Source organism: Aotus nancymaae, unplaced genomic scaffold, assembly GCF_030222135.1.
Source record: "Aotus nancymaae isolate 86718 unplaced genomic scaffold, 86718_ANA_hifiasm-v0.15.2.pri h1tg000004l, whole genome shotgun sequence".
Classification (NCBI taxonomy): domain Eukaryota; kingdom Metazoa; phylum Chordata; class Mammalia; order Primates; family Aotidae; genus Aotus; species Aotus nancymaae.
In genome coordinates this window covers 41442501-41555674 of record NW_026988415.1, presented here as the reverse complement: position 1 = coordinate 41555674, position 113174 = coordinate 41442501, and the positions used below count along the sequence as shown (strand labels likewise).

General features: G+C 37.9%; 1 protein-coding gene and 1 pseudogene across 1 annotated transcript; one reads left to right on the top strand and one right to left on the bottom strand.

The window, feature by feature from the left end:
• Window positions 1-264: 264 nt before the first annotated feature.
• SERPINA7 (serpin family A member 7) lies at window positions 265-80013 on the bottom strand. The gene is given in 5 exon segments (XM_064383911.1): window positions 265-869; window positions 1399-1533; window positions 2117-2564; window positions 2566-2732; window positions 79675-80013. Coding segments are annotated over 5 exon segments (1293 nt in total). The 3' UTR covers window positions 265-665.
• A 14090-nt stretch (window positions 80014-94103) lies between these two features.
• On the top strand, window positions 94104-96293 carry LOC105716925 (protein DBF4 homolog A-like; annotated as a pseudogene).
• Window positions 96294-113174: the final 16881 nt, after the last annotated feature.

Sequence of the window (113174 nt, the reverse complement as noted above, 5' to 3'; positions counted from 1 at the left end):
TTACTTTCTTTCTCCACTCCCAGTTTATAAATTTTCATGGTGGAAGTATAATTTGGTGGAGAAAGGTCGGGTTGGACAGGGGAGTTTACCTCTGTCTTGCTGTATTGTCCCATGCTTGTCCGGTCACAAAAGCTACATCCCTCTCAGTCTGTAACTATTCCCCATAGTGGGAGTACCTTTATTCAATCTATCAATGACAGATCTGGCAAGAACACAGAGAATCCTTCTAATGGGACAGTTGAAGGGGGTTGAGTTCACAAATAAGACAATGCATTTGCATTGCTTTATGGCCATTGAGCTTATTGGAATACTGGGACATGAAGACCTGACCTGCTTTTTAGCTATTCCCCATAAGACAGAGAAGGGAGAATTTTTCAACCCAGTCAAATTCATTAGAGCAAACTAATTGAAGGGGATTCAGACAAAGAGAAATACACTAAAATAGAGCCTTCCTATGCTTTTGATAATGAATTACTCATTGAATTCAGAATGTTCTGCCATAGCATTGGCCTCTTCCACAGCCAACAAAGTTCAGACAGGGTCCAATCTTCATCCCATCACAAGGGAATGCAAGTCCAAGCTCACATCAATCATATCAGGCTATATTAGTTATTTATTTCCCATTGCAATACATATGTGCAATTAGCCAATGGCTTCTTTCCCAACTACACTTCCGTTGGGTTCACAACTTTCCCTAGAAAGAGAATACTCCTGGTGCTTCTCTCCAAAATCAACAACATGAAAGATCTATCAAGTTGGATAATAGGGTGTAGGAGAGTGTTTTCAGGCTGATCCTAAAGTTCAACTTCAGGGGCAGCTGCAACTTCAGTTCCCTTTTCACCAATGTGCAGCACAGCCTTATGAGCAGCCTGTGTGGAGGGAACAAACCCTGTTGGTCTCTGAAGAAACAGGAACAGTCTTTGGAAAGGTCTATAAGTAAGAAAAAGAAAGGAAAGATGGGGCCACTCCTTTGTTATACTATGTTGATGGTGCTCGAATATGAAGTCTCCTTGGCTAAATGTAGTCAATCAATCTCCAGTGATTTTAGGGCTAGCCGTTGGGGAAGCATCCATTCCATGGCATTCTGCCTCCAGGAGTCATCTCTTAAGCATTCCCTCCCCACACCTCCTCCAGAACTGCATCTTACCAGAGTCACTTCTAATCATTAAGCTGTTCTATCAGAGTAATTTTAGGACATAAACGTCAAGGACGGAAGAAATTGATACAATTACTTATTTGGAGTAATGGGAATGACTCTGGAGTGATTCTAGCTTAGGAGGAGTCACACTGCCTCTGTAGGCATCAGATTGCTAATTGGTAAAGTAAGAAACTTGAATTAATTAACTTCTAATCACCTTTCCAGTTTATACATTTAAGAAGTCTAGTTTATTAACTTACATTGGAAAGTTTCAGACCATTGTCCTCTGTAAGTCCAGAAAAGTCAGCATTTTCAACATAGGCATGCTGAATGCCCATCTTCAAAATTGTGGCTCCAAGATCATATGTGGCAGAAATGGAAAACTTTGGAACAAACTAGTCAGCCCACCTGTGGGGAAAGAGGAAGTGAACACATGGCAATCACCACATCAAGCTCATGATTATCTCCTTCTCTCTCTCATGCTAGTATTATATTGGACTCTTCTTCTCCCCTGAGTATTGACAACCATTACTATATAAATCAATATATGGCACCAAACCTAAAGAAGTTATTCTGAAAGGAATATGCTCAGATTCAGCCAACGTTGAGCTGAAACACTAGGAGTAGAGAGACATAACTCCTTTATAATCAAGAGAAAATATCTCTGGAGCGATAACCAAGTTTGGGGAGCCAGTGGCATGAAGGTTAAGGGGTAGCACCCAGGAGCTTCATGGTTTTCTATCTTGTACTTCCAATCCAGAGTGGCTGCCCAGTCACCTTTCAAAATCAAAATCCAACCTGTTCCTTGAGCTATAGTTTGTCTCCAGGAAGGCACCAATTTACTAGCAGGCTGACTTTGAGAAGCTCATTTTATCTTTCAAGACCTGACTTCCTAATTTGAAAAATGCCAATTATACTGCCTCCTTTGTAGGTTTGTTGATGTGTTTTGATGATATAAAGCGTGTAGAATGCCTTAACTTTAAAATGAATATAGTTCACTAACATCATGATAGTGTTTGGTTTGAGGTCTTGAATTAGACCCACAACACTCCCTTTGGTTTACATCTCCACATGAATGTTAATCTCCTGTTTGGCTGCAGAAACATTGGAGAAGTTGGTAGAAAAGACTTCAGTCTCATAAAGGGTCTTGACATCATCCAAGAACTTTGCCACTGGTTTCAGATGCTTCCCAGTGAAGAGGACATTTCCTATCTGCAATTCCAATTCTTTCTTTGGAAAATTCAGTGAACAGATCAGGTTCTGGAAGCCCTGCTGGATCTCTAACATTGGAGTGTCTGTGAGGTTGAACCCTAAGGTTTCCATAATCTCAGTTTGAGTGCTGGAGCAAGACCCAAAGAAAAGCATAGCCAAAGCTGCAGAAATGCTCACAAGGGAAAAGAAGATGTTCTTATCTGGGGTCAAAAGGGAACCTCCAGTACAGGTTGAATGCAAAGTCAGCATTAATGGATGACATTGTATAGAGAGTGGCATTTTGTTGGGGTGAATGGCAGGTAGTTACTTTGCCTTCAGGTGGTGTACAGTGGACTGCAGCATGAAGCCCAAGTACCAAGAGACATTTTGGAAGGAAGTTAATCTATAAGAGATGAAGTGAGAGAACCATTGTGGGAGCTTAGTTGGATGAAACACTCCCTGAGCCAGAGACACATAATTATCACCCATATTGATTAATAAAAGAATAGTAAATATTTGATGATGTGCTCATCAGGGGCTGAGTGAGGGTTTCTCATCCCTGAAAAACTGGAGATGCATCTAATATGGACAGGGAGTAGAAGAAGTGGCTTGCTGGGACCACAAAAATAATGTTGTGTACTGTCATTCAAATGTTATAGCAGCATAATGAAAATGCTGTGAGTAAATCAAATTTACGAAAATGGAATCACTTATTTGAACTAGAGGCAGCTTTTTGGAGAGAGAGGGTATTCTTAGGTAAAATTGGTACTCCCTCTGCATACATTATTTATTGTAGATTAGAATTTTGGATGTTTTTAATTTGGCATTTTCTTAAGATAAAATCTTTGAGATGAGATGAGAAAACAATTGCATCTTCTTTGGCTAAAAGACAAAGTGAAAATAATTTGTACAATATGTGATTAGTTGGAATGGATGGGTGGTGGTTTATGGAGCCACATACAAGATCATAAGCTGAAATTCATGCATTTTGCAATGCATGGAAGCCACAGAGGTATTGTTAAACAACAGGAAAATGAAAGAATAACTTTCTAAATTTTAGATTTATTTCACCATTTATCTTAGTAGCATCTAAACAGTCATTTCTAAGTTGTAAGACATCTTAACACTATTATTCTTACACTTATGCATGTTACTTTTAATTATTAGAAAGCAAGCCAGAAAGATATGGCATAAGGTTCTCTGATCCTAGAAGAGTACAAAGAAATGGAGTAAAGGAGTCAGGTGTGGAAATCCCATGAAAGTGGGCATGTGTGCTTAGAAGGAAGAGATCTAGGAAGTCAGAAAAAGGATCCTTTCTCCACCCTCCATCTTCTTCCTGAGTGATCTTACCCTAGGCATTTGATGGCTAGAAACTGTACCTCCCTAGGTTATATTGCTCTCCTGAGCTCCTAGCCATTTAATCAGCTGCCGTTTGGATATATCCACCAGGATGGTTCACACAGACCTCAGTCTCAATAAGAAAACCTCAAAGTTGCCAGATGTAAACATATCATCTCCCTACCCCTTAAGCTTGTTCCCTCATCTTCATGCCACATCTCAGTCTATCACATCACTGTCTATGGAGACACCTAAGCCAGAAACCTGGGAATCATCTTAGAGCTCCCTTTATTCTCATTCCCCACATCTAGTGAAGCATGAAGTCTTATGAATACTAACTCATAAATAGCTCTCAAAACTTCTCCCTTCTCTTCATTCCTGCTACCTCTGCCTCTCAGTTTATGGCCTGAACTATTATATCAGCTCCTAACAGGTCAGACTGTCTCCTATATCCTCCATACCAACCCCCTTTCTTCACCACTCTATCAAATCTCCACATTGTTATCATAGTCCTGTTTCTTTAAAAGTCACTGGGGCTGGTAAGAAGGTCAATTATTAGATGACTACACTTAGAACTTCGCCCCTAGAGCCAGAAATTTGGTTTGGGACTCTGACTTACTGACTTGGTTATTTGAGACTCTGACTTGTTGATATAGATGTTCAAAGTTTCCAAAGAGAAAAAAGGTACTTAAAACAAATGCCCAACAATCCACCTGCATCTCTCAGGAAGCAACATCTTTCCATTTTTATAGCATGTCCTGTATTGCAAAACTAGAGCACTCTTAGTTACAAATTAACCCAGCATTAACTCTGGGATGATATTTTCAAAGCTGATGTACAAAGTCAAGGCCACAAGGAACAAAGCAAAAAAAAGTGATAAGGTTTGAACTTTGAGTGATTGCTTTGGCTGCCAGACCCTTCATGTAAAACAAAAGAGAAAGAGGATTGTCAGAGCTTGAGGGGTTTAGGTCCATGCTAGCAAGAGTGTCTTCAGCAGGCAGAATGAGGGTCACAGGCAAAAGCACCAAGGGGCAGCAGGAAAAAATTCTCACTATTGGGCCAAACAGTATAGGGATTGGCAGTTCTTTGAGGGAAAGTTGTACAAAGGCAGAGGCTGGGTGATCCTCTATAATAGGTTCTGTAGAAATTATACACGCATTCACAGAAGAAATGACGTTAAAGGTAGCTTTCAGCCCTAGACTTCAGATGCTGCACACATATATGTCTGCTAAGGTGGAAACCAGCCCTGTCTTCTGGTCACTAAAACTCCCTGTACCCTGCCCTGGTCACAGGACTCCAAAAGAGGATGCAGAAGAAGTCAAGGAGAATGAAATTAAAGATTCCACTGTCTAGTATTAACTGTGTCCTGATTATATATAAAGAAGCAATGGCCACAAAGAGAACTGGGCTCAGCCAGGAGACTTGATTTCAACCTGACTCTCAAAGTTTCTAGCTCCAGAAGTAGTAGTAGTAGTAGTAGCAGCAGCAGAAATGGCAACTCCTGCTTTTGAGTATTTACTATGGGCATGGCATTTTGTGAAGCATCTGATTCCACATACTTCCAGCTTCAGTACTACATTAAGAATGTATGTGTTAATTTGTAGTGGGAGGGGAGGCAGGGAATGAGGGGCTAGTTTTAGCTAAAACTAAATGCAGTCTACGGTAAGACTAGAAGTAGAAGCCAGGATAAATAGTGCCGATTTTACCTTGGGGGCACTGGGAAGCCATTGGAGGGTAGATAGAGGGTGATTCTGTGTGCCATTATTTCTTCTTAACAAAACATAGACTAACCTCCCACTATGTGAAAAGCACCACAGTCAGCACTGAGGTTTCAGAGCTGGATAGTAAATATCAGTCCTAAACCCAAGAGATCTTTCTAACTACCTGACACCCACTGCCCATATTGAAGAGGGCACACCTCACAAATATGGTCACAAGTACATGTGTCCCAAAGAAAGGGAGTGACAATCTCAGGTCTTTAGGCTGTGAGGTTAGTCCATGTAATATAACACATTGTCTGCTCTCTCAGCTACAGCAAGTCCCTACAGAAAAAACAGAAATAGATTATGTAAAAAGAAAATTTCCAAACCTGTGCCCTCTGGTGGCATAGTGAGACAATGCTACAGGTTGTTTTCTCCTGCTTCTGATTCAGCTGAGCTTTGCTAGCAGGACTTATCTCCTATATAAGAGACAGGTACCCCTCCCTTTGCAGACTCCCCTGCCCTGTGCTCTGGCATCACAGGCATTAGACCTGTACTCCTATCATGTCTCTATGTTGTAACTGTGTAATTTGGGACAAGTTACTTAACATTCTTGAACCTCAGTTTTCTCACCTCTAAAGTGGAAATAATAATACTTCCCATGTCATGTGGTTATTGAGAGTATAAAATGAAATTTAGAGGTGATGTCCAGAAGCTCCTGTAGTAGTGCCCTGAATAAAGTGGGGATCCAGAACCAGATAATTCTCTTCCCTTTCTTCTGTTATCTTATACTCCCTCACCTCAACTCTGAGGTTCCATATTCCCTGAGCTTTATCTCTACCCACTACTGTTCATTTTTACTTTCTGCTAATACATTCTCCTTTAGATGCAATTGTTTGAGAAGGTATAAGATCTTCTTGCAAACTTATATTTATCACAGTAATTTCAGTCTTGTGTAAAGCTTCTAGAGTAGCACATTGAATAGACTCTCTAGGAAGTTTTACCATATCAATAAATTCAATCAGATCTAAAATTATATATCTCCTTCTTTAAATGAACACCCTCATAATCATTCCCACACAAGTTTTATTTTGGAAATGTTCAATGTTCCACAGTTCTTTCCGTTTGTAAACACTGTTCTCATTGTTTTGACCTGATATTCGATCCTCCACCCCAGTCTGGAGAGAAACGATGGGATCTTACTCTACTAACAGGTCTGGAGACAATAGGTATGAGATAGTGGCATTAAGAAAATTGGCTTCTTCTTGCAATTTAAGTATCACAGGCCAGAAAATTACTGGGTGTTTAAGCAAAGGAGAAACAGCTGCACTGGACAAAGAGTAGGACTGCTTCTGCTGGCAAGGGAGGCTTAGTTGGCATTTGGAGTTGAGGTTCTTTTAACTCTCTCAACTTTACTACTCTTGAATTTTTACTCTTTGCATTTCAGTGACTGATTTTGACAAAAGTGACATCAAAGCTGACAAATCAACAAATTCTATAATTTGGTAATACACAGGGTCAAATGGTGAGTATAGGATTTAGCTAATAGCCCTCCAAAAATTCTATTTACATATTCCCTGTCTTCCATATATTCCTTGAGCAGTTAAGCAAAGAAATTAGGCTTCTGAGCAATAATTTAGGCTTCTTTTTAAAAGCTTTCTAGTGCCATCATAAGCATCCACTTCACCTCACAATCTATTAACTATTTACATTTTTCAGACTTCTCTGTGGCAGCAATGAGGTCTTCCGAAGCCAGGCCTTCCAAAGGCTTTACATTTCAGAGAACCACTTAATTAAATGATATGCTCTTTCATTTCATGGGCTGCCATATCCCGCTTCTAGAACACAAATGGAGTTTTTAACTGCCTTTAGTCCTACTGGGGCAGATAACTTCAAAATTCTCCAATTTCCTTAAATTTTGTTGCATGAAACCTAATTTCTGTTATCAATGTCTGTATCAGTTATAGTACTTGGCTCCAAACAACAGTAACTGCTGTTGCTAACCTTAACATAAAAGCCACTTATTGAAGGACATATATTTACCCAAAATGAAAAGGAATGCCAGAGAACCTTGCTCATTTTGCATAGAGAAAACCGTGGGGACAGATGTGTGAATTTCCCCACTACATAAACATTGGTTAACAGTTTGGCTGGAAGTCCACTGGAAAGGACATGATTATAAAATAAGTAAGAAACAAATGTGGGGAAGAGGTATATGTGGCTATCTCTGCAAATGAGCATACAATATAAAGATATTTGGGTTTCATGTGAATATTCACCAAAGAACAACCTCAGCAGAGTTTAGTAATCAAGAGGATAAGATGATGCATTCTGTGGATGTCAGTCAGCCTCATTCTCAGACACTTGTCTTTGCTTGAGGGTTCATGAAGAAAGTGGTCATGGCAGCCAGGGTGAAGTTTATGCATGAGCTCAGAATCATGGACTTCCATCCACCAAAGTCAATTTGGCTACAGCTTCAGCAGATACCAAAACTAAGATTCCAATATGACATTATTCCTCAGAAGGACTGGCAAGCTACATGTTTTGAACTTGATTACACTGGACCACTTCCATCATGGAAGGGGCATTGTTTTGTTCTCACAAAAATACACGGTGATTTTAAATGTGACTTTACTATTTCGCCTGCAAAGCTTGTACCAAAACTACCATCTGAGGATTTACTGACTGCCTTATCTACTATCACAGTATTTTATGCAGAATCCCTTCTAATCCAACAACTGATTTCATACCAGAGTGTGGCAATGTGCCAACTCATAAAATTCACTGGCCTTACCATGTTACCTATCACCTGAAGCACCTGGTCAATAGAGAGTGGAATGAATTTGATGACTCAGTTACACGGCCAGCTAGATGACATTTTGCAGGGTTGGCTCCTGTCCTCTGTAATTTGGTATATGCTCTAAGTTCGTGTCCAAAATGTGGTGCTGTTTCCCCAATAGCCAGGAATCCTAGGTTACAGAATCAAGGAATGACAATGGTTTTAAATCTATTCATTATTTCCCTACTGATCCATTAGTAAAATTACTTTTCTCATCCCTGTAACTTAAGTCGTGCTGATTTAGAGGCCTTAATTTGAATGGTTGAATGATTCCACCACAGGTTGCAGCAATGCTTCTATTGAATTTATTGCTGAGATTGACATTTGGTGAACTCGTGCCACTGAATAAATAGCAAAATAAGGGGCTACAGTACTTACTGGTATGGTAGATCTTAAATATCAAGAAGAAATTGCATTGCTACACATAATGAGGATCTGTAATGCAGGTGTTCCCCAGGGATGTCTCTTAGTACTTCCACTTTCTGTTACTAAAGTCAATGGAAAATTACAACAACCCATACAAACAGGACTCATAATGGCTCAGACACTTGAGAAATGAAGACTGGGTCACATCTCCAGTCATGAAAGCTCAACAAGTTGAAGGCAAAGGTAATATAGAATGGATTAATGGAAGAAGGTAGTGAAGGAAGAAAGTTGTTTAAAACATCAATTGTGACCTTCTGGCTGTTGCAAAATCCAGTACTACAATAGTTAGGAGTACTTCCTTATGATGATATCAAGATATCTGTGTGTATATTAATAATTTTGCTTCTACTTTCCCATTCTGCTATTCCTTCCTATTTACATAAGATGTGTTAATTGTAATTAATTTTATATGACAGTATCCAAGTTACTGGATGTCAAAGAAGACTCAAAGGACTAAGAAATGTCAACCAAAGATGGATAAAGGGACTGTATTAGACCATTCAGGCTGCCACAACAAAATACCATAACCTGGTACCTTAAAAAACAACAGAAATTTATTTTTTACAGTTCTAAAGGCTGAGGAGGCCAAGGTCAAGGTGCCAGCAAATTCAGTGTTTGGTGAGAAAATGCTTTCTGGTTCTTAGAAGGTGCTTGTTTTGCTGTGTCCTCACATGGTGGAAAGGATGAGAGATTAATCTTGGACTTCTTTTATAAGAGCACTAATCCCAGTTTTGAAGGCTACGCCCTCATGATCTAATAACCTTTCAAAGTCCCCACCTCCTAATATCTTGCATTTTCTTTATTATAAGACCCTTATTTCAGAGAGAGAGAGCACAAAGGAAGCTCTAAGACAACAAGAGTGTTTTGAGGAGAGCAAAGTGAAAACTGTGCTCCCAATTCAGGGGTCTTCTGTGTTTCTTTTGAAATCCACCTTAAGTTCTCCTTCCTTCTTTCCTGAGAAAAGCCCACCCACTTTGATCCTTCCTGATTGCTTCAGCTATACAATTTTTGTAGTCAATATATTACATGTAAAGATGCTTAAATCATGGACCCATTTCATAGTCAGCATTTCCCACAAGCTTTGATCCTCTTATTTCTAAAGACTGTGGCACCCACTTCTCAGTCTGACCGTGTTTATGATCAAGAGCTGGGTAGGGGGATAGAGACAAGCTGAAATGGTCCTTTCAGAATCTCTCTACTTGGCGGTATTGTCTTCTTCTGTGGCTGGTTAATTAACCTTAAGTTGTCAAGCTGCCCCAGAAGCTGAATAAGAAAAAAGGAATATAGCCTCAAATCCAAATTGGACGTCAGAAAAATCTTAGTTTGAGACTTGACTCCACCACTAACTAGCATGACATTTGGCAAGCCAGTTACCTGTTCTGGGCCTCGGTTTCTCCATTTGGTAAAGAATGGGCGTAGATGCAATCTCTAAGACACATTCCTGCTCTGGTATTCTGGGAAAATCTAAAATTTTTCTCCCATGTGCTGTCCCATTATAGAAAATGCAAAGGATTGCATAGCCACACGTCAGGGATGAGGGAAAGAATTATTCAACAAATAGTGTTGTGCATTAGTTTTTTAAAAAATCATCTGAGATTTCAATCTTATACCACGTGTCAATTTTAATTCCAGATGGATTAAGGTGTTGAATGGAAAAATTCAGAAAACTTCCAAATAAGAAGTAAATATAAAATAAGATATATTTTACCCTAAGAAGTAAATATAAAATAAGATATATTTTACCCTTTGATGAGAGAATTTGGAAGTTTATAAATAAAGGAAATGAACACATTAAAAAACTGTTTATAGATTTTGAAACATAAAAATGAAAAACTGTGTACTTAGATACATTAATCTTTTTAGCATGTAAAAAACAAACTAGGAAAAATGTTTGTTAGGCAAGTGGTGCATAGTCTAAATACAATCCTCTGTCATCCTATCTCAAACCTTGACTAAAGAAAAGGCATAAATTCTTAACACAGTCAGCCAGGGAATAATTGCTTAAACCCCATGTACGTGGGAAAAACTGATTGCTCCAAAGTCAAATTAGAAGATTCATTCTGAAGGCCCAAGAAACTAATCAGTAACTTCTCTCCAATAATTAAAGAATGGGATTGTGAAAGAAAATGAAGTAAGACTAAACCTTTCTAAAAAGGAGTCAAGAAATCCTTTTGAGAGGAATGCACACTCACACCTGCTAAAGGTCAACCACAGAATGTTCCAATAGACTTGGATAAACAACAGAAGTCAGTATCAGGTTTTTGACATCTCTCAGCTGGGAGTACTCTAATTAATTAACTAGTCAAAATGGGTTTATTTAGGACATAGAATTTCTGAGTAGCCAATGAACTAAACCAAAACAAAGTTTTTGTGGAAATCCCTTGTAAAAAAAATCCTCTCCTGTGCTTGCCTTACGCAACACTATTCAGGGCTTCCCTGATTCCATTTATCTGAGTTGCATTTCTTTGTTTCCAAACTAAGTGCTATTTCCTTTGACCTCCATGTCAGTGTGTGTGTGTTTTTTCTTTCTTAAGTTCCTATAGCTGATGTCAGAAGTGAAACTCAAAATGATCTTATGTTACAGTAGATTGGCGTTTTTTGAAAAAGAGCCCCTTGTACTCTCCACTTCCTTGGATTGTAGGCAACCTCTCTCACAGTTCTTCTCAGGCTCCTACTTCCCTCCCTTTGGTTGAGGTCAACACACTTATTTGGGAACTTAGGGATGGTTGTTCCATTTGTGCAAGCAAAATGTGAGTTTTCCTATTGGTTAGTATTATTATCTTAAGGGTGATATTCTTTAATTCTAAATCTCATAATGATTTTCCTTCTTCTGGGACTTCAGCTAGTAATATGTCTAAAACTTATGGGTCTTCCTCTTGTATTTATTTGGAACAGTGGAAATTATATACAAAAGATACCTTAGAACTGCAGTGGCCAAATTGAGGTTCCCTTGATAGATCAAAACTAGGTTTCTGGACATAGGAATGGGCAAGGACTTCATGACTAAAACACCAAAAGCAATGGCAACAAAAGCCAATATAGACAAATGGTATCTAATCAGACTTAAGAACTTCTGTACAGCAAAAGAAACTATCAATACAGTGAACCAGCAACCAACAGAATGGGAAAAAGTATTTGCAATATACCCATCTGACAAAGGGTTAATATCCAGAATTTACAGAAAACATAAACAAATTTACAAGAAAACAAACAACCCCATCAAAAAGTGGGCAAAAAATATGAACAGATACTTTTCAAAAGAAGACATTTATGCAGCCAACAAACATGAAAAAAAGCTCGTCATCATTGGTGATTAGAGAAATGCAAATCAAAACCACAATGAGATACCATCTCATACCAGTTAGAATGGTGATCATTAAAAAATCAGGAGACAACAGATGCTGGAGATGATGTGGCAAAATAGGAATGCTTTTACATTGATGGTGGGAGTGTAAATTAATTCAACCATTGTGGAAAACAATGTGGCAATTCCTCAAGTATCTAGAAATAGAAATTCCATTTGACCCAGCAATCCCATTACTGGGTATATATCCAAAGGATTATAAATCGTTCTACTATAAGAACACATGCACACGAATGTTCATGGCAGCACTGTTCACAAAGCAAAGACTTGAAACCAACCCAAATGCCCATCAATGATAGCCTGGATAAAGAAAATGTGGCACATAGACACCATGGAATACTATGTAGCCATAAAAAAGGATGAGTTCATGTACTCTTCAGGGACATGGATGAATCTAGAAACCATCATTCTCAGCAAACTGACACAACAGAAAACCAAACACTGCATGTTCTCACTCATAAGTGGGTGTTGAACAATGAGAACACACTGACACAGGGAAGGGAAGATGACACACCAGGGTCTGGGGGGTGGGGGGCTAAGGGAGGAATAGCAGGGAGTAGGGGGATTGGGGAGGGATAGCATTAGGAGAAATACCTAATATAGGTGACGGGGTGATGGATGCAGTGAACCACCACCACGGCACGTAGGTACCTATGTAATAAACCTGCATGATCTGCACATGTACCCCAGAACTTAAAGTATAATAAATTTATAAATAAATAAATAAATAAACTAGGTTTTCTCCAAACTAAATTAGAAGATCATGGTTCTAAAACAAAACAACCTGAATGTGGTACATATTTTAATGGGCATTTAGAGGCATCCAATACATTCAGGACTCTAAAATTGCCTGTCTCCTAAACAGTCTCTAAACTCACTAATAAAAAATGGAAAGAGAAAGTCCTTGAGGCTCAAGTTTCTTCCACCAGATCTCATTCCCCCACTCTTTCTGTTCCCCTGTCTTTTTGTCCTCTTATGATCTCAAAGTTTCTCTCAATTTCCCTTTTTCTGCTAAACATGTTCAAAGTTATTCTTTCAAACTCTGCCCAAATAATGAGGGCAGTCTCTTAAACATTTCATATATACTCTGAACAAAAGCCGAATTTAGGGCTATAGTTAAAATTTTCCTCAAGGTTACTGAGGAGTCATAAATTTGCTGAAGATTTTTGAATTCTTATCTAAACTGATGTACCTGATTTCTCTACTATTTGTCAATTAACTCTCACTGGAGAAGGTCAATCACACATTGGATGGCTAAAGCAGGCTGAAACAATCATCTTATGGGCATCCAATTCAATATATTCTCCAATAGGGGGAAAAAGTCCAAGAAAGAGCCAATACTTTATAGTGAGCCATTCCTTTAGCATTCCCCAAACCAGTAGATTGTAACAAGATTCAGGCCTGCACCTAAAAGGAAGGTGAGTCTGTACATGATTATTACAATAGACTTCAAATAATTTTCAAAGAAAACTCTGGACTTGACTCAGATACCAAATCTACCAAAGTGGCTTAATTCTGTATTCATAAATAGCTTAGATGAATATCTTGTAATTCTAGTTAAAGGGGCTAAATTTATTTAGGAAATAATGTTCACCTCTGATTTAGTTAACCTGGGCAACCAATTAACCCAAACAATTTCTAAGACAAAGTAAGAACAAATAAAATAACAAATCTACAATAATTTTCAACACACATAATAAAACATGGCAGTCTAACATTAGGAATCCAAATCTTAAAGGGGTCTTCCACCACTGCAAAAATACCTGGGCAATGATGAAAACATTGTGTACAATTAAAACATGCCAAATTATACCTTAATAAACTGCCTCTATGTCCCTTATGGATTGAGGGTGTTCTGAGAAAACACAGGGGATCTTTCAGATCTTGCCATTTAATCATTTGAGTGAAACTTCCCTAATGATTGTAGAGGAGGGTTTCACTGTCCTTATTGACACTGAAGCAACTCTTTCTGTGGTTAGCCCCACCAGCCTCAAGCAGCCCTTCCTTGGAACAGTGAAACAATGCAAATTGTGGGGGTTTCAAATACATCTTTAACAATTCACAATTATTTACCCTTGATTTTTCAACAGGTCCTCTCCAGGATAGTCATTCTTTTTAAAATAATTTCCCTGGTCCCAGTTCACTTACTTAGAAAAGATTTCTCAGAAAAACATCTGTTCACAATAGCAAAGACTTGGAACCAATCCAAATGCCCATCAATGATAGACTGGATAAAGAAAATGTGGCACATATACACCATGGAATACTATGCAGCCATAAAAAGGATGAGTTCATGTCCTTTGCAGTGACATGGATGAAGCTGGAAACCATCACTCTCAGCAAACTGACACAAGAACAGAAAACCAAACACATCATTTTCTCACTCATAAGTGGGTGTTCAACAATGAGAACGCGTGGACACAGGAAGGGGAATATCACACACAACTCCCTGTTGGGGAGTTGGGGGCTGAGGAGGGATAGCAGGGGTGGGGGGATTGGAGAGGGATAGCAGTAGGAGAAATGCCTAATGTAAATGATGGGGTGATGGGTGCAGCAAACCACCATGGCACATGTATACCTATGTAACAAACCTGCATGTTCTGCACATGTACCCCAGAAGTTAAAGTATAACAAATAAATAAATAATAAAAAAGAAAAATATCATGGTGTCATTTTCTTTCCCAAAAGGGTCAGATAATTCTTGAAATTGACTCAACCCCTGCTTGGAAAGGGATGGTAACTTCTAGGTGTTGCCATAGTAATGATAAACTGACATGGCACACTAGTGGGTGTGTCTCATGGAAATCTGCTTCTGCTCTGTCCCTGTTTCAGCTAGTCCTCAATTTGGTCCGGTGTGTGAGCCCTGTCTCCAGAGTTGAGTCCCACCTCTGGAGTTGGGTTCTATGTCCTACCTCTCTGGGAGCTAAATATTGACTGCATATAGTCACAAAGAAAAGAACAGCAGACCCTAAGGCCTACTTGAGGGTAGAGGGAGGGAAGAGCGTGAGGATCAAAAAACTACCTATTGGATACTACAATGATTACCTGGGTGGTGACATAATTTGTATTCCAATCCCTGGTGACATGCAACTTACCTATATAACAAACCTGCATATGTACCCCTGCACCTAACATAAACATTTTAAAAGGTAGTATATAAACACAATATATTACTGTTCAGCTGTAAAAAATAATAAAATTCTGTCATTTGCAGCAATAGGGATGAACCCGAGGTCAGAATGTTTACTAAAATCAGGCAGAGAAAGACAAATATCACATGATTTGCCTCATATTTGGAATCTAAAAAAGGGTGATCTCATAGAAGCAGAGACAAACGGTAGTTACCAGAGGTTTCAGAGGAAAGGGGGATAGAGAGTGGATGGTCAATGGGAACAAAGTTATGGTTAGATAGGAAGAATAAATTATTGTGTTCTATTACATAATAGAGTGACTAGAGCTAACAACAGTGTATTATTTATTTCAAAATCACTAGAAAAGAGGACATTGAAAATTATCACCATGAAGAAATGTTAAAGGTATGAGGTGAGGGACTTGTCAACTACCCTGATTTGATTACTATACAATGTATACATATATTAAAACATCACAATGTATCCTATAAACATGTACAATTATATCTTAATTATAAACAAACAAGAAAAACTGAAGCCTAGAAATGATAAGTAATATGCCAAGGTCACATCAAGGAGCAAGTGATAAAACCAACTCTAGACTCCAGATTGGAATTCTGACTCAGTTTTGTTGTTTTTATGAAGATATTGACTTACAAATTTTCTACACTTCCTTCATATTTAAAGCAATAATTTATGAGTACGCCATGCTCCCTTCTTTAGGTGGGACCAGTGGCAAAACTAAAAACAATGCAATTTAGTTGGAGTGATGAAAGGGATTTATTGGTATTACTTTTCTGAGATGTAATATTAACTCATTTGTTAAGCTATGCTTTTGCAAAGTGCATTTTCAGAGTTAGAAAACACTTTCCTTTTATGAATAAGCATGAACTAGTATTTGATGCCTCCTGTGAAAGGAAAATAAATCTTGGGGCCCCCAAATCACTAAGCTAAAGGGAAAAGTCAAACTGGGAACTGGTTAGGGCCAAGCTGCCTTCCATTCTTTTCAAAGTCACCCTGCTGTTCACTGAGATAAATGCATATCTGTTTGCCTCCTTTGCAGAGACTCAGAAACTGAGAACAAAACCATTTGTCTCTTATCTACCTATGACCTGGAAGCTTTCTCCCCACTTTGAGTTTTCCCACCTTCAGCTTGAGCTGTCCCACCTTTCCAGACTGAACCAACGTACATATCATACATATCAATTGATATCTCATGTCTCCCTAAAATGTATAAAACCAAGTTGTGCGCCTACCACCTTGGGCACATGTTGTCAAGACCTCCTGAGGACATGTCATGGTTGTGTGTCCTCAACCTTGGAAAATTAAAATTTCTAAATTAACTGAGACCTGTCTCAAATATTTGGGGTTTATATTTTGGTAACCATGAAGGGATTCTGAGTGGAGATGTACCTGACCTTTGGCAAATCTCCTATGGGTGCTTGGTATCAGTATGAGCTAACTTCATGGCTCAAACCAACAGGACAATTTGCTGAGGTCTGGGAGTGCCCCATCCAGAGAATCTCTGATCTCCCAAAATTTGATGAGATCTAAGTTTATTTTGCCTCCCTTCTTTTTGGAGTTTTACATGCTTTCAACAAGGAAGGCAAGATTTCCTGCTTTCATAATGATGGAAGGCAAATAACTCCTTTATGGAGTTTAAGCTTGCTCCCACCAGGGAAGACAAGTACAAATTGTTTTTCCTGCTTCTAGGATGGTAGACAGTAGTCTTCAGCCTGAAACCCATCCATAGGTAAATAGCTGAATTGGGGTTTTATTTGGCTAAAGTTGAACAACCAGCTGGTCTTAATTTCTCCTTCCCATTAGAGCGCTCAGTGATCATATTGTTGGGGTTTCTTTGTTGTTGTTTGTTGCAGTCTTTCTCCCATCAGATTTGAACAACTCTACCTGACTTGATCAAACCAGAGTGAGAATTCCAAATTATGGGTAACAAAACTTCTCTAATTTGGCTAAATTTCCTCACAGCTGCAGAAAAGGAAAAACAAAAACAAAAAACAAAACAAAACAAAATCCTGTCTTTTCCATGTTTGCTTCCTGTCTTAAAAAACAAATGTTCTTTCACTTACTTTTCTTTCACCTGATACCTCCTTTCCCCTTTGCCATCTGCAGTACCAAAAAAATCTAGAGAAGGCTTCTAATGACTTGATTTCCTTTAACGAATTCAAAACAAAGGTGCCACTCACCCTTTCTGAAGTGTTCTGTTTTCTTTGTGGAGTTTCAAGAATCATGGGAAGATTCTTTGGAGGTCTAAAGCTCTGTTTTCCTGTATTGCATGACCTGACCTCTTTGGCTTTGGAGGTACCAGAGGTGACCTTAGACCATGAGAGGATTTGACTTTGGCATGTGTAATGGTGGACAAGAGCTACAAACTAAAGATGGCTGAGTACAGTTTACAGGAAGTGGTTTGGGCTGTTAATTATTATTATTTTTTTCCTAGGAAGCTGTTGTTTAAGGATCCTAATTCTAGTTCAGAGATGCCTTCTAAAGGGTCTTTTATATTGCTTTTTCTCCCAAAATTAATCTCTATTCAACCTGTCTGTGCAGATTTGTGTGAGGAACTGAACTGTTGTTTTTATAGGTAAATGAGAAACTGAGTTTTCTCAGCTCTGAAAAGAAAGGGCATTTTTCTCCTCCCAGCCAAAAGATGCCCCTGGGTGACTGGGAGTCTCCTGGGAGTGTCTGGGGGGCTAACTCCCACAAACTGTAGCAGCCCTACAGGGAAATCTCCAACAAAGATTAATTTTAAAGAAGGCTCATCCAACAAACCCATATAAGGGCTAATTATCCAGTGTTTTGAGCCCTCTCAGAGGTCATAGACCTCTGGAGAAAGTAACTTAGACACGTAATAGGGTGGAAATGATTCAGTGATGAAACACTGTGAAGTCCTGCCCACAAGCAGCACACATCGATCCACCATACAAAAACCCTAGGCCACAGCTCAGTTCCTTCTTTTAGGAAAATAAAAAGTGGAAACCAAATAATCTAAGAATGGGGAGAAAACAAGGACAATGTCTCTTTTGTGAGCACTCAGTAGGTTTTATGGCACCTCTACTTGCCAGAGTTTATATAAAATGGAAGTAATATGGTCTTTGTGCAAATTTACATTAAAGAGAAAGAGTCCTAATGTTGATTTGCAAACTATAGAATTCTTAAGTCATCTTTTTCTCTGTTTTCTTTTCTGACTGCTTTAAATCTGCTGTTATTTTTCCATTAAGATAAAAACTATTGTTTGGATCCAACAGGTTCTTTGTGCAAGCCAGTGAATTTGTATTTATCTCATGGCTAAAGTTCTGAAGTAAAAGCTATAGAATCTTTGTGTTTGTGTATATATATTTAAAAGGCCTTTATAATTTATAAATTTTGTGTTCAATTGGCAATTTAATCCATTTCAATTTCCCTCTAGCACACCAGACATTTTCTCTCCATACCTTATAGTGTAAATATTTCTATCTTATTTTCACTTGAATTGTTTTCTTTTTTTGGAAAGAGAAAAAAGAAAGAGAGAAAAAGAAAGAAAACAAGAAAGAAATAAAGAGAGAAAGAAAGAAAAAAGAATGAAAGAGAAAAAAAGAAGAGAAAGAGAGAGAGAGAACGAGAATCTTGCTCTATTGCCCAGGCTAGAATGCAGTCTAAAAATAGGTATTAAAAATCTCTTTTATGCTAATGATTGTGCCTAACAATGGAGACAGGAGGGAATAAGGGAGGAAAATAACAAACAAGCAGCCAATCAATATTTCATTTAAACCTGTGAAATGCTATGCAATTGCTGAGGAAGGATTTACTTCCAATTACGTGGTCACTTTTAGAGTAGATGTGATGTGATACTGAGAAGAATGTATCTTTTGTGCATTTGGGGTGGAGAGTTCTGTAAATGTTTATTAAGTTTACTTGTTCCAGGTCTGAGTTCAAGTCCTGGATATCCTTGTTAATTTTCTATCTCGTTGATCTGTCTATTATTGACAATGTGGTGTTAAAGTCTCCCACTATTATTGTGTGGGAGTCTAAGTCTCCTTGTAAGTCATTAGGAACTTGCCTTATGTATCTGCGTGCTCCTGTATTGGGATCATATATATTTAGGATCGTTAGCTCTTCTTGTTGCATTGATCCTTTTACCATTATTTAATGTCCTTCTTTGTCTCTTTGGGTCTTTGTTGCTTTAAAGTCTATTTTATCAGAGACGAGAATTGCAACTCCTGCTTTTTTTTTTTTTCTCTCCATTTGGTTGGTAAATCTTCCTTCATCCCTTTGTTTTGAGTCTTTGTGTATCCTTGCATGTGAGATGGGTCTGGATGCAGCATACCGATGGGTTTTGGCTTTTTATCCATTTTGCCTGTCTGTGTCTTTTGATTGGGGCATTTAGTCTGTTTAAATTTAGGATTAATATTGATATATGTGAGTTTAATACTGCCATTTAACGCTAGTTGGCTGTTTTGCCCATTAATTGATGCAGATTCTTCATTATGGTGATGCTCTTTACCTTTTGGTATGTTTTTGGAACGGCTGATACTGGTTGTTCCTTTCTATGTGTAGTGCTTCTTTCAGAAGCTCTTGTAAAGCAGGCCTGATGGTGATGAAATCTCTGAGAACTTGCTTGTTCACAAAAAATTTTATTTTTCCTCCACTTAGGAAACTTAGTTTGGCTGGATATGAAATTCTGGGTTGAAATTTCTTTTCTTTAAGGATGTTGAATATTGGCCCCCACTCTCTTCTGGCTTGTAGGGTTTCTGCTGAGAAATCTGCTGTGAGTCTGATAGGCTTCCCTTTGTGGGTAACCCAACCTCTCTCTCTGACTGTCCTTAGTATTTTCTCCTTCATTTCAACCCTGGTGAATCTAACGATTATGTGCCTTGGGGTTGGTCTTCTTGAGGAATATCTTTGTGGTGTTCTCTGTATTACCTGGAGTTGAGTATTGTCCTGTCTTGCTAGGTTGGGAAAATTTTCCTGGATAATATCCTGAAGAATATTTTCCAGGTTGGATTCATTCTCTTCGTCACATTCAGGTACACCTATCAAACGTAGATTAGGTCTTTTCACATAGTCCCATATTTCTTGGAGACTTTGCTCATTCCTTTTTATCCTTTTTTCTCTAATCTTGACTTCTCGTTTTATTTCATTAAATTGGTCTTCGACCTCTGATATCCTTAGAATTGTTTTCTTTAATATGCAAGTTTAAGGCTATTTAGCTGAAACTGCTTAGAGTAGTAAAACAGGTTATCAGGAATTGGAATGTCTAAGATTAAAAAAAAGGTTTTTATAAATATGTATAATGTATTTGCATTGATATGCCTAATATATCTATGTATTTATGTGTGTATACAATGTTTCACTACTGAAAATATATAAAAGAGCTCTAATTAATTGGCTTAAGAAGATAAAAGCTCTTGAATCAAATATTTTAACAGGACAAAATAAAAGACAAGTTAAATGCTTTTTCAAGTTTACATAACTTAAGTAAAAGTAAAATCTTTAATAAATAAGCTAGCTTTAAAATTATTGATAAAATAATATTAGAAATGTTCTAAGAATTGCCAGCATACACTTCTGTTTGCATTTATTAATCAAGCAATTTCATACTTATCCTTGCCAAATACTATAAGGTGTCAAATTTTGGCATGGGGGTTAAAAAACAACAACTATAAACTCAACCCAAGACATAATAATCTTTGCTTATGTATTTTTTAATAAATAAGACATTGATATTGGTTTAATGAAAATAACTACATCTTGAATTTAGTACTACTATCATAACTTCTTTTTTTTTTTTATTGCATTTTAGGTTTTGGGGTACATGTGAAAAACATGCAAAGTGGTTGCATAGGTGCATTCATGGCAGTGTGATTTGCTGCCTCCCTCCCCCTCACCCATATCTGGCATTTCTCCCCTTGCTATCCCTCCCCAACTCCCCCCCCACTGTCCCCCCCACTCCCCCACAACAGACCCCCGTGTATAGTGCTCCCCTCCCTGTGTCCATGTGTTCTCCTTGTTCAACACCCTCCTATGAGTGAGAACATGTGGTGTTTGGTTTTGTGTTCTTGTGTCAGTTTGCTGAGAATGATGGTTTCCAGGTTCATCCATGTCCCTACAAAGGACGCGAACTCCTCATTTTTAATGGCTGCATAATATTCCATGGTGTATATGTGCCACATTTTTCCTGTCCAGTCTATCATCAATGGGCATTTGGGTTGGTTCCAGGTCTTTGCTATTGTAAACTGTGCTGCAATGAACATTCGTGTGCATGTGTCCTTATAGTAGAGCGATTTATAATCCTTTGGATATATGCCCAGTAATGGGATTGCTGGGTCAAATGGAATTTCTATTTCTAGGTCCTTGAGGAATCGCCACACTGTTTTCCACAGTGGTTGAACTAATTTACACTCCCACCAACAGTGTAAAAGTGTTCCTATTTCTCCACATCCTCTCCAGCATCTATTTTCTCCAGATTTTTTAATGATCGCCATTCTGACTGGCGTGAGATGGTATCTCAATGTAGTTTTGATTTGCATTTCTCTAATGACCAGTGATGATGAGCATTTTTTCATATGTTTGTTGGCCTCGTGTATGTCTTCTTTTGTAAAGTATCTGTTCATATCCTTCGCCCATTTTTGAATGGGCTTGCTTGTTTTTTTCTTGTAAATCTTTTTTAGCTCGATGTAAATTCTGGATATCAGCCCTTTGTCAGATGGGTAGGCTGCAAAAATTTTTTCCCATTCTGTTGGTTGCCGATTCACTCTATTGACTGTTTCTTTTGCCGTGCAGAAGCTGTGGAGTTTGATTAGGTCCCATTTGTCTATTTTGGCTTTTGTTGCCAATGCTTTTGGTGTTTTGGTCATAAAGTCCTTGCCTACGCCTATGTCCTGAATGGTTTTGCCTAGGTTTCCTTCTAGTGTTTTTATGGTGTTAGGCCTTATGTTTAAGTCTTTAATCCATCTGGAGTCAATTTTAGTGTAAGGTGTCAGGAAGGGGTCGAGTTTCTGCTTTCTGCATATGGTTAGCCAGTTTTCCCAACACCACTTATTGAACAGGGAATCCTTTCCCCATTGCTTGTTTTTATCAGGTTTGTCAAAGATCGGGTGGTTGTAGATATGTTGTGTCGCCTCCGACGCCTCTGTTCTGTTCCATTGGTCTATATCTCTGTTTTGGTACCAGTACCATGCTGTTTTGATTACCGTAGCCTTGTAGTAGAGTTTGAAGTCCGGTAGTGTGATGCCTCCTGCTTTGTTCTTTTTGCTTAGAATTGACTTGGCTATGCGGGCTCTCTTTTGGTTCCATATGAAGTTTAAGGTGGTTTTTTCCAGTTCTGTGAAGAAGGTCATTGGTAGCTTGATGGGGATAGCGTTGAATCTGTAAATTACTTTGGGCAGTATGGCCATTTTCACGATATTAATTCTTCCTAACCATGAACATGGAATGTTTCTCCATCTGTTTGTGTCCTCTCTTATTTCGTTGAGCAGTGGTTTGTAGTTCTCCTTGAAGAGGTCCTTTACGTTCCTTGTTAGTTGTATTCCTAGGTATTTTATTCTCTTTGTAGCAATTGTGAATGGCAGTTCGTTCTTGATTTGGCTCTCTTTAAGTCTGTTATTGGTGTATAGGAATGCTTGTGATTTTTGCACATTGATTTTGTATCCTGAGACTTTGCTGAAGTTGCTTATCAGTTTCAGGAGATTTTGGGCTGAGATGATAGGGTCTTCTAGATATACAATCATGTCGTCTGCAAATAGAGACAATTTGACTTCCTCCTTTCCTAATTGAATACCCTTTATTTCTTTTTCTTGTCTGATTGCTCTGGCTAGAACTTCCAGTACTATATTGAACAGGAGTGGTGAGAGAGGGCATCCTTGTCTAGTGCCCGATTTCAAAGGGAATGCTTCCAGTTTTTGCCCATTCAGTATGATATTGGCTGTTGGTTTGTCATAAATAGCTTTTATTATTTTGAGGTACGTTCCATCGATACCTAGTTTATTGAGAGTTTTTAGCATAAAGGGCTGTTGAATTTTGTCGAAGGCCTTCTCTGCATCAATTGAGATAATCATGTGGTTTTTGTCTTTGGTTCTGTTTATGTGGTGAATTACATTTATAGACTTGCGTATATTGAACCAGCCTTGCATCCCCGGGATGAATCCTACTTGATCATGGTGGATAAGCTTTTTGATGTGCTGTTGCAATCGGCTTGCCAGTATTTTATTGAAGATTTTTGCATCTATGTTCATCATGGATATTGGCCTGTAATTTTCTTTTCTTGTTGAGTCTCATAACTTCTAACCTTGTAGCTTTAGGTGGTCTAGTCCACAGGAAGTAAGGTTTGTTTAAGGAAAGGACTGGTATCATCCTTGTTTAAAAGCTAAATTATAAACTAAGTTCCTCCCAAAGTTAGTTTGGCCTATGCCTAGGAATGAACAAGGACAGCTTGGAGGTTAGAAGCAAGATGAAGTCAGTTAGATAAGATCATTTTCAGTCTCAGTTATAATTTTACAATGGCAGTTCCACAACTTTAAATGATGACTATCACAGTTTTCATAAATAATCTAGGTAAACGACTAAAATAAAAAATAATTAGGCAAATGTAATGAGATAAATACTTGTAGATAAACTCATCATATTTTAGAATCTAAAGTTATATTGCATTAAATAATAAATATTTCATTATTTGGATAATTTCCAATAAAAGTGTATTGTAGAAAAACTTAAGTGTGTCCTTTTTAAAAAGGTGAACAATTTTTGTCTAATTCAAAACTTATTTAAAGTTTATGTATAGAACATGTTAAAAGAAACCAGAAAAAAAGAGAGATATAAAGAAAGGCATAAAAATAAAGAGTTTTTTTTGTTGTTAGAAAGCTTGTATGGTAAATTAAGTCCTAGAATAAAGTGGTAAGCTCCTTGCCTCTCACTAGTGGTGAATCAGGAGTGTTCAAATGCATTTATTTTGCATAACTCTATTAACAGTTCATGCCAAGGACTATCAGTGTTCTACATACTACTATAAGCAGAGTTCTTAGCATTTTGGGGTCTAATCATATTAAGCAGCCAACTCCAGAAACTCCAAAACCAACAAAAGAACTCCATCCTTAATATTTTGTTCCTCTAGTACAACTCCTGGTACCAGGGTTCTCTAGAGGGACAGAACTAATGATATATATATATATATATATATATATATGAGTTTATTAAGTATTAACTCACATGATCACAAGTTCCTATAACAGGACATCTGCAAGGCTGAGAAGCAAGGAGAGCCAATCTGAGTCTCAAAACTGAAGAACTTGGAGTCTGATGTTCAAGGGCAGGAAGCATCCAGCATGGAAGAAAGATGTAGGCTTGGAGACTAGACCAGTCTAGTCTTTTCACACTTTTTTTTCTGTCTGCTTTATATTCTAGCTACAATGGCAGCGGATTAGATGGTAACCACCCAGATTAGGGATGGGTCTGCCTTTCCCAGCCCACTGACTCAAATGTTAATCTCTTTTGGCAACACCCTTATAGACACACCCAGGATCAACAGTTTGCATCCTTCAGCCCAATCACGTTGACAGTCATTATTAACCATCACACATGTGATACGGTTTGGCTCTGTTTCCCCACCCAAATCTCACCTTGAATTGTAATAATCCCCATGTGTCAAGGGAGGGACCAGTAGGGACAATTGAACCATGGGGGCAGTTTCCTCCATGCTGTTCTCATGATAGTGAGTGAGTTCTCAGGAGATCTGATGGTTGTATAAGGGGCTTTTCCCTTTGGTTGGCACTCATTATCCCTCTTGCCACCTTGTGAAGAGATGCCTTCCACCATGTTTGTAAGTTTTCTGAGGCCTCCCCAGCTATGCGGAATTGTGAGTGAATTAAATCTATTTTCTTTATAAATTACTCAGTCTTGAGTATTTCTTCATGGCAGTGTGAGAACAGACTAACACACCATATATCCAAAGTTCAAAAACATGCAAAACAATTATGTATTGATTATTAATTCATATATGTAGTAAAAGCTATGCGTAGGAGGGATGTATTCAGATGTAGCATGAGAAAGGCATTTATGAAAATGACAAACATCTTATTGAAGACAGTAGCTGTGTATTCTGGAAGGAAGTCATATAATTAAATTGGAGAAGATTCTCAGCTTTCTATATCTGTCATAACAAAGTTCCACAAACTGGATGATGTAAAGCAACAGAAAAGTTTTCTCTCATAGTTCTGGAGGCCACAAGTCTGAAATCAAGTTGCCAGCACAGCCATGCTCCCTCCATAGATCTAGGAGAAAATCCTTGCTTATTCCATATTCTGGTAGCTCCTGGAAGCCCTTGGTTTGTGGCAACAAAATTCTAATCTCTGTGTTTGTTTTCATATAACCTACTTCCCTGTATCTTTCCCTCTCCTTTCTCTTCTGAGGATACCTGTTATTAGATTTAGAGCTCACCTTAAATCCAGGATAACTTTTTCTTGAGTTTGTTACTTAAATTACATCTGCAAAGACCATACCATCAAATAACATCACATTTATTGTGTGATGGCAACACCCTTATAGACACACCCAGGATCAATATTTTGCATCCTTCAGTACTTTGTAAAAGTACTGATGATCAGAACTTTTGACATTTTATTTTTTGGAAAATGAAATTCAACCCACTATAAGGACACAGGGGACTTCAATTGTACTTATAATATTACATTGCTTAGGTAGTGCGGAGGTACTTGACACATCCTTTATACCTTTGGGTAGGTCTAAAATATTTACTAAGAAAAAATGACAAAAATCAAAAGAGAAGGGAGAAAATGGGCTTAATATCTAGAATCCATTTAAGGAAAATGAAGTCCCAGTTGACCATAATAGACAATCAAAGAAAGAAAAAGGCCAGGGATTTGGTGGTAGAAGACCTTGTTTTTACATTTTTGTAAGGCTGCCTAGGTGCTCTCATATTCTAATTAATATTCAAACTAACAATTTCATTTTAAAATTTGTATATTTACTCCTCCATCCCTTTCAACATCCTATGGGTTGTGAAATTCTGAATAATTGTAACTATAAAATGTTTTATTTATCCTTCCCCAAAGTATAATTCACTGTTTTCTCCTTTTCAGAGGTTCAACCTATTAAATTGAAATAAATGTAATGCCAATAAAACACACTTTTTGTTACCAGTGTTAACATTTTAAAATGTATTATCATCTAGTATGTATTCCTTATGGATAGTACCAAATGGTGAGACAGAAGACACAGGTCCCTTTATTACCATTGTTTAAATGGAAAAGTCAGGCCAAATAGACAACTACCCATGCAGTATGATTAGAAGACTCTCACTTTGCTTCTGATAGGTTAGAGTTAAATACAGTATTTATCTTATATCCTGTCAAGAAAAGCCTTTATTCTGAACTCCATGCTTTAGAGACCCCTTTTGGCCTTCTTCTTTCTATGCCCTTTCTAAAGTGCCAGGAGCCCAGTTTGTGGGTCCAGAAGAATGTATACACACTCAGAGTTCTTGCCCACTGTGGTGCATCCTCAAGATACCTATGGCCCCTGAATTCTTTACCCCAGTGGCCCCAAGTCTGCTTCCACCACCTACATGCTCCTCTACATTGGGTCTGTCATTTTGAGGACTAACAACACTGTTGGTATACATACTCCCAGCTAGCTATGAAGTGGCTAGACATGGGTAACAGTTAAAAGAATGGGTTGGGGTGTACACATGCATGTATAGACAAGTCCTCTCATGGCGAAGGATGAAACGCAGGGTGGAAAGCGGAAAGTACAGGATTATCTGGGCCATGGCCTATAGAGGTGGTAGTAGTTCTTCTCATACTAATGGTGCATGCAGAAGGTAGAGCATTCCAGGGATTCTAAAATAAAACCTGACCTTTCCAGTCATTTTAAAGGTATATTTGTTATGGAAGGAGATGTATAATATTTCATTTAACAGTTATTAGTTGATTAAACTATTCTAAATGGTTAAGAATATGGCATGTAGGCCTACAACTGAAGTCTTGCTTTGAACCCTGCAAACTTTACAAATGTTACAGGCGGGTCATGTTAAATATTTGTTTACTTCTTCCTCCACGACCCTTTGGGCCCTCTCTTGGTGTCTTGTGCTGCTTCATGCTAACCACATGACTAGGTTAGAGAAACCAGATGTGCTCCTTGTTGTGCATATGTCTACTAATCATTGTCCCAATCATATTATTCTCCATCTTGGACTTCCCTCATAAAAAAAATTTCAAATACTTAAGACATATACTTCAAATAATTGGCAGGACCCATTTCTGACACCTGGACTACATGGAGTCTCTGTCTTAATTTTGTGGTTACCACCGGTATCTAACAGGCATTGAAACTTGCTCCAGCTACGAAGTTGCCATTCCTATGTCAATGGCAGAATCTGGCCATGTAATACTGGTTCTTGAATTCAAGCTCTCCCATATTTTTGGGTAATTAGGACATTTACACTCAGACAATGGTATTCTATTTATGATCAAAAACTAACACTATACTACTACACATGGTTTTCGATGACCATTTCATGTTTATTTTCATATTTGTGCTGCTGGCATTTTCAAGAGGTGAAATGACCTTTTAAAAAATTGATAATGAAGATTGTTAGAAGTTTCACTTCTGACATAATAGCATGAGAAGCTCTGTAGATCCTCTCCTCAGTGAAACTGGTAAAAATATATTTTTAAAAAAACTCAACCACTTAAATTTTCTAGAAATGATCCTAAGGGGACACAGCAAGAAAAAAAAAATATTCAGGAAAATCCACAGAAACTTGATAAGAACAGCGAGTCTGTGGTATTTGAACCAAGACCTGCACGTTCTCTGCCCCCTTCTGTTATTAAAATGGGAAACACAGACTGCTACAGCCAAAAAAGCAGGCCCTCCCCCTCACTTCCACTCCAGAGTAATCTTTCCAGAAAAAGTATGTCAATAGCATTTTTTCATCCTGTTTACAGCTACATTTCACTGAGCCTGAGTTCCAGGTGAGTACAGTGGAGAGGTGGGGCCTTTTATTTTCCATGCAGCCTCCATTCATAGGATAGAGCACCTACCTTGGACACAATGCTGTTGAAAACATTGGGCCTTCAATTGGGTAAGCAGTTCAACACAAGGAGAGGCAAGCAAAGAAATCCTGAGACTACTGCCACCCTTCACTGAATGCCCAGCTTCTAAAGCAAGTGTCCAGCCCTCCACTGAATGCCCAGCTCCTAAAGCATTCATTGAGAAGCACACAATTGTTTCCAGATACAAATCCGTAGCTCAGATATTTTGTTCAGGGGAAAAAGCAGACCACAAAACAGAGAGTTCTGCATCTCTTCCCAATGGAAATGAGTCCATTTGCAACAGTGTGAAGAAGCTGAAGCCTATGGCTCTCTCAAAAATAATGGAATTGTAGTTAGAACCAATTAAGAGGAACTTGGTAAAATCATTGGAATAAAAGCTATCTATAGGCAAGCTAGTTTACCAAAAAGAACCAGGGAAAGAAACAAGAGCCCTCCTATAGTCAGAACAAACCTTGGACACAGACTAAAAATCTATCCTTTAAAGGAGCCTGAACTTACTTATTTTTTAACTTTCATTTTAAGTTCATCAGTACATGTGCAGGCTTGGTATATAGGTAAACTTGTGTCAAGGGGGTTTGTTGTACAGATTATTTCATCACCCAGATATTAAACCTAGTACCCATTAGGTATTTTTCCCAATTCTCTCCCGCTTTCAGCTTTCCCACTCTGGTAGGCCCAGTATCTCTCAGTCCCCTCTATATGTCCATGTGTTCTCATTATTTAGCTCACACTTATAAGTGAGAACATGTGTTATTTGTTCTTCTGTTCCTGTGTTAGTTTTCTAAGGATAATCGCCTCCGGCTCCACCCATCTTCCTGCAGGAAATATGATATCGTTATTTTTCATGACTAACATAGTATTCCATGATGAGTATGTCCCATATTTTTTATCCAGTCTATTATTGATGGGCATTTAGGTTCATTCTATTTTTCAGCTATTGTGAATAGTGCTGTGATGAACATAGTGGTGCATGTGTCTTTATGACAGAATTATTTAAATTTCTTTCAGTATATAGCCAGGAATGGAATTGCTGAATTGAATGGCAGTTCTGTTTTACTGTCTATGGGTATTCACCACATTGCTTTACACAATGGTTAAACTAATTTACACTCCTACCAACAGTGTATATAAGTGTTCCCTTTTCTCCACAACTTTTCTAGCATCTGTTATTTTTGACTTTTTACTAATAGCCATTCTGACTGGTGTGAGATGGAATATCATTGTGTTTTTTATTTGCATTTCTCTAATGCTCAGTGATGTTGGGCTTTCTTCATATGCTTGTTGGTGCATTTATGTCTTCTTTTGAGAAGTGTCTGTTCATGTTCTTTGCCCACTTTTTAATGGGCTTCTTTGACTCTTGTAAATTTGTTTAAATTCCTTATAGATGCTGAATATTAGACCTTTGTGAGATACATAGTTTGCAAAAATTTTCTCCAATTTTGTAGTTGTCTGTTTACTCTGTTGATAGTTTCCTTTCCTGTCCAGAAGCTCTTTAGTTTAATTAGGCCTCATTTGTCCATTTTTGCTTCTATACCAATTACTTATGGTGACTTCCTCATGAAATCTTTGCCCATTCCTATATGCAGAATGGTATTGTCTAAGTTGTCTTCCAGATATTTTTTTCATTTTGTGTTTTATACTTGTCTTTAATCCATCTTGAGTTAATTTTTGTATACAGTGTAAGGAAGGAGTCCAGTTTCAATCTTCTGCATATGACTATCCTGTTATGCCAGCACCATTTATTGAATAGGGAGTCCTCTCTACATTGCTTGTTTTTCTCAGTTTTGTTGAAGATCAGATGGTTGTAGGTGAGTAGCTTTTTTTCTGGTGTCTCTATTCTGTTCCACTGGTCAATATGTCTGTTTTTGTATCAGTACCATGATGTTTTGGTTACTGTAGTCCTGGAGCATAGTTGGAAATTGGGAAGCATGATGCCTCCTGCTTTGTTCTTTTTGCTTAGTAGTGCCTTGTCTATTCATTCAGGTCCTTTTCTGTTTCAAATGAATTTTTAAATAGTATTTTCTAGTTTTGTGATGAATATTATTGGTAGTTTTATGGCAATAACATTGAATCTATAAATTGGGCAGCATGTCCATTTTAACAATATTGATTATGCTTATGCATGAGCATGGAATGTTTATCCATTTATTTGTGCCATGTCTGATGTCTTTGAGCAGTGTTTTGTAATTCTCATTGTAGAAATCTTTCATATCCCTGGTTATCTGTATTCCTAGGTGTTTTATTCTTTTTGTGGCAATTGCAAATTAGGTTGCATTCCTGATTTGGCTCTTGGTTTGGCTTCTGTTGGTTTTTAGAAATGCTAGTAATTTTTATATATTGATTTTGTATTATGAGACTTCACCAAAGGTGTTTCTTAGCTTAAAGAGCTAATAGGTAGAGATTATAGAGTTCTATAGATATAGAACCTTGTCATCTGCAAACAGGAAGAGTTTAACTCCTTTTCTTCCTATTTGGATGCCCTATATTCCTTTCCTGATTGCTCTGGCCAGGACTTCCAATACTAGGTTGAATAGAAGTTGTGAGAGAGGGTATCATTTGCTTGCGACAGTTTTCAAGGGGAATGCTTCCAGCTTTTGTCCATTCAGTGTTATATTGGATGTGGGTTTGTCATAAATGGCTCTTACTATTTTGATGTATATTCCTTTAATACGTAGCTGGTTGAGAGTTATCAACATGAAGAAATATTGAATTTTTCTTCAACTTTTAAGTTCTAGGGTACATGTGCAGGATGTACAAGTTTGTTACATAGGTAAACATGTGCCATGGTGGTTTGCTGCACAGATCATCCCATTACCTAGCTATTAAGCCCAGTCTCCATTAGCTATTTTTCTTGATGCTCTACCTCCCCCTGTACCCCACAACCCACCTGGCCTCAGTGTGTGGTGTCCCCCCGCCATGTGTCCCTGTGTTCTCATCATTCAGCTCCCACTTATAAGTGAGAACATACAGTGTTTGCTTGTCTGTTCCTATGTTAGTTTGCTGAGGATAATGGCTTCTGTCTTCACCTATGTCCCTGCAAGGGACATGGTCTCATTCCTTTTAATGGCTGCATAGTATTTCATGGTGTCTATGTACCACATTTTCTTTATCTAGTCTATCATTGATAGGCATTTGGGTTGATTCCACCCTTTGCTATTGTGAGTAGTGCTGCAATGAACATACATATGCATATATCTTTATAATATAATGATTTATAATCCTTTGGGTATATACCCAGTAACGGGATTGCTGGGTCAAATGGCATTTTGGCTTCTAGATCTTTGAGAAATCGCCACATTGTCTTCCACAATGGTTGAACTAATTTACATTCCCATCAACAGTATAAAAAGTGTTCTTTTTTTCTCCATATCCTCACCAGCATCTGTTGTTTCTTGACTTTTTAATAATCACCATTATGATTAACATGAGATGGTATCTCATTGTGGTTTTGATTTGCAATAAATGTTGAATTGTATTGAAAACCTTTCCTGTATCTATTGAGATGATCATGTAGTTTTTGTCTTTAGTTATAGCTATATGATTAATCTTATTTGTGTAGGTTGAAAAAATCTTGCATCCCAGAGATAAAGCCTACTTGATTTTTGTGGGTAAGGTTCTTGATCTGCTGCTGGATTTGTTTTCCCAGTATTTTGTTGAGGATTTTCACATCGATGTTCATCAAGGATATTGGCAAGAAGTTTCATTTCTTTGTATTGTCTCTGCAATGTTTTGGTATTAGAATAATGCTGCACAGAAAAAGTTGCAGAGTCCCTTCTCCTCAAATTTTTGGAATAATTTCAGTAGGAATGGTACCAGTTCTTCTTTGTATATCTAGTAGAATTCAGCTGTGAATCCAACTAGTTCTAGGCTTTTTTCTTTTTTTTTGTTTGGTAGGCTACTTATGAATTCAATTCCAAAACATGTTATTGATATCTTTAGAGATTTAAGTTGTTCGTAGTTCTGTTTTGGGAGGGTGTATTTGTCCAGGAATTTATCCATTTCTTCTAGGTTTTCTAGTTTGCGAGCATAGAGGTGTTCACAATATTCTCTGATGGTTATTTCTATTTATGTGAAGTAAGTGGTGATATCCCTTTTGTCATTTCTAATTGTGTTTATTTGGATCCTTTCTCTTTATCAGTCTAGCTAGTGTTCTATTTTATTTTATTTTATTTTTTTCAGAAAGACAACTCCTGGATTCATTAAACTTTTGAATGGTTGAATATTTGTCTGCTTCATTTCAGCTCTGATTTTGGTTACTTGTCTTCTGCTAGCTTTAGACTTGGTTTGATCTTGGTTCTCTTGTTCTTTTAGTTGTGATGTTAGGTTGTTAAATTGAGATCTTTCTATTTTTTTTTTTTAATGAATTTCACTTGTAGCTCTGATGTAGCTGTGCTCTAAAGATTCTGGTATATGTTCTTTTATTTCAAAGAACATCTTGATTTCTGCCTTAATTTCATTATTTACTTAAAACTCATGCAGAATGAGATGATTTAATTTCCATGTAATCGTATCGTTTTGAGCAATTTTCTTAGTCTTGATTTCTAATTATTTTGTGCTGTGGTTCAAAAGAGTGGCTGTTATTATTTCTTTCAGTTATGCTTTTTTCTTTTTTTTATTAAAAAAATTTTTTTTCTAAGTGTTCATGTCAACTTTATTACAACTAGCTTATTACAAGTAGTACATGTTTTCTTTTTTTTATTGCATTTTAGGTTTTGGGGTACATGTGAAGAACATGCAAGATTGTTGCATAGGTACACACATGGCAGGGTGATTTGCTGCCTTCCTCCCCTTCACCTATATCTGGCATTTCTCCCCATGCTATCTCTCCCCAACTCCCCACCCCCCACTGTCCCTCCCCTATTTCCCCCCAACAGACCCCAGTGTGTGATGCTCCCCTCCCTGTGTCCATATGTTCTCATTGTTCAACACCTGCCTATGAGTGAGAACATGCAGTGTTTGATTTTGTGTTCTTGTGTCAGTTTGCTGAGAATGATGGTTTCCAGGTTCATCCATGTCCCTACAAAGGACACGAACTCATCGTTTTTGATGGCTGCATAAAATTCCATGGTGTATATGTGCCACATTTTCCCTGTCCAGTCTATCATCGATGGGCATTTGGGTTGGTTCCAGGTCTTTTCTATTGTAAACTGTGCTGCAATGAACATTCGTGTGCATGTGTCCTTATAATAGAACGATTTATAATCCTTTGGATATATACCCAGTAATGGGATTGCTGGGCCAAATGGAATTTCTATTTCTAGGTCCTTGAGGAATCGCCACACTGTCTTCCGCAATGGTTGAACTAATTTACACTCCCACCAACAATGTAAAAGTGTTCCTATTTCTCCATATCCTCTCCAGCATCTGTTGCCTCCAGATTTTTTAATGATCGCCATTCTAACTGGCATGAGATGGTTTCAACATACTCCTACATCTCCATAATCTGTTTTCCTGTCCATATTCTGAGTTCTATTTCTGTCATTTTGGCCACCTTAGCCCAGTTCAGAATCCTTGCTGGAGAACTACTGTAGTCCTTCGGAGGAGAGAAGGCATTCTGGCTTTTTGAATTGTCAGAGTTCTGACGCTTGTTCTTTCTCCTCTTTGTGGGCTGGTGTTCCTTCAGTCTGTAACGTGCTGTCTTTTGAATGTTTTTTTTTCCTTTATTCTATTTGATGATTTTGAGGGTTTGATTTTGGTATGAGATGGGTTCAGTCAACTGACTATGTTTCTGGAAGATTTAGGGGGTCAAGGCTCAACTCCCAACTCCTGGACCACATGCCCTAACACTGGAGGACTTGTATCTGGTCACTATTTTGTTCTCTGGATCCTTGATGTTAGGAACCTACAGTACTGGGGTGGGTGAGTGGGGACTAACATGCTCCCAGACTGCTGGTCACTACACTCTTATGGGCAGTAGCAGCCAAAGTGTTTTATAGGGTACTGGCGGGTGGATCCATTCTTGTTCTCATGTGCCAGTGGTAGCAGCAGTGTGGTGGGGTGCATGTTAGTTGGCTTCAGCAGGGTGCCAATGAATGTCAGGTGCCTGCTTTTGCACAGGTGTTTATAGCAGCAGTGGAGGCAGCACAACTCAGGTGTGCTGGGGTCTCTCACTGGTGACTGTGCTTACAATTGCGCTGGTGGTAGTATTAGCACAGGGGCAGGCCGCTGACAGGCAAAGGTCTGTGTGCATTAATATTGGCAGGGTTGACTACTCAGGGTTAGGGGTGGGGATTGTCCACTGTGTCTAGTTTCACTCCGGTGACAGTGTTAATACAAGAATGGGGCAGGGGCAAGGTGCTAGCAGGGTGGGGTTTACCATCTCTGTGCCCACCAAGGTTCCAGCTGCAATGGCTCTACAGCTGGGGAGTGGGTGAAGTGCATTCCTACCAGCAATAGTGGCAGGGCAGGGTGCATGTGTACATGGATGCTGCAGGGTAGGGATGACAAGATCCACCCATGCACACAAGCACTGGCAAAGCAATGTGTGGGGTTTCTGTGGTCCCAGGGGAAGCTGCAGTGTGGGGAGGGTGTGGGCGGGCTGGTATGTGGTCCTGTAGGCCACCCTGCTGGAGCTTGTCACCAGTCAGGTGAAGTCTACCAACATAGGTGCTATGATGGGGGCCCCCAAATCACCTGAGGCTGCACTGCAAGCAGGTGTGGCCAGGCTGGGGCTTCGGGAGAGGCCAGCAGACCAAGGACTGCTCAGGTTACACTGTCTCTGTCTGTTGGGCAAAACCACTCTGCAGAGTTCAGGTTAAACAGTTTCCTTAGGGCTAAAGTATCCTATGGGATCAAGTCAAGCCTATGGGAATGGGCATCCCTGTCTGTGTTCAGCTACAGATGCTCCTGCACCAAACCATCTGGACTCCACACCAGCTGGCATGCTGCACCTACCACTTCTGTAAGAAGCTCTCCTTCCCAACTCAAGCATCTGTGGTGGTTGGGGGGTCACCTCCTGCCCAGATACCAGAGGCCCATGGCAAAAATGGGTTACTTTTTTCCAGTTCAATTCACTCATTTCCTCAGAAACATAGGGGGCCAGGGATGAGTCCCATTGTGCAACAACCCCATGCAAGCTTCCCAGCTTTCTCTTCATTTAGCCCAGCTTCTGTGTCTTCTTTTGTCCACTTTCAGTGCCTTCTCTCTGAAGAACTCTTAGGAGTGCACCAGTCATCTTGGTCCCTGAGCAGCAGCTGTTCCACCTGGCTGCTTCTAGTTGGCCATCTTGCTCTAACTCCAAGGAGCCTAAATTTAATTGGATCAATCTGTTAATCAATTTATGACCTATACAGCAATTAGTGAAGTTTAACAGGTGACTGTGGTCAGGGAACCAGACAAAGGAACTGCAGGGCAAGATGTCAGAGCCTCAGCATCAGGAAGTGGTCAACTTGTTAGTTGCTAAGAAGAATTTACCAACAACAGTATAGGCTTGAAAAAGGAAAGTTTTATTAGAAAGAAAGAACTCTGCAGAAGAGCCTAACAGGGTGCCTCAGCAGGAGAGGACTGAATGTACGGCGGTGGATTTTACTCAGGGGTATTTATGGATCTTAAAGTGGGAGCTGAAGGGTAATGTGCATGATAAAGGATTACTTTTGTATACATTTTGGCGCCTTATTGTCGGCGAGGGTTGCATAATGAGTTTCAGCATGCATACATTCCGGTACGCATGCATTCCAGAGATGTATAGAAATTATAGTTACTTATAAATTTTAAGTTGAAGCCTCGGAACCAGGTGCTTTAGATAATAGGGAAGTCTAATTACTTATAATTACTTCGAAATTCCTCAGATAAAGAGTTTTTGTCTTAGAGGACTGCCTGATCACCAGGTGATCTTTGCTCCCCTCAGGAACCCTAATAATACCACTGTCATCCCAGGGTGACTTTGGGCATACCCAAGCCTTTACTCTCTGAGGAGTAACATCAGGGGTTTCACACTTTGGAGGAGGGGAAGTAGACTTAAGCTAAATAATCCAACCAGTCACTAACACACATCAAAAAGCAAATAACAATAATAGGCCCCAAAGTTGGGGGGAGGAAGAACCAATACCCAGAGTTGCTGCAATATATTGTATAAAATGTACAGTTTCACACACACACAATTATGACACTGCAAAGAAATGGGAAAATCTGATCCTAGTTTTGGTCTATTCCCATTCCCTCTTTTGGTGAAAGAGGGATCCTACACCCTAAATAGTAAGAGATGGCCAAACACACAACCCATGACACTGGACAGATGGAATCAAAGTGAAGTTTATCAATCAAACATATACTTCCGAAGGAGGACATAGTATGCCATTCAGGTCCACATGGGGGTTGCCCTCAGGAATAGAGTAAATAAGCACGGCCTTTGAAAGCAGAGGCTTTATGGTAAAAACAGGCTGAGGTACCTAACTCCAAGTTTTATAGGTAGATGCTATTGCTTTGTATGAATAATCTGCAGCCTGGCAAGGAATGAAGCTCTTTAGGCTGAGGACTGGGTGGAGTATAGCTGTACTGGCTGATAGGGAAACTAGCTTGGTGAAGAGGCTTTCCTTCTGAGGTGGTGGAACATAAGGGCAATAGTAAAAGAAATCCTGGATAGGCTTTTGAGGTCCTATGGGGCTCAAAGATGTCAAGACAAGACATGGAATTTTAGGCCTTGCAATACAAACCCATACACTGGATAAAAAGTGGCCAAAATAAATTGGCCGGCTTTGCATTCAGGTCCCTGTACACACAGTGCAGCAGGGCAGTAGGTAAGACATAAAAGCTGGCAGAGGGAGCTGGTTCTGTTGCTGCTACAGGCTAAGCAGAAATGATACCACACATTGAGCAGTTGGGATCCATCATCAGGGCCTGAGGACACTTCTTTGTTGCCACAGTTGGTTTTATATGAAGCACCCATCAATGATGAGGCTAATAACATACAAAGGTTCTCAGCAATCAAAATCCTATCTAAATGCAATGTAATGACAGAGAAAATATGAAATATTTACAGGTTTACAATACCCTGTCTGCAGGAGGAGAAAAAACACCAAAGAATGAAACTGCCTTGTTGACTTCCCTTTTCTCTCTTCACCTAAAAGAGAGAAAGTAAATCTTTCAAAATAGAGTAGAATTGGACATGATGTAGATAATATTTTGATTACATCAATATCTAGAGCAGGAGAAAAGCCCAACAAATATCCTGAAAGCTGGTAATTATGAAATGATAAATTAACACATGAAACAAAATGTAGAAGTAGAAGATACTCCTTCCTCTGGCAGTTCCACAAGAACTACATTGCTGGGGACTATATTTTCTCCTCTCTTCAACATTTTTTCACTGGGAAATAAAAATGTAAAAGAAAGGAGTTCGTAGTAACACACCCCACACCATGACACTACCATATTAACTTTAGCAATAGTACCTCTGGAGAGGATACAATTAAGTTTCTATGGTCTCTTCAGGGATGCTGGGCAAAACGATCTAGGAGGGTACTGAGAAGAGGGGTTTTTCTTATAACAAAGATATGAAAATGTAGAAGTGGCTTTGGAACTGGGTAATGGGCAGAGGCTGGAAGAGTTTGAAGGAGCAAGCCAGAAAAATCCAGTATTGCCATGAAAGAAGTGTTAAGGGTGATTTTGGTGAGGACTCAGAAGACAAGCTTTGTAGAGAAAGCTGGAACCTGTTAGAGAATATTTAAGTACTTGTGATCAGAATTTTGGTAGCAATATAAGCAGTAAAAGTCATTCTGATGAAGTCTCAGATGGAAGTGAGGAACAAGGCATTGAAATCTGGAGTAAAGGCCATCCTTGTTATATATTTGCCAAGAACTCCAGAAAATTGGATCTGTGTACTGGGACTTTGTGGAATGCAGAATTTAAGAACATACGCTAGATTATCTAGCAGACAAAATATCTAAGGAACAGCATGTTCAAGGTGCTTTATGGCTTATTTTGGTCAGTTACAGTAAAATGAGAACAAAAAGAGAAATGACTTAAAGATGGAATTTATGATTAAAAGAGAAGCAGAATGGAAATATTCTGAAAACTCTCAACCTGCCCATGTAAAGAAAAAAAACATGTTTGGGGGAGAACACTAAGGATATGGCCAAGCAACCCTTTTCTAAAGATATTAATAAGGACAAAAGGAAGCCAGATTCTATTCAACAAGACAATAAGAGAGTGACCCTCAAAGACGTTTCATAGTTCTTTAAGTCAATCTAGAACCTTGAGGTCAAGGTTGCCAGAGAGGTGATTGTGGGATCTTGGCATTCATTACCCTGCATCATGTTGGGACTCTGCTCCCTTAATTCCTATGCAGCACCCCTTGACCTCCTCAGCCATGGCATAAGTGGGTCCAGGTGTGAATTCGTTTTCTGCTCCAAAAGGTACAAGCTGCAAACTCTGGTATTGTTAATGTGGTGCTAATTCTGTAGGTACACATAATGAAAGAGCTGTGTGGCCATAGCAGCCTCCCTAGATTTCAAAGTATGCTGCAGACAGCCTGGTGTCCCAGGCAGATGCTTGTCACAAGTGTGGAGCCACTACAGAGAGCCCCCAGTAGGGCATTGCCCAGGGGAGCTGTAGGTATGAGGCCAATGCAAAGACTCTCCACTAGGGCAATGACTAGTAGACCTATGGGAGTGGGGCAGCCTCTGAGGCCCCAGAACTATAGTGCCACCAATTTGCAACCCTGCAGACATGACTCCAACTAGTGAGAGTTGCTGTGTGGGCTAAGCACAGCAAAATTGTAGGGGCAAAATTGCCTGAGGTCTTGGTGGCTCAACTCTCACCCCAGTATGCTGAGGAAGCAGGACGTAGAGTCAAAGGATGTTGAGGATGCAGGACATAGAATCAAAGGAGATTATTCTGGTGACTTCAGATTTAACATTATTTTATCTCTTTGATTTTGAACTTAGTTGGTGCCAGTTACCTCTTCCCTCACCTACTTCTTTTCTTTTGGAATGGGAATGTTTATCTTATGCCTGACCGACCATTGTATTTTGGAGTAGATAACTTGTTTAATTTCACAGGCTCACAGCTGGAGGGGATTTTGCCTCAGGAATAATTGTGCCTTGAGTCTCACCCATCTCTGATTTAGATAAGACTCTGGACTTGGAACTTTTGAGTTGGTGCTAGAATGAGTCAAGACTTTGGTTCTATTGGAATAGGATGAATGTATTTTGCATGTGAGAAGGACATACATTTGGAGGCCAAGGACAGAATGCTATCATTTGAATGTGTCCCCCAAAATCATGGGTTGAGAACTTAATCCCCAGTACAACAGTGGTGGAAGGTGGTGTCAAATGGAATGTGTTTAGGTCATGAGGGTGGAACCTTCATGAATGGATTAATGCCAATTATAAAGGGGCTTGACACTGCAAGTTTCATCTGTTGCTCTCTTTTGCCATATGATGCCTTGCACTATGCTATGATGCAGCAAGAAGTTTCTCACCAGATGTGGTCCCTTGATGTTAGACTTCCCAGACTTGAGAACTATAAGAAATAAATCTGGCCAGGCATGGTGGCTCACACCTGTAATCCTAGCACTTTGGGAGGCCAAAGAGAGTGGATCGCTTGAGTCACTTGAGGTCAGGAGTTTGAGACCAACCTGGTCAATATGGTGGAACCCCATCTGTACTAAAAATACAAAAATCAGCCAGCTGTGGTGGCAGGGGTCTGTAATCCCATCTACTCAGGGGTGAGGCAGGAGAATTGCTTGAATCCGGGAGGCAGAAGCTGCAGTGAGCAGAGATTGCATCACTGCACTCTAGCCTGCATGACAGACCAAGACTCCATTTCCAAAAAAAAGAAAAAAGGAAAAGAAAGCAATCTCTGTTTTTAATAAATTACCTAGTCTATGGTATTCTGTTATAACAGCAGAAAACAAACTAAGGCAAAGACCATGTGGGATCTTCAGTCTTTTTGCTTTTCCAGAATGGCATTGTGCTTAATTTACTACCTAGTTTACTCTACTACTTGGTTCAGAGCTCAGCTGAGCTGGAGAGAGAGATGAGCTGTCTGCAAACAGAGTAGTTGCTTAAGACAAGCCAAAATGAAAGGGACAGTCAAGGCTTTAATCACCTACTACAATAAGGTAAGCAAAAATCTAACCTGAATGAAGAACTGACTCCATTCTGTTCTATATTTTGTCCATTGAAAAGCACCAGTTGAGGGGAAGATGAATGAGTACAGATATGGAGGTTGTCATACTAACTAAAGTCCCTGAACAAAATTCTCCTGCAGTTTTATGGACTCAAGGTCTGCGGACTGGGAAAGAGAGAAGGGCTAGCAGTGGAAAGGTGCTACATACTTACTGAAATGTAGAAAAATTATCTTCAAGATTCACTCCCTCTCCCTTCAAAAAAGGAGATTTCAGCAAAGGTGCCGGAGGAAGGCCTCTACCAAAGGGACCTGATAAATAAGTCTCTAAATAGAGGCAAAAAATGCATCTATGTTTAAGAGCATTGCTGGCCAGGAGTCCTGGTTCCTTGACAGCAACTCTCCTCAGAGACTGCAATGTATTGATTATATGAGTTTGGTGTGAGAAAAGCAGCTTTCTCTCATGAGGTCTGCCAAGTAAAGCTTTTATAATTGCTTATACTCAGGCCAGAAAAATCACAAATGTTTTTAACCACGAGCCAGACTCCATATATTTTTTGAGAATTTTTGTTTTGTTTTTGTTATTATATATTTTTACTGTTTGCTCTAGGGCTTATCACATACATACTAACTTTTCAGAATCAGTTTCAGATTTATATTTACCACTCCAGTTAGATTTATAAACCTTATTTCTGTGTAGCTTTATTTCCTTTGCCCTATTTTGTGGTATTATTTTTATTCATTTCACGTATATATATATATGTGTGTTTATGAATCAAAAAATACATTGCTATAACTATTATGTTATACAGTTTTAAGTCAAAGAATCTGAGAGAAGAAAAGAAACTACACATTTATAACTTTTGTTATTTTAACCTTCTTATTTGTCATAGCTGCTTTTCTTCATTTATTCCTGTGAATTCAGGTTACCATCTGGAGTCATTTCCTTAGCTCAATACACCTTTGTTCCCACCTATCACCTTTATGCTATTATTAGAAAATATGTTATAGATCAAACAATATATTATATTCATATTGTATTATACAATTGCTTTTTAAATCAGTTAAGAAAATAAATATGCATTTATACAGTCTCTTTTACTGTAATTACATAATTATTGTTACTGGTACGCCTTTTGTTTGTGTGAATTTAAATTGTCATCTGAGGTCACATACTGTCAACCTGAAAAACTTACTTCAGTATTTTTTGTATGGCAAATGAGCTAGCAACACATTCTGCAACTTTTCTAGAATATGTTTATTTCACCTTCACTTTTGAAAGATAGCTTTGCTGGATGTAAAATTCTTGGTTTGATGGGTTTTCTTTGAGAACTTTAAATGTTGTTTAACTGTTTTCTGGCCTTTATTGTTTCTGATGGAAAGTTAGCTTTAATCTTATTTGAATTCCCTGGTAAGTGATAAGTTGTTTTTTATTTGCTGATTTTGAGATTTTCTCCTGAATTTTCAATTTCATCATTTTTACTATGATGTCTGTTTGGCACTTATTTGCACATATACTACTTTGAATAAGTTGAGCTTCATAGATATGTAGATTAAAGATTTTCATCAAATTTAGGAAATTTTCTACTATTATTTCTTCAAATATGTTTTCTTCTCATTTCTACTCCCTCTCTCTTCCTTTTAGCACTCCCGTTACATGCATGTTGTTGCACTTGATATTGTTTCACATTTCTCTGAGACTCTATTTACATTTATTATTTTTATTTCCATTATGAGGATCAATTGCTCTGTAAGTTTGATAATTCTTTCTTCTTACAGTTCTAAACTATTGTTGAGCCCTTCCAATGAATTTTTCATTTCAGTTACTGTATTATCAACTCCAGAGTTTCCTTTTTGTTCTTTTTAAATAATTTCTATCTCTAATAGAAATTTGATTAGGCATTGTTATTATACCTTTCTGTACATCTTAACTGTGGTTTCTTTAGTCCTTAGAGCATACTTATAATGACTCACTTGAAGTCATTGTCTGTTAAATCTGACATCTGGTTGCACTCACAGGCAGTTTCTTTTTAAAAAACATTATGTACACTTTATTTCAAGAAAGACAGAAGATAAAAGTTATCAAAGATGCCCAGATACCATAAAGATAAATGCATTTCAAAGATTATTATCAAAATCAATTTATAGTATTATTTCCTGCAAGCAAAATATATTTTCTGGTGTAAAAAAAAATCAATATTCTGAATTATAGATGCTTTAGTTTTCTTTTTGCAGGAAATCTGTGATTTTTTTAATGAATAAGAATTTTTCATAAAACAAGTTTGGTTTATGTGCTAAAGTTTTAAACATTTCAGTGACACAGTATGTTAACTATATACACTCTATATAATAAAGCAGAAAACACTCAACTTGATGGAATGTTAAATCTTTATTAATACACTGAGAATTAGCATAATTCAAGTCTTTAAAACAAACAATACAAAAGCAAAATATTTTCCTAATATAACTTATTTGAAACATTCATTTGAAAATGAAGCTGCATTTATATGTACAAATAAGCTGTAAAAATGAAACATTAATATACAGAAAAATTAGCTGACATACACCTCAATTATCAATTGTCTCTCTTTAATTTCCAATATTATACTTTGTTCACAAGCATACAAAATATCAAAATACTCTTTAGTATTTTGCATGTATACTACTTTTTAGGGAAAATATGCCTTTCTTTGACATCTTTATACAAAAATAGTTTTATTGTGTTGCAAGTTAATGCAGTTGAGAAGCAAATCATAGTTTTACAAATCATTAAAAAGCCTCCCTAAAGTAGGTTATGTGCAACTATAAAAATTTCAGCTGCTTATGGTAGCTTCAATAGAGCACGAAGTCTTAAAGACTATTTTCATACAACATGAAAAACCACTATGAGTGCACACTAACTGTAATGGTGGCTTGAGAGAGAGTTGTGCCACAGGGTTGTGTATAGGTACTATTAGTTGTGAAGACTATTACACAGAGTTTTAGATTGGCTGTAACCAAAAGAGTGTAGTAAAGGTACTACCAGTTCATGCAAAATAACTAAAAACACAAAGTTATTATGCTAAATACTTCATTCGTAGAGCACAGTAAAGTCTGAAGTGGATATTAATATTTGGAATACATAACATTACAACAGTTTAAATATTGTACGTGAAGTACCAGTATTCTTTCTTTCTTTATTTTTTATTATTGTAAAAAATGTTTGGCCAGGAACAGTGGCTCATGCTTGTAATCTCAGCACTTTGGGAGGCTGAGGCAGGCAGGTCAGTTGAGATCAGGAATTCCAGACCAGCCTAGCCAACATGGTAAAACCTCGTCTCTACTACAAATACAAAAATTAGCCAGGTGTGGTGGCAGGCTCATGTAATCCCAGCTACTCAGGAGGCTGAGGCATGAGAATCGCTTGAACCTAGGAGGCAGAGGTTGCAGTGAGCCAAGATCTGCCACTGAACTCCAGCCTTGGCAATAGAGAGAGACCCAGTCTCAAAAAAGAAAAATGTTTGTAGATATGTATTAGGTGTATATATTAATGGGGTGCATGAGATGTTTTGATACAGGCATGCAATGTGAAATAAGCACATAACAAAGAATAGGGTACTATTCTTCTCAAGCATTTATCCTTTGAGTTACAAACAATCCAATGACACTATTTAAGTTATTTTAAAATGTGCAATTAAGTTATTATTGACTATTGTCACCCTATTGTGCTATGAAGTAGTAGGTCTTATTCATTCTTTCTAATTTTTTGTACCCATTAGCCATCCCCACCTCCCTGTAAATCCTCCACTATCTTTCCCAGTCTCTGGTAATCATTTTTCTACTTTCTATGTCCATGAGTTCAATTGTTTTTATTTTTAGCTCCTACAATTAAGGGAGAACATGCAATTTTTGTATTTCTGTGTCTGGCTTATTTCACTTAACTTATTGTCTTCCAGTTCCATCTATGTTTTTGCAAGTAATTGGATCTCATTCTTTTTATAGGTGAATAGTACTCCATTGTGTATATATACCACATATTCTTTATCCATTCATCTGTTGATGGGCACTTAGGTTGCTTCCAAATCTTAGTTGTAAACAGTGCTGCAACAAAAATGGGATTGCAGATATATCTTTGATACACTGATTTCCTTTCTTTTGGGTATATTCACAGCAATGGGATTGCTGGATCATATGGTAACTCTATTTTTAGTTTTGTGAGGGACCTCTAAACTGTTCTCCATGGTGGTTGTACTAGTTTACACTCCCGCCAACCATGTACCAGGGATTCCTTTTCTCCATGTCTTCACCAGCATTTGTTATAGCCTGTCTTTTGGATAAAGCCATTTCAACTGGGGCGAGATGCTATCTCATTTTAGTTTTGATTTGCTTTTCTTGGATGATCAGTGATGTTGAGCAGCTTTTCATATGCCTATTTGCCATTCGTATGTCTTCTTTTGAGGAATGTCTATTCTGTTCTTCTGCCCATCTTTTGATCAGATTATTAGATTTTTTCCCTATAGAGTTGTACGAGCGCCTTATAAATTCTGGTTGTCAATCCCTTGTCAAATGAATACTTTGCAAATATATTCTCCCATTCTGTGAGTTGTCTTTTCAATTTGTTGCTTGTTTCCTTTGCTGTGCAGATGTTTTTAACTTGATGTGATCCCATTTGTCCACTTTTGCTTTGGTTGCCTGTGCTTGTGGAATAGTACTCAAAAAATTTGCTAACACCGGTGTTCTGTACAGATTCCCCCCAATTTTTTTTTAGTAGTTTCATACTTTGAGGTCTTAGATTTAAGTATTTTATCTATTTTGACTTAAAGAGTCTAGTTTTATTCTTCTGCATATGGATATCCAGTTTACCCAGCACCATTTTGAACAAACTGTCCTTCCCCAATATATGTTTTTGGCACCTTTGTCAAAAATGAGTTCACTAAAGATGTATGGATTTGTTTCTGGGTTCTCTGTTCTGTTCCAATGGTCTTTCTGTCTGTTTATATGGCTGTACTATGCTGTTTTGGTTTCTATTGTTCTGTATAATTTGAAGCCAAGAAACGTGATTTCTTCAGTTTTGTTCTTTTTCCTCAGGATAGCTTGGCTATTCTGGGGCTTTTGTGGTTCCATATAAATTTTATAATTGTTTTTTCTATTTCTATGAATATGTCATTGGTATTTTGATAGGGATTGTATTGAATCTGTAGATTGTTTTGGGTAGTGTGAACATTTTAACAATATTTCCTCTTCCAATTCATGAATATGGGACATATTTCCATTGTGGGGTGTCATCTCTAATTTTTTTATCAGTGTTTAATAGTTTTGCCATAGAAATCTTTCACTTCTTTGGTTAAGTTTATTCCTAGGTATTTAATTTTACTCATGGCTATTGTAAATGGGATTACTTTTTGATTTCTTTTTCAGATTCTTTTGTTGTTGGAATATAGAAATGCTATTAATTTTTGTGTGTTGATTTTGTATCCTGCAGCCAAACTGAATTTGTTTATCAGTTCTAAGGGGTTTTTTTGGCAGTCGGTAGGTTTTTCCAAAAATAAGATTATATGATCTGCAAACAAGGATAATTTTACTTTCCTTTCCAGTTTGGATGCCCTTTACTTTTCTCTGTTGCCTGATGGCTGTAGCCAGGGCTTCCAGCTTCATCCATGTCCCTGCATAAAGAATCAAGCAAAAATAAAACTAATAAAAACTCTAAATGTTAATTTCATCCCCCTGCTTTTTAACTTTCTGTTGCTTCTATTTATATCTTATTGTACTGCCTATGTCTTGAAAAGTTGTTGTAGTTATTATTTTTCATTGGTTCACCTTTTAATCTTTGTACTTAAGATAAAAGTAGTTTACATACCACAATTACAAAGTTATAATATTCTGTGTTTTTATCTGGTACTTACTATTACCTGCATGTTTTGTACCTTCAGACAATTTCTTATTGCTCATTAACATCCTCTTTTTTCTGGTTGAAGAACTCTCTTTAGCATTTCTTGTAGGACAGGTATGACATTGATGCAATCCCTCACCCTTTGTCTGGGAGAGTCTTTATTTCTCCTTCATATTTGAGGGATATTTTCACCAGATACACTATAATAAGGTAAAAGTTTTCTTTTCTTCCTTCAGCATTTTAAATATGTCATGCCACTTTCTCCTGACCTGTAAGGTTTCCACTTAGGGTCTGCTGCCAGACATATTGGAGCTCCATCGTATGTTACTTGTTTCTTTTATCTTGCTTTTAAAGGATCCTTTCTTTATCCTTGACCTTTGAAAGTTTGATTTATTGATTTATTTATTTTTTATTTATTTATTTTTTTTGAGACAGAGTCTTGCTCCGTTGCCAGGCACCAGGCTGGAGTGCAGTGGCATGATCTTAGCTCACTGCAGCCTCTGCCTCCTTGGCTCGAGTGATCCTTCTGGCTCAGCCTCCTGAGTAGCTGGTGCATGCCACCATGCCTGGCTAATTTTTTATTTTTTATTTTTAGTAGAGATAGGATTTCTCCATGTTGGTCAGGCTGGTCTCAAACTCCTGACCTCAGGTGATCCCGCTGGAATACAGACATCAGCCACTGTGCCTGGCCACTTTATTGTTTTTTATTCTTTTTTCTTTTGTCTCATCTGACTGTGTATTTTCAAATAGCTTGTCTTTAAGCTCACTAATTCTTTCTTCTGCTTGATTAGTTCTGCTATTAATAGATTCTGATGCATTCTTCAGCATGCCAGTTGCATTTTTCAATTCCAGAATTTTCATCTAATTCTCTTTTTCAATCTCTTTGTGAAATTTTATCTGATAAAATTCTGAATTCCTTCTACATATAATCTTGAATTTCTTTGACTTTCCTAAGAACAGTTATTTTTTTTTACCTCTATCAGAAAGGTCACATATCTCTGTCTCTCCAGATTTGCTCTTGGTGCCTTATTTAGTTCATTTGGTAAGGTAAAGTTTTCTTGGATGGCCTTGATGCATATGGATATTTGTCAGTATCTACAAATTGAAGAGTTAGGTTTTATTTTAGTTTTTGCATTCTGGGATTGTTTGTACTCATCCTTCCTGAAGGCTTTCCAGGTATTCAAAGGGACTTGGGTGTTGTGATCTAAGCCATATCTTCATTAGGGAAGACCTGTAGCCCAGTAATGCTGTGGTTCTTGCAGACTTATAGAGGTACTACCTTGGTGGTCTTGGATAAGCTCCAAAATAATTATCTGCATTCCCAGGTGGAGTCTCTTGTTCTCTTTTCTCACTTTCTCCCAAACAAATGGAGTCTCTCTCTGTGCTGAATTGCCTGGAGCTGAGGATGGGAGGACATAAGTTCCCCTGTGGCTACCTCAGCTGAGACTGTGCTGGCTCAGACTTGAAGCCAGCACAGCACTAGGTCTTTTTTTTTTTATTGCATTTTAGGTTTTGGGGTGCATGTGAAGAATATGCAAGATTGTTGCATAGGTGCATACGTGGCAGTATGATTTGCTGCCTTCCTCCCCTTCACCTATATCTGGCATTTCTCCCCATGCTATCTCTCCCCAACTCCCCACCCCCTGCTGTCCCTCGCCTATTTCCCCCCAACAGACCCCAGTGTGTAGTACTCCCCTACCTGTGTCCATGTGTTCTCGTTGTTCAACATCCACCTATGAGTGAGAACATGCAGTGTTTGATTTTGTGTTCTTGTGTCAGTTTGCTGAGAATGATGGGTTCCGGGTTCATCCATGTCCCAACAAAGGGCACGAACTCATCGTTTTTGATGGCTGCATAATATTCCATGGTGTATATGTGCCACATTTTCCCTGTCCAGTCTATCATCGATGGGCATTTGGGTTGGTTCCAGGTCTTTGCTATTGTAAACTGTGCTGCAATGAACATTCGTAGCACTAGGTCTTATACACAACCCACTATAATCGCTATCTATCTACTGCTTATATTTGCTCGAGTACCTAGGTCTCTACAGTCACAAGTGGTGAAGCCAGCTAGGCTTCTGTCCTTCCCTTCAAGGAAGTGAGTTCCCCCAGGATCAAGGCAGCTCAAGAGATGCCATCCAGGAGCCAGGGACTAGCATTCAAAAACCTTAGACATCTCCTTGGTCCTCTATTCTGTTGCAGCTAAGCTGGGACTCAAACCATGAGACAAAGTCCTTCCCACGGTTCCCTCTCCTTTCCACAGACAGAGAAGTGTCTCCCCATGGCTACTACCACAGAACTACAGGGGATGCCTGTCGGCTGACACTGATGTTTACTAAAGGCCCAAGGACTCTTCAGTCAGCTTGTGGTGAATGCTGTCAGGTCTGTGACTCACCCTTCAGGGCAAGTCTAAAAATGCCATCCAAGTGGCAAGGCCTAGAATTAGGGACCCCAAGAGCCCACTTTGTACTCTACCCCACTGTGACCAAGCTGGAACCTGAAGCTAGTATGTCTCAGAGTCTCAATTAAGGCCCACAGCTTACAACCTGGTAATTGCTGCTGGTTCTCAGGGCCCAAGGGCTCTTTAGTCAGCAGGTGATGAATCCTCCCAGGAGTGGATCCTTTCCTTCAAAGCAGCATGTTCTTTTCTGGTCCAGCATATATCAAGATATGTCATCTGAAAGCTGGGACCTGAAACAGGTGCCTCACAAATCTGCCCAGTGTCCTATCCTACTATGGATGGGCTGGTATCCAGGATGAAAAACTCCTCTTTACGCGTCCCTTTCCTCTCCTCAAACAGAAGAAAGGATTCACCCTTGCTGTGAACTGTATTGCCTGAGCTTGGGGGAGGGATGGCAGAATCACTACCTTAGCCACCCCGTCTGGTATGCCTGGTATGCCACATCGACTGGGTCTGCACCAAGCACAGGACTAGGACTTACCTAGGAATTGCAGTCCTTGTGGCCTAGACTGCCTTTCAAGTTTATTAGGACCCCAGAGAACTTTAGCCTATGGTGGCAAGGCTTGCCAAAACTCAAGTTCTGACTGAGGGATGGGTGACTCCCCTCTGATTAGGGCCCATCTAGATGATCCCTTCTTGGGCAGGCATTGGCAGAGTTTAGCCTGGTTTTGCTCTCCACTGTGACAGAGCAACATTGAATTCAAATCAGGGTCCCACAATGGCTGTGTTCCCCCTCTCCCAAGTGCAGATTTTCTCCATGCCATGTGGCCACTGCTGGGGTGGATGAGGGAGGCGTGGCTTCAGCAATTCAACATAGTCCTTCCCACTCTCTGCAGTTCTTCTGACAGCAATATGAAGTTAAAACCAGCTACTGTGTTTGCTCACTGATTTTTGGTTCTTATGAAGGTACTTTTTTGTTTGTAGATAGTTGTTAAATTTGTGTGCTGTAGGGGATGATAATTGGTGAAGGCTTCTATTCAGCGATTTTGCTCTGCCCTTGTCTACCAAATTGTTAAACATGATGTTTTTTTCTGGCTATGGTATAAAAATATTTTTCTAGAAAAAATCCTTTTTTCCTCTCGCATACAGTCCTTCTGAAGAAAATGTTCAGATATAAATTTTAAAGTGATTTTTTTAATGTAAAGTTTTGCTTCTGTTTGAGACACCCTGGCAACAGTAGAAGAAAAAACTTAACCCTGGTACCTGGGGAGCTCATTGGGATGGAAAAGGGCATTAATGTCATTTATTTTGCAGAATCACTACTGAAAGCTTTCCCCTTTTCCTGAAAAATAAAAACAAACAAACTAAACACTTTCCTTACTTCCTTTCCAAGCTACTATGAGTGCTTTGGCTTCAGACTAATTACTGTGCATATGATCATACCTGATAGTGTTGACTACAAGAAAACTGTAGCTTCTATAGTTTTAACTAACAAAAGACACCTCCAGATGTTGTCCACACTCATGAGGCTTAGAAACTGACATCACAGACAAACAAAACTTTAAAACTGACTACCCCAGGAAATACCACTAAAAGCAAGAACTAATATAAATTATTTAGACTGGACTGAGGATCTTTGGACAAGACACCCTACAATGTAAGGCTGCATTGAAAGCTCTGTTAACATAATTGTCTCATTAAGGCTTGTCCTACTTAGTATGAACTAACATTGTGAACTTTTTATTTTCAAAGGTACCATGTGTACCCTCTGGTAATTGCTATATTTCTTATGCATATACCATGACTTACATGACACTGCCTCAGCCCTGAAACCATTCAGGTCAGCTTCAATTTAATGACCAGAATTATGCTGTGCCTGAATTGTTACCTCAGCCACGGTTTAAAAAATCTTTTTATAGAAATTTTCAAAATAAACTTCCTGGCTTTCTAACATGGACCTTATTGGGCTGTGGGACATATGTTTTTCTGGCAGGACAACAGTTGAGCCTCATAGTTATGTTACCTCCATATAAGGCTGATCATCCTGCTTAAAGTGATCTTGATCATGGCTTTGGTACTATTGCCTCAGAGCAATTAGCAGGTGATTGTCACAGCCTTTCAGAGTCTACCCTATTCAGGTCTATGATGGGATAGCCCGTGTTTCTTATTCATGTCCTGAAAAATCAAGGAGTGAAGTTGAAGAGTCCAGTTCCTAGTTAAAAACCTACATACAATTTTTCAAGCCTGACCAAAGGTACCACAATGGCTTTACCTGGGCAGATTTATAAGAAAAAGCTGTTTTCCCCACACAGACTTGGAGTATAGCCAATGCACTGCAATCTCAGAAAGGAGTTGCCAGCAATGACTCATGCCTACCTAGCTGGACATGCTTTTATGCATATCTGCATTCCTAGCCCAGCCACCTCCATTTGGGATCCTCTTTACTGGGGGCCTTCTGCAGAGGGCTTCCTTTTGTTTTAAACCAAAAGCTCATTATGAGAGGTGGATAATGGACGAGACTTGAAGTCATTTTCCCCCCTACTCTGGCTCAGTAATCAGTTCTTTTCCACTCTTAGCACTTCTCTCTCTTCTTTTCCATGACCCACACATCCATAACACTGCAGGAACCTTTAGTTCAGAGATCCCTCAACAGTGAGATGACCCTCATGTGTATACTGATGCACCTGATCTTTGACCAGTAACATTCCATTGAGAAAAATGGAACTGGGGAGAAGTTAGCACTTTTCTGGTTTAGCCTCCTGCAGTAAGCAATTAAAGGCTTGACCATTACTTTGAGTTTGACTTGTCTTAATCAACTCTTCTGATACTTGACAATTCCGTACTCTCTCCATCTTACCTGAGCTCCAGATACAAACTTCATTAAAAAATTTTAAAATGTTACATTAGAAAATATTCACTTAATGCAACAGAGGGCAGTGAAGCTGGAATAGAAGAACAAAAATCACATGTGACATACAAAATGAAGGTATATGGTAGATAGAAGTCTAAATATATTAATAAGAACATAGAGTATGAATGCACTAAGCATTCCAATAAAAACATAGTGATTCTTAGACTGGATAAACATATGAGATTAAAGAATCTACAAAGCAAGATAGCTGAATAGGAACAGCTCTGGAGCACAGTCCCCAGTGAGAGTGAGGCAGAGGGCAAGTGATCACCACATTTCCAACCGAGTTACCAGGTGCATCTCAATGGGACTGGTTCGACAGTGGGTGTAGCCCAAGGAGGATGAGCTGAGGCAGGGTGGGGGTGCTGCCTCACCTGGGAAGTGCAGTGGACTGGAGGACACGCCTCATACCCAACAGAGGCCATCTGGGGCTTTTCCGGCCACTCTGGCACTCCAGTTCACATACTGTGCTTCCCCTGTGGTCTTTACAGCCCACAGACCAGGAGATTCCCACCGGCCAACAAGCATCACAGGTTTCCAGCACAAAAACCCACACAAATTTGGGTGGCTGTTTTAACTGGCACCTGGACTGCCTATGAGACAGACCTGCACATTTCTCTGAAAAAGAGGGGCTGAAGGCAGGGAGCCAAGTGATCTGGCTTGGTGGGTCCCACCCCCACAAAGACCAGCAATCTGAAATACACTGGCTTGAGAGTTTCACAGCCAGTGCAGCAGTTTGAGCTCAACCGATGACAGTTAAGCTCCATGGGGGAGGGTCATCCACCATTACCGAGGCAATCCACCATTACTGAGGCAGTCCATTACCGAGACAGTCCACCATTACCTAGGCAGTCTGCCATTACTGAGGCAGTTCTAACCTTACCTGTGTAAATAAAACTGCAAGGACATTTACACAGCAGCTGGACAGAGCTTGTGGCAACTCAGCAACACCTCTGCAGGCAGACTGTGACTAGACTTCCTCCTTGCTGGGCAGGGCATCTCTGAAAAAAGGCAGCAGCACATCAGGGACTTATAAATAAAGCCTCACCTTCCTGGGACAGAGCACCTGGGAAAAGAGGTGGTTGTGAGTTCCGTTGCAGCAGACTTAAATGTCCCTGCCCAGAAGCTCTCAATGGAACAATGGAGTTCCCAGCATAGCACTTGAGCTCTGATAAGGGACAGACTGCTTCCTCAAGTGACTCACTGACCCCCGTATATCCAAAAACGCACCTCATAAAGGAGTGTTCTGGCTGACATCTGGCGGTTACCCTTCTGGGACGAAGATACCAGAACAAGGAACAGGCAGCCACCCTTACTTTTCTGCAGCCCCCACAGGTGATTCCCAGGCAAGCAGGATCTGGAGTGGACCTCCAGCAGTCCTGCAGCAGAGGGGCCTGACTGTTAGAAGGAAAACTAAAAAACAGAAAGAAGTAGCTTCAACATTAACAGAAAGGACGTCCACTTAGAGACCCTATCCGAAAGTCACTAACTTCAAAGACGAAAGGTAGGTAAATCCATGAAGATGGGAGGAAACTAGCGAAAAGAGGATGAAATCACCAAAACCAGAATGCCTCTCCTCCTTGAAGGGATCACAACTCCTCATCAGTAAGGGAACAAAACTGGATGGAGAATGAGTTTGACAAATTGACAGAAGCAGGCTTCAGAAGGTGGGTAATGAGAAACTTCACTGAGCTAAAGGAACGTGTTCTAACCCAATGCAAAGAAACTAAGAACCTTGAATAAAGGTTAGACAAAATGCTAACTAGAACAACCAGCTTAGAGAAGAACATAAACAATTTGATGGAGCTGAAAAACACAGCACAAGAACTTCGTGAAGCATACACAAATTTCAAAAGCAGAATCTATCAAGCAGAAGAAAGGATATCAGAGATTGAAGACCAACTCAATGAAATAAAATGAAAAGGCAAGATTAAAGAAAAAAACTGAAAAGAAATGAACAAAGCTTCCAAGAAATATGGGATTACGTGAAAAGACCTAATCTACATTTGATTGCCACACCTGAATGTGACAGGGAGAATAAATCCAAGCTAGAAAACACTCTTCAGATATTATCCAGGAGAACTTCCCCAACCTAGCAAGGCAGGCCAATATTCAAGTCCAGGGAATGCAGAGAACACCACAAAGATATTCCTCAGGAAGAGCAACCCCAAGGCATATAATCGACAGATTCACCAGGGTTAAATGAAGGAAAAAATGCTAAGGGCAGCCAAAGAGAAAGGTCAGGTTACCCACAAAGGGAAGCCCATCAGACTCACAGTGGATCTCTCAGCAGAAACCCTACAAGCCAGAATAGAGTGGGGGTCAATGTTCAACATCCTTAAGGAAAAGAACTCTCAACCCAGAATTTCATATCCAGCCAAACTAAGCTTCATAAGTGAAGGAAAAATAAAATCCTTTACGGACAAGCAATTGCTGAGGGATTTCATCACCACTAGGCCTGCCTTACAAGAGCTCCTGAGAGAAGCACTACACATAGAAAGGAACAACCAGTACCAGCCACTCCAAAAACATACCAAATGGTAAAAAGCATCAACACAATGAATAATCTGCATCAACTAACGGGCAAAACAACCAGCTAGCATCAAAATGGCAGTATCAAATTTACACATAACAATAGTAACCCTAAACGTAAATGGACTAAATGCCCCAATCAAAAGACACAGACTGGCAAATTGGATAAAAAGCCAAAACCCATCAGTGTGCTGTATCCAGGAAACCCATCTCATGTACAAAGACACATACAGACTCAAAATAAAGGGATGGAGGAAGATTTACCAAGCAAATAGAGAGCAAAAAAAAAAAGCAGGGTTTGCAATCCTAGTCTCTGATAAAACAGACTTTAAACCAACAAAGGTCAAAAGAGACAAAGAAGGGCATTACATAATGGTAAAAGGATCAACACAACAAGAAGAGTTAACTATCCTAAATATATATGCACCTAATACAGGAGCACTCAGATACATAAAGCAAGTCCTTAACAACCTACAGAGAGACTTAGACTCCCACACAATAGTAGTGGGAGACTTTAACACTCTGCTGTCAATATTAGACAGATCAACAAGACAGAAAATTAACAAGGATATCCAGGACTTGAACTCAGATCTGGATCAAGCAAACCTAATAGGCATCTACAGAACTCTCCACCCCAAATCCACAGAATATACATTATTCTCAGCACCACATCGCATGTACTCTAAAATTGACCACATAATTAGAAGTAAATCACTCCTCAGCAAATGCAAAAGAACAGAAATCATAACAACCAGTCTCTCAGACCACAGTGTAATCAAATATTACTCAGGATTAAGAAACTCACTCAAAACTGCACAACAACATGGAAACTGAACAACCTGCTCCTGAATGACTACTGGATAAATAATGAAATGAAGGCAGAAATAAAGATGTTCTTAGAAACCAACAAGAATGGAGACACAGCATACCAGAATCTCTGAGACACATTTAAAGCAGTGTCTAGGGGGAAATTTATAGCACTAAATGCCCTTATGACCAGCAAGGAAAGATCTAAAATCGACATCCTATCATCAAAATTAAAAGAGCTACAGGAGCAAGATCAAACAAATTCAAAAGCTAGCAGAAGACAAGAAATAACTAAGATCAGGCATTACTGAAGGAGACAGAGACACAAAAATCCCTTCAAAAAATTAATAAATCCAGGAGCTGGTTTTTTGAAAAGATCAACAAAATAGATAGACCACTAGCCAGACTAATAAAAAGGAAAAGAGAGAAGAATCGAATAGATACAATAAAATATGATTAAGGGGATATCATCACCAATTCCACAGAAATACAAACTATTATCAGAGATTACTACAAACAATTCTATGCACATAAACCAGTAAATCTAGAAGAAATTGATAAATTCCTGGACACTTACACCCTCCCAAAACTAAACCAGGAAGAAGTTGAATCCCTGAATAGACCAATAACAAGGACTGAAGTAGAAGCAGCAATTAATAGCCTACCAACCATAAAAAGTCCAGGTTCAGACAGTTCACAGCCAAATTCTACCAGACGTATAAAGGGGAACTGGTACTATTCCTCCTGTAATTATTCCAAACAGTACAAAAAGACAGAATCCTCCCTAACTCATTTTATGAGACCAACATCATCCTGATACCAAAACCTGGTAGAGATACAACTAAAAAAGAAAATTTCAGGTCAATATCCATGATGAACATTGATACAAAAATCTTCAGTGAAATACTGGTAAACCGAATGCAAGAGCACATCAAAAAGTTTATCCATCACAATCAAGTAGGCTTCATCCTGGGGAAAAAATGTTGACATCTCACAGAGGGCTAATATCCAGAATCTACAAAGAACTAAAACAAATATATGAGAAAAAAACAACCCCATCAAAAAGTGGGAAAAAGATATGAACAGACACTTTTCAAAAGAAGACATTTATGTGGCTATCAAACATGTAAAAAAATGCTCATCATCACTGGTCATTAGAGAAATGCAAATCAAAACCACATTGTGATACCATTTCACACCAGTTAGAATAGTTTTTGGAGAAAGACTTGCTGGAGAGGCAAAGATTGGGTGTTGGCAGTGGAAAAACTGGATAAGGAAAAAAGCTAGTTCCTGAAGGATACAAACATTATGATATCATGTATATGAGGTTTAAAAACATGTGAAACAATCACCATAAATTGATTGTATGTACATATATGTAGTAAAATTAATGTGTGTGATACATGCATGTGTAACATGCAGAAAGTTGTGTATGAAAATGATACTTCTTCAGAATAGTGGCTATGTCTTTTGGACAAAGAGGAAAGACAATTGGAGAAGGTCACACTGTGAGTGTCAACTGTAATATTATATTGCCTAACTTGAGGGGTGAGTACATGAATGTAATTTTTGTCTATACCTTTATGTAGGTCAGCAATATTTCCTAATAAAATATAAAAAAATAAAAGAGGAAAGGGAGAAAATTGTCCCAATAACTAGAATGTGTTTGAGGAAAAACATGATGTTGTAGAGGTCGAGAGAAGGGTAAAGGATAGAGGTTGAGAGAAGGGTAAAGGACAGAGCTTTGAGGGTAGAAGTCTGCCTACATTATGTAAGGCTTCCTGGGTACTCTAGTTAGACATACTACCTTTTCTCATATTCTCTGATAGCACATCTATTCTGACTTAACTACTATTGTTCACATAAATGTATCAATGTCACTATCCTCTAGATAGTAAGTTTCTGAATGATTCAGACTTTAAAGTGTTTTATTTATCTTTCCTAAAGTACCAAGCACTAGGTTTTCACTGAGTAGGTGCTTGATAAATATCTGTTAGAGTTAGGTTACCTTAATGCATCTACAACTCTTTGGTTACCAGTGTTGCCATTTAAAAATATATTATCAGGTAGTGTTTTATACTTAAGGCAGGCAGAAGATGGAGGGCCACATTGTAAGCCAGAATGCATGTGGCCTTTTGTCACCATTTAATATGAAAGGAGAGTCCAGATAGAAATTTATCCAGGTAATTTCATTTGAAGAGTTTTACGTTGGATCTGATTGGTCAATGGTGGTGGGATTTCTACTAATATAATTTAAAACTAATTTGTGAATCTTCTATAAATCATACTGGGTTTCCCTTCATTATACAAAAGGCACATCCATAAATCTCTTTCAGATAAGCCCTTTTCACCCTGGGCTTCTGCTGAGACTGCTTAGAGATAACAATCTTTCATCTTTTTATAAAGCCTATTGTTTTACAGAGTGTTTCCACATAGAGGTCTTTTGGTAACTTATGCAACAATAGAAAACTAATACACCGGGCTTAGCTGAGGGCAGCTTAGAAAACCTCAGATATCTGGATGTGTATTCTGAGAATCACCCAAGCATTCCTGATATATCCTGTTACTGACAGCTTTATGTTTTCTTTGAGATGGTGTCTTACTCTTGTCACCCAGCCTGGAATGTAGTGGATCTTGGATCATGGCAATCTTTACCTCCTGGGTTCAAGTGATTCTCCTACCTCAGCCTCCTGAGTAGCTGGGATTACAAGTGCCTGCCATTACACCTGGCTAATTTTTTGTATTTTTAGTAGAGACAGGGTTTCATCATGTTGGCCAAGCTGGTCTCAAACTCCTGATCTCAGGTGATCCACCCACCTGAGACTCCCAAATTGCAGGGATTACAGGCGTAAGCCACCATGCTCGGCCAACTTTATGGTTTTAAATTTCTTCGATACAGTAAGTAAGAAAAAAAGCAAACTTTAAAATACACCAAGTATTCTAAATTTGATCCGGTTTCAGATTGATAAGGAGGTATATTCGTCATGGTAGGAAAGATTTTTTTATTTAACAGTCGATTAGTTGACTTAAACCTTTCAGATGTTTTTATACATGGCATGTAGACCTCTAGATGAACTCTTGCTGAGAATCCTGCAAATATTACAAAAGTTAAAGGTAGTCCAATTAAATATTTGGTCTCTTACCCCTTCCCTTTCCTAACTCCCTGTCACACTTTGTTACCTAAACATAAAAACAATGCTTCCCCTTGGTTTGGAAATGACCTCTTCAGCTTGATCGCATAGCTCCTCTTTCTGTAGGGCTTGGACCTAGTCTCTGGGTAAGGCTAATGTATAACCACCAACCACCATGTCCCTCTACCCACGCTCAACTGCATCCACTCTCTCTCCCATACATCTTGCTTTCTTCCCATATTTCTTGCACAAATCCTCTTATTCACAACCACTTCGTCATGCAAATGGCCACCCAGGGGCTAACTGCCATCAGCTGGTTCAGGCACACTGTGTGGAGTCCCTTTCTGATCAGTATAATTCTTAAGAATGCTTTGCTTCTCTAACCACCATGCTTATGTCTGAACTTTCACTGTCTTGTTTGATTTTTCTCTCCTGTTACATGAAGACTGAGATGGTATACAAAACAGTTTGTTTTTATAGTTTAGTTTTTCATAGAGCAGAGACCAAGGAAACTACAAAGAAGCTGGAAACCTGTCAGAATGTGCCTCTTGGCATCTAGACAACCTTAACCACTTACTTAGGAAAAAAATCAGTTTATTGCTAACTTTGGAAACAATATTAATGGGGAATTTTCAGAGAGAAAATATATTTGCTTACTCTGAAAAAAAGTAAAGGGGTGGGAGGTATAACAGCTAGCAAGCCACAATTATCTGGGTAAGGGAATCAACCCAAATGAAGCATTTACCATAAGCACTAGAAGGAAATAGAATCAGATCTATCACCTATAGGAGCCTGAACAGTGCTCCATACAGCATCCCAGTGTGCCACAACCACTGCCAGTGCCATTGGGTCTGCTAGGCCTTATGGACAAAGTGGCACAGCAGCTTACATTGTAACCTGGTCCTATTGCAGAGCCCTTTCTTGTTCTGGGCCTCCAGTCAAACCTGGCAGCCTTTTAGGTTACTCAGTAAATGTGTATGCTCTACAAATTTGTATGCTGTGCAAACGTGTATGGTTTATATTCCCAAATAAAGCGTGGGATGACTTTAGAGTAAAAAGCCCACTAAGTATTATGCATGGTAGTAGGGACAAAACGTAGCAAATTGTTTTTTCCCTCGAAAGGGACATTTCAATGTATTCTATGCCTCTGTAGAAAATTCACCAAGGAGGACATTCCCTGAATTCTTGGGTTCATTTTTCACCCTCTGGCATGTATGCATCTTACCAAGGTGTCTAGGGTAGTTGCTACAACCTGTTCATCAGGTCCAATAAGCATGAGATCAGTGGGACATCATACTGTCCTGTGGAATGAAAAGATGATCAAGCTCCCTGAAGACTAGATTTTGACATAATGGTGGAGAGTTGATACAGCTCTGATATAGAACAGTGAAGGTAATTTCCTGGCCCTGCCAGCTGAAATCAAACTACTTTATATGTACTTTACTACCAGATACAGAGGGGCAAAAAGATTTGCCCCTCTGTATCTGGTAGTAAAGGTACATCAGGTACCTTGTGATGGGGTTTTTTTCCTGCAAAAATCACACCTTAAATAGCACATATATTTGGATTAGTCACCTGATTACTTTAAAAATAATCTATTATTTTTGAAAATCCATCTCTTTCCTGAACAAGCCAAATAGGAGAGTTCAGTGAGAATGTAGAGAGAAATCTCCACTGTGAATATTTGAAGTCCTTGATAGTGCTGTTAATCTCTGAACTTCCTCCAGGAATACATTATTGCTTTTGGTTTACATATTGGTAGGTAGAGGCAGTTTTAGTGGTTTCCACTTGTCTTGCGTATCATAATAGCCCATATTCTGTGAGTCAGGAAACCAATGTGGGCATTCTTTCAGTTTTTGAGTATGACTATTACACTTACGTATTCTATAATGGAGGCAACACAGGGAAGCAGGAGATGTGTCACTAATCTAAGTTAAACTCCACAGTGGCATTTTCACTCTCTAGGAATTAGGGTTACATTACTGTCAGTTTCTAGTAATTTTTGAAAAGTCCAATTATTTACATCCATCCCCAATGTACAGTCACCTTGGTAAATGAATAAAAATTCCTTTATAGAAGGCCAGGAAGATTTACAGTATTTATTTTGGCTAGGGAGCAGAGTCTTTTTTCAAGGGAATCTGGCGTTCTCTTAGTTCACAGGGCTTTGGATGAATTGGCTAATATATGGGAATTGATGAGAGGTCATGACCCTTTGTTTCAGTGATTCAAGACAGACTTCTATTCAGTAGACCTGGTGTTATTTAATTTATGAAGATGATGTCAACAAAAAAGTCAAACTCTCTAAAATATTTGAAGAGACTTATTTTGAGTGAGTGACCATAGCCCGTGACACAGCCCTCAGCAGGTCTTGAAAACATGTACCCAAGATGGTCAGGATGCAACTTGGTTTTATACATTTTAGGGAGATGTGAGACTTCAATCAAATACATTTAAGAAATGTATAGGTGTGTTTAAGAAAAGCACAACAACTGGAAGCAGGGATTTCCAGGCTATATTTAGATTTAAATTTTTTCTAGTTGACAATTGCTTGAATTTCTCTAAAGACCTGGGATCAAAAGAAAGGAAATGTCTGGGTTAAGAAAAAGGATTGTGGAGACCAAAGTTCTTATTTCCAGAGGAAGCCTTCAGGTAGTAGGCTCCAGAGAGAATACATTGTAAAATGTTTTTGTTACCAGACTTACAGTCTGTGTTAATGTTAATGCTGGAGAGGTATGATGAGGCCCGTTCAAACCCCACTTCCCATCATGACCTGAACCAATCTTTCAGGCTAAATTTTAAGAGTGCACTGGCCAAGGAGGAAGTCCATTCAGATGGTTGGGGCAGGACCTTAGAATTTTATTTTTGGTTTATATTCTCCCCCTTTTGGCCAAGATTTTCCAGAGGCAACATCAAAGGCCAGCAATTCTTTCTTTTGTCCGATAGCATTGCCAGGGTGTCATGGCTGCCTGCCCCCCATCCATCCTGTCCCTTGGTGGGACTCCCTATGACCAAGGGACTTAGGAGTCAAAAGACTTATAGCCAATTATTTGTTCTAGGTCAGATAGGAATGGATGTGGACAGACATTCATTATCTCTTAAAATTAATATTATTTTAACTAAAAAGCCAACAAACAACAAAAGGCAAAGTTACAAAACTGACAGATTTTTAACTTTTATGTGTTGAGCTACTGTAAACTTGGTTATAGTTCCAAACTTATATCAATTAGCTATTGCATTGGTATAAGTTTGGAACTATAACCAAGTTTGTATAAGCATTGTATAAAATTAATATATGTGTGTGTGTGTGTGTGTGTGTGTGTGTGTGTGTCTGTCTATATCTTTGCAGCTTATAAGTGGGAGTATTATATTATACCCACAAGGCTTTGTCACAAAGTATCCTGTCAGTAAATATTTTCTTTTAATTCTATGTGAGGCAGAAAATCATCTGTAGTTGTCGTAGATACAAAAGTAACACATAATAGCTTAGAAGGCTTGTTTGAGCAGCTGTTTAGGCATCTTTGTATCCCTCCTTGATTTGGAGAGCCTGACCTTGACCTAATTCTATTTCTTAAAGCTGGCCCTTACAATATCACATGCCCACCTCTTCTGTGACAGTCCCTGAGCCTAGAGGAGGGTACTTGTACAGTTTTAGCAGCAGGGCATTTGCAGTGGAAAACAGATTGGGGCCTAGTGGGATTCCAAATGAGGGAGATTCGCATCTCTGGTCTTCAGATACTATGACTTGGGTTTCCTTGGAAGTAAAACAAGAAAAGATAAATAACATTTATATTTTGACAATCAAAAGTGTATTTGTGTGTTAGAACAGCAAAAGGAACCTATTCTATTAGGGTACCAACTAAAACTACGAAGAAAATTTATAATCTTGTGTCTCTAGAAGATTATTGTAGCCAAGAAATAATGATTCAATTTTTACTCAGAAAAGGGCTGAAATCTAGTGTTAAGTGTTACACTTTGCCTTTGAAAAACTTTCTATTTCTCTAGTTCTCCTTTTCTATCAAAGAAAAATTATAGTAAGACCAATTTGTGTGCAAGATAAGTTTCAGGCTTATTATACTTGGACTAATTATTTGTATAAAATGCAACAAGAATTGAATGACCACATAGGCTCCTTTTAAGTTGGCTTTGCTGGAACTTTACCTAAAAATTTACTATTTTAGTTAAAATTTTGGTAAAATAACCAGTGTCTCTAATTGTTCTGTTTTAAAAGACTCTTGTTGAACTTACACAAATAACTATATTGTCACAAAATCACAATGCAGATTTTGAAGAACTCATATAAAGAGGTAAATTTACTTACCAAAAACATACTTCATCCATGTAACTCAAAATTAAAAGATTTTCTTGTCTCTTCTTTAACTAGAGCAGCGGTTTTGAAACAAGATGTTTGTTCACTTTGGAAAGGCCATTCACAAACCAAACAGCTCATGAGAGTTGTCTATCAGGCACTAGAGAATCTAACAGCTTCTCACATAGTTAGAATTAGTCCTAAGGACAAAAAGAGCCTCCCAGATTATAAGTATCTCCTCCTTGTATCCCCAGGTAGCAAGATCCTATGTAAAGCAGTTTTATTTTATCATGGAACTCTTTTGGGCATCATTATTTCCATTAGCATAGGGGTAGTTTTAGCTAACATTCCACAGTAAGACCCTAAATGGCCCTCAGGTGGAAATTCTCTAGTCCAGTAGTTGTCATTGGGAAGTACTTACAGTCTTTTGTCATCAGTACCAATAAATACTCCACAAAGGGCTATGAAGTGGAGGATTTGTCCTCACTAGCATGCCAGCTTCTACTCTATACTCTGTAGGCTCAGACAATTTTACTAGGTCCCATTTAGCATGTCCAATTAACATATCTCAAAGAGAAGGTTTACCTGCCTTCAGTTTTATCATACTAGACGGGGAAAAGTCCTTAAGTTAGACACAATACCCATTTTTATACTACATTTAGGTAAAAGGGTTACAACTAACTTTCATAAAGCCTGTTTAAACATATTACATTTTATAATTCTATTAACCTGTACTTTTTTATGTTCTATCCATGGACCACTTTACCTTTCCTGGTGAAAAAGGGTTTGGGTTTCCAGCAGGGAGTTGCATCTAAAGACCCATGAGGGATAGCAAATTTGATAAGGCTTCTCAGACAGTCGCATGATTTTGTGGGAGGGGCATTCATGTAAAAGGGCCCTCTTAGCATCCAAATTTACCATGACCTAGGTAATAGACATATTCTGTGGGAGGATATCCTAGTCATCATAAAGCCATTCCTACATAGCTCATGTATGAAGCATATTAACTACTTCATCTATGGTGCTCCATTTGGTATTTTACATGGAGAGCTGGATAGTCCTTTTTACAGGACAAACAGGCCTTACAGTGGTGTTTATCTGGTCCACTAGGCTTATTACCCTCTCAGGAATAACCTCCTGTGCATTTGGATTACATATACTCATCAGTAATTGTTCAATACTGAGTTGTGGGTCCTGCATCAATCCAAACAAGCTCTTAAATTTTGTAGCATTTAAAATTAAGGATTTTATCTTTAAAGTGGTTATGTTTATAATCCACTATAGTAAAAAGTTTTTAGGAAGCTGATGATACCAATCTACAAAATTCATTTACATTATACCTTCTAGTTTTAATAGTTACTTGGTTTTGCCTTCATTGACTATCTTCTTGGTAGCCACAGGTCTTGGAGTTAACTTTTGTTGCCCTGGTTTAATTGTGCTTTTTAAAAACTATTTAGTTTCATTTGTATAATTTTTCTTCATTTTAAAGCAAATCTTAAATTGTTTCCTAACTAGAAAAAAACTACATTTTCTGTTTTTCAAGCAAAATTGACATCCTTGTGTTTTATCAACTTTACCAAAAACCGAAATATTTTATGCACCTACTATTTTAACTCTTAAGAAGCCAAATTCCCAGTGGAAAAAAAAAACAAGGTTTTAACGTAACATGATTTTATTAGTTTAAACTACTAAAGAGAATTTTGAGATTAAATTTGCCAAATTAATTTTACCAAAGATTCCTGAGGTTATGTGAATTAAAAGGCATCTGAGATAGTTTCTATGAATCCGATAACCACTTACTTTTTATAAGTCAATTGATTAGCTCTTTCATGTCATTTGGTAGTGAAATATTGCTTCCACATGACACGTATAAAGATAAAGATATAACAGCCATGCCGAATAAAAAGGGAGGTTCAAAAGATGTTTCATTTCCCTGTTTTTTTTCATCCATCTCTTACTTTAGATAATTTATAAAAGTTACAGGAGCCAACAAAAGGTAAAGGAGAGAACTATCATCCAAGGCCTTTTCAAGAGAGAAAGTTAAACTTTTTAGGTATTAGTCTGAAGAACTTCAAAGAGACAGATTATATTTAAAAATTAAAAACTTCTTGCATTAAAACTAAGTCAATCTTTTAATAGAATCATGTTTTAACAAATTATTTAGGTTTGTATTAGTGTATTTTTAAATATCAAAGTCCCGTCTCTAGAAAGACCATTATGATTTCTTCTTAATCTTAGCCAACTGAATTACACAACCCTTTTAAAAAAAAAGAGTTCCTTTTTTCTAACCTTATTACTTCTTACATAGATCATTCACAACATTCTTGGACTGTCTGTTTTGTCCTAAACATCCCTCTTTCTTGAACAACAATTAGGTTATCTTATTTTAGCACAAAAATTTACCATGTAAGATTCCTTCTTATATAAAATTACTTTCCTTTTTACTTTCTTCCCCAAAATACTTATTTATATTCATAACTTTCTTATGTATCTTATTTCCTGGTTCCTTTTACTTTGTTTTATATATAACCTTTAAATAAGCTTTGAATTATATGAAGATACTTACCTTTTAATAAGAACATTTAAAAATGTTTTCCTATAATTTTTAAATTGGAAATGACCCAAATATTTAATATATATTAATAACCTTAGGTCCTACATTATAAGACAAGTTTGTTTACAAGCATTTATTCCATTACATTTATCTAATTAATTTATTAATAGTTTACCTAGATTATTCACAAAAACTATGGTAGTCATTTTTAAAGTTATTTCCCTGTTAACCATTTCTATAGCTGTGAATTTCAGGTGTTAAGTAAGAACCTTAAGGTTAATTAAAAGGGCATTTTCCCAATAACTCAGTATTTAGCTATATTCATTAAGCCAACAATATTTCATGTCTTATTTATCCAAAATTACAGATTCAAAGATCATTCTATCTTGGAAAGGGTTTTATAGTTTTATAACCCTTATGGCAAATCTTATACTATTCTGCATGAATAAGCATGAAACTACTTGATTAACAAATGCAGACAAAAATTCTAATAATTCTTAAGACATTTCTAATATTATTTTACCAATAATTTCCAAGCCAACTTATTTATTAAAGATTTTACTTAAGTCATGTGAACTTGAAAAAGTATTTGATTAGTCTTTTCTTTCTGATAAACTTTTTTATTTAAGCACTTTTATTTTTCTTTAAGCCACTTAATTAGAGCTCTTTTATATATTTTTAGTAGTGAGACATGTACACAATATATGAATATAGACATATTAGGCATGCTAATAGAAGTACATCTTATAGATTTATAAGACCACATTTTTTCCTATCTTACACTTTCAAATTGTTGATAACCTGTTTCATTACCCTGGGCAGCTGTCAGCCAAATAGCCATAAATTTGCATATTAAAGAAATCAACTCTAATAGCAAAATTTACATCTTAAAGTACAGAGAGAAAGTTTGATGTGTTAGAGGAAAATTAAAATGGATATAATTGCCAATTAAACATAAAATTATAGAAATCTATCATAAAGACCTGTTAAATACACACACACGCGCGCGCACACACACACACACAGAGATCCCATAACTTTTACTTCAGAACTTTTACTTCAGTAGCCATGAGATATTAAAACAAATTTACTGGCTTGCAAAAAGAATATTTGAATCCAATCAGCGGTTTTTATTGTAGTAGAAAAGTAATAGTAGATTTAAAGCAGGTAGAAAAGAAAATAGTGAAAAAAAGAACGTAAGAACTCTATAGTTTGCAGGTCGACCCTAGGGCTCTTTTTCCTTGACGTACATGTGCATAAAAAGTCTATAATATTTCCAGTTTACACAAACACTGACAAGTAGAGGTGCCATAAATCCAACAGAGTGCCTGAAAGTGGGCCATTCTCCTTGTTTTCTAATTCTTATTTGTTTCCACCTTTTTTCTTAAACAGAGAAACTGAGCTGTGGTCTTGGGTTTTGTGGAGATGGTTGAAGTGTGCTGCTATTGAGAAGACTCCATAGTGTGTCAGCACTGAGTTGTTATCACATTCTCTTATGTATCTCAGTTTCTCTCTCCAGAGATCTAGCACCTCCAGGAGGACTCAAAGCATAGAGTGACCAGCTCCCATATGCACTTCCTGGAAAAGCCTTCTTTAAACTAATTTTGTTGGGGGTTCCCTGCGGGGCTGCTGCATGTGACGGGAGGGGGACAACCACCCTGACACTCCCACAATGCCCACACTCACCCATGGGTGCCTTTCAGCTGGGAGGAACAGTTTCTCTTCACAGCTGAGGAAACTCAGTCTCTCTTTACCTATGAAAACAACAGTTCAGTTCCTCACACATGTACACAGGCAAGTCAAATCAAGATTAATTTGGGGAGAAAAGCAATGGAGAAGACCCTTTAGAAATAATCTCCAAATTAGAAGTAGGATCCTCAAAAACAACTTCCTAGGGTTGGGAACACCAAATATCTGAGACAGTCCTCAGTCAGTTTATGATAGTTTATTTTGTCAAAGTTAAGGACTCGCACCTGCGACACAGCTTGAACAGGTCCTCACAACATGTGTCCAAAGTGGTTGTAGAACAACGTGGTTTTATATATTTTAGGGAGACATGAGACATCAGTATATATATATATATATGATGTATGATGTGCATTGGTTTCATCCAGAAAGGCAAGAAAACTCGAAGTGAGAAGGGGGATTTCAGGTCATGGGTAGTTAAGAGACAAATGGTTGCACTCTTCTGAGTTTCTGATTAGCCTTTTCAAAGGAGGTAATCATATATGCATTTATCTCAGTGAGCAGAGGGATGATTTTGAGTTCTGTGTGTCTTTTGTCCACACGGAAATTCCTTGTGATGGAGGTATGCAACGTCTTTTTTTTTTTAATCTTAGTAGCTATCTTTTTTATTATTATTACTATATTTTTAATTCTGGGGTACATGTGCAGATCATGCAGATTTGTTACACAGGTATACACATGCCATGGTGGTGGTTTGCTGCACCCATCGCCCTGTCATCTACATTAGATATTTCTCCTAATGCTGTCCTTCCCCAATCCCCCCCATCCCGTGATATTCCTCCCTCACCGCCCCAGCCCCCAGGCCCCAGTGTGTGATATTCCCCTCCCTGTGTCCTTGTGTTCTCATTGTTCAACACCCACTTATGAATGAGAACATATGGTGTCCATTTTGCTGAGAATGATGGTTTCCAGTTTCATCAATGTCCCTGCAAAGCACATGAACTCATCCTTTTTATGGCTGCGTAGTATTCCGAGGTGTATATACGCCACATTTTTTTTTATCCAATCTATCATTGATGGACATTTGGATTGGTTCCAAGTCTTTGCTATTGTAAACAGTGCCACAATAAACATAGGTGTGCATGTGTCTTTATAATAGAATGATTTAGAATCCTTTGGGTATATACCCAGTAATGGGATTGCTGGGTCAAACGGTATTTCGATTTCTAGATCCTTAAGGAATTGCCACACTGTCTTCCACAATGGTTGAATTAACTTACAGTCCCACCACCAGTGTATAAGCATTCCTATAACACCACATCCTCTCCAGCATCTGTTGTCTCCTGATTTTTTAATGATCGCCATTCTAACTGGCATGAGGTGGTATCTCAATGTGGTTTTGATTTGCATTTCTCTAATGACCAGTGATGATGAGCTTTTTTTCATGTTTGTTAGCTGCATAAATGTCTTCTTTTGAAAAGTGTCTGTTGCTTTGCCCTCTTTTTGATGGGGTTATTTTTTTCTTGTAAATTTGTTTAAGTTCTCCATAGATTCTGGATAGCAGCCCTTTGTCAGATGGGTAGATTGCAAAAATTTTTTCCCATTCTATTGGTTGCCGATTCACTCTATTGATAGTTTCTTTTGATGTACAGAAGCTCTTAAGTTTAATTAGATCCCATTTGTCCATTTTGGCTTTTGTTGCCATTGCTTTTGGTATTTTAGTCATGAAATCCTTGCCCATGCCTATGTCCTGAATGGTATTGCCTAGGTTTTCATCTAGAGATTTTATGGCGTTGTGCCTCATGTTTAAATCTTTGACCCATCTAGAGTTAATTTTTGTATAGGATGTAAGGCAGAGATCCAGTTTCAGCTTTCTGCATATGGCTAGCCAGTTTTCCCAACACCATTTGTTAAATAAGGAATGCTTTTCCCATTGCTTGTTTTTGCCAGCTTTGTCAAAGATAAGATGGTTGTAGTTGTGTGGCATTCTTTCTGAGGCCTCTGTTCTATTCCATTGGTCTATATCTCTTTTGGTACCAGTACCATGCTGTTTTGATTACTGTAGCCTTTTAATATAGTTTGAAGTCAGGTAGGGAGATGCCTCCAGCTTGTTTTTTGTTTGTTTGTTTGTTTTTGCTTAGGATTGTCTTGGCTATGCGGGCTCTTGTTTGGTTCCATGTTGTAGCTTGATGGGGATAGCACTGAATATATAAATTACTTTGGGCAGTATGGCCATTTTCATGATATTGATTCTTCCTAACCATGAGAATGTAATGTTTTTCCATTTGTTTGTGTCCTCTCTTATTTCCTTGAGCAGTGGTTTGTAGTTCTCCTTGAAGAGGTCCTTCACATCCCTTGTTAGTTGTATTCCTAGGTATTTTATTCTCTTTGTAGCAATTGTGAATGGAAGTTCACTCTGTTTGTCTATTATTGATGTATAGGAATGCTTGTGATTTTTGCACATTGATTTTGTATCCTGAGACTTTGCTGAAGTTGCTTATCAGCTTAAGGAAATTTGGGGCTGAGACAATGGGGTTTTCTAAATATACAATCATGTTATCTGCAAACAGGGACAATTTAACATCCTCTCTTCCTATGTGAATGCCCTTTATTTATTTATCTTGCCTGATGGCCCTAGCCAGAACTTCCAATATTATATTGAATAGGAATGGTGAGGCAGGGCATCCTTGTCTTATGCCAGTTTTCAAAGGGAATGCTTTTGCCAATTAAATATGATATAGAATGGGAGGCAGTTTTGCTCCAAGCCATTCCCAGCTTGACTTTTCCCTTTGGCTTAGTAATTTTGGGGTCCCAAGATTTATTTTCCTTTCGCAAGAGAAAGAAAAGTAGCTTAGAATAAATCAGGGACCATCAACCAAAGGGAGATCCAGGCTCAGGAGGACTTAACAATTCTACCAGAGAAGAAGCTCAAAGTTAGGAAGGTTTCAATGGGCCCATGATTGCACCTTAGCTTCAAGTTTGGGGAACTCCTTCGGAGTTTTGAGTCTTCTTGGAGGCCCCAAGCATTGGAACATCAAATTATTGCCAACAAAAGGAATCAAACTAAAAAATTTGAATAAATTTATTCTGAGTCAAATATGAGTAACCATGGCCTGTGACACAGCCCTCAGGAGGTCCTGAGAACATGTGCCCAAAGTGGCTGAGGTGCAGCTTGGTTTTATGCATTTTAGGGAGACATGAGATTTCAATCAAATACATTTACGAAATGCATTGTTCTGGATCAGAAAGGTGGGACAACTGGAAGTGGGGACTTCCAGGCTACAGGTAGATTTAGAAATTTTCTGGTTGACAATTAGTTGAGTTTATCTAAAGACCTGGGATTGTCCAGGCACGGTGGCTCCTGTCTGTCATCCCAGCACTTTGGGAGACCATGGTGGTCAGATCACTTGAGGTCAGGAGTTTGAGACCAGCGTGGCCAACATGGTGAAACCCCATCTCTACTAAAAATATAAAAATTAACCAGGTATGGCAGTATGCACCTGTGATCCCAGCTACTTGGGAGGTCAAGGCAGGAGAATCACTTGAACTCAGGAGGCAGAGGTTGCAGTGATCCAAGATGGTCCCACTGCACTACAGCCTGGGCGATAGAATGAGGCTCCGTCTCAAAAATAAATAAATACATAATTAATTAAAGACAGGATTAATAGAAAGGAAATGTCTGGGTTAAGATAAAGGATTGTGGAGACCAAAGTTCTTATTTGTAGGAGAAGCCTTCAGGTAGTAGGCTTCAGAGAGAATATGTTGTAAAATGTTTCCTATCAGACTTGAAGTCTGTGTTTGTTAATGCCAGAGAGGTACAATGAAGCATGTCCAACCCCCACTTCCCATCATGGCCTGAAGCAATCTTTTAGGTTAAATTTTAAGGGTTCCCTGGCTGAGGAGGAAGTCCATTCAGATTGTTGGGTGGGACATTAGAATTTTATTTCTGGTTTATCATGAAGTAAAATTTAGTAGGTTGTCCATCTATTTTTAGTTCCAGTGACACCATGATCAACTTGTCAATGGCAAAGATAACTGTAAGTCAGACAATTCTTATTACTCTTTAAGCTCTACCACTTAGTAGGGTAACCATACCCACTTTGTGACAAATACTTGTTGCCACTTAACTCCTTTCACACTAGGAACACAATATCCCCTTTCAAGTCAGGAAGCCCAATTTGATGGTGGTAGTTCCCTCTCTCATTTATAGCCTTACAGGGATTATGCATCACAGAGCACTTCAGTGATGCTGGTGCTCCCCTTGTGAATGTGTTTCTGACAGCTTTGGTAAAGATGGTAGATTTTTCTGGAGGTTTTTTTTTGAGAAAAAATTTTGAAAAAAAATTTCTCTAGATTTTTCTGGAGATCATAGTGGTGGTGGGAGAAGACACTATGTGATAAATACACTCTATCATTTCAAACTCTGTAAATCTCCATCACCAGTAATGTAAGGAAGTTTTGGCATTTTAACTTCATTTAGTGTAGGATACCTCTGGGTCTGGATTTCAGTCAACCAACAAAGCAAACTTTTAGGGTCACTCAAGTTAGTCAAGCTGACATATTTAATGTGGAATATCTGCTTAGTGAGATCATATCAATACATTTGGCCCAATCAACATATTTACTGTCATCTTGATCTGACAACTTCAGGATCTATTTCCACACATATTCCCCAGGTTTCCATTAATCTATATTGGCAAAATCATGCAATTATTTTTATGTGCATCACACCTTCTCATAGGCTACACTTTTTCTACTGGGACCTGAGTCTGGTTGTAGGTCTAAAAGCAATGATGCTTGGTGTGCTTTAGGTCCTGAGGAGGAACAGTAGTCCCCTGCAAGCCAACTGACCCAGATAAGGCCATTACAGGTTTTTCTTGCTAGGGAAGATCATAAAGGATGCTACTAATGGCAAAGGTCGATAATTGGGATTTAGGGTGTCGAGGATCTCAGCTTCATCATGATCTTCCCATATGCTTCTGTCTAAATTTTCATTGCTCAATTCTTTCCCGATCAATGTTATACCTTTTAACAAAACAGAAGCATTGGGAAATTAATTTGCATTGCATTTCTGTCCTCCACAAAATTATATTTTAGGTTTGCTATTAGAAATCTCAGCTCCATGACTATGTAAACCAAAAAGAAAATTCTAAGGCCCGCAGCCATCTCAATGGACTTCCTCCTTGGCATCTAAAATGTAACCTGAAAGACTGGTTGAGGCCATGATGGGAAATGGGAGGTCTAAAAACAATGATACTTGGTGTGCTTTTTATGGGCTCAAAATAGGGGAGTACATGCTGATTGGCTTGTGAGTATGCAAAAAGATTAAAGCAAAGGCACCACTTAAAGGTTGGCATGACAGTATAAAAAAACAATTAGAGAAAGGTAGGTATATGTAAAATAGGTGAAGGGCGGGGATCAATCAGAGGAAAGTGCACTAAACGGGAAGACAGGTTCTCTTGGCATCCAGTCCAAATATTACTTGGGGCTGTCTTTGGTTTGAAGATGGGGTTTCACCAGGGATCTGCCCCTAACTACCTAGGCAGCTACTGAACATACTTTGGACCACATGTTTATATTTTGAAGACACTTGTATTTTACCAATAATCTTTAAAACTTTTTATTTCTCAGACATTAAAGTCACATGAACTAAAAGGTGTTACAGATTTTATTTTTCCTTTAAAATACTTGATCTAAGCACTGATTTTCTTTAAGCCAAATAATTAAAACTTTTTATATAAACATCATACATGTAGCATATATATGACTATACAGAAAGACAGAAGATCCAGTAGTTGTAACATTTTTCATTTGCCAATCTAATTAGATTACTGGCCTCAGGTTAGAGCCTTTCAAGAAGCAGGGCTAGGAAAGCATGCAGTTTCTAGGGCCTATTAAACATGTATAGCTGGAAGACAAAAACAGATTTTGAGATGAATTTATTCATTTTTAATTCATGGGATTCCATGAGGAAAACAGAGTTTTTTCCCCAAAATGGCATCAATGGTACCTCCTCTGTTTTTCCCAAGGAGTCCCATGCTTTCAGACGTTATCTTAGGGCCTCTCGTGTGTGCACTAAGAGTGGCTAGACAAAATAGAGAAAAAATAATTCAATCAACTGAGAAGAAAAAGCCTTTTTTTTATCCAGCAAAACAAGATCCAAGAAGAGAAAATACATAAAGCTCTTTTAGAATACCTATAGCTTGGATATCCACTTTTAATTAGGCTGACATTTAGCCATAGCACTCTTTAAAAAAATCCTTTTAAAATTTTTATTACCTGATTTTAGCCATGCCAAGCAGCCAATATTTCTGGCTTTTAAACTTTACCAAAAGTAACCTCACAGGTGAAACCAACAAGCCTCAACTAAGATTATGAGACTTCACTGTGTGTATACGAGGTATTTTCAAAGAGGTGGTGAGCAGTTTTTACAAAATCTAGAATCTTTAAAGGTAGCTCAGAGAAAGGAAGATTTAAGAAAGGAAGCTTGAAGTTGTTCATGGAGAGGAAAATAATTGGCAAATGGTAAAAGTCACACAGATATTAACCAGAAATTATTCATTCCCTCAGCCAGGATTGAACCTGTCTGCCATTATAAAATGGCACCAATTGAAAGAAAGTGCTGTCATGTGGTTACAAGGTCAAGCTACCAAGGATGTAAAACAAAATGGAGACCTCATTCAGTTTTTTTTTTTTTTCTTCAGAAACCTGTAGCAAAGTTTGTTACTGACCAGTCTGCTGGGCTGGCTTGGTCAATGAGCTTATGGGTCCTATGCCCACTATTCTTTCCTAAGGTACCCCTTTTTCTGATAGAAAGATAAAAAAAGAAATTCTTAGCACAAAGTACAACAGATTTGCTACAGATTAAGACTAGCCTCACAAATCCTTTTTTCCATTAACCAAAATTTATAGAAAATGTAAACAGATTTTTATCATTCATTTTACCAGTTTGCATAGAGAGAGAGAGGCCAGAAGTTAAACTGATAAGAACTTTTACCCTTTTGCCGGCATGTCAGTCTTCTGGGTTCCCTTCCCCCAAACTCAATTTTAAGCCAAGCAGTTTAAAGTTTGGGGAAATTGAACTTTTCCCAGTTTGGGGGATGCATCAGAGGGGAGTGTCCTTTGGTATGGACAGTAGCAGAAGAGGGTTGCTTACCCATTTGGAAAGAGGGGAAAAAGGCGTTCCTTAGTTCCTTTCTCTTCCCAGTGAATACCCAGGGTGTATGAGGGAGATAAAGAAAAGGTGTCCTCTTTCTTTCTTCCATCTTTATATTCCCAAGTCCTGGTGACCTCATCAGGGTGCTGCTCATGGGTGCCAATGCAACTTTCATCTATGTAACAAGGAGGCCTTGAAAGTAGGAAATATCTGCACTGACCTACACGCTGGCCTATCCTTCCTGCTATTGGTAACCTCATGTATTGGTAAACTCATGTATGCCCCCTACTCCAGGCATTATTAATTCACAGGGTATAGGTTTTAGCATTGCTTGAGAAATATAATTTTCCAAATATGAAAGTCTCAATTTATCTCCCTGTGGTCACTAGAATATAAGACCTTTTGTTGGAATTTGTCTCTCTTCCCTGGAAACTTTATTTTTTCTCCATCATAATCACAAATATTTGTCCAATGATTATCTAGACACTTTGGTCCTGGAATTGGGGCTCATCCTCATTAAATTCTCACCTCCTAATTGGATTCATCATGATGGTTGTAATTGGGAAATTTTCACTCTCTCTATGGACCTCTGTCAACTAAAAAAGGCATTCATATGTTGATATGGTTTGACTCTGTGTCTCCACCCAAATCTGATATTGAATTGTAATTTCTATGAGGGAGGGAAGTGATTACAGTATGGGGGCAGTTTCCCCCGTGCTGTTCTCATTATAGTGAGTGAGTTCTCACAAGATCTGATGGTTTCATAAATGGTAGTTTTTCCTGCACCCTCACTCACTTCTTTCCTGCTGCCTTGTGAAGAAGGTTCCTGATACTTTGAGCAGTATACCAAAGAGATATCTGCACTCCCTTGTTTGTTGCAGTACTGTTCACAATAGACAAGATTTGAAAGCAACCCAAATGTTCATCAACAGATGGATACAGACAATGTGGTACATACATATAATGGAATACTATTCAGCCATAAAAAGAATGAGATTCAGTCATTTGTAACAACATGCATAGTACTGGATATTATGTTAAGAGAAATAAGCCAGGCACAGAAAGACAAACATCACATGTTCTCACTTATTTGTAGGATCTAAAAATCTAAACAATTGAATTCATGGTCATAGATAGTAGAAGCGTGGTTACCAGAGGCTGGGAAGGGTAGTGGAGGGTGTTGGGAAGATGGGCATAGTCAATAGGTACAAAAAATAGTTAGAAAAAATAAGTAAGCCCTACTACTTCACAGCACAATGGGATGACTAGGGTTAATGATGACTTAATTAAACATTTTAAAATAAGTAAAAGAATATAATTGGATTGTTTGTAACACAAAGGATAAATGCTTGAGGGGATGGATACCCTATTCTCCATTGCAAGATTATTATGCATTGATTGCATGCCTGTATCAAAACATCTCATATACCCCACAAATGCATATACCTAGTATGTACCCACAAAAATAAAAACAAAAAAAGATTAAATAGAATAGATATTTTCATACTATGTTACGAAAAATGTTCAAAATCCAACTGAAAATCATTCAAATTATGTCAAGAACCAGAATAAAACACAAAATGAATGATAATAGACCATAAAAAGATGCTGACACTGAGATGAATCAAATGTTGAAATGATCTGACAAGGATTTTAGCATAGTTATCATTAAAATGCTTCAATAAGTAACTAAGATTATCTTGAAACAAAAGAAAGATAATCTCAGTAAATAAATAAAGTTATATACTAAGACAAAATAGAAATTTTTGAAATAAAAAATGCAATAATTGAAATAAAAATCTAACTGGATGGGCTGAATAGTAGAGGCAAGAAAATAGAGGGTAGAATCAGTGAATTTACAGATCGTTCAATAGAATTTACACCATCTTAACAACAGAGGAAAATAGCCTGAAAAAAAAGCCAATCTAGTGACCTGTGGAAACACAACAAAGTATCTGACATTCATATCACTAGACTTCAAGAAGAGGAAAGTGGGACTGTAAAAGTATTCAAGGATATAATAGCTGGAAACTACCCAAATTTAGTGAAATATGTAAATCCATAATTTCAAGAAGCTGAAACACTTCCAAATAGGATAAACTTTGGGAAATCTATACTAGGACACATCATAATTATACTTTTGAAAACTGGAAAGAAAAAAATTAAAAGCAGCCAAAGAGAATACAATTGAAATGACAGAGAATTTTTCATCTGAAAACATGGAGGCCAAAAAGATGTGGGAAATATTTTCCACACACTGAAAGAAAATAATTGTCAGCTGCAAATTCTATATCTGAGGAAAACAGTCTTTATGAATCAAGGAAAAATAAGGGCGTTCTCACATGAAGGAAAATGAAAACAATGTGTTGCTAAGAAGCCTATCCTTATAAAATGGCTGAAGCATTATGCAATATACCCGTGTAAGAAACCTGGGTATGCATCCCGTGAATCTAAGATTATAAAACATGGCTGAAGAAAGTTATCTAAACATAAATGAAATTATAACACAAAACTATTTGGAATTTTAGCAAGGAAATAACATTTTAGTAGTTAAAAAGGGCTAAAATTATGGTTATTTAATATTTGATAGTTGAAGCACAAATTATAACTCCATCTAATGTGTTACTTACTATATGTAGAAGAAATACTTAAGCAAATTGTATTTAAAAAGTGCATAGGGTAAGGAGACCTAAATGAAAGTAAGGTTTTGTCACTTTACTTAAAGTGGTAAAATGTTGATACCAGTAAAATATAATAAGCTATGTATGCATAGTGTACTTAAGAGTGTCCACCAAGAACACTATGCAAAGCATTATACACTAAAACACTATAAATCAAGATAGAATCCCAAAAAATGTTCAAACTAACTCACAGGAAGGTAAGAAAGGAGACGCAGAGAAACAAGAAACAAAGAAAACAAAAAGAAAATAACAACATGGCAGGCTTAAGCCAAAACAAAACAGTAATTGCCTTAAATGTAAAGGGCCTAAATATACACATTAAAATAAAGATATTGGCACATGGATTTTTAAATATAACCCAAAACTTTGCTGTCAAGAAAAAACTCATTTCAAATGCAATAACAATGGTAGATTGGTATGGAAAGGTAAAAGTATGGAAAAGATATACCATGCTGTCAATTAAAAAAAACAGACATAACTGTGTAAATATTAGATATAGTATACTTCAGAGCAAAGAAAATTACTAATGACAAAGAAAGACTTTAGATGATGATAAAAGAATTATTACCTGGAAGATACAATTCTAAATGAGTACACACCAAATAATATACCCCCATAATACATGAAGCAAAAACTGACAGAGCTGAAAGGACAAATAGACAAATAGACAAATATTCAATTATACTTGGGGACTTCAATACTCTACTCTCAGCTATTAATCGAAAAACTAAGCAGAAAATCAGCAAGCACATAGAAAAGAACAACACAACACCAACAGGATCAAATTAACATTTATAGAGCACTCCACCCAGCAATAGCAGAATACATATTTTTTTTCAAGTGTTTATAGAACAGTCACCAAGATAGATCATGTCCTGGGCCATAAAACAAATTTCAACAAATTTAAAAGAATTATAGGCCAGTCATGGTGGCTCATGCCTATAATCCAAGCCCTTTGGGAAGCAGAGGTAGAAGAATCACTTAAGGCCAGGAGTTAGAGACCAGCCTGGGCAACATAACAAGATCCCATCTCTTAAAAAAACATATTAGCTGGGAGTGGTGGTGCACACCTGTAATCCCAGTTACTAAGGAGGCTGAGGTGAGAGGATAGTTTGAGCCCAGAAGTTAGATGCTGCATGAGCTATGATCATGCCACTGCAATCCAAACTGGGCAACAACAAGATGCTATCTTTAAAACCAAAAAAGAACTATATGTTCTCTGAACATAATGGAATCAAACTAAACATTAATAACAGAAAGACAATGGGAAATCTGCAAATCTTTTGATATTGAGCAAAAAATATACCTTAGTAACCCACTGGATCTAATAAGAAGTCTCGAAGGAAATAAAAAGATAAAACTAAATGAAAATTAAAATAGAATGTATAAAATATGTTATCCACAGCTAAGGCAAAGCTAAGGTGGATTTCAAAGCACTAAAATGCTTTCAGTAAAAATGAGGAAAATTCTCAAATGAATAATCTAATTTTTACCTTCGTAAACTTCAAAAAAGAACAAAAAACCTAAAAGAGCAGAGGGAAAAAAATAATAAAAATAAGAGCAGGAATCAATGAAATAAAAAATAGGCAAACGAGAGAAAATCGGTAAAACAAAAATCAGATTCCTTTAATACAATTTATAATCCCCTAGCAAGACTGACAACAATTGAAAAGGGAGAAGACACAAATCAGCAATATCAGGAACAAAATTTGGGATATCAATACAGATCCTGTAGCCATTTAAGGAAGAATAAAGGAATCAACCCAAATGTCCATCGAAGATAGACTGGACAGGGAAAATGTGGCACATAAACACCATGGAATATTATGCAGCCATCAAAAACGATGAGTTCGTATCCTTTGTAGGGATATGGATGAACCTGGAAACCATCATTCTCAGCAAACTGACACAAGAACACAAAATCAAACACCGCATGTTCTCACTCATAGGCGGGTGTTGAACAATGAGAACACATGGACACAGGGAGGAGAGCATCACACACTGGGGTCTGTTGGGGGGAAATAGGGGAGGGACAGCGGTGGGTGGGGAGTTGGGGAGAGATAGCATGGGGAGAAATGCCAGATATAGGTGAAGGGGAGGAAGGCAGCAAATCACACTGCCACATATGCACCTATGAAACAATCTTGCATGTTTTTCACATGTACCCCAAAACCTAAAATGCAATTAAAAAAAAAAAACTAATAGAAGAGTACAGAGATAAAAAAAAGGAATACTATGAAACATTTTATGCTCACAAATTTGACTACTTATAAGAAACAGACCACTTCCTCAAAACACACAAAATAACAAAACTCAATTAAGATGAAGTATGCACTCACAATAGCCCCACCACGATTAAATAAACTGTATCTAAAATTAAAAGGCAAGGTTCTGGCACCACCCTAATGAATCTGAGTGGCTCTATGTTGGCCAAACCTAGTGGCTCTATGTTGACCAAACCTAGTATATGCAGTTAGCTGCTGGAGGCCAGCCTTGCCAGCCAAGCGGGTCATTCCTGCCTTCTAGGTTTGCTGGGACGACCCACCCTCCAGCTACATTCTTCACCATATGTCCTGAGAATCTTTTGATATTTATCCCCATAGTACATTAAATTGTTCCACACTACTATAAATGCTGTTTATTTAAGAAAACTTTGAGGAGATAAAAAGTAAAAAATAGGAGCTGGGTGAGGCCAACCAGACACAACCAAATGGAACAGCTGCCACTGAGGAGCCAGAATGACTAGGGCACTTCCAACAGATCTTCAGAGGGAAAGCACTGAGAGTGGACAGAGGGGAAGACACAGAAGCTAGGCTGAATGGGGAGGAAGCTGAGAACCCTACAGGGCTCCCACTAAGACTCATTCCTGGCCCCCAGTGGCTCTGGGGGAACAAGTGAGTTGAACTGGCAAGGAGCAACCAAATCTCATCATGAGCCTCTGAAATTCTGGCACGGGCTGGGTGCAGTGGCTCACATCTGTAATCCCAACACTTTGGGAGGCCAAGACAGGCGGATCACCTGAGGCCAGGGGTTTGAGACCAGCCTAGCCAACATAGTGAAATCCTGTCTCTACTAAAAATACAAAAATTAGCTGGGCATGGTGGTGCATGCCTGTAGTCCCAGCTACTCAGGAGGCTGAGGCAGGAGAATCACCTGAACCTGGGAGGCGGACGTTGCAGTGAGCCAAGATCGCGCCATTGCAAACCAGCATGGGAAACAAGAGTGAAACTCCATCTCAAAAAACAGAAAAAAGGAAAGAAATTCCACAGGAGGAGACCCCCTGACCACCACGGACACTTGAGTTGGAAGGGAGACCTGCTTAGAGAAGTGGTAGGGGCAACACTTCAGTTGGTGTGGATCACAGAGGGTTTGATGCAGGAGCATTTGTACTGGATCATAACCAGGGATGCCCATCCCTTTTATACTCGACTTGCTCCCGTAGTACACTTTAACCCTAGAGAAACTGTTGGACCTGAACTCTGAAAGGTGGTCTTGCCCATCAGACAAGGCCAGTCCAACCTGAGCAAACCTCAGTCTGCAGGCCTCTCCAGGCACCGCAGCCTGGTTGTGCCTGCTTGTAGTGCAGCCTCTGGTGACCTGGGGGCCCACATCACAACTCCTGCACTGGCAGACCACACCTGACTGGCAGAGGACCCCAGAAGAACAGTCCTTGCAGGCAAGCACCAGCCTGCCCATTCCCTCCCCAGAGTGCCGTTTCACTGGGCCCATGGTCACCCCCTACTACCCCCTGTACCTGTATTGCCTTACAAGTGGGTGTATGTGTAGGCAGATCTTGTATTCCATGCCCAACCAGTGTGTGTGTGTGTGCATGCACTCTGCCTTGCCACTGCTGCTGGCCTGAGTCTGAGTGTACTCTGCCTCCCTTCCTCACCCCCCACCATACCATCATTGCAGTCAGAACCTTGGTGGGCACAGAGTCCACCAGCCCTGCCCATGCCAGTGCCTTACCCCTTTGCCAACACTGCCACTGGAGTGAAACTAGACATAGAGAAAAGAGGATCCTCCCTCACCCTGAGTGGTCACCCCTGCCTGTGTGAACATTGACAGAGGGTGCACGCAGACCTGCGCCTGCCAGCTCTCAGCCCCTATGCTAACACCACCACCACCACCAGTGCATCTGTGCACACAGTCACCAGTGGGAGCTCCCTTGTCCCCTGAGCATCCTGCATTCAGTATTGTGAATGCCTGCATGGAGACCAGCACCTACTAGCACCCTGCCACAGCCAACAAGCATGCACCCAGCAGCACTGTTATAGCCACTGCTGCTGGCATGTGTGAGTGAGGATGGATTCTCCTGCCGTTGCCCTATGAAACACTTTGGTTGGCACCACACATTGCAGTATTGTAACAAGTGGTCCAGGAGCACTCAGCCCCCAACCATCGCAGTGGGTTCCTAACTTTAAGGAGCCAGACAACAGAGTTGGGGCCTGATACAAGTCCCCCAGAGTTAGGGGATGCAGTCCAGTAATTGGGAGATGAGCCTTGGCCCCCTAAAATCTTCCAGCAACAAAGCCAGTAAATGTCTGAACCCACCTTATACCACAATCAAACCCTCAAGGTCATTAAATAGGATAAAAAAAATACCTATCCAAATGACAGCAACTTCAAAGACTAAAGGAACTTCAACCCACAAAGCTGAGAAAGAATCACTGCAAGAATTCTGATAACTCAAAAAGCTAGAATGCCTTCTTTCCTCCACATGGCCACCCTAGTTCTCCAGCAAGCATTCTGAATTAGGCTGAGATGACTGAAATGAAAGAAACAGAATTAAGAATATAAACAGGAATGAAAATCATTGAGATGCAAGAGTACATTGAAACCTGTGCCAAGGGAGTTTAGAATCACAGTAAAATAATATGGGAACAGACAGACAAAATAGCCAATATAGAAAAGAATGTAACTGACCTGACAGAGCTGAAGAACACACTACCATAATTTTATAATGCAATCTTAAGTACTAATAGCAGAATAGACTAAGCTGAGGAATGAATCTTAGAGCTTGTAGACTGGCTCTCTCAAATAAGGTAGACAAGAATAGAGAAAAAAGAATAAAAGGGAATGAACAAAGCCTCTGGGACATATGGGATTATGTAAAGAGACCAAATCTGTGACTCATTGGTGTTCCTGAAGGAAATGGGGAGGATGGAAACAACTTGGAAAACATATTTCAGGATATCATCCATGAGAATTTCCCCCAACCTACCTAGAGAGGCAAACATTCAATTTCAAGAGATGCAGAGAACTCTGGTAAGATACTTCACAAGATGGTGAACCCCAAGTTATATGATTATCAAATATTCCAAGGTCTATATGACAGAAAAAATGTTAAAGGAAGCTAAAGAGAAAGGAAAGGACACCTACAAAAGGAAGCCCATCAGACTAAGAGCGGACCTCTCAGCAGAAAACTTACAAGCAAGAAGAAATTGGGGGACTGTATTCAACATTTTTAAAGAAAAGAAATTCTAAACAAGAATTTAATATCTGGCCAAACTAAGCTTCATAAGCAAAGGAGAAATAAGATCCTTTTCAGACAAACAAATGCTGAGGAACTGCAGACCCACCTTATAAGAACTGCTAAGGGAAGCACTAAATATGGAAAGGAACAATCATTACCAGACACTTGAAAAACACACATAGGCATACAGACCAGTAACACTATAAAGCAAACACACAAACAGGTCTGCAGAACAATCAGCTAACAATCAGCTAACATCATTACAGGATCAAATCCACACATATCAATACTAACCTTGAATGTAAATGGGCTAAATGCCCCCAACTGAAAGGCACGCAGTGGCAAGCTGGATAAAGAAGCAAGACCCAATGTCATGCTGTCTTCAAAAGACACTCCTCACATACAATGACACACATAGGCTCAAAATAAGGAGATGGAGAAAAATCTATTGAGCAAAGGGAAAACATAAAAAAAAACAGGAGTTGCAATAATAACTTCAGGCAAAACTACTTTAAAGCGACAAAAATCAAAAAAGATAAAGAAGAGCATTACATAATGGTAAAGGGTTCAATTGAACAAGAAGATCTAACTATCCTAAATATGTATGTACCCCACACAGGAGCACCCAGATTCATAAAACAAATCCCTAGAGACCTTCAAAGAAACTTAGACACTACACAATCATAATGGGAGACTTCAACACCCCACTAACAGTATTAGACAGATCATAGAGGCAAATATTAACAAAGATATTCAGAACCTGAACTCAGCACTGGGTAAAATGGACCTGATAGACATCTACAGAACTCTTCACCCCCAAACAACAGGATATACATTCTTCACACAGCCACATGGCACATACTCTAAAACTGACCACACAATTAGACAGAAAACATTCCTCAGCAAATGCAAAAGAACTGAAATCATAACAACCACTCTCTTAGACCACAGAACAATAAAATTAGAAATAAAGACTAAGAAAATCACTCAAAAACCATACAACTTAGTGGAAATTAAACAATGAGTTCCTGAATGGCTTTTGGGCAAATCATGAAATTAAGGCAGAAATCAAGAAGTTGTTTGAAAGTAATAAAAACAAAGATACAATGTACCAGAATCTCTGGGACACAGCTAAGGCAGTGTTAAGAGGAAATTTATAGCTCTAAGCACCCACATCAAAAAGTTAGAAAGATCTCAATTTAACATCCTAACATTACAACTAAACAAACTATAGAACCAGGAGCAAACCAACCTCAAAGCTAACAGAAGACAAGAAATAACCAAAATCAGAGCTGTAATGAAGAATATTGAGACATTAAAAAAACAATAAAAGGATCAATGCATCCAGCAGTTGTCTTTTTCAAAAAAATAATAAAATAGGTCACTAGCTACACTAATAAAGAAAAGAGAAAAGATCCAAATAAACACAATTAAAAAGGGCAAAGGGGATGTTGCAACTAACTCCACAGAAATATAGATAACCATGAGAGGATATTATTAACACCTCTATGCACACAAACTAGAAAACCTAGAAGAAATGGATAAATTCCTGGACAAGACTTGGCAGGGTGTATGTGTCCAGGAATTTATCCATTTCTTCTAGGTTTTCTAGTTTGTGTGCATAGAGGTGTTAATAATATTCTCTAATGGTTATGTGTCCAAGAAAGAAATTGAACCCCTGAACAGATCAATTACTAGCTCTGTAATTGAATCAGTAATAAGTAGCCAACAAATAAAAAAAAAAAAAGCCCAGGACTGGATGGATTCACAGCTGATTTCTACCAGATGTACAAAGAAGAGCTGGTACCATTCCTACTAAAACTTTTTTTAAAATAGAAGAGGAAGGACTCCTCCCCAATTCATTCTATGAAGCCAGCCTCATCCTAATACCAAAACCTGGCAGAGACACAGCAAAAAAAGAAAACCATGCCAATATCTTTGATGAACATCAATGGAAAAATCCTCAACAAAATACTGGCAAACTGAATGCAGCAGCACATCAAAAAGCTAATCCACCATGATCAAGTAGGCTTCACCCCTGGGATGCAAGGTTGTTGCAACATGGCCTCATTAATAAATGTGATTAATCACATAAACAGAACTAAAGAGAAAAGCCACATGATTATCTCAATGTATACAGAAAAGGCTCTTCTTAAATTCAGCACTCCCTTAATGTTAAAAACTCTCATTAAAGTAGGTGTAGAAGGAATCTACCTCAAAATAATAAAGATCTATGATAAACCCACAACCAACATCATATTGAATGGGCAAAAGCTAGAAGGATTACTCTTGAAAACTGGCACAAAAAAAGGACACCCTCTCTCATCAATCCTATTTAACATAGTATTGGAAGACATGGCCAGAATAATCAGTCATGAGAAAGAAAGAAAACCCATACAAATAGGAAGAGAAGAAATCAAACTATCCCTGTTTTCAAACAACATGATTCTGTATCTTGGCCCAAAAGCTCATTAGCTGATAAACAACTTCAGAAACGTCTCAGGATTCAAAATCAGCATACAAAAATCACTAGCATTCCTACAAATCAACAAAAGTCAAGCCAAGAGCCAAATCAGGAATGCAATCCCATTCACAATTGCCACAAAAAGAATAAAATCCCCAGAAACACAGCTAATAAAGGAGGTGAAACATCTCTAAAATGAGAACTACAAAACACTGCTCAAGGAAATCAGAGATGACACAAATAAATGAAAAAACATTCTATTCTTATGGACAGGAAGGATCAATAGTGTTAAAATGGCCATACTGCCCAAAGCAGTTTATAGATTCAATGCTATTCCTATTATACTACTAATGACATTCTTCACAGAACTATAGAAACTATTTTAAAATTCATACAGAAGCAAAAAAAAGTCTGAATAGCCAAGGCAATCCTAAGCAGAAAGAACAAATTTGGAGGCATCACATTACTCAATTTCCAACCATATTACAGGGCTACAGTAACTGAAGCAGCATGGTACTGGTACAAAAACAGACATATAGACCAATGAAACAAAATAGAGAGACCAGAAATAAGGCCTCACACCTACAACCATCGGATCTTTGACAAAGCTGACAAAAGCAAGCAATGGGAAATGGACTCTTCATTCAATAAATGGTACTGTGATAACTGACTGGCCATACGCAGAAGATAGAAACTGAACCTTTTCCTTTCACCATATACAAAAATCAACTCAAGATAAATCAAAGCCTTAAATGTAAAACCCAAAACTATAAAAACCCTGGAAGATGACTTAGTCAATGCCATCCTGGACATAGGAACAGGTAAATATTTCATGAAGAAGACAAAAAAAGCAATTGCAACATAAGCAAAAATTGATGAATGACACCTAATTAAACTAAAGAGCTTCTGCACAATAAAGCAAACTACCAATAGAGTGAACAGACAACCTACAGAATGGGAGAACATTTTTGAAACTATGCATCTGACAAAGGTCTAATATTCAATATCTATAAGGAACTTAAACAAATTTACAAGAAAAAAACCCCATTAAAAAGTAGACAAAGGGCACGAATAGACAGTTTTCAAAAGAAAACATACAGGTGGCCAACAAACAAGCGTTTTAAAAAAAGTTCAACATCTTCTTTTGTAAAGTATCTGTTCATATCCTTTGCCCATTTTTGAATGGGCTTGTTTGTTTTTTTCTTGTAAATCTTTTTTAGCTCGTTGTAAATTCTGGATATCAGCCCTTTGTCTGACGGGTAGGCTGCAAAAATTTTTTCCCATTCTGTTGGTTGCCGATTCACTCATGAGGCCAACAAACATATGAAAAAATGCTCATCATCACTGGTCATTAGGGAAATGCAAATCAAAACTACGTTGAGATACCATCTCACGCCAATTAGAATGGCGATCATTAAAAAATCTGGAGACAACAGATGCGGGAGAGGATGTGGAGAAATAGGAACACTTTTACACTGTTGGTGGGAGTGTAAATTAGTTCAACCATTGTGGAAAACAGTGTGGCGATTCCTCAAGGACCTAGAAATAGAAATTCCATTTGACCCAGCAATCCCATTACTGGGTATATATCCAAAGGATTATAAATCGTTCTACTATAAGGACACATGCACACGAATGTTCATTGCAGCACAGTTTACAATAGCAAAGACCTGGAACCAACCCAAATGCCCATCGATGATAGACTGGACAGGAAAAATGTGGCACATATACACCATGGAATATTATGCAGCCATCAAAAACGATGAGTTCGCGTCCTTTGTAGGGACATGGATGAACCTGGAAACCATCATTCTCAGCAAACTGACAGAAGAACAGAAAATCAAACACCACATGTTCTCACTCATAGGTGGGTGTTGAACAATGAGAACACGTGGACACAGGGAGGGGAGCACTATACACTGGGGTCTGTTGGGGGGGAGAGGGGGGGATAGAGGGGGGTGGGGAGTTGGGGAGGGATAGCATGGGGAGAAATGCCAGATATAGGTGAAGGGGAGGAAGGCAGCAAATCACACTGCCACATATGTACCTATGCAACAACCTTGCATGTTTTTCACATGTACCTCAAAACCTAAAATGCAATAAAAAAAATAAAATAAAATTAAATTAAAAAAAAAAAAAAGTTCAACATCACTGATCATTAGAGCAATGCAAATCAAAACCACAATGAGATACCATCTGACACCAGTCAGAATGGCTATTACTAAAAAGTCAAAAAATAACAGATGCTGCTGTGGTTAGAGAGAAAGGAATACTTATACATTGTTGATGGGAATGTAATTTATTCCAACCATTGTGGAAAACAGTGTGGCAATTCCTCAAAGAGCTAAAAACAGAACTGCCATTCGACCCAGTAATCTCATTACTGTATTGACATGGTTTGGCTGTGTCTACACCCAAATCTCATCTTGAATTGTAGCTCTCATAATTCCCAAGTGTTGTGGGAGGGACCCAGTGGGAGATAATTGAATCACGGGGGCCATTTTCCCCATACTGTTCTCGTGGTAGTGAATAAGTCTCATGAGATCTGATGGTTTTATAAACGGAAACTGCTTTCACATGATTCTTATTCTCTCTTGCCTGCACCATGTAAGATGTGCCTTTTGCCTTCTGCAATGGTTGTGAGGCTTCCCCAGCCATGTGGAACTTTGAGTCCATTAAACCTCTTTTTCTCTATAAATTACCCAGTCTTGGGTATGCCTTTATCAGCAGCATGAAAACAGACTAATACATGGGTATATAACCAAAGGAATATAAATCATTCTATCATAAAGACATATACACATGTATGTCCATTGCAGGACCATAAATAGTAGTAGAGACTTAGAATCCACCTAAATGTCCATTAATTCTTTATCCTTTAGACTGGATAAAGAAAATGAGGTACATACACACAATGGAATACTATGCAGATATTAAAAAGATTGAGATCATACCCTTTGCAAGAACACTGATGGAACTGGAAGCCATTATTCTTAGGAAACTAACATAGGAACAGAAAACCAAATACCACATGTTCTCACTTATAAGTGTGAGCTAAATGATGAGAACACATGGACACATAGAGGGGAACAACAGACACTGGGGCCTATTGGAAGAGGGAGGGTGGGAGGAAGGAGAGATTCAAGAAAAATAACTAATGGGTACTAGGCTTATTGAAAAGAATTAGTTAGCTTGCCTTAGGTAGATAACAAGGGAAGGGTCCCTGGAGATCCCCCAGCCCATGGGTCAGTGCTTCATCCCCACAAAACGTAAAAAGCAGCCTGGGAAAAAAATTCAAGCTGCAGGCACTGATAGTGGAACTAGCAGAGGGTGTTGTGCCTGGAGACATGCCCACAGCTGCACAGATAGAAAAACCTCTGGCCCATTTGGATAAAAACTTGCATAAGCCTTCAGCTCACTCAGATAAGGGAACAAGGTCTGACATAAAAATGTCTTTGTCTTTTGTACGGTCAGTGGGCTCCCAGGAAAAATGTTTCTTTTTTTGTGGGCATGGACATGGTGGGCTCCAGTGCATTCCAGCTTCTATGAATCATCACTTCAGCCCCTGATTAGTCCTGGGCCAAGGTCCCAGGTCAAGCTTTCACTTCAGTTTCTGATAGATCCTGGGCCAAGCTAAGCAGTATCTATGAATCATCATTTCAGTTCCTGATTGGTTCTGGGCCAAGGCTGTGTGCCAAGCTGAGTTACACGTTCTCCAAGACAGTCTGCAGACTAAGCACATTCCTTCCCCTTCCCAGTCCATAACAATCCTGGACCCCAGCTTCACAGGAGGGACCACATTCAGGCCCCCTCTCTGCTGGCAGAAGTTTTCTTCTTTCACTTATTAAACTTTTACTCCAACCTCACCTCTGTGTCCACACTCCTTAATTTTCTTGGAGGTAGGACAAAGAACTCCAGGCATTACCTCACACAAGAGACTGCTATATCCTGCTTCATTGCTGAGACTACAACATTACCTGGGTGATGAAGTAATCTGTACAACAAACCCCTATGACACAAGTTTACCTATATAACAAACCAGTACATGTATCCCTGAACTTAAAATAAAAATTAAAACAATAATAAAACAAATTCATAAGCAAATGGAAATAGACTAACATTTATTGAGGACCCTGTAAATACCAGAAATTTTATATCCATTATTTTATTTGAACCTAAACATAACATTGGAAGCTTAATATCACATTCATTTTGCAGAGGAGAAAACTGAAGGCTGAGAGTTTTAGGAAATCTTCCAAGTTTATAAATGAATAAATGTTAGCACTTGCATTCAAACTCAGGTGGGACTGACTTCACAGTCATGGCTTTCCCCACAGGACTCTGCTACCTTAAGATCATTTATGTTTTATATTCTTGATTGTATATGAAAACAAAACATTAATTTTTTATTTACGAAATATTTAGTTGGTAAGTAAGATGAGACCAGCAAAAAAACCTAAACAAATTTACAAGCATAAACCAAACAACCCCATTAAAAAGGGGGTAAAAGACCAGAAGACTTTCAAAAGGAGACATACATGCAGCCAACAAGCATATGAAGAAAAGCTCAACATCACTGGTCACTAAAGAAATGCAAATCAAAACCGTGAGATACCATCTCATATCAGTCAGAATGGCTATTATTAAAAAGTCAAAAAATAACAGATGCTGGCACAGTGTGGAGAAAAATAAATTATACACTGCTGATGGGAGTGTAAATTAGTTCAATCATTGTGGAAAGCAGTGTAATTATTCCTCAAGGGGCTAAAAGCAGAATTGCCATTCAACCCAGTGATCTCATTCTTGGGTATGTAACCAAAGGAATATAAATCATTCTGTCATAAAGACACATGCACGTGTATGTTCACTGCAGCACTATTCATACTAGCAAAGACATAGAATCAATCTAAATGTCCATTAATGGTAGACTGGGTAAAGAAAATGTGGTACATATGCACCATGAAATACTATGTAGACATCAAAAATATTGAGATCATATCCTTTACAGGAACATGGATGGAGATGGAGGACAATTACTAAGGATAATGGAGGTTATTATCCTTAGTAAATTAATGCAGGAACAGAAAATCAAATACCACATGTTGTCACCTCTAAGTGGGAGCTAAATGATGAAATCCCATGGACACATAGAGGGAAACAACACACTGGAACCTACCAGAAGGTGGAGGTGGAGGGAGGGAGAAAATCAAGAAAAATGACTGTTAGATACTAGGCTTAATACCTGGGTGATGAAATAATCTGTACAACAAACCCCTATGACACAGGTTTTCCTATATAACAAACCTACACATGTATCTCTAAACTTACAAGTTAAAAAAATTAGTAAAATAGAAAGTATTTTACATTTTCAGAATGTATTTTAAACCAATTATTACAGAATATTTTCCCAAAAAAGAAAAAGGGGAAAATATGTTCTAGTTGGTTTGACATAACTAGTATTACTCTACTATAAAAGCCAAACACAGTGGAGACAGAAAACGCAAACCAATATTGCTCATGAACTTAGGTGCAAAAATTCTCAACACAATATTAGAAAACGGAACCCAACAAGGTGTAAAAAGCTTCATAAAAACCCTAGAAGAAAACCTAGGCAACACCATTCAGGACATAGGCACAGGCAAGGACTTCATGACTAAAACACCAAAAACAACGGCAACAAAAGCCAAAATAGACAAATGGGATCTAATTAAACTTAAGAGCTTCTGTACAGCAAAAGAAACAATCATTAGAGTAAACCGACAACCAACAGAATGGGAAAAATTGTTTGCAATATACCCATCTGACAAAGGGCTAATATCCAGAACCCACAAAGAACTAAAGCAGATTTACAAGAAAAAAACAAACAACCCCATTCAAAAGTGGGCAAAGGATATGAACAGACACTTCTCAAAAGAAGACATTTATGTGGCCAACAAACATATGAAAAAATGTTCATCGTCATTGGTCATTAGAGAAATGCAAATCAAAACCACATTTAGATACCATCTCATGCCAGTTAGAATGGCGATCATTAAAAAATCTGGAGACAACAGATGCTGGAGAGGATGTGGAGAAATAGGACCATTTTTACACTGTTGGTGGGAGTGTAAATTAGTTCAACCATTATGGAAGACAGTGTGGCAATTCCTCAAGAACCTACAAATAGAAATTCCATTTGACCCAGCAATCCCATTACTGGGTATATACCCAAAGGATTATAAATCATTCTATTATAAAGACACATGCACATGTATGTTCGCTGCAGCACTGTTTACAATAGCAGCCATCAAAAACAATGAGTTCTTGTCCTTTGTAGGGACATGGATGAACCTGGAAACCATCATTCTCAGCAAACTGACACAAGAACAGAAAATCCAACACTGCATGTTCTCACTCATAGGCGGGTGTTGAAGAGTGAGAACACATGGACACAGGGAGGGGAGCACCACACGTTAGGGTCTGTTGGGGGCAATTAAGGGAGGGACAGCAGGTGGTGGGGAGTTGGGGAGAAATAGCATGGGGAGAAATGTCAGATATAGGTGAAGGGGAGGAAGGCAGCAAATCACACTGCCACGTGTGTACCTAAAACTATCTTGCATGTTCTTCACATGTACCCCAAAACCTAAAATGCAATAAAAAAATAGCAAAGACCTAGAACCAACCCAAATGCCCATCAATGATAGACTGGACAAAGAAAATGTGGCACATATACACCATGGAATACTATGCAACCATAACAATCAATGAGTTTGTGTCCTTTGTAGAGACATGGATGAATCTAGAAACCATCATTCTCAGCAAACTGACAGAAGAACAGAAAACCAAACACTGCATGTTTTCACTCATAGGCAGGTGATGAACAATGAGAACACTTGGGCACAGAGAGGGGAGCATCACACACTGAGCTAGGTGAGGAGGTGGAGGGAAGGGCAGGGAAAGGACAGCCTGGGGCGGGGAGGATGAGGAGGGATAACACCAGGAGAAATGACTGATATAGGTGACGGAGGAGGTGGGGATGGAGACAGCAAACCACCATGGCATGTATGTACCTATGCAACAATCCTGCAGGACGCAGGATGTGCACATGTACCCCAGAGTCCAAAGTACAATAAAAAAAATGATCAAGTGGATTTTATTCAAATTATATAGGGCTCATTCAACATTTGAAAATTAATTACCATATCAATAAACAAAACAAAAATCATATGATCACACTAATTGATGCATAATGCATCTGATAAAACCCATCATCCAATCATAAAAAACCATTTAGCTAATTGGAATACAAGGAAATTACTCTAACTTGATAAAGAGATCTATTAAAAAACATATAACTAACATCATATCTTGTGGTGAAAGACAATGCTTTTGCTCTAAGATTAGGAACAAGGCAAGGATTTCTGCTCTCACCATTCTTATTCAATATAGTACTGGAAATTCTAGCCACTGCAATTAGGCAAGGAAAAGATACAAAAGACATACATATTGTAAAGGAAGAAATAAAACTGTCCTCGTTTGCAGGTGACATAATTATCTAGTAGTAATTTCCAATGAGTCCACTAAAACTTCTAGAACTAATCAGTGAGTTTGGCAATGTTTCAAGATGAAAGATCAACATGAAAAAAGTAATCATATTTCTACATGCTAACAACAAGCATGCAGAGACCAAAAATTTAAAAAGCCAGTATCATTTGCAATCCCTTCAAAGTAAATGAAATACATAGGTATATATTTAACAGAACATGTGTAGATTCTGTATGCTGAGGATTACAAAATGCTGCTTAAAGGAATCAAAGAAGACCTGAATGCTTGGAAAGTACTGGAAACTGTGTTCATTGATTGAAAGTCTCAATAAAGATATCCGTTATCCCCAAATGGATCTGTAGATTTAATTGATTTCACAATCCCAGCATGTTTTTGCAGGAATAGACAGGCTTATTTTCAAATTTGTACAGAAAGGCAAGGGCACTAAAATAGCTGAATCACTCTACTGACATTAGTACTTAATATATAACACAGTAATCAAAACAATAAAAATAGGGTATTTGCAATGAGATAGACACAAAGATCAATGGGACAGAATGGAGAACCCCGAAATAGACCCAAACACTATGCTCAATCAAGTTTTGACAAGCAAACGCAATTGAAGTGGAGAAGGATAATCTTTTTCAACAAAGGGTCCTGGAGCTATTGGACATCCATAGGCAAAGAAGAAAAATCCACCCTAAACTTCACACATTATATAAAAATTAACTCCAAATGGGTCATGAACTTAAATGTGACATGTAAATCTACACAAGTTTTCAAGAAAATCTTCAATATTTGGGGCTAAGCAGCTGTTAGACTTGAAACAAATGCCACTATCTATAAAAACAAAATAAAAAAATTCAAACTTGTCAAAATTAAACACTTTGGTTCTGACAAAGACATGTTAAGAGAATGAAAGAATAAACTATACACTACATGAATATACTTGTACAAGAATATATTTGCATGCACCCATAGGATAATGGACTAATATTTAGAATACACGAAGGACTCTCAAAACTTAATAGTAACAAACAAGCAATCCAGTTAGAAAATAAGCAGGTATTTCTCTAAGTAGGATTTGATATGGCAAATAAGCACATGAAAAGACCGATCACTGGAGACATGCAAATTAAAACCACAATGTGATATAATTATACACAATGTGTATATCAGAATGGCTAATTTTTTAAGTGATAATACCAAATGCTGTTGAGGATGCAGAGAAACTGGATACATTGCTACCAGGAATGTAAAATGGTATAGCCACTATGGAAAAGTTTGGCAGTTTTTATAACACTAAATATTTAACTATCATAACCCATCAATTATACTCTTGGGAATTTGTCCCAGAGAAAACATATTAACAAAATCATCTGTATATGGTTTACAGCGTCTTTATTTAACAAATTAACATACCAAATATATAACATACCAAAAATTGAAAATAACCCAGATATCCATCAATGGGCAAATAATTAACAAATGTAGCATACCCCACCATGAAATATTGCTCTTCAATAAAAAAGAAATAACTATTGATATACACAAAATGTTGGATGAAATCTCCAGGGAATTGTACTGACTGAAAAAAGGCCAATCCTAAAATATTATAAACTGTATAATTCCTCTATGTAACATTCTTGAAATGACAAAATTACAAAAAATTGAGAACAATTTAGTGACTGCCTATGGTCAGGGAGTCAGGAATGGAGTGGGAGAGCGAGTTGGGCATGGCTATAAAAGGGACATCATGAGGGATCTTTGTACTGATGGAATTGTTTTCTATTTTGGTGGTATCAAACGTCAATATTATAATTGTAATATTATACTATATTTTTGCAAGATTTGGAAAACTGGTACCTCCTGAAACACCTATAGAACCAGAAAAAAATATGAATAAATGCTTTTTAGGACATTGGCTGTTGGATGAAAAAAGATATCAATCCTTGAGATACAGGAAATAAATTATGTGAGCACTAAGATTACTCCAACTTACTGTTTGGAAAGTTTTCAGGCCTTTATGGCAGGCACGTACCCAAGTAGATCTTAGTAATCTCCCCGAGTTAAGAATACAGAATCAGAAGTGAAAGGCTAGAGTTGGGAGAGCAGAGTTTTGGAGAAGAGCTAATTGCAAAGAGTCAACTCCACATATCTGCCATAGTCTTACTATAGTCTTCAGCTGAGTAATGATCGGCAAGTGTGGGTGAGCACGTTCCCCCTGGCAGAGGAAAGAATCACATGAAATGATTGGAGGGGGTTTGTGCTTCGCGCCTTCCTGCTTCCGTGCTTTCTCAGCCACCTGGCACCACACTTTCTCTGGACCTAGCATGTAGCTGCTGGGCGGCCGCCATGAACTCCGGAGCCATGAGGATCCACAGTAAAGGATCTTTCCAGGCAGGTAGAATACAAATAAGAAATGATAGAAGCAGACCATCTTTGAAATCTCTGAAAACTGATAACAGATCAGAAACAATCAAAATATAAACCACTTCGGGGAAAAGTATTTTACCTTGACTTACCTTCTGTCACCATATCTGAAAAAGTGCAAAAGGACATTAAGGATCTGGGAGAGAGTTGAAGAATTTCTCAGCAAAGATATCAGTTATTTTATTTCAAATAAGGAAGCTAAATTTGCACAAACCTTGGGTAGAATTTCTCCTGTACAAAGTCCAGAATCTGCATATACTGCAGAAACCACATCACCTCATCCCAGCCATGCTGGAAGTTCATTTAGGTCACCAGACACAGTCTTTTTATAGGTGTGTTTAAGCAGAGGAAAATTATTAGTTGAAAGGGCTATCAAGGACCATGATTTTATTCCTTCAAACAGTGTATTAACAAATGCCGTATCATAGGGAGTAAAAAATTCTTCATGTTGATTACATTGGATGCTACATTGAACGAAAGAAAACAAAAGTTGTATTTTCTCAAGAAATCAAGTACTTCAGTAAGTAAGGGATGGGGGGAAAAGAGTTGGTACTGGTGCATAAAAAAACCAAGAACAGGAAGACTCAAAAAGCCTTTTGTAAAGGTAGAAGATATAAGCCAACTTTGTAGGCCATTTTATCTTCAGCTGATCAATATGCCTTTTGTAAATTATTCTATACAGAAGCCCTGCAGTCCATTTGATGTAGAAAAGCCACTGAGTAGGCGAAAGCAAACTCAGATTAAACTAAGAATCCAAACGGATGGTGATAAATATGGTGGAACCTCAATTCAACTCTAGTTGAAAGAGAAGAAAAAAGGATATTGTGAATGTTGCTTGCAGAAATATGAAGATATAGAAACTGTTGGTCCTGAAGTTTTACTTTGCTGGTATAGCAACAAAATAATCTGGAATAGATGCTTAATTTGGTGCTCAGAAAATTTCGAGGCTGAAAAATGGAAAATATGTTCATTGGTTGCCACAAAGAAGGAAAATTAATGAAAGCAGATGTTGGGATTTAAGCACCTTCTAAGTAAGCAACACAGAAACCTTGCACAGAGTAACCAGTATCAAGTTGTTGATGATATTGTATCTAAGTTAGTTTTTGACTTTGTGGAATGTGAAAAGGACACACCTAAAAAGAAAAGAATAAAATATAATGTTGAATCTCTTTCTCCTGTTTCTGCAAATACCCTGAAAAAGACAGAACAGAAAGAAAAAGTGGAATTGCAATATATTTCTCAGAAAGATTGCCGGAAAGATGATATACGGGCAATGGAGCAGAATTTCCTGTATAAAGACACCCAGGAAACTGAAAAAAAGCTTGTGTGTATTTCAGAGCCCAAACCCACCCTTCAAATAAATTGAGAGGACTTAATGAGAAAACAACTAATAAATGTTCCATGTTAAATACAGCTGAAAATGACATAAGACAGAATTTTATACACCTACCTCTACATAAAAACAAACAGGAATGCATTCTTGACATTTCTGAACACACATTAAATGAAAATGACTTAGAATTACTAAGGGTAGATCACCATTGTTGTAACATACAGGCATCTGTACATGTTTTTGATTTCAATACAGATAATAGTGAATCTCAACCAAAACAAAAGTCAGATACTGTGCGTTTTCCAGTAAAGGATCTCAAGGAAAAGGACCTTCATTCAGTATTTGCTCATGATTCTGGTCTGATAACAATAAACAGTTCACAAGGGCACCTAACTGTTCAGGCAAAGGCTCCATCCCATACTTCTGAGTAACCCAATGAATGTGACATCGAGAATATGAATAGTTTACCTTCCGGTAAAATACATTGAAAAGTGAAAATATTACTTTGATGAAATAGAAAAGAAAATCTGGAACCAAATGTGAATTTGATAAAACAACTGAATTTATTACACAAGAAGAAAACAGAATTTGTAGTTCACCGGTACAGTTTTTACTAGACTTGTTTCAGACTAGTGGAGAAATCAGAATTGGGTTTCACAAGCTACACTGAAAACAGTGGTATATGCAATGTTTTAGACATTTGGGAAGAGGAAAATTCAAATAATCTGTCGACAATGTTTTTCTCTTCCCCTTCAACTTCTACATTTACTGGCTTTTAGACTTTAAAAAATGCATAATTTTCAGAAGTGATAAGGATCATATTCTTGAAATTTGTATAAGTATATATAGAAATTCTTGGGAATTTTTTTTACCAATTTTGTTTACAGAACTAAATGTAAATATTAAAAATATATGTAATGTTTGCAGTTTTCTACAGAAAAAAAAGAATGAAATGATTGCAGGGAGCCAGGCACAGTGGCTCATGCCTGTAATCCCAGCACTTTGGGAGGCTGAGGTGGGCAGATTGCTTGAGATCAGCCTGGGTGAAACTCTGCCTCTACCAAAAAAAAAAAGTACAAAACGATTAGCTAGCTTTGGTGGTGTCTGCCTATAGTTTCAGCTATTCTGGAGGCTGAGGTGAGGGGATCACTTGAGCCCGGGAAGTTGAGGCTACAGTGAGCCATGATCTCGTGACTGCACTCCAGCCTGGAAAACAGAGTGAGACAAAAATAGAAGGAAGGAAGGAAGAGAGGGAGGGAAGGAAGGAAGGAAGGGAGGGAGAGAGGGAGGGCAGGAAGGGAGGGAGGGAGGAAGGAAGGAAGGAAGGAAAAGATCTGTTCCCACAGCTCAAACAGGACAAGGAATGTTTTCTGTTCCCATAAATTAGAGTGAGAAACTTCATAATTTACAGGCATCAAGTAAGAATACACAGAAAGTTTTACCTGTGTAGGGCAAGTTAGTTCTAGACTAAAGGCTGCTTTGATTCCAATTTTAAAGAAGAGTTTAAAAAAAGGATCTGAGAGGATCAAACTCTTTTCAAAAATTGTAACCACATTTCAGAACAAGCCACAAAAATATGTATAGCAATTTAAATACCGAGAACCTAAAGAGGTCAATTTAAGAAGAGAAAAACCTAGCTACCCTGTTAGCATGCTTAGTATGTGATGCTCTGTACCACCTTGGGACTGTGAAGAGTTCCTACCAGCAAGAAAGCTTTTGCCAGATGCAGCCTCTCAATGATGTACTTCTCAGCCTCTAGAACTGCAGGAAATAAATTCCTTTCTTTATAAATTTTAAGTTTCAAGTATTCTAAGTGCTGGAAAATGGATTGAGATGCGCCAAAAACTAGACAAACAATTGGATCTGTCAAGGAGACCCATGAATGATATAAAAAGGTCCAAATCCAACTTCAATATATGAAAACTACAGTTTATGGGATTGAAAATGCATTGGACGGGATTAATAGCAGATTACACAATAAAGATGAAATGATTAGTGAGCTTGACAACAGAGCAGTAGAACTATCTATCCAAAATGAACAAAGAGACAAAAAAAAGGAGGAAAAGGATGGCTAATGGATTGAGGGATAATTTAGCAAGTTATGTCATAATCAAATTGCTCAAAACTAGTGATGGAGTACATTTTAAAAGCAAGAAAAAAAGCACATTGTGTGCAGAGTACCAAGGAAATGATGATCTTCAATTTCTCATTGGAAACAATGCAAGTTAGATGACAGTGTAACTACATCTTTAAATTAATTAAGAAAAAATTAACCTGAATATCTAACTCATTGAAAACAGCTTTCAAAATGAAATGAGAAATACATAGGTTTTCAGACGTACAAAGCTATAAGTGGTTGTCACCAGCACAATTCTACTACAAGATATGCCACAGGAAGTCCTTCAGGGAAATGGAATATGATTTCAGATAAAATTTGGCTACACAAAGTAATATAAGTGTACTGGAGATGGTAACCACATAAATAAATCAAACAGATATTCTCCTATTATTTAATTGTCTTCAAATTTAACTATTGAAATGATGTGAAGATACTGTGGATTTTAAAATGTATGTATGAGTAAAATGTATGACAACAATAGCACAAAGTTTGGGGATGGAGAAATAAAAGTATACTGTGGAAAGATTCTTTTTAATTTTTTTACAATAGGAATAAGTGAAAGTTGTTTTTATTGTTCATATATTATCAAACAGGCATCTGATGACCTATGGAATTAGAAGTAGCCAGCAGACATTTCCAGGGGGTCACAGGTCAACAGATCTAAACTACAGTGATCTTCCCTTAGATTCTTTTCTACTGAGGTGAATAGCTCAAAAGACAAGGATGCCTTTAGTCCAGGCTAACCCCTGTAGCCTCTATGCAATTAGCATGGGAAGAAAGGCCCTCCTCCCTTCCACCACTGGGGCTCAACAGTGTACTGCGTGTTTTGGTAGTGTATATTTTCAATCTTGATAGAGCAAAACCAGGCTTCTGCTTTGATGACTAAGGTAAAGGGACATGAGTGGTCCAAGGTTCTGAAAACACTGATGTTCTGTTTTTGTTTTTTCCAGACTTCTATACTATTGTCTGCTCCAGGCCGTGGGGAATGCTGGTTAGTTTGCTGAACAGACACTCTGTTCAGCAGCATTTATGGTATTTCAAATCCCAAGTCTCAGCCAAAGCTTTGCAGTCCACCCTGACTCCAGGGAACAGGGCCTCCTTTCGAGGTGAGGCACTTGGGTTCTTGCCCTTGCTTCTTCCCAATGAGGACTGTTTCCTCCTACTTCTACAAGTATTGCACTGCCAGTTGAGAGCACTGACAGGTGGAGCATCCTTATCGAGCAAGCAGGGGGCATTCAGCATGCTCTCTGGTTCTGACCCAGACAGAGGGGACTAGAAACAAACCCTCTTTTGCTCTGTGGCTGGTTCACTGACTCAGCGTGAGTGCTTGGCTTGGCAATGCCTCATGACAGTGGGGAAGAGAGAGGCTCTCTGGGCCAGAGATGTTTCTGGGAGGGTTTGCCAGCCTTGTCTTGAGCCATCAGTGTGGCAGTGGAGCACAGGGTATAGGTGGAGACACACCGGAGGTTATGTGAAATTGGTAGCTAGCTCTACTTTCAAAAGAGAAGCAGTGGTTCAGCGACCCTGAGCATTCTGTTGGCAGGATGAAGCTGCCTGGACAGCAAGTCATCACCGCCTCTGAATATACACACAGGAGGCTGCCTATCCAGGGAAAGAAGAAAACGTTCAGGGAAGAGAAAGATCTGCTATGAGAAAAGGGACAGACAGGGTAGAGCCAGGAATCTAGAATCAGGGTAGTGAAGAGATTGCTAACCTTGCCCCCCAGGCAGTTCTATACATTAGCGTAGATGTTAACAGAGCCAAAAAAAAAAAAAAATGAATGAAGGGGCACAACAATATGGGGAGAAGCTTTCTAGTTTTTACTCATTTCAAGGAGAAACTGGAACTAATTAATGAATGGACCTAACATCTAACTTATTTTATTAAGACTCCCAATGACTCACTCAGTAACCTTCTCAAGCCCCTGGCAATGTGTCCTCAGATCCCTTCCTATGTGAAGTTCGCTCTTAGAAGCTGCCTACAGATCCTGTCCCTCAGCCTCTCCATCTCATGTCCAGCAGTGGAGAGGAAATTGGCAACCCAACTAATTCCTTCTCTCCTTCAGAGTTCTTTCAAACATCCCTCTTTGGGAGGGAAGTACTCTAAGTGAAATAGTTTAATGTTCTAAACAATGTGTATATGTATATATATTTTATGTTTGACCCTACTCCACCTCCTAAAATTCTTTCTTTTCTTGGATGTTTGGAAATGCCACAGACATCTTACTACTATGAGGGGAGCAACCAATAATATCCTGAAGATGACAGAGCAGAAAGAGTAAATAATTTTGATGAGCAGCTCATGGAATCGTCAAAATTCTATGAGTCGCTGTATTTACCAATTCTGGAAACACCCAACTTCAAGGCTTCTTGATACATGAACTAAGAAATCTCCTTGTTATTAAAGAAAAAAAAATCCCTTCCCCAGCAGAGACCACTTTTACTACAAACTTAAAATCTTTCTTCTTTATCTTCAGTCTAAACTATATGTTATGACATGGAGATTAGCATTGCCAAACTCCACAGCCACTTCTTATCCCAAGCCAGGAGAGAAAGGAAGCATGCTGTGTGGTGGGGCTTGAAGTCCTCATTAGGTAGGCAGCTGCGTGTCTGATCATGGCAAGAGCTTCCTCTTGCTTCATTTCCCTCATCCTTACATCCATACATGTTAACTCTCTCCCCTGACAATTTACCTGATTTAAAAGCTTTGTGTCAAATGAAGTTACTTTTCCATTCCATCTAGCAAAAGCCTCGGCTGAAGATGATTAACAGGGGACTGCCCAGAAGGTTCTGTTTTATCTCTAGCTTGAGCCACCTGCCTCAAAGCTCACAACAGCTCAAGGAAAGAGAGTTATCTGGAGCAAAGACAATTAGTTTTAGGCTACAGAAAGGTTGTCTAGGCTTTGAATGCTGGGCACTGAACAATGACTGACCAGCTACTTGCCTGGGAGGCAATGAGAAGAGAATGGAAGGTGATAGCAACAAAACGAAAAGGAGGATGATGGGCTTAAAAGAGAGATAAGACAAAAACTAATATCAGCTTAGCATCATAAAGGCAGAGTTCTTGGTTTTCAATACTTTTGCATTTTAAAACAATACTGTACTGGAATGGGTTAACATCATTATCTTTAGCATCCTGGTAGCATTATTCAGTAGTTAATAAAAATCAAGGCATGAAATTGTATAATATAACTTGAAGATACACTGTCATAAGTTAAAGACATTTAAAATGGAATCATGAAACATACCCAATTAATTCAAAAGAAGGCAGAACAAGAGGAAAAGAGGAACAAAGAGAAGATGAGACAAATAGAAAACAATGAGCAAAATATAGAATCATGTCATCTGCAAACAGAGACAATTTGAATTCCTCTCTTACTATTTGAATACCCTTTATTTCTTTCTTTTGCCTGATTACCCTGGCCAGAACTTACAATACTGTTTTGAATAGGAGTGGTGAGAGAAGGCATCCTTTAGTCTCAGCCCAAAAATTCCTTAAGCTAATAAACAACTTCAGGAAAGTCTCAGGATACAAAGTCAACGTGCAAAAATCGCAAGCATTCCTATACACCAACAATAAACAAGCAGAGAGCCAAATCATGAGTGGACTCCTATTCATAATTGCTACAAAGAGAATTCAAAGAGAATTAAATACCTAGGACTGCAACTTACAAAGGATGTGAAGGACCTCTTCAAGAACTACAAACCACTGCTCAAGGAAATAAGAGAGGACACAAACAAATGGAAAAACATTCTATGCTCATGGATAGGAAGACTCAGTATCATGAAAATGTCTATAATGCCCAAAGTAATTTATAGATTCGGTGTTATTCCCATCAAGCTACTAGTGACTTTCTTCACAGAATTAGAAAAAACTACGTTAAATTTCATGTAACCAAAAAGGAGCCCATATAGCTGAGACAATTCTAAGCAAAAAAGAACAAAGCTGGAGGCACAATGCTACCTGACTTCAAACTATACTACAAGGTTACAGTAACCAAAACAGCATGGTATTGGTACCAAAACATATATATAGACCAATGGAACAGAACAGAGACCTCAGAAATAACATCACACATTTACAACCATCTGATATTCAACAAACCAGACAAAAACAAGCAATGCAGAAAGGATTCCCTATTTAATAAATGGTGCTGGGAAAACTGGCTAGCCATATGAAGAAAACAGAAACTGGACCTATTCCTTACACCTTATGCAAAAATTAACTCAAGATGGATTAAAGACTTAAATGTAAAACCCAGAATCATAACAACCCTAGAGAAAACCTAGGCAATACCATTCAGGACATAGGTATGGGCAAAGACTTCATGACTAAAACACCAAAAGCAATTGCAACAAAGGCCAAAATTGACAAATTGGGTCTAATAAAATTAAAGAGCTTCTGCACAGCAAAAGAAATTATCATCAGGGTGAACAGGCAACCTAAAAAATGGGAGAAAATTTTTGCAAGCTACCCATTTGACAAAGGTCTAATATCCAGAATCTACAAGGAATTTAAACAAATTTACAAGGAAAAAAACCAACCCCATTTAAAAGGGGGCAAAGGATATGAGTAGACACTTCTCAAAAGAAGACATTTATGTGGCCAAAAAACATATGAAAAAAATCTCATCATCACTGGTCATTAGAGAAATGCAAGTAAAACCACAATGATATACTACCTCATGCCAGTCAGAATGGCAATTATTAAAAAGTCAGGAAACAACAGATGCTGACAAGGCTGTGGAGAACTATGAATACTTTTACACTGTTGGTGGGAGTATAAAGTAGTTCAACTATTGTGGAAGACAGTTTGGTGATTCCTCAAGGATCTAGAACCAGAAATATCGTTTGACCCAGCAATCCCATTACTGGGTATATATGCAAAGGATTATAAATCATTCTACTATAAAGACACATGCACACATATGTTTATTACAGCACTGTTCACAATAGCAAAGACTTGGAACCAACCCAAATGTCCATCAATGATAGACTGGGTAAAGAAAATGTGGCACATATACACCATAGAATACTATGCAACCATAAAAAAGAATGAGTTTATGTTCTTTGCAGGGACATGGATAAAGCTGGATGCCATCATTCTCAGCAAGCTAACATAGGAACAGAAAAGCAAACACCACATGTTTTCACTCATAAGTGGGAGTTGAACAATGAGGACACATGAACGCAGGAAGAGGAACATCACACACTGGGGCCTGTCAGGGAGTGGGGGCCAAGGGGAGGGAGAACATTAGGACAAATACCTAATGCATGTGTGGCTTAAAAACCTAGATGACAGGTTTATAGGTGCACCAAACCACCATGGCACATGTATATCTATGTAACCTTCACGTTCTGCACATGTATCCCAGAACTTAAAATAATTTATTTAAAAAAATTAGCAAGATGGTAGGTTTAAACCCAATCATATCAACAACCATATTTAATGTAAATGGTCTAAACAACCCAAAACCAGAGACTGTAAGGTTGGGTTAAAAAGCAAGACTAAACTATAGGCTGCTTGCAAGAAACCCACTGTAGTTATTAAGACACACCAAAAAGTAAAGTGAAAGGATGGAAACAATATACCATGACAACACTAATCAAAAGGAAGCTCAAATGACTATATCAATATACAACAATATAGATTTTAGAGACATAATATTCATGGATTGGGCACTCAATTGTTAGGGTCTCAATTCCACTTAAATTGATCAATAGAATCACTACAATTCCAATCAATATCCTAGCAGTCTTTTTTGTAGAAATTAACTAGGAGATTCTAAAATTCAAATGAAAACGCAAAGAAGATTGAACAGCCAAAACAACTTTGATAAAGAACAAAGTTGGAGGACATGCTTCCTGACTTCTTTCAAAGGTAGGTTAATCAAGATAATGTAGTGCTATTGTAAAAATAAACAAATAGAGCAATGAAATAGAAGAGAGATGTCAGAAATACATTACACATATACGGACATTTGATATTTTACAAAGATGCAAAGGCAATTCAGAGGAAGAAACATATTCTTTTCAACAAGTGACACAGGAACAATTGAATATACATGTAAAAATTCACATTTTGTTCAAAAAATTAAAAATAAATCATAGAACTAAATGTGAAATCTAAAACCATAAAATATTGAAAACATATAGAAGAAAACCTTTATGGCTTTCAGTTTAGGCACAGATTTCTTATATGCGACGGCATATCATAATCCTTAAGGGAATGAAATAATAAGCCAGACTTCATCAAAATGTAAAAATTGTGCTGTTTGAAGAGTTATGAGGATGAAAAAACTTCATAAACTGCAAGAAAAATTTTAAAAGAATATATCTGATGAAGGACTTCTATACAGAATGTATACAGAATCCTTAAAATTAAATAACAAGGAAAAAATGACCCAATAAAAATAGAGAAGATATTTGAATCAACATTTCACTAGGAAGATATACAAATGGCAAATAATCACATGAAGGATGTTCAACATCATAATTAATAAGGAAGAACTGCACACTTAATAGAGCAGTTAAAAATTGTGTACATCAAGTGTTGGTGAAAATGTGGAGAACTGAACTCTCATATATTTTTGATGGGAATGTAAAATGATGCTTTGGAAAAGTTTGGCAGTTTCTTAAAATGTTAAGCATACATCTATATGATCCAGTCATTCCACCATTAGGTATTTATGCAAAAGAAAAAAATATGACTACACAAAGGTTTTACATAAATTTTGTAGCAGCTTTATTTGTAACAGCCCCAAACTGGAAGTAATAAAAATGCCCATTAATAGGTGAGTGGCTAAACAAACTGTTGTATGTAAATTCAGTGGAATACTAATCAGCAATAAAAAGGAGTAAACTATTGATACATATAACAAGAAGAATGAATCTCAAAATAATTCTTCTTAGTAAAAGAAGCTGATAAAGAAGGTGGCTCACTATACAAGTGTATGCATATAAAATTCTAGAAAAACAAATAAATCTATAGTGACAGAAAGCAGATAAGTGATTGACTAGGGATAGGGACTGAGTGGGGGGTGATTAAAAAGTGGTGCAAGGAAAAGCTGCTATGATGATTGTGGTGATAGTTTAACAGTTTATACATATATCAAAACATATTAAGTTATGTACTTTAAATACATGTGGTTTATTTTAGGTCAATTATACCTCAATAAAGCAGTTTAAAGAAAAAGCAGGTTATTAAACAGTAAGTAAGGTGTCTTAGTCCTTTCCCGCTGCTATAGCAGAAACTCCTTAGACTGTGTAATTTATAAATAATATAAATATAAATATTTCTCACAGTTCTGGAAGTCCAAGATCAAGATGCCAGCGGACTCAGTGTCTGAAGAGGGCTTGCACCTTCTTGCTGCATCTTCACATGGCAGAAGGGGCAAAAGGGAGAAACAGTGTCCTCACATGGAAGAAGATATGGAAGGGCCAGGCAGTTCACCGAAGCCTCTTTTTTAAGGGCATCAATCCCATTCACAAGGGCAGAGCACTTCCAACTTAATCACTTCACTGAAAACCCCACCTCTTAACACCATCACCTTAGGGTTTAGGTTCCAACATATGAATTCTGGAGGAACATACTTTCAAACCATAGTAGACAGCCTATCCATAAGATTTTACAATATGTTGCTTCTAAAAACAATGAAGTTGCTATATATGTAGTGATATGGAAACATCATGTTATGTTTTTTAAAAGGCAAAATGCAGAACAGAATGCATCATATGGCCCCTTTTTCGAAGCAGAATACATATGTTTGAACAATATGCAAAAAAATATAAAAAATATCTGCCAATAATTAATAGAGTATATCTGGATAAGCAGGTAGGGACTGGGGTTGATGGAGATATAGGATTATATCAACATCTATATTATAACATTCTCCTGGTTCAATTTTTCTTTAAAAATTTACATTCGTTTTGCTACCAGAAAAATTAGATATTTTAGAAACATAAAGAATGTCTTGTTCAAAATAATCTTTTAAATGATGAAAAAATACTTTTGATTTAAAAATATTTAAATATGGTGTTGAATTTAAAAACCATAGTATCCAATAATATTGAGATATATATGTGTGAAAATTTATGAAGGATGAAAATCACAAATATTAACTGTAAGCATCTCTGGCGTGTTACACTATCTTCCTTATATATCTTGTATTTTTGCATTTTCTATGAGCATTTATAATTATTTTACAGAGAAATATTGACAATAAAGACATTATAATCCTATTGTATCTGATTCTCTCAGTTCTTTTTCCATTCTCCTGTATAAGTAATGGAAGCCCATAGACTACTTCGCCCAGACTCCCTTGCCACCTTGATATCTATTAGATTATGTCAATGGGAGAAACTGGTAGGAGATTGGAAGGTGGGATTAAGAGAGATGCCATTGTTTCTCTCTCTCTCTCTCTCTCTCTCTCTCTCTCTCTCTCTCTCTCTCTCTTTCTCTCTCTCTTTCTCTCTTTGTCTGTCTCTCTGTCTCTCTCTCTCCTCCCCCCCACCCTTTTTGGCAATATAAGTTTCCAATAACTGTAGCAGTAGGAGTGGGGTGGTAGACTCCTCAGTAGGAGTGTGGGTTTCCCAGTAGAAATGTAGTCTCCTGGGTTTCTGCTCAGGCAGAATGGTCCTGGCTGTGGTATCACAGATGCTCTGGCAGCCTAGGCAGCAGTGTCCTTCTGGCTCTGGCTCTGACAGAGGCAGTGGGAGTTCTAGGAGGCTTGGAAACACAGCATTTACATACTTTGATCTTTATAGCTTCAGGTCACTCATGGGCTTTGGCTCCAAAGACAAAAGTGGCAGGTGACTTTGAGCATGTGGGCTTCTGTAACATCAGTGTTGCTGTCACACACATTAGTACAAATATACTCACAACTTAAAATGAGTGAAAAATAATGAGAATATATTGGTTTTAGGGTGTTATGATAGTACTCTTATAGTTCTTTTTTAAGCATATATTCCATGTATGAGATCTCCTCTGTACAATCCCCACTCTTTTTGTTCTCATATCTCTACCGCATCTTCATTGACAAGATTATTTTCCTGATGTGGGACTTTTTTCTTTTCTGATTTTCCTTTTCTTCTTGTACTTAATCCAGTATCTTCAAGTATCACCTACTCAAAACAAGTGTGTAAACCCCTTTGGAGTTTTAGGAGGAAAAGATGTGGGGACCAAAGGTGATATCAATTAGTAGTCCTAAAACAAAAGAGCCGTATTAAAAGCCACACATTAGTAGAGAACCAAGAATTTAAAACATGCCAATTTCCCAAGGATTTTTCCAGTATGTAAATAATTTATGTTAGAATTCTAGTCTATATTTACGTAAAGTCATGCACTGAATAATGGTGGTTTGGTCGACAACAAACAGCATATGCAACAGTGGTCTCATAGATTATAATGGAGCTAAAAAGTTCCCATGACCTAGTGAAGTCCATCATAGCTGTTGCAACATCTAGAGCAGTACATTATTCATCCACTTCTGCAAACAAACCTACTGCACTGCCAGTTGTATAAAAGCACAATTTAACACATACAATTATGTGCAGTACATATTTGATAATAATTAATGACTGTTACTCATTTATGGATTTACTGTACTATACATTATCTTGTTATTTTGGAGTGTATTTCTTCTACTTATTTTTAAAAACTTAACTGTAAAACATCCTCAGGCAGTTCCTTCAGGAGGTATTCCAGAATAAGGCTTGTTATCATAGGAGACGACAGCTCCATGCCTGTTATCGCCCCTGAAGACTTTCCAGTGAAACAAGACGTGGAGGTGGAAGACAGTAATATTGATGATCTTGACCCTGCACAGGGCCTAGGATAATGTGTGTGTGTTTTCATTTTGTTTTTAAGTTTTAAAGTTAAAAAAAAGTTAAAGGTTTTAAAAATAGGGAAGAGCTTATAGAATGAGAATATAAAAGAAGAAAATATTTTTGTACAACTATACAATGTGTGTTTTAAGCTAAATGTTATAATCAGAAGTTAAAAAATTAAAGTTTGTAAAGTAGAACAACTATAGTAAGCTAAGGTTAATTTGTTACTGAGGAAAAATAATTTTAATTAATTTAGTGTAGTTTAGGTGTCCGTGTTTATAAAATCTACAGTAGTGTACAATAATGTCCTAGGCCTTCACAGTCCTTTACCACTCACTTACTGACTCACCCAGAACGACTTCCAGTCCCGAAAGCTCCATTCACTGTATATACCCTATATAGGTATACCATATTTTATCTTTTATACTGTATTTAAAAGTACCTTTTATATGTTTAGATATGTTTACATACACAAATACCTACCATTGTGTTACAACTGCCTATATTATACGGTAACATGTTGTACAGGTTTATAGCATAGGATTTTAGTAGGCCATACCATCTAAGTTTGTGTAAGTACACTTTATGATATTCACACAACTAAGAAATTGCCTAATGATGCATTTCTCAGGATGCATTCTTGTCATTGAGCAATGCATGACTATACATTAACAGACCATGTGTATCTTCAGATGATCCATGATTCACTTGGATTTCTTTTTCCCTTTCTCCCATTCTCACTATGTCTTCATTAGCTGCTTGCTCCATGCGTAGGTCGGTTAGTGGTGTTAAACACTTTTAATTATTATAATTTCACTTATATGACTTTATGTATGGCAGTGTTAGTTTTCCCTACTTACACTTATTCTCAAAAGTTTCCTGGAAATTCCCATGTGTTTTTATTTCAGGTGAACTACAGTATTGTTTTGATTACTTCTGTCAACTCTAGAGTTAGACACTAAAATTACTCACATTTTATAGATGAGGAAATTGAGGTACATAGAAATTAAGAAACTCAAGATGACATGATGAGTGGTAGAGCTGGGAAATAAATTTGTATCTATCAGACTGCCTGTAATACTGAGAAATAAAAAATGTAACCATCTGGGTAAATGCATCCCTGACAATTTATTAAGGCTAAACGGCTCACCTTGTGAACAGTCTCCAAATATTCTCACTAGAAAATGATAATGACCTTCACACAGAGTAGATACAGAAATAATTCTGGTCCAGGCTGGCCCTTCTTTTATAGATCCCCTAGGTAATAAGATGACTCTTTCTTGCTTTAGAATCCCCAAGACTAATCGCAGAAAGTCCTGCTCTTTGCTTGTCAATCCCAAGAAGAGTTGTGTCTCACTGAAGTTCTGTCTCTCTAACATGTGATTTCAGAATGTGGCAAGAGTTAGAATTTTTTGTTTGTTGGTTTGTTTGTTATTATGTGTACACCATGATGATGCAGTTGTCAGATCTTCAGAAACCTTAGCATTTTATTTTAAAATCTTAGTATAACATTAACCTAAGCTGTCTAACCCGTATCATTATTAGCCATCGGGAATGCGCAGGTTTTACATATTGACTCAAACACAAAAATTCCTAAATATGGCAAACTCAAACTTATATTCCTGTGGGCCGTGTGTCAGCAGATTCTTTGTGGGAGCTCATCTCTCTAGGAAGCACTTTTTCCCTCTCCACCCTGTTCCTACACAGTTGCCCAGAGGTTTCTCAGGCTCCTTTGGCCCTAGCAATGATTGACTAGTTTGCCTTTCTCAGTATCTAGCAGCTCAACTCCAGTAAATTTTCTTGCTCTTATGCTTAAGGTGGCCTGATATTCAGCCAGTAGGAATTCTTACATATTGTTTGTCCATAGCCAGTGTTAGATACTGGTCAAGGTTTAAGCCTTCAGAGTTGTTACATACTTTGGATATCATACTGATATAAATTTGCTTTAGTCAAATTTATCTCTACCATGTGTCAAATTTTGTTAACTTATCAGCAAGGCAACCAGCAAAACAACAGAAACATTTAAAAGAGAGTGTGCCAGCTGAGAATAGGTGTTGAAATGAAATGATTAAAAATTTCGGAACTAAGAATGCCTACATAAACAAGTAGGTTTTCATCATAATGAAGAAAGTGTCCTATCATAAAGTCTTAAGACATAATGTCCTTTCCAGTTGTTACAAAGGAAGCTTGTGGCAGTACAGTACATGCTGACCATCAGTTGGAAGATAAAAAGCACCTTCAGTACATGCTATCAGTCAGAAAACAAAACAAAAAAATCTTGTATTTTAGCAGCAAATGTTCAGAATTTATCTGCTTGAGATTAAAAGCTTTCATCCTCCAGCAACAGTGTGTAATAGGGACATCTAACAAGGAGGCATAAAATCAAATCAATAGAGATAGGAAGCAGAGCACCAAAAAGCAAATTATTGCCAGTGATTTTCTTTCAATCTGAAAATAAATATGTAGAATATATAGTTTGCCCATTTCTGAGTTTGGCAATATTTTTTTCCTTTTGACTATCTCTTTTTTTTTGGTCTCCTCTCCCAAAAGGCAATAATCATTCACATTTTAACATATTGTTTGAGATTGTTTACTATAATATTTTAATATAGTGAAACTTAGACATAGGCTTACTTTACACACTGTTATTAGAACCATGATTATCAGCAAGGAATGTACTTATTTATATGAATCGTTTAACTCGGTTTCCAACATCTAGGAGCAATTTCTAAATAAAATAACCAAGTAAATCAATCTTAATGGTAACAAATCAATTTCGTCCATTCATCTGGGCTTTTAGACTATTTGGTTTACATATCTTGATATATTTACATAAGTGCATTGAGTGTTACTGAACACACCCACACCTCCTTATTATATTGTTGCCAACCCTTTCATGGTGAAAAACTACCAAGCCCTGATAACTGTTTGTCTGAAGATTGTGAAAAAATCCAAACCTCTATTTTAAAAAGTCCCTTTTACTCCAAAAATGTTCTTTACCAATTTTATGAACTTACTTCCTCCAAAGTTAGAGAATAAAGACCAGGAAATTTACCTTAAAGAGTGAGATATTTCTGGTATGCTGTGATTTGGAGATTTAAAATATAAAAAGAAGAGGAAGAGAAGGAGAAAGAGAAGGAAAAGGAGAGGGATAAAGAGAAAAACACTATGGCATAAGACTGTCAGAATAGAGAACACCTATAAACACAATGTCTAAAACATCCCCATGCAAATAATCATAATTAGATTTTTTTTCCTCCTTACATTCAGCCCTCTCTTAGTCTCATGTAGCAAATCCTTGTTTCATTTGTTTTGGAATCGCTGTCTACCTCCTGAAGTCTCCTGCTTCTGGGCTGACATAGTCTGCGAAATTTTGAATCGTGAATCCTTTCTACAATACATTTCATTATGACTCTAAGGCTAACTTTATTGGACCTGTCTTTCATAATACCTGATCTTTCACCTATAGTTTGTGATACATGCCCTTCTGACAGTGAAGGAGATGCAAGACTGACAGATTTGGGTTAATTTATTAGAGTGATTGAATATATCAGATGGAGAAGCATGGATTTCCCTATTGGGTATAATACATATATGGACCTAACCATGACCTTTTCTTAAGAACTTAGGTGATAATTACCATAAGTAAGTGTAAGTCGGTCAGTCTATGTTTTATGTACTGCGACTGACAAATCTCTAGGGCTCTGTAAACCTTCCTATAAAGTGTACACCAACCACAATTATCACTAAACAGGAAGGAATAAGAACCTAGGAATGAAATCTTGTAATGTACATCAATTTGTAAAATGTTATTGCATAAGCATGTACACATGAATAAGATCATGCTTATATCTATCTGAAAAAGATACAGTCAGTGAAACTTTTATATCAATAGCCCTTTACCTATACAAAATTAATCTAGCAGAGGCTGATTTTCTTTTTCTGATTTGGCAGTTTTTCCAAAATATGTGTCTAGAAAAAGAGTAGTTCTTCTAATACTGTGAATCTACTTATAAAATAGGATGCCAAGTATACCTAAGTATATTTTCATCCCTTCTTTTACTAGGTGAGGGAGTATGCCTTTTGTATTATTTTCTAGCCATCTGAAAACTGTCAAAGTTGACTTGGGTGTATAACACAATGGGACAGTTTTATTATTCTAAATTTAGGGTTAGCTCAGGTGTAGTAGCTCATGCCTCTAATCCCAGCTCTTTGGGAGGCTGAGGAGGGAGGATTGCCTGAGGCCAGGAGTCTGAGACCAGCCTGGCTGACAGTGAGACACCATCTCTACAAAAAATATGTTTATAATTAATTAGTTAATTATTTTAGGGTCCAATTTAGGGGAAGATAATAATAAAAGAGGCTACTAGAGGAAATCAGCTGCTTAGTTAAAATTAGAAAATAGATACCTAAGAGCAAAATAAACATAAGAGCAAACCTAAGAGCAAAATAAGCATAACAGAAAGAAGCACAACAATAAATATAAATTTAGCTCTTCCTGAAATGGACAGTCTGTGAGCACAAGAGGTAGCACAAAAGGATACGAATAACCTTGTGTGGATTGAAAATGTAGATGAAAGTGAGGCATATTAAATCTTTTGCTATCATGATAGGATATATGAAATATAAATAATAAGTTTAGGATGGGCGTGGTGGCTCAAGTCTGTCATCCCCGTACTTTGGGAGGCCAAGGCAGGTGGATCACTAGAGGTCAGGACTTATAGACCAGCTGGGACAACATGGCAAAACCCCGTCTCTACTGAAAATACAAACATTAGCTGGGCATGATGGTGCATGCCTGTAATCCCAGCTACTCAGGAGGCTGACACACAAGAATCACTTGAGCCATGGAAGCAGAGGTTGCAGTGCGCTGAGATGGCTCCATTGCACTCCATCCTGGGAGACAGAGGGAAATTCTGTCTCAATAAATAAATTAATTAAATAATAAGTTCATATAATCCCATTATGAGGTCAAATTACATATTCTAAGATCATTTTTCATTGTAGTTATTTAATCCTCTCTATTGTTCTGAAACTACTCTTATTTAAATTAGTGTACAATTATATGTGTATATCTCAACACAGACCCAAATATGCACACATAAATACATATCATAGAAAGGTGTAAATTGAGCTTTAAAATATAATTAACCTCTCAACATATTAGTAGATGATACATATACAATATTGATTTTACTATTTTATTTTGAGCTTTATAAAAAAAGCTTTATAAAAATACTTTCATATATAAGTAAGAATCTAAAAATTGTTGCATTGGAATTTGGTATGTTTGATGCTTTGTTTATGAATTCTGATTTTCTTAGGAATTGTCCAGATATCCAAAAAAAAAAAAAAATCACTCATTATTTTCAAGGTCTGAAAACCAACTAGAGAGCTTAGAAATTAAATTTAGGTTGACATTAAAGAAAAATACAATCACTGGTCGTATTAGAATTTTGGTTTTATGCAAACTGGGCTTAATATCTAGATGATGGGTTGACAGGTGTAGCAAACAACCATGGTACACGTTTACTTATGTAACAAACCAGCATATCCTGCACATGTAACCCTGAACTTAAAATAAAATAAAACAAAGAATTTTGCCTTTATAATATTACAGTGAAAACACTAACATAGTCCAAATAGAATTACTGTATACCCACATATTTTGTGGTTTTATCTGAAGTTTGCAAGAACCAATCATTTTGCAAAAA